The sequence below is a fragment of the Lissotriton vulgaris genome, chromosome 9 (assembly GCF_964263255.1).
Source record: "Lissotriton vulgaris chromosome 9, aLisVul1.2, whole genome shotgun sequence".
NCBI lineage: Eukaryota > Metazoa > Chordata > Amphibia > Caudata > Salamandridae > Lissotriton > Lissotriton vulgaris.
Window position 1 is genome coordinate 42,004,039 of NC_141697.1, and position 144,179 is coordinate 42,148,217.

The following is a 144,179-nucleotide window of genomic DNA, read 5'->3' on the forward strand; positions in this document are numbered from 1 at the left end:
TAATCCGCTTCCTTACACATGTGAGCTACATTATTTTTTGTCTGTATAACACTATGTTTATTGGTAGTACCAAAAGAGCAAAGAAAATACCTATTCAAGAACATCCATTTTAATAATCTTGGCTGTCCCCTTCTAATGAATTTTAATATATCCACCTTTTATATGTTCCATACAAAATTTGATATGTCGTAGTATGCATGTAAATGTCAAGTCAGGAGACTTGACAGCTGTAGTCATTTAGAATAATATTTTAGTGTTCCGGGTAAATCACTTGCCCAGTCTCCTATGGCAACCAGTGACCTCCTGGGCAAATCACTTGCAAGCTGAGAGTACATTGCCAAGCTCCGCCCATGACCATCACTCCCCGGTTATAAAGAATCAGCAAGATTGTGGTCTGCTTACTTGAATGTAAATCCCACCTGGACCAGATAAGGAAAGACTGATGCACCAAAAGAACAGATGAAGCCATCTGCTCTATCTTTTGAGATACCAAAACATAGTTTACTCACTTTCACCTTATATCTATTGGGACTTTGTTTTCTGTCGTGCCTTATGGTGGGCCATAACGTAAGTTTTAATTAAACAGCCTGGGTTGACACAAACAGTTTTAAGGATCGCCTGCCACGTAGTGCATTGCAATGAGGGGGGTACCATAGGTACCCACCATGTGCACCCCCCAACACTCCCGGGACCTGCAACCGGTCCCCAATGTCAAGGACTGCATGCTTGCTTGAATCCAGTGGCAAAGTGAGCAAGGGACTCACGTCTGAGCATATCCTGCCAGATCTTTTGACTGGGTGTGAATGTTTCATTGATTCAAATGCTCGGTCCATCACCACCCCCTTTTGTACCGCTTTTGGCCGCCATAAGTGTGGCAGGGTATGCTCAGACGTGAGTCCCTTGCTCACTTTGCCACTGGATTCAAGCAAGCCGGGCTGAAGACGGCTGGAATGCCAGAAACCGGTCCTCGGAAGCTTGTTTCCGGTCCAGGGAAGACATGGCTTGGCAGTTCGGGCTGGACTGTTCCCATGAGGCACAGGTTCAGACTGATTTGCATATAGCCATGTCTGAACTGGGGTGGCAGAGTGGGCTAAAGAACGGTGATGGATTAAATCCAGATCTTTTGACTGGGTGTGAGTGTTTGATTGATTCAGATGCTCCGTCCATCACCACCCCCTTTTGTACCGCCAGAGTCATTTACAGCCCAGTGTATCAGGAAGGGGCCTGGCCCTTCAAAAGAATGCATGTCTCTTCTTTCCTCACTATAGCGTCTGGTGTGTCCTTGTCCCATTTAGGAGATGCCAGCAATACATATATGCTGTCTGGGAAAAGCAACTTCTCCTCCAGCTGGTACTCTGGTCCAGACTGAGGGCTTCCAAAGTGGAAACCGCAGGCCTGCCTCAATCATGCAATGCACCCCATCAATCCCAGCGCATACACACTTGTGTAACGCACAGGTTGGGGGTGTGCAGGATTCTGAGTCTATTGTGAGCAACAGAACTTTAGTTGAACGGGCCTGTAAGCGAGCATTCATGTCTCACTGGTGAGTCCTGTCATTCAATTCCACCCAACAAGATATGCTGCCGCCACCGCACTCTACAAGTGAGACCCACAACTGGGATGATAACGGGCTGCTACTGTGAGAGTTCACTTGGTGTGCCCCTCCGAGTTTAGGGCAAGGCCCAGAATCTATCATCGTCAAACACCGGGCCTAGGTCAATGCCCACATGGGTTTAGTGTGTGGCATGGCTAAAAATAAAAAATAAACAATGACGCAGGTCAATCAATCAATCATTTGTAAACCGCACTACATACACGCGAGGGTCTCAAGGCGCTGGGGGGAGGTGGGTGGGGGGGGGTAGGGTGTTACTGATTGAACAGCCAGGTCTTGAGTATCCGCCAGAAGGTCAGCAGGTCTTGGGTCTGTCGTAGGCTCAGTGGGAGGGTGTACCATATCTTGGCAGCGAGAATTTTGGGTACACAGGGCAGGGGACAGGATTGTACATCATGCAGGAGATGTTCCCATCCCAACAGATATGTCACGGTTTTATTAAGAGCTACAAAACAATAAATGAGGTGGAAATTATAAACCATAAGAAGTAACTGGAAGAATATAGTGTTGGACTAAAATGGATGTGGATTGAAATATTTGAAAGCTGTTTACTGGGTGCCTGCCAAACTGTCAGTACATTAATTTTGAAATTACAACACCATGCAGTAAGTGTGTGGGGAGTGCACTCCATAAGCACCAGAATTAATCTTTTTTACAAATTGTGTTAGGTATTACATTTTTTCATACCTTTTTATTAGATTTACAAAGGTTTTCTTCATCTTAAGTACATACATGTTCTTCACAATCAAGATGCACCATCCCTTTTTGCTCAACGTGACATCAGAGAGTCAGTCTTCATGCAATAGTAACTATTGCAAAGCAAAACAATTTCAAGTGGTCAGGCCTGATGAACTTGGTCATAATTGGCAGTACAAAGGGGCATTACAGTTGTGGAGTCTTTCAGTCCTGTGCTCAAACTCTGTGGCTTTCTAGGTGTCTACTGCTGATGTGAGTGTGTTGCCCGCTGGTGTTGTGCATTGAGAACCTCGCCATTACTCAATGCCTTGGATGCTAATATTGTTCCCGGGGTCTCCTGTGGTGTTTGCATGCCTGGCCGTCATCGTATTGGTAGGCCAATGATTAATATTTTTTGTATCTTCCTTCATTTGCATCACATCCCAAGTGGTTAGTATTGTGCCAGTAGCTTTTTGTCCCTGGATTGTAGGGAGTGTGACCATTTCTACATTAGTCCCTTTTTCTAAATCCATCAACTATGTTTTAAAAAAGTGGGCTGAGGTCATGGCTCTATGCCTTTCTGCAAACACTAGGGTGAGATCAGTAAACTTGCAGGTATATTTAGATTTTGTTATCTGCTGCAGTGGCCCAACTAGACTCGGAGTGGATCTAGCTTGAGCCTTTTGTCAGTAAGTTCACAATAGTGTGTAACTATTGGGCAATCCCAAACCAAAAGGGTGGAAATCATCTGCAGGTGGTTTACACCGGATATGACGGGCACGATTCACAGAACTAACTTAAGACAAAATCCTAAACTTACTACTTTTGGTATTCACAAAAGATAGGATTTTGTCTTAAGTTTGTCTTAAGACAGACTTAAGACAAAATCCTAACTTAAGTCTGTCTTAAGACAAACTTAAGACATGCAGGGGTTCTTGGAGTGGTAAGGGAGACAGTGGCAGTGTCGACCGAGCCGCTTGACGCCTGCCAGCGCTCCTAGCATCATTTTAAATATTGGATTTGAGCATTTTAATAATCAAAATAATTAGGAATTGTATTCTTTGTTTTACTTTACTATGTACCTGCTGCATCCAACACTTCAGTAAAAGCTCTATTGCACACCCAGTTCACCGCTAACACCATACTATTGCTGGGGGAACATTAGGTCGCGTTTCACCGAAAAAACACCACTTCCGCTTTCCGCGTTCGCGGAGCGGTTAGCGGTCTAGCCCTCTGTTAGGAGGGGCTACTTAGGCAGCGAGGAGCCGGCCGCCGACGGTAGTAAGGGAGACAGTGGCAGTGTCAACCGAGCCGCCTGACGCCTGCCAGCGCTCCTAGCATCATTTTAAATATTGGATTTGAGCATTTCAATAATCGAAATAATTAGGAATTGTATTCTTTGTTTTACTTTACTATGTACCTGCTGCATCCAACACTTCAGTAAAAGCTCTATTGCACACCCAGTTCGCCGCTAACACCATACTATTGCTGGGGGAACACTAGGTTGCGTTTCACCGAAAAAACACCACTTCCGCTTTCCGTGTTCGCGGAGCGGTTAGCGGTCTAGCCATCTGTTAGGAGGGGCTACTTAGGCAGCGAGGAGCCGGCCGCCGACGGTGGTAAGGGAGACAGTGGCAGTGTCGACCGAGCCACTTGACGCCTGCCAGCGCTCCTAGCATCATTTTAAATATTGGATTTGAGCATTTTAATAATCGAAAAAATTAGGAATTGTATTCTTTGTTTTACTTTACTATGTACCTGCTACATCCAACACTTCAGTAAAAGCTTTATTGCACACCCAGTTCGCCGCTAACACCATACTATTGCTGGGGGAACACTAGGTCGCGTTTCACCGAAAAAACACCACTTCCGCTTTCCGCGTTCGCGGAGCGGTTAGCGGTCTAGCCATCTGTTAGGAGGGGCTACTTAGCCCTCTCGTCACCCTGAGCGCGCAGCGATCACGCGCAGGGAAGCGCCAGTGAACGCGCCTGAGACAAGCCAGAGAGAAGCCCGTCTGCGCCCGTCCGCGACAGGACGGGGCGAGGGGCCAGGGTGTCTACACCTGCAGATATGAGGATAGGAGACTTACTTATACATCTCAGGTACTGCTAAACCTTAGATCTCTAACATCGCCGGGCTGTGGAGACAGTGTTCGCCCACAGGTTGAAGGTCCTTTTTCATGTTTACACTGTCACTCCCAGTTCGACATTATTTCAAAGGTCCCCAGTGAAAGTAGTGCTAGGTGTCATATGCCATATAATTCCACTGTCAATCATGTCACTACTGACCTCATCATCCGAGTAGGACGGAAAAACATTCTCTGTAATATCAGATCGCTCCCAAAACACTCCGCCCAGGTCTGGGATTTAATCTCCTCTAAACAACCTGACCTATGCTATCTTACTGAAACATGGCTGAAACCATACTCTACTCCTGCTATCACGCTGGGAGTTCCTAACAATTATAAAATAGCTAGACTAGACCGTCCCATTAAAAACGGCGGAGGAATCGCCATTGTATATAAACAAGAGATCTCCATCAAAATCCTGGAGGAACTGACGACCACAGAAATTGAACTGTTAGTCTTTAAACTAACATATTCGCCCAAAGACTGTCAGATAGGTGCCTTAGTTTATCGCCCTCCTGGCCCTTGTACAGGCTTTTCGAACCTTCTGATCGAGTTGTTAGCTCCCTATGTCAATAATGACAGCAACTTCACATTAGTAGGGGACTTTAATGTTCACAGCGAGAGATCCGACTGTAGTGAGGCGCAAGTTTTGCTAGCAGATTTGTCACTATTGGGTCAAAGTAAACGAAACTCTGGACCTACTCATATAGCTGGCCATACATTGGACCTGATCTTATCTAATTCTCCATTGGTCTCTTGTTTACCTGCGGATCAGGTCAGCTGGACCGATCATTTTGTTGTGGAATTTTATACTCCGCTTCCTGAGCCCGTCATGACGCAGCAGATCTCACTACCCACTGTCCGTAGACAGTGGCATAAAGTCACAGACAGTTCCTTTGAAGAGAAGTTTATTGCGCCCATTATTCTTCCTAGTGAAAGTATTGATATGGCACTAATTAAATTCGGTAGGGCGACCAAAAAAGCCATTGATGAAATAGCCCCTTTGAGACAATTCAAACCCCGACCAGCCGCTAAACAGGAAGTGTGGTTTTCTGATCACCTAAGAACATTGAAACTTTCTGCTAGGAAGTTAGAGAAGAGATGGAGAACCACTCACTTGGCAGAAGACAAAAAGAGATATTGGGACTCACTTTCTATTTACCATAAGGCGATTCGTACAGCTCGAAAGACACATATAACAGCACAAATTGCCGATGCCGGAAACTCCCCCAGAGTTCTCTATCAAATTCTGCAAACCTTTGTCAAGCCTACAGCATGCGAATCTGTAGAAGTAGCATCCCAACAGCTGTGTGACGAGATATCTAATTTCTTCACCACTAAAATTGACAAAATTTATGAAAAAATAGTCAGTGCTGTTAATAATAATGATTCCTCAACAACAGCACTTTCCCAGGCTGATACAGAGCTGAAACAGGATATACATTCTTTGGAATCTTTCCCCCCTATCTCTTTGGAGGAAATTTCTACACTGACTACCAACATTAAAAGTGGGAGTCCGGATGACATTATCCCAGCTAGGATAATACCTGCTCTGATAGAGCAGCTCTCTCCTATTTTTGAGCAACTTGTGAATCTTTCACTTAGTTCTGGCCATGTCCCTAAAGAATGGAAAAGAGCCCTCGTCAGACCCATTAGGAAAAACAGAATTGGCTAATCTAAGGCCAATCTCATTGCTACCCTTTCTTGGGAAAATAACTGAAAAGCATGTAAATTTCCATCTATCCAAGTATATTGAATTGGCTGACGTCCTTGACTATTCTCAGTCTGGGTTGAGGCCGAGGCATAGCACGGAGTCCACTTTGATATCTGTGACTGACGATTTGCACATGTACCAAGACAAGGGCTTTTCAGTGATCCTGGTTTTGTTAGATCTATCAGCGGCGTTCGACACCGTGTCACACTCCATCTTGACAGAACGGTTGTCGAACACCGGGATCAAAAATAAAGCCCTTGCCTGGCTAAAGAGCTTTCTATCCGGCCGCACCCAGAGTGTCACCATGGGTGGGTATCGGTCAGCGGAGGTAGAGATTTCCAAAGGGGTGCCACAGGGCTCTTGTCTGAGCCCCACTCTTTTCAACATTTATGTGGCACCCCTGGCAAGAGTGATGCGTAAGTATGGTTTCATCCCCGTGTCATATGCTGATGACACGCAGCTCCTCTTCTCGTTCAAAACTATCTCCGCTGAAGTGAAGAGCTCCTTTTCAGCCGGTATGAAGGCAGTGGCACAATGGATGTCGGCCAACTGCCTTCAATGCAACGTCAGTAAAACTGAGGTTATGTTGTTTGGAGAAGCTAAACTGCTTTGGTCCCCGGATTGGTGGCCCAGCGACTTGGGAGTTGTTCCTGAACCCAAGTCGATTGTAAAGAATCTAGGGGTCCGTCTGGATCAAGACCTGACACTCAAGGAACATGTCAACTATATCTCAGGTTTATGCTTTCATACCATCAGCCTACTGCGCAAGGTCTTTCCTCTTCTGCCTGATTCGTGAGGAGAACCTTAGTTCAGGCACTTGTTCTAAGCAGGATTGATTATTGCAATGGTCTACTGCTTTCTGCCAATGAAGGGGTGTTGGCCAAACTTCAAGTCATCCAGAATACTGCGGCTCGTTTGGTCATTAATGCCCCTCCCAGAACTGCTTCCAAACCTCTTCTTGACCAACTTCATTGGCTTTCAGTCCGGCAGAGAACGAAATTTAAAAGATGCTGCCTGATTCATAAGTGCTTAAATGGACAAGGGTCTGCCTATTTGGAAAATAAATTTGTTCCATACACCCCCACTCGATCTCTTAGGTCCAGTAATAATCTTCTTTTGCTGGTGCCACGGGCCAAGAAAGCCAGACACGGGAGCAAGGCACTTTCCATAGCAGGACCTACTCCATGGAACAAACTCCCCCTGTCACTTAAACAATGCACAGACCATTTAAAATTTCGGAAACAATTAAAAACCTTACTGTTCAAAAATGAAATTTAGCTCCCACCCCCATCTATCTCCTGGTGTTCTTCAGGCGTCAAAGCGCAGAGATACTCCACTGTGAGTTGATTCCAGCGCTATACAAACCTACAAATAAATAAATAAATTGGACACTGCCTTTGTGTATTCTAGATATTCCTCCCACTTCCTGTTTGGGGTTTTCTGCCCCGTTTTCAGTTCTCATCTGAAATGAATGACTCTGTCATCATTTGTATAATGAGGGAGTCATGTCATGTACTGTAATGATATTACTTTTCAGTCTTGTCCATGAGGTGGGTCATTTGTTTCCTGCTGCAGGCTCAGGTTTGTGCTGCAGTTCTAGTGAGTGTGTTTCATGGAAAGAAGTGCACTTTGGCTGTTCCATACACCTCTCTAACATTTTCAGATGTGAGGAGCAGTCCTTGCTCACACAAGTCACCCCTTGTTTTGAAAGCTGCCTCCTTTCATGGTTGTTCGCTTTCTCATGGAATTTAGGGAGATTATAGAGAGTAGGGTGTCCCACCTTGGAATCGCTTTACATAGGGTTTAAGATGATGGACGGAGTGCTGAAACTTTTCAAACACTCACCCCCAGTCAAGAGATCTGGGTTGAATCCATTGTTCCTTTGCTCACTATGTCACCCCAGTATGGACCCAGCCATATGCAAATCAGTCTTGACCCTGTGCCTCGTGGGAACAGTCCAGCCCAAACTGCTAGCCAGGTCCTCCCTAGACCAGAAACAAGCATCCTGTGACCAGTTTCGGGGCATCACCCCACATCAGCCAGACTAGCTTGACTCCAGTGGCATGGAGAGCACCGGACCTACGTTTTGGCATACCCATCCCACTCAGGGTGACAAAGGCAAAAACATACTTTTTATTTGGCCTTTGTCTTTTGTCAACTCGAGTGGAATGCAGTTCCAATTATGTGTCCTCGCCCTCTGCATTAGGACTGTCATCGAACCATCTCATGGGCCACTGTAGTTGGTCCACCAAGTAATACGTTCAGTAATTCGCTACACTTGGGCCACCTTTAGTTACGGGTGTTTGTGTTTTATGTGTAGCAGTTCTTTTCCTACTTGTCCCCCATATAAGCCCTCATAAAATACTATGTAAGTCATGAAAGAAATTCCTATTCAATATGACCGGTAGAGCAACTACCGTAGTCTTGGTAATATCAGCATTTGGCAACTGCCGCTCCACCAGTAGGTAACAGTGGAAATGTTATTCCAAAATGTGATACACTGGTAAATCCCTGGAACTGCTTATCCAAGATACAAGCAATTTGGCTCTCATTTGCATGGTAAATGTGCATTTAAATATATTGAAATTCCACTTTAGACGAGTATTGGGTACTCATTTTATTCTCTGCCTGTCATTGGAATTTATGGAAAAAGACATGACTTGGTCCAGGTAATGTTTCTGTCACTACATCTCTTAGGCTAGCCCTCCCATCCTGTAGGTAAAAGAGCACATTGTCCTCAAATAATGATATTATGCACAATCTGATCTCCTGTAGAACTCTCCATTCTCTTCCTTTTTGCGTCAGTATACATTTAAGTGTCTCCATAGCTATTGTAAATATAACGGGTGATAAGAGGCACCCCTGTTGGGTTCTCCTTCTGATGAAACATTGCTCCTAGATGGTGCGGCCCATGTGCCTGTGGGTTTATGTACGTTAAGGTCAGCCATTTATCGGTCTCCGAATTTATACCCATCTTCCTTAGCACCTCTAGGTGGTATGGACAACACAGTATATCAAATGCCTTTTCAATGTCTAGAGAGACGACCAATTGAGTGGGACTACTGGTGTAAAGCCTTTTTGATCGGGATGTATTTTATCCATTACTATGGGTATTAACCTGCTGGCAGGTATTTTCCCAAAGATTTTGTAATCAAAGTTTAACAGACATAAGTGATGATACAAATGAGCATCTGATGGGTCTTACTCCAGTTCTGTCTTCAGTAGCCAAGCTAACACTCTGCTAGCTCTGTCACCCTCTGGGTGTTGATAGGCAATACATTCTTTGTAATCAATCTAGCTTAATCAGTTTTCCTGTTCAGTATTTGCCGATCTGGTCTCTACTAACAGTTGTTGGGCTGCCACTTGGTCACCAGGCAGCTTCAACTCCCGGATCTGGTGTTTGCCTCAACCATCTCATGCTTGAGAGTGTGTTTAATACTATATGTAGGCTTGACACATATGTCTCTTATGACTGACGGGAATGCTTCCCATTCAGTTAGGATATCAGATGCTATGCGTTTATTTTCCCAAAAGTAATATTCAGTATTTTCTTCAGTGGGTATCCTAAACAGCTTATTCACAAGAGCATCCATTTGTAGGTCAAACAGCAGAATACAAAGTTCCCCAGGGAAAGTGTGACAGAGTGGAGAAGAGAGTTGATATTACAAGTACTGTGACTGGAAGGGTTCCCTTGTCGGAACTTAGAGAGCCTCACACACCCAGAGTATTAGGTGTGAAACACACCCTGACTGGAGGGTGTCCAGTGTCATCATCGACTCACTGCCCCTCGTCAGACCGGCGCTGCAATGTCTGACGGAGTACCCAAAGGCACTCTTTTGGCGGGGTTCTTTTGTTCCTTGCCGATGGTGGGTGTGAGTGAGGATGAAATAAAGTGTAGTTGGTGCAAACGTGAGTGAAGGTTAAAAAGGGTAAACAGTCCACATTGACTTTTATTAACGTGGCTGATTCCCTGGTTAAAAGGGGTGAGAGGGGAGCTAGAGACCGTATAGGAGCACAGAACACTAACTCAACACCCTGGTGTGGTCAACATGTTTCTCGCCATCCGGCGATTCGTCAGGACCTCAACAAAGTACTACACAAAAACACATATGAATTGGATGCTCATTCACTTTGAAGAAGGCAAATACAACCTCTCTGGGTCGGAGGAAAAGAGGGCCACGGGGTCCTGCTCTATTTAGGCGACCCTAAGGGAATTGATTAGGGCCTCGCAGCATACTCCCGTGAGGCCAGCGCTGTTAGGTTAGATGAACCTTCAGTCAGGCGCTGGATCGGCGGGACGCCTACCCCTCACGCTCACGGCACCTGGTCATAAATTGATACCTTTTCAATATCTTCTTTTCGTGCATATTAAGAGAATCCGATGGAACCATTTGATTTGAAATGTTATATAGGGCCAGATGTACAACCCTTTTTTGCATCCGCAAAGAGGAGAACCACCTTTTTGCGGCTGCAAAAAAGGGCAATGGTATGCACAAATGCTATTTTCCTAGTCACTGACTCGCCAAATAGCATTTACAACTCTCGCTATAAGGAAAGGATGTCCCTTCCTAATAGCAAAATCACCATGCCATGTACTATTGTTTTGCAACCGCATTTGCGGCCGCAAAACATTCACAGTTTACCACCTACTCTAAGTAGGTGGTAAAACACTCACAAACAGGAAGGGGTCCCCAGGGAACCCCTTCCCCTTTGTGAGAGTGTGAGAAAATATTTTTTAAGAGCAGTCAGTGGTCCCAGGGACCACTGCCTGCTCTTAAAAAAGTTGACCTGAAAAGTTTCATATTTCTTTTTTACTGCATGCTGTTTTCCTCGCTACAGCCTCATTAATATTCATGGGGAATGCAATTTGCGACCCCATTGGGAAACACAAACAGTGTTTAAGACACTGTTTACATTGAATTTTGTGACCCACAAATTGCGACTCGCTATTTGCGAGCCGCAAAATTCAATGGTCTCTCATCTGGCCCCAAGAACCCACGGTTCAAAGGGACACTTTGTAACCCCGTAACAAATAGCGGCAATTACTGGCATGGCTCTGCCCATTAATGGATTGTAATCGGGTAGAACCCACTCTAAATACTCAGTACTGAAATCTTACCTACCCACTTCTTTCATGCAGTATATCTAACCTGGTGTACAACTGGTGTTCTGGGAAAAATAATAAGTATTCCTTAATATTGGGGTGCATCCTACTTATCTCCTGACATTTTTTGGCTGTGATTCCTGATGTGGATTTGTGACACTGGGCAACCAAGAATGGTAGTGTCTAGATTAATGTTGATTCACATTAAAATCCCCATCCAATATACGAGTTACCAGTAGGTGTTGCATCAGACTTGGATAGGTGTGTATATGAAATTTGTGTGAATAAAGTTAGAAGTATACACTCCAGCAAGTGTTAATTGATCTCTGTCTAATGTTCCCTCACCTATCACATGCCTTTTGCCCATAACTACTCAGCAGTGCTGTATTTCACTCTGCGCTCCTGGAACGACTCATGCCAACCCTCTTTTGGGTTGGACCACCCAGGAGGAGGAGTACCATCTGTGAGAAATACACAGGAGCATATGTACAAGGCCTTATCGCCATGGGAACGTCACCTTTTGTGATGCTCCCTGGTGATAGAGGCCTTGCCTTATTTACAAGTCAGCGTTAAGCCACTGAACCTGGCTTAACGCTGCCTTGTGAATAAGCCCCCTTTCACGAAATGCTTAGCATGAAAGGGGTTGGCAGTGGATGTTGCGGTGGGCATTCCACCGCAACACCCATTGATTTTGAAGCTGCCCCCAATTTACAAGGGCGGCATAAATAGGAGGCAGCACCAACATTAAGACCAGGGAAAATCTGGTCTTAACTTGGTAAAACAAGGAGAAATGCATTATTTGTGGGTTGAGTTTGTCCCCTTTTTCTTTTTTCTGTTTCTGTTTTTACCTCTTTTTCACGGCTGGTTGATCACACACTGTATGACTGATAGTTCAAGGAAAAAGCAGAGGTCTAGATATACATGGGGCTTGATAAATTGTATTAAATAACGAGAACAGAAAGTCAAATATATATTGTACTGAGCCTTTTACAAATGATGCATTGAAGACTGTGCCTGAGGTTTGTTTGTTTTATGACAAAATGGTAAATAAAGTTTTTTAAAAAGCATTAAAAAAAATGAAATCTGGGTTTCCCTCCTGACTAGATTGAGTGATCACTCAGGGCCGGCTTTAGCACTTATGGCGACTGGTGCAGCAATCTTTTTTGGTGCCCCGCCCCTCCCCCCCTCGTATGGCCTCCTCTCTGGATTCCCTCACTACCACCCAGCAAAAGTGCCCCCCCCCCCCCATCTCTCCATAACCCTTCTCTCAAATACATTTCAATTGTTTAACAGTGCTGGTAAAGGCTGGCTTTACTATTCCACTCAGCTGTCCACATAAAATACAGATCTGTTCTTTGCAGCAGGCACATAAACCCTCTGCACTACTTTATGGTGAGTTAAAACTGCCACTAGACAAAACTCCGATCTCTTTTTCTAGCAGGAACATTATTCACAAGAGTAATCATGACATTTTTACTGCTGCCTGAAAGCTGGACGTACAAGGAACTCTGCCTCAAGTGCTTTTAAATCGTACATTATTGCTACACTCAGCACCATCTCTGAGGTCAGTAGCCCCCGCTCCAGGTCACACCGTTCGCACCACCCTAGCGCCCTGAGTCTTGGTTCCACTACCTTTTGAAATTGAGAGCGCTTAGAAATAGGCAAATGACAGTCTTAGACACTGTAAATAGGCCCCTTTGTGAAAGAACGGTGGGCCCCTTGGTGCCTCACATTTAGGGCCACATTTATGGGACGCGTTACATCGCTGGTTGAAAACAGCGATGCAACACTTTTCATTGCGCCCTCCTTGCAGCACATTGGAAGTGCTGTATTGACAGTACGGCGCTCCATGTCGCAAGAATTATCCAAATACGTCAGGAATCGTGACGTATCTGGTGGCGCAGTAATGACGCACTACTGGAGTGTGTCAGAAAACAGACGCAACTCAAGCAACGTGTCATTACACATGCGCGAGTCCCATGCAAAAAGAGCCTGCATCAGTCCTTACGCCTGCTGTGAAGCAGGCGTAAATATTTGATACAGTGAACTTGTAGGAAGTGGGGCAGTGAAACGTCATAGATTCTCTGTGCCTTTCTGCAAGCCTTTTTTATGGGGGAAAGCCGGCCCTGCATACATTATACCTGATGCAGGTACAATGTAGAGCAGGGGTTTAAGGGACGCATCTGCCTAGATACGTCACTTTGTAAATATGGTGCAGTGTGAAGCATTGTTTATGCGGATGCAGCATCACAAAAAAGTGATGCAACAGTGGCATAAGGCATTCATAAATAAGGCCATTAATATGGAACAAAGTGACGTACCGGCAGCGCAAGGGGCTTGTAAAAAAGCCACTGTATATTTACGATAGGGAGCAATGGAATGGGGACTTGAAATCTCTGAATTAAAAACAGGAGGAAGCAGAGTGGAACGGGGAGAGATTTAGAGACAAACGTCAATCGGAAGATGCATAAAAGAAAAGTAAAAATGAGTGACCATGGAAAGTGTATAATGCGCCTATTTCCTTAATACTTTTTCTATGAAATTGCAGGGCAGCACGTTTTAAGATTTATAGACTTAAAAGAATGACTTTACTTAAACTGAGTGAGTTATTTCCCACTGTTTCTAATTAAAACAAAATTTAATTATTCATGGAATGGCTCCTTCTCTGCCGCTGCGGCGCTCCAGCCGTGGTTTCATTTCAAATTAAAATTATAGTTTGGTTGCTCGTGTGATTCAGTGATAGACCGTGGGCTGTTGTGTTTGTGGTAATGAAAACAATTCTTTCTGGGGCATATTATAAAGGGCCGTATCGCCATATCACTTTTTGCCGCTAAAGCTGCGATATTTTTATCGCCCTATCAGCAAGCTGTCTCTAGCAGCAGTTAGCGACAACTTTCAGGCCATAGCGACCGGTTTGGGGCCCGCTTTGCATGTCAGCGATATTTATCGCTAATGACATGCAAAGTGGGCGTACCCAACTGTTAGTGACTGAAAGCAGTCGCTAACACAGCTATCGCCTATTAGCAAGGCAGGCGAAGCTATAAAAAAAAATCACGTTAGGCGCGATTATCGCTATAATCTAACGCCTGCTAAAAACATGACTTACCTGTTTATCCAATGGGAGCTGGATTGTCAGGTTAAGTCCTGATTGGCGTGAATGCGTGAATATCACTGGATTTCCAGCGATATTCACGCATTTCGCTGCTATTGCTGGATATTTTAGCACAATGGAGAAAAACGTTGCTAATAGCATGTTTTCTCCGCTAACATATCCAGCGATAGGCAGTGATAAAAAAATGCGCTAAGCGCGTTTTGCGATAAATATCACTATTCCTTGCTAATATGCCCCTAAGTTCGATGAATGACAAAACTCGAGGAAGCGTTGTGACTGCACAGCAGTGCTGCTTCGATGTTCTTGACTGGATTCCAATGGTCTTGATTGGATAACGGGCCTGCTTCAAATGGTCTTGATTGGATCACATGCTTGGTTCCGCTCTCTCAGGCACCCCAAGCACGCCTTTGGGTTCAGACTATGTGGGTACAGGAAAGAATGAGGCGTTTGAGGGATGCAAGCCCAGAATTTACTTCACACCTTGATGGTCAAAGTCCAAGACACCAAAGGAAGTGATATTGCATGACCTTTGGGGGTCAGTGACGATATGTAAAATAACTGCACAGGAAGGGCTGTCCGTAGAAGTGACATCACATGACTTTCAGAGGCTAACAATTAAAACCGCTGTCACAGAAAGAGATATCACAGAAAGGGTGACAATGTCCCAAAACTGCAGAATCTTTGGGCTCTTTTGCCCAGTTTCAGATTCCCAAATTCCCAAGGCAAATGGATAAAACGCTCTATGTTGCCCTTAAAGTTCGTTTGTTTACCATGGGCCGGCAATCTGTGATGGCAGACCTAAGAGTGACTTGACGAAGATGCCTCTTGCTCCTCCCTGGTTCTCTCTTTAGACGGATCCCTTCATAGGTGGGATTAGCTGAACCCACCAATTTCTCCACTTGCGTTGAATCAGGTGACCGGACACAATATGGCTCTGGTTCTGGCTTCGATCACTGCTGAGACAACGGTGCCCGGGGCAAGCACAGGTTACAACCCTAACAAGCATAGGGCTTGGGGATTTGTGGTTTGGTGTAACACACCCGGGACAGGTTGCCCAGACTGAATACCTTGGGGCAGATTTACAAGCCCCTTGCACCTCTTTTACGCCCCTGTTACGTCACTTTTGTGACGCAACGGCGGCGCAAAGCCAGAGCCATGCTGCGGGGTATTTCCAATGTGACACATCTGGGAGATGTGTCACGTTGTAAAGCCCTGCCAGAATTAGGCGTTCCTGCTCAGGGGGGGCATTCAGGCGCAGGAACGCCTCCTAATAGTGGCTGCGTGAAATCTACAAGATTTCACTCAGTCACTTTTGAGCCCATGCTGTGTCAAAACCCTGCACCTGCTTGAAGCAGGGGTAAGGATTGACGCAGAATTTTAAAGGTAGGGCACCCCAGAGCCTTGCTGGAGCTGCATCGCTCTTGCGCCGCCTGTACGCAAACTAGCCTCCATAGGATTACTGATTGCCAAGCGCAGGAAAGCAATGAGGTGGATGCGGGCCACTTGCCTAAGTTATCGGAATGGCCTACTGATCCAGCCTACTGTTCTACGCAAATCTGAGAATTATAATGCACTAATGCCTATTAAATGTCAACCTAAAGATATCTGGGGACCATACCACACATGTCTGTTGAAACAAGCCGCAAACGACTCTCCTCACACAGACCAGGATAGGACCGGTGTTAGGTGAGCGATGTTGTTGCGAGTCGGTCAAATAATGACATATGTATATGTGGGCGATACCGTAAAACTAAGAAGTACAATAGACTATGTTGGAATTATAAAGTATTATGAAAACAAAGTGCATGTTAGACATACACAGGACACAACAGTATTGTAAAGGTGGGTTGTGGATTATGTGTTGTAACGATACCTACATTGGCAATATTTTGCTCCCGCTGAGATTGTATGTGCAGTTTCGACTGCATTGTGTGTACATTACGATGACTGCTGGAATGACTCTTTTCTGTTTTTTTTCTTTGATGAATAAATCAAAATAAAGTTTTTAAAAAAGCATGAGGATTTACCTACACCTCTAACAGGTCAGCGCGATGTCATCTAAGTGATTATAGCACCCGAATTCTTATATTTATCTCAGTCCATCACTGTATCCCTACATAAATCTTCATTAGAGTTGTGCAATAGTAGCCTTGTCTAGGAGTATAAAAACACAATGGGCCTCTGGTCAGGGGCAGCTCTAGGCTCATGGCGGCCCTGGGCAGGGAGCGTAGGTAGGGGGCCCCAGAAGAGGCACGGAGGTCAGTGAAGAGGGGGGGGGGGGGGGGGGGTCAGGGTGCTTGGAAGTGGAACAGAGCCGGAGGCCGCCAAATCCCTGCCATTGGGACCGCCACGCAAATATGTATCCATCCTCAGAGGATTATTATATTAAGGATATATATTGGCATGGCGGCCCCTGGGGTTTGGTGGCCCTGTGCAGGTGCACAGCTTGCACATGTCTAAGGCCGGCCCTGCTCTGGTTTCATGAGGCTTCCATTGGCTGAGGGGGCTGCTTGCTGCTGCACGACGCTCCTACCAGGGGGTAGGACTTAGTTACAGTTTGTAATATTTCAGGTGGTCTGATTACACGTGTTGAGAAGCTGGAAGCTTGTTACCCAGTTGAGCAAATTGTTAGGGAGAAGGCGCGACCTCCTAAACCCACTGTTATGTTATGTTATGTTATAACCAATTTATAAAGCGCACTTTGACCAAGGTTTCATGGCGCTGGGCTGAAGAAGGGACAATGAGGCCATGGTACCAGAGGAGGAAAGGGCACATGAAGCACACTTGTAGGCTGGTCGTTGGTGAATGTATCGGCCACAAAAGATGGATGTGCCTGATACAAGGGTTTGGGGACCAGGCACTCCTGGAGCAGACCCGGGGTAGTGCTGCCGAAGCTGGGTGAATGTGTTCAGACACTTTAACTTCAACCTCCACGCAAGGGCAGAATTTTGAATCATTTGAAGTCTCACGTCGAGGCGCTTACGCTTACCATGGTAAGTAGAATTCACATAATCAACTGCCGAGGATGTGAATGCATTCATGAAGGTCACCTTGTGAGTTAAAGGAAAACATTGGAGGAGCTTCCATAAAGTCTTGGTGATTAAAAACCCAAGAATATCAAATGATCCCCACGTGAGGACCAATAGCTTGTGGTACCTTTTTACCACAAGGGTGGGGGGAGCGGGGCAGTGGGGGAGATGTGTCATTGAATGGAGGTACCATTCCATTTCATTGAGTTCAATTCAAGTTCACAGATCTGAAGATGGCTTGGAAATTATCAACAGTAGAGCTCATAAATGTAAATGTGTGTGTCTTGTAAAGCGCACTGCTACCTGGAGGCGTCTTGGCGCTATAGACCACTGGGGAACCCGTCCTAGCTTTCCCTGTGAGATGTTCCCTCCTGGGTATCGCCAAGGTGAAACCAGGCCTCCCCGGCGTATGGGGGGGCCGTTGAGGAGATGAGGCAAGCTGATGCCCAGAGTTGCCAAGTGTGATCCATGATTACAGTAGGCACCGAGGCGAGAATTATCGAGTCCACTGACCCTGGTTCACGACCCGGCCGCGTCGGGAATCGAACCCTGGTCCCGGGCCGTCCTCTGCTTCCGGGTCTGCCGCCTCTAACCAGTGAGCCACACCACTCCACAGCTCATATCTTTCTCTACTTTCCAAAAGATCTGGGTGTCATTCTCATACATGTAAAATTTGGACACCCAACAGGTACACCTTGCAAACATCATATCTGTTGACAGGAGGAGGTGATAGGTCATTGCCCAGTGGGATCACATACACTGATGGAAGATTTGCTAGAAGCTTCTGCTCAGATGGACATTAAGTTAACCAGGACAACAATAGTGAAGGAGAGACCTGTTATTTTTTCAAATGCAGATGGAATATTGGCTTCTCAGTGACATGCAGACCAAGAATCTAAACAAGTAAATGTATGTACAAGAGAAGACCTCTAATAACTGTTTTGGTGTCTGAATTTTCAGGTTCAGGACTCACTAACTGTAAAAACCTCAGAATGTTTACTGTTGTTCCACTGCCCTTTGCATCATGCACACTATTGTAAACTATTTATTTATTTATTTATTTTAGAGGTTTTATATAGCGTTGGCTGGACCCGGAGGTATCAGAGCGCTTTACAAGATAGAGCTAGTTATGGTAAAAAACAAATTACAACATCGTGGAATAACAAAACATCAGAGCGCTTTACATGACAGAGCTAGTAACGGTAAAACAAAATTACAACATCATTGAATAACAGCAGGTAAAACAGAGAAAGAACGGCTTGAGATTATACATATCAGGTAAACAGATAGTCAGAGTAAAGTGGCAGATTGAATTTAAGGCACAGGTAAAGACCCCCAATATTTATTGAGGAGGTGAATTTTGAGGTCTTTTTAAAGCTGGTGTAATAGGGATTGCATCGTAGGTCTTTGGGGAGGGCATTCCTGATGTAAGGCACATTTCCAGAGAAGGAGCAGTATTGTGTGGACTTCTTTGAACATTTGAACATTGAACATTGAACATTTGGCTTCTTTGAACATTGAAGTTAAGACTGTTATCGATGGAGATACCAATGGATTTTACTGAGTTAGACAAGGCAGCCAAGGGCATTGAGGTCAGAGATCCAGGTTTGAATGGGGAGAGGGTTGTTTTTAGGGCAGAATAGAATGATTTTTTGGGGGTTGAGTTTGAGATGATTAAGGTGGAACTAGGGTTGGATTTTAGTGAGGGTGTTATTAAGGTGTATTATGTCAGCATGGGTTTCGATCTTATAGTAGAGTTGGGTGTCATCGACATAAAGATGGTAGTTGATACCAGCTTGTTTTAGAATGAGGGTGAGGGGTTCCATAGAGAGGTTAAAGAGAGAGCGTGAGAGAATACATCCCTGGGGGACTCCTAGGGAGACCGGATTTGGGTTAGATAGATAGTCTTGAATTTTAATTTGCAAGGTTCGATGTTGAAGAAAGGACACAAACCATTTGTGGGTAGTACCATTGAGGCAGAAACGGTCTTTGAGCACATTAAATAGGGCAAAGTGGTTAACAGTGCCAAAAGCAGCAGAGAGATCAAGGAGGATAAGTAGACATGTCTCACCATTATCAAGGGAGTGGTCGATGTCGTCAACAATGTTTAGTATGGCAGTTTCAGTGATGCAACCTTTTCTGAAGCCTGATTGTAAGGAGTCCAGAAGGTTGAATTTTTCGATGTGTTTGTATAATTGGAGCAAGACACATTTTTCGAGGGCTTTAGAAAGAAGGGGGAGGTTAGTGATGGGGCGGAGATTGTTAAAGTCATTAGGACCAGCATTAGCGTTTTTAATAATGGGGGAGATTTGACCTAGTTGAAGGGAGCTAGGGACACTTCCAGTTGCAAAGGAGGTGTTGATGATTGTGGTCCAGGATGGGGCGATGATGAGATTTAGGTCTTGGACAAGGTTAGAAGAGAGGGGGTCTTTGGTATGGGAGGATGGTTTAGTTTAGCAATGATGCTGTGAACTTCACACTCAGTTACAGGGAGGAAATTTTGCCAGGAGGGATTGTTTTTGTTTGAAAGGTTTTATTTAGGCACAAAACAGAGTTATCATATACAAATTAGTATTCATCTTTGTCTGCAATCACATATAGATCAGGGAACAGCAATTTAATATAACGTATCAAGACATCCTTAAACCAGACCCACACCCGCCACCCATCCCTCCCGCCGTTTGCTATATAGGGGGTTCATTGCAAGGCAAAATATCTGAATTAAGTTCTGGTGGTTCACAAATGTCTCCTCTGAACCTGTTCCAAGCCCCCCAGACTTTTTCCCATTTTTGCCAACAGCCACGGTGTATGAAGACCGCCTTCTCTGCCACCATTGCCTCGTCCATATCTTGCGGAGCGTAGGTAACGTTCCCGACCCCCACAACATAGCAATATTCTGTTTTGCCATCATCATGCCAAGCATAGCCCAATCCTGATCCTGATGGTTAAGATCATTCGCTTCCCATACATTTAAAAGGCAGCGTCTCCACTCCGGGAGGACCGAGATTTCCAGTGTTTGGGATATGGTGCGCATTACTTTAACCCAATAAGCCGCAATGCGGGGGCAGTCCCAAATAGTGTCATAAAATGTACCCTCATCACCACAGCAGCGTAGACAGTATTTATGTTCCGCTGCCCCAATGACGTGAAGAGTTGTCCTGGTGTAGTATGTGCGGTCTAGCACCTTGAGTTGGACCAGTCGGAGTCTGGATGGGATCGCTGTCTCACAGGGCGAGGAAATGGCTTCCTGCCACTCTGAATCATTAAAGTCACCCACCTCCCGGGACCAGGTCTGTCTCAGTTTGGATGTAGGGTCCGGCAAATTATTGACCAGTTTGCGGTACGTTAAGGAGGTCGCTTTTTCTGTCAAGTGCTCTGTTAGGAGCCTATCCTCTAATGGAGTAGACTCCTGTAGTGTAGTGCTCGGTGGTATGGCTGTCTGTAGCGCATGACAGATTTGCAAATACCGGAATTTTTCCGTCTGCGCTATGCCAAATTGTGTGTGAAGGTGCTGAAAGTCCACCACCGCCCCATTTTTCCAAAGGTCTCCCACTACTGAGAGTCCAATGTTATCCCATTTATGAAAGCCTTTACTTCTGCGGAGGACCCCCAACTGCTGGGAGTCCCACAGCGGTGTCATCTGCGTGATTGACCCTGCACATTTCAGTCACACATGTGCCTGGTACCAAATGTGTACTGTGTGCTCGGTAGGCCCAACCTGCCCCGGGGGTTTTCGGCGCCGATAGAGATTAGCCATCAGACCTCTTTCTTCCAGATTCTGCCTGTCTGCCTGATATGCCGGCTCGTCCTGTGGGGTGTGTAACCAATGATTTATCAATTTAAGGTGCGCTGCCCAATAGTACAGCTGCAAATTTGGAAGTGCTATTTCTCCATCGTACCAACTGCGTACGAGCTTGTCCTGCGCAATCCGTGCCGGTTTGTTTCCCCACAGCAGGCTGGTAACCTCCGCCGCAATAGCCTTAAAATAGGATTGTGGGACCAAGAATGGAGTATTTTCGAGGACATAGAGGAAGCGCGGCAGTGCCATCATCTTATAGAGAGCTGTTCGCCCCAGCAGCATTAGGGGACGGTTACGCCACACCGTTACATCACATTTGAAGCGGTCCAGTTGGGGCTTTAGATTTTTGACATAGAATTCAGAGGGATCAGGCGTTCAATAAATACCTAGATATTTAAAAGCATCAGTAGTAACACGCAGTGGGCAGTCCGCCGGTAGCCGTGGGGGAGGACCAACCAGAACGAAGAGGACCAAGTTGGACCAGTTTATTCTGTAGCCGGATACCCTACCAAACTTGTCACACACATTCAACAATTCCTGGATGGATTTTCTTGGGGAGGTGAGGTATAAAAGGATGTCGTCAGCTTACAGGGATATACAGTCTTCCCAGGTGTCTGTCCACTGAAGGCCTTTGATAGAGGGATCCCCTCTGAGCCATGCTGCGAGCGACTCTAGTATCAGCGCAAACAACAGGGTTGATAACGGGCATCCCTGCCGAGTGCCTCGTGCCAGTGGGAAATCCCTAGAGATATGTCCATTGGCTGCCACATGCGCCAACGGATTATTGTAGAGTAAGCGGATCCAAGCACAGAACTTAGGTCCAAATCCCAAGTGTTGTAATGCAGCAAACAGGAACGGCCATTCCACTGTGTCGAACGCCATACTGGCGTCAAGGGAGAGAATAACCGCAGGTTCATGAATAAGGGACCGGCGAGCCAGCACTGCATGTAGTCGCCTTAGATTAAGAGCTGTACTGCGGTGGGGCATGAATCCTGACTGGTCGGGACCTATCAGGGACGTAAGATGTGGAGTCAGTCATATCGCCAGTAGTTTGGCTAGAATCTTTGGCTCAGCGTTGATTAGGGAGATCGGACGGTAGGATCCGCACTCCGTGGGTGGTATGCCCGGCTTATGGATTGCTACAATCATGGCCAACCGCTGGTCGCGGGGCAGTTCTCCCACTTTGAGACTATTGTGGAACATGTTTAACAGGTAGGGGGCCGTCACCTGAGTGGTACGTTTGTATAGTTCGACTGGAAAGGCGTTGGGGCCAACAGCCTTACCGGATGCCAGAGAGCCAATGGCCATCTCTACCTCCTCAAGTGTGAGGTCAGCCTCCAATAGCAACACCGCCTCCGGTGTAAGCCGTGGCATGGCGAGATCCTTTATATAGCCAAGCGCTTCTTCAACTGTGAACGCAGTAGAGGAGGCATATACCGTTTCAAAATGGTCAGCTAGTGCGTTCACTATACCCCCAGGGGCCTTCGGCAGGGAATCATCAGAGGCACGCAGCTGTGCGATAACCCTCCCTGCTTTCTCCTTTTTGTCCAGCCAGGCTAGCATTTTCCCAGCCTTATCTCCTAGATCATACACTCTGTGCCTCGTGGCCTGGAGCCAATCTAGGACCGCCTCTTTTTGGTACGCCACATACTCGGCCTGTTTAAGCCGCGCTCGTTGTGCGGTGAGAGGGGTCGGGTTCGCTGCATTGAGAGCCGTTTCTTTCATCAAGTCTGCTTCCGCTTGGTTGAGTTTAGCCCGCTTGGATCGTTTATGGCCAGCAATCAATGCTATAGCCTGGCCACGTGTCGCCACTTTATAGGCTTCCCAAAGGGTACTAGGGTAGTCTACAGACCCGACGTTTTCTCGGAAAAAGTTAGTAGTAGTGTCTAAGATACCCTTCGAGACCTCTGGTACTTGCAAATAACTAGGATGGATGGGGAACACCCGGCGTCTGAGCGTCAAGTGGCGTGTATAAGTGAGTAGTATTGGTGAGTGATCAGATATCCCCCTGGGCCGGATATCTACCTTGTCTATTCCGTCCGGCCCGTCTGCTGTTACCAGAAAATAATCTATACATGTGAGGCAGTCGTGGACTGCGGAGTGGAAGGTATATTGTCTGGCCATGGGGTGTCTATATCTCCATGCGTCTGCAAGTCCTAAGGCGTCTATGAATCCCATCATAAGACGGTTGTGTGATGTCGCCAGTTCAGGGGATGCCTATCTAGTGTGCCGTCTACGATATCATTGAAGTCGCCCCCCAGTACCATCACCGCCACCGGTAATGCAAGCAGGAATGTTGTAAGTGCTGAATATGCTGTGGAATGCAGGGATGGGGGAATGTATACTGAGACAAAATTGAACAGTGTTCCCTCCCATTGGCAAGTAACAGCTGCAAAGCGGCCCTGGCCATCAATCCGAGTCTGATGTACTATAATTAGGAAGTTCTTTTTTACTAAGACACCCACCCCTCTGGACCCAGAGGAGAATTCGGCATGGGCCACCATTTTATAGCCCCATCTATCCATGGCCCTACAAGTAGAGCCCGTCAGATGCGTTTCCTGCAGAAGGGCTACTGCCGGTGCGCAGCGTTTTAAGTATTGCAGTACTAAGCTTCTTTTCACCTTGTTCCCCAGTCCCCTCACATTCCAGGTCAACATAGTTAAAGGGGCCCAGGGGGTCGGCTGGGTCCTAGCATGGTTAGTGTCCTGCATACGGTGTGTAGGCATGGGTTACAGTTATAAGGTGTATCCTCTTTCGTCAGCATCCAAGCGTCTCTCTGTAGAAGAATCACAGCCAGCAGCTCATTCATACAGGTCCCGAATAACAACATGAGCCAGACAAAGACAAAGCAATAGGCAGCGATATCAACAATTAGTCCTGTTAGCATATAAGTCAATCGCGGACCTCTTTTCTCAGTAGTGCCTTTAAACATTGCAAACAAATCAAAGAAACTAAGAACTTTACCCTCCCCAAGTCCCCCCCCTCCCTGCCTCCCTGCTTAGCGGTTCCAAAACTGCCCGCCACCCCAACTCAGCAGAGTGCTTTTCTGTTCCCAAACCCAAGCTACTTGCTTGTCAGGGCCCACAGGTCCAGTGGAGGCCTCAGCCCTTCTCACCCTCCAGAGTCCGTCTCAGTCCGCCACCAGGGCCATTTCAGCCTTATTTTCCTGCACAATTGTACTGGTTGCCCATAATTTTGGAAGTGTTAATAACGTCGTTCCGCTACTCATTCCCTCTCATGGTTTGGTGTTTGCTCTACTTCCAGCTGTCTCGCCTCTTGCGTTCCCGGGTCGTCCCCTTTTTGTCGTCGGCGATGTTGCTTGCCCCCACGATGAGACTTCTCCACAGGTCGCCATCCCTCGAGCCAGTCGTGTGCCGTTTGTGGTGTATCAAAGAACCACGTTCGGTCATCAGCCACCACACGAAGTTTTGCGGGATATAGCATGGAGTAGGGTATTTCTTGCGCTCTCAGGAGTTTCTTGACGTCTGAGAAGCTTCTTCTACGTCTCGAGACTGCTGCTGTGAAATCGGGGAAAAAGGTGATGGTAGAGTTTTGCAAGCGAATGGGGGGAGACACTTTTGCGGCCTGTAAAATCGCGTCCCTTTCTCTGTAGTTGAATGTTTTAGCAAGGAGCGGTCTCGGGGGTGCCCCCAGGCATAGGTCTGCTGCTGGGCACCCAGCGTGCTCGTTCCACTGAGAAGAAGTTGGAGAGTCCCTTGGGTTGTAGCCTTGTTCGTATCAGTTCCTCCACGTACAAGTCCATTGCCTGCTTGCCTTCCGATTCTGGAATGCCTATTATACGCACATTATTGCGTCTTGCGCGCCCTTCCTGGTCATCAAGCTTCTCAGCAAGTATCCGGTTGTCGTTTTGGAGTTGAGAGACAGTTATTTGCAAGTCAGATACATCCGTTACCAACGATTTTGTGACTATTTCCACCTCCTTCACCCTGTCAGTCATTTTGTGGAGATCTTCCCGTAGAAGCGAGACGTCGGTGGAGATAGAGCCTACTGTAGTTTGGACGACTGAGAGCGCTTTCATAATATCCTCTAGTGTTATTTTCTTCGTCTCACCATCTTGGTGTTTACCTGTAGATGTGTGCCCCTCAAGTTGTGTTACGGAGCTTTTGTCAAAGGCGAACTTGTTGAGTTTGGCTTGCGCGGAGTTGTTTCTGGGACCTCTCCCTGCCATGTTTCTTGAGATGGGGAGTGGATCACTCCCTGCTTAGCGTAAGCCTGTCTCTTGGTCGCGTAATGTATAGTGAGGGGTAGGAGTCAGCCAGCGAGTGCGCCTTTCTGCCCAGGCACAGCGTGTTTCAAATTGTAGGTTCTCTCTTTCCTCGTGGGTCGCGCAAGTCTGGAGGTGGACGGCTCCCAGTCCCCTGGAACTTCGCGATTACCAGCCCCACTCTGTGCCACTATTCATCTATGTCGCCGCTGCTGCTGCGATATGGTGAAGTTTATCATCCATAGGGAAGGGTCCCAGCCATCACTGGAGAGGTAGAACGAGTCTTCGAGCGTCATGGCGGCAATACGCTTCTGGGGAGCAAGAAATGTCTTTCACGCGACAGCCCAGAGAGGTTAAGGACTAGGGTGTCACACTCGCTTTAGGGTTCCTTAGTACAGGCACCAGGGTCCCTCAGTAAGCAGGAGTGGTGGATGGGGATGTCTTGGATGGGTCTCAGCGGATGTCAGTGGCAACAGGAATGGAGCTATCACGTGTGGCTGCCGCCAGCACGCAGACCGCGTGAAAGGTCGGTGGTGTTCGCTCCGCAGTGTTGGTGCGCAATTATATCCTCACCGTTGCAATTTTGCGGGCCCCAGGTGCTGGAAAGCACACGCCGTCACCCTTTCACTCACAAGGCGATCATTGCCTCAGTTCCTCCCAGCACGGGCGGTGCGGCCGTCCAGCGGGTCCCGCGTATTATCTCCACGGGCCAGGGTCCGGCCGAAGACATAGGAGCATGGCTCTCACTCACCACCACCGTCGCTGAAGAAGGGCCGTCTCGGGGTTCCGCTGTGCGCGCCGCGCGGCAGGGGTATACCGCCACAGCATTGGGCCGCCGGTCGGCACCGCTGATAACTTTAGTCCTCGGATCTCGCGGGTAGGCCGCTCCTCGATCTGCGTGGATTCAGGCACTTCCCGTTAATGGACGGACAGTGGGATGGCACCAGCTAGCGTCGCTAGGTAGCGGACCTCAACGCCGTCCTCCAGAGGCCAGTTAAATGAGGGATGGCCACTCGGATTAATTAAAGGGCCTTGCAATCCACGGAGCTCTCAAACTAGGCAGCCATTGTGCTTGGCTTCTAGCCACGCCCTCGAGGCATTGTATTTTGGTTGTGAGTTTTCGTGGTTGGGTACGAGAGGAGTAGTGGTGGGAAGGTATGGGGGGTAGTTAAGGGTGGTTATAGGAAAAGGAGTGTGTGAGGAGGGGTTAGGGTGAGGTGAGGAAGTGGGAGAGTATGAGGGGGGACCAGGGGGTGTCAGGAGTGTGGTGTGTGATTTAGAGGTGATGTCAGGAGTAAGTAGGGGGTTGGTTGGGATCTGCGTTGAGAGGAAGGATTGTTCTGTTTTGGCGATTTTTTCAGAGAAGAAGAGGGCAATTTCTTCACACTAGCAGTTGAGGCCGCCGGGTTAGGCGGAGCTGAGGAGATTTGGTGACGGATAATGTTGAACAGTTCTCTAGGTCTGTTTTTGGCTCTATATTTCATAAGTGTCTATATGCCACTGGTTCCTGGTGGTTTATAGGCTGCCCTTGTTCTGAATATTCATTGGTGAGGTTTTGCTCCAAGGAGGCGGGAAAGACAGAAAGCGCTGGGAGGATTTCCATCGCTGTGCCGGGGTCACTTCATCCTTTGAAGATTAACCCAGCCGTACACCAAACATGGCTCACCCATGACAAGGCTCCTGGAGAAAGTGTGGCCAGGTCCCCATTTTGGTGGGATCTTCTTGCTCCTACCATACTTAGCACAACATTTTGCGGAAGACTGAGGACAGAATCGAATCACCTCCAGTTCAGGAAATCATTAAAGACTCTCCTCTTCCCTCAAACATAATTCTTTAGAGGGCTGAAACCCCTGGAGATGCAGGTTAGCGCTGGGATGCTCATTGGGTTACTACGCGCTTTACAAAACCTTTAAATAAATAAATAAATAAATCCGTCACCGCTGAGGTAAATGTCTGGAAAATAGTAAAACGGCAAACAGCAGCAGCGAGGATGGGAAACACACCCAAAAAGGAATAAAAAACTACAGAACTACAGGGGACCCCTTGTTAAAAAAAAGCAGCATAAGAGAGACAGGAAACATCCTGGTCATGGTCCCCCACCTACCTACACACTTGGCCATGCTGTTCATCACATGGCTCTAACTCAAAGCAAATAGAGACAAGGAAAAGCCTAAAAAAAACAAAGTTACAAAAATTGTTGGGGAAATCACCGCACAGCAATCTTCACACACCCCTCATTTCCAGTTGGAAACTATGAACAGCATGCATTTGCGGCTACCACCTGTACATATTTCAACAACATGGCCATCATACACATGTGAAGGCCTATTTGAATTTTTAGAAATTGGGTATCATCCACTTTGTTAGCTAAACAAACCCTTACTATCCCATGCTGTATACACTTGCAATAGATCATACTACGGGTAATGCTAAAATATTTGCAACATTTCTAACTTGTTCCTACCCAAGAGAGATAAAAAAGGCCAACTTGCCATATAATGAATGACTGAAAAGGATGTTGTAAAAACTCATGTTCTAGTTACATTTCCCATCACTTCACCATTGTCAAAAATGAAAAAAAACTACAAGCAAAGTGCAGTGGCGGTTTTTCCATAGGAGCGGAGGAGTGCCGTCCCACCCCTCCTTCTAACTGCTGCGCAGAAAGCTTGAAAAATAAAGTGATAAAAAAAGAATGTTTTTACTATTTTATATTCATTGCTGCTGATTGACAGCAATGACGAGCTGCCGATTTAGTGTGAATTGCGCATATTGGTTTGGCTGGCTACCTTGCTATGGCCAAACTGACATGCGCAATTCAACCTCTCCAGCCCAGCTGTCTTCAATAGCTAGGTTGGAGAGCAGGCATCTAGTGCTTTTCAGAGCACCAAGGTAGACTGCTCCAGCCAATCCATAAGCTTCACTCATGCTGATTAACAGCATGAAAGCAGCGTCTGGATTGGATAAGGACCTGTGGGAGCAGTGGGACCTTGCGCTTGGAGGAGTCTGGAGCCAGGGACTGGGCATGCTTCACACTAAGGTAAGTTTATTTTCATGTTTAGTTTTTAAATGTTTGTTTATTTGTATTTTTGTTGTGTTCTATTTATGTTGGCCCACCATTTTTGCCGGTCACCAACTGCAACTGGCAAAGTGCTTGGAGAAAAATGTTGACCTTAAATTCATTGTCATGAACGTTGCATGATGTTAATATCGTCTTGTGTTTGAGGTTTTGCATATTTATTTATTTAAACTTTTACCGCGCACAGCTACCCACAGTGGGTTTCCCGGCGCTAGGGACAGACTGGAGAAGAAGATATCAGATGGCCAGCATACAGGATCCAACTACTTATGTGAACAACAGCGTTTTCAGTGCTCTGCGAAAACAAAGAAGACTTGTCTCTAATTTAAGGGCAGTGGGCAGGGCATTCCAATATTTGGGACCAAGATAGGAGAAGGAACGTCCCCCCATCCTTGCCAACTTAAATCTTGGTATAGAGAAATTGCCAATTTCCGAGGATCGTAAGGTACGTTTGGGCCTGTAAAGTTGCACCAGTTTTTGTAAGTAAGTAGGTGCAATGCCTTGCTTGATCCTAAACATGTAGCATAATGCCTTAAACTTTATGCAGCTGGAGATCTTCAACCAATGAAGATCATGCAAGGCAGATAATGCAGAAGTTCTTCTAGGGACATTCTTCAAGAGTCGCGCGGCTGCATTTTGTACAACCTGCAATACTTTAACAGTGGCTACATCAGCACCCAAATATAGTATGTTGCCATAGTCCAGGCGAGATGTTATCAATGCCTGGACAACCGTTCTACGGGAAGGAATGGGAAGCATCCATAAGATCTTTTGTAGCCACCTGAGAGTAGAAAAACAGGTTGCTGCGACCTTAGTGGCCTGCTGCTTCATTGTTAACTTGTCGTCAATTTGAACGCCCAAGTTACGTACAGCATGTGTGGGTACAGGAAGTGCACCCATCTCATTTGGCCAATGCTGAGGGCCCCAGAGGTTCTTATTTTTCCCCAGAATGACCACCTCTGTCTTCTCCCCATTCAGTTTGAGACAGTTCCTCTGCATCCAGTCCGCCACAAGAATGAGGCCCGACTTTAGTGCAGAGAGGTTATTCTCGTCTCGCCCTGATAGGGAGAAGACGATCTGGGTGTCATCAGCGTAAGAGAACAGGGTCAGCCCCGCCTGCTCTACGATATTAGCCAAGGGTTTTACATAAAGCTAGTCATTCCCCATTCCTTGACAGCACATTGTCACTTTTGTAGGATTCATACATATATGTATGGTGAAACCACACAATCATGTAGACACAAGGCTTGGGTAAGTGAAGACATTGTAACCTAGAGTTATGAGTGTCATCCTTATATACCATTACTGGACATGGCCCTTCTTGGGGGATTTCCCAAAAACATTTAGCTTTTTTTCCTCCTGGTTTTGCTGTCTCTTTTTTTATGAACTCTCCATTTTCCCATTGTAAAGCAGTGTGATAGCACGCACGCCCTTCCTACACATACTTAGAAGTGGCACTTACTTATTTGGTTTAGGTGCTGTACCTGTGAGTGCTCTGTAAAAAGGTACACCACACACCTAAAGTGGGTATTGCACTGGCTAGTAGTGAAATGCTTTGTGATTGTGCTACCCATCAGAATATCCTGTCAAACATGTATCAGGCTGCCACTGCAGGCCTGTGGGTGTGCAGTGGCGCTTATGCTCTGGTTGGCCTTTCTCACTCATTAGCCAACTCTGAGTAGGCCTTCTACTCAGGGGCGAAGTAGGTGGTAGGTAAAAGGCAGGGCAGGTACACATGGGTGTTCCATGCCTAGGTAGTGAAAAAACCCCATACGATTTTTCCTTACCTGGGAGGTTGGCTGTTCTTTGTTTTTGTCCTTAGGTCTCTAGGCACTTACCCACTGTAAATGCAGTGTGAAAGTATACGTGACCTTCCTACACATGTTAGGAAGTGGAGCGTACCTGATGTTTTAAAAACATGTCTCACGCCTGCCATTGCAGGCCTGTGTGTGCACACTTGTACCATTGATGTTTTTAAACATGTGTCAAGCCTGCCATTGCAGGCTTGTGTGTGAGCACATTGTAATTGTATGGTATTGTAATTGCTTTTATATAGCGCTTACTACCCCTGACAAGGTGTCAAAGCTCTTTTTTTGGCGAGTTGCATGCTACTCCGGAACCCATAAAGAATTGGTGGTGAATTATTGTAGTGAAATATGAAAGTAAATTGAGCGGTGGATATTAGTCAGTTATTTGGATTGAGAAGGATAGCGTAGGGTTAGAAGAGGGAGAAAGGTTTGCATTTATATAGCGCTTGTTACCTCTGATGGGGTGTTGAAGCTCTTTTTTGGCGAGTAGCACGCTACTCTGTGTATGTTCATGTTGGCCTTTTTAAACCGCTGGCCCATCCTGAAGGGGCCTTTCATTACCACTAGAGCACCCATAGGGTAGGTCCTGAGGAGTGAAGCATGTGGTAGATGAAAGCCAGGGCAGGTACACATGTGTGTACCCTGCCGAGGTAGTAAAGAATCTGCATGTGTGTTTTCACTTCCTATGAGGTTTGCTCTTCCTATAGGTTAACATGGGGGAAGGGTTAACATTACTTCAGGCTGCGTTAGTGGTTGCAGTGGAGCGGCCTCGTAATGTTTCCTTCCATTGGATTGACAATGACAAACCCTCTCCTGTGGTAAAGGTGGATTTGTCATAAATAGCTGAGAAATGCCCCTTCAAGATAGTGGACATTTCTCTGATTTAAACTCTTTGCGTGCCTTTTAGTTCGACTCCATCCCACACTGGAAGCTGGAGGAGTACATATGTGCATTCCCCAGTGACAGCCATAAACTTTGGCCATGCAACTAGATTGACAGAGCTCTGCCAGTTCAGGGCCTGGCTAGATAGATTGGAGGGAGAGGTTTTGACATTTGGCCTCTTGGAACCAGCTCATGGCCCGGCTAAAGATTAAGATCTACATTCCATGGTCTCATGACAGACAGGACAGAAATTTAGGGAGACATCTGAGGTTCAAAGGCAACTCCTCTGCACCATCCCCAACTTCAAAGGCATACTACAGTATAACTACTTATACGGGTTGAGATACGGGTTGAGATACACTTGTGGGTATGCGGGACCGTAGACCCTGGAACTACATGATGCACACTGCCAGAGGAATCTGTTATGCACAAGGAGGATTACTGCCATTGGAAGCGACCGTGCAACATTCTTGAACAGTTGCTGGCCTGGGCTGACTAACTGCTGCAGTGTGGCACCCTGAAGTGTGCTCTGTAAGGGGTTGTTGCTTGCCTCCTCTTCTCTGGTGTAGGTCTCATGTACATCAAAGACCTGCTGCGAGGGACCTACACCGCCTGCTTGTGACACCTGGAGAGCAGTGCTCATATCGTATGCTGGATTCCAACTGGTAGCGCACCGGGAGTGTGGAACTAAGACTTGTGCCTGGAGACCGGATTGCCCTGTGCAGAATTTCAAAAGTATTGGAGTGGGGCTCCTGCATTTTTAGAGACCTCAGCACGCATATGCATCTTATTGGTGGTGAGCAGATGCACCAGTTGTGGTATCCACCTTTGCTTCGTCGATCGTGCCCTATCTCTCTTGTGCGTTACACCGATTGCATGCTCATTGCGCGCTGTGTCAGATGCACAGGTTGCGACCCTCGAAGGTGAAGGGGTACCCGTAGTAGTGCCTCATTCTACCTCATTCATCTTTACTAAACATGCACCTATGTGTGTGCCCAGAATTGTCTGGGGTGACCCATAACAGTTCGCAACAGGCGTTGTGCCTCACTTCCAGGGAGGTACGAAATTTGGAACTCTTTGTTGTGTGTGACCACAATTGTCGGGAGTGACCCATAAGAACTCGCACCAGGCATTGTGCTCAATTCCAGGGAGGTACGGAATTTGCAACTCTTCGTTGTGTGTGACCGGTATTGTCTGGTGCTACTCGGATAAACGTGAACCAGCCATTGTGTCTCATTTTTTTAGGGATGTACGGAGTTTGTGACTCTTCATTGTGTGTGACCGGAACTGTCTGGTGTGACTCGATCAACACGCACCAGACATTGTGTCTCATTTCCAGGGAGGTATTGAGTTTGCGACTCTTCATTGTGTGTGATAGGAATTGTCTGCTGTGACCTATATTAACCCACACCAGTCATCATACCAGATTGCCTGGGTGCTACTTGGATGACATATGTCTGACAGGTGCCTCCTTCTTCCGAGATGCTCCCCTGCTTCATTCCCCATTCATCGATTGTTCTTCTGTGCCCTTAGTGTGGCAGACCAACTTCCCTCTCCTCACCCAGGCCTACGACTTTGTGTTGCCAGGTAGTTGCCCAGATCAGGCCTGGGTAGTGAGAGTGAGTGGGCTGAGGAACGCTTCGTAGCGCGATCGGAAGCAGGTCAAGTGGCTGCGTGACGCCCCTGTTCTTCGCAGAATTGGGCGGTGCCCGAAAGCACATTGTGGAATCCTTTGATTGAATGACTATCACCCTCAGCCCTTTTCTGCTCCACATCCTGTAGGTGAACTTCCTGAGTGGTGGCCAAACCCCTCATTTGTCAACTGCCGCCTATTTAGTCCCGCTGCCTACCCCCACCTTTTTCCCTGGGACCATGACTAAGTGTATCTCCGGCCGCGATCGGCCTAGTATCAGGGGGAGTGTTGTTGATCTCCAACCGTGGGCGTAGGGTTGTCAGGTTTAGTTGAAGCGTGGAGGAGGGCTTGGGCTGGGGTTGGCATTGTACTATCAACTGATCTGCCGGATTACAGTTGCACCACATTACGATGCTATGTGCATGTGTGTGCAAGTGTGTGACATTTAGACCAGCCTGATATCAGTGGCACCAAGTATTAGTGCTGAGTGAGGGTTTGGGAGTGACTGCCCGAGACCGTCTGCATCGATTACATTGTCCAGCAGTGTTCCTTTACATGCTGATTTCTTGCCAAAAGGTGCTGCTTAAAAGTGCTGTAATTATCTGTGGATACACATTTCTGAAATTGTGATCTGGGGTGCACACTATAACTGTGTGGTATTGATTTTTAATGATTGCCAGAGTGGGTCTTGTTTTAAAAACGAATCACACCGCATAACGGTGCTGGGGGGGGGGTAAAGTAGGTTCTTTCCCAAGTGTGCATACTACTGATGTCATTTTAACACTGCTGGGCCTAGTACTGCTAGTATTTTTCCAAGTGTGATTTATGCCCAGAAATACATGATGTTCATGTTGTGTTAATTAATGTGTGCGTTGAATACAATCTTTATTTACATACACATGTGTGAAGTCGTTTTTGTGACGCCCAGTGTATTTATTGTGTGAGAGTGCTGTCCCAATGCTTTATGCATTGCCTCTGTGATAAGACTGACTGCTCGGTGCCAAGCTACCCAAGGGTGAGCGCAGGCTATACAGTGCGTATAATCCCCTAACCCTGACAGGAGTGGAAGGTACTGCCTGGCTAGGGCACCGCCTTAGCCAACCAGAAAGTGTCAGTTCTAACAACCATATACTATAGGCATCAGTTAACAGTGCATTAGAAAGAGTAAACTCCAATGTTAACTGGACTGACCATCCTTCTACGTTAGCCAGCTTTTTTTTATTGTTTATTTTTTTACTTTGTTTATTCCGTTTGTTTTGGAACTCATAAAGAACAGCCAGTATGACAGTTACAGTGCATGGATAGATACGTGCATTATGTGAGCAGCTGTGCTTAGGTGGCGATGCCATGTCTATTGCACTGTCATGATTAAAATTAAAATGAACCGACTGTATAATCTGTAAAACACAATTTCATACATCACAACATGAAACTATAGAAGCAATATATGTATTGATGATATCTTGATAATATGGAAAGGAGAAGAACATATGATCCCTCATTTCATTGGGTGACTTTATTCCTGCAATTCCAATGTAAGATTTCCACATCAGTACAGCAGAGATCGCCTCATGTTTTTAGATTTGCTTCTTTACCCTGAGAATGGTAAACTTGCCACTGAAGTCTACAGAGAAGCACGGCTTCTGCTTCTCTTGCAATAACACAAAGAGGAAAAATGTGTGAGGAGTCACACACTGTGCTTGTTACTCATTCAGTTTAGGCAATGCTGACGCGTACAGATACTTACCATCTTACAAAAAATCGATTGACTAAACATGAGCAAATTATACTTGAAGCAGAAAATCAAATGCTGCAATATTTTGAATTCTGCACACCCATGCCATTGCCTGAGAAGGAAGCTGACAACGAGATTGGTGAAATTGACCATAGTTGTACTGATGTGACTGAGTTATGCAGTAAAACAAGACCAGACATTCAAATGTGCCTCTTGAATTGGCTGATTTTGTTTTATTTGTTGATAGTTCCTGTCTGAGAGACCATCATCGTGTTCTTCGAGCCGCATATGCAGTTTGCGTAAGAGCGTATATTGTGGAAGCATCATACTTGTTGAATTACATTTACAAGATCATGTTGAGTAGCCAATGAACTGAGTGTTACAATCTGTACTGATAGCTGGTATTGGTTAATTGTGTTCTGCAACTTTGGTCAGTTATGTTCACAAAGGGGTTTCTTGACATCCTCTGGTACCCCTACATGAAATGGCTCACACATTCTGGGTATGTTGGTAGGTCGGCAATTCCCAAAGAAAGTTGTAGGTGTCCATTAGGATGGCGAGCGGACATCCTGTGGAATGATACCGCCCGCCATCGGTGCGGGTGTCCCATTACATACATTAGGATGCGCCCGCCACACAGGTGGGTGCATCCTGCATTCCTGGCATTGTGGCGGGCGGTGCACTCAGCACCGCCCCCCACGATGCCAGGAAGGCATGTCGTGCACTTCCATGCACAACATGGCAGGCACCACACCGTGCCTGCCATGTTGTGCATGGAACTGTAGAGGGTACCATAGGTACCCCCCATGTGCACCCCCACCCACCCCCGGAGTCCCTGGGGGCCCGCAGTGGGTCCCCGCAAGCAGACTCTGCATGCCTTTCCGTGGCAGCAATGCCGCCATGGAAAGGCATGTTCCCAGCCACATCCAAATATGGCTTGCGGCGTCTAACAGACACCGCCACCATATTGAACCCTTTTCCATCTGGTCGACTTGTCGACCTGGCGGAAAAGTGGCAGACGATCTTTCCGTCCGCCGCAGATCCCCCAGCTATAGTAATATGGCGGGGGGTCTTTGCTGGAAAATGGCGGGCAGATCGCCCCCGCCGGCTCAGCAGGGTCGATCTGCCCGCCATCCTAATGGACCCCTTAGTTTCAGCAGGAAATAACTTCTCAGATAAACTTGCAAAATAGTGTGCCTTGTGTCTGTTACACTGTGAGTCAATAAGAAATGAGAACGTGAATGAGAATTTTTTTTAAATTACTTGCCTATGTTGACTCAGTTGACAGACTGAGGAAACTGCAGAATGAGGTGTCAGGTGATGAAAAGAAAAGAAAAGAGGGGAAAAAGCATAATGTTCAAAGGAGGCAAATGAGGTGTGGTTGTCTTCGGATGGGAGTTGTGTACATCCTGACTTAATGTTGTTGCCCATGGCACGCTATCTTCATGCACCCACACATGTAGAACGGGATTGCAATGATTAGTACATTTAAAAAGTACTGATTCAATTCTTATTCTGGAACCATTGCAGAAAATTTGTGCGAATTATATATAACTTGCCAAGAGTTAAATGTAAGAAAGATACAAACATAACAATGAGTGACATTGGCAAGTCAGAGGGTCCTTCCACAAGATTTCAGACAGTAGCTGCTGGATTCAGAGGAGAGTGGGGAGGTAGTGGTGGGATTGGGGTACACGCCCACAAAAAACGGTAAAACAGAAAAAAAATAACTTACCTGCCACCTGCAGGCCGCCGCATCGCCGGTCTACTGCTCCTCTCGTGGCTCCACTGCTCCCAGACTCCCCTGTGGCCAATCTTGAAGCTGCGGTCATACATATATACATACATGAAAGCAGCTTCAGGATTAGCCTGAGTGCCGATGATTTGCACTTCCAGGGAGACTGGGGACCTGTGCTTGCTGTCTCCAACCCAGCAATACAGCTAGGTTGGAGACATTTTCAGTGCGCATGATGGTTTGGCCGGCCTGGGATGGCTGGCCAAACCGTCATGCACACTGATAACAGTGCATGCCACTCCCCATGAGTGCCTGTTATCCATCTGGCCTTGCCCCCAAGACTCCAGGAAACAAAGAAAGCAATAATAAATCAGGGTTTATTATCGTTTTCTTTTTTTTTTTTACTCTGCTGGAAGGGGGGGGGGGGGGCGCGACACTCCTGCGCCATTGTTCCAGCCAGTAATAATTTGAGGTATATTCTTGTAATTGTCTGCCTGTTTGGCAGGTACATAGAGGCCAACCTTACCAGGAGTACTAGGGCCCGATTTACAGAATGAATTTAAGACTCAATCCTAAACTTACTACTATTTTGGTATTCACAGAGTGAACTTACTACTTTTGATATTCACAGAAGTTAGGATTTTGTCTTAAGTTTGTCTTAAGACAAACTTAAGACAGATATAAGACAGACTTAAGACAAACTTAAGACAGACTTAAGACAGACTTAAGACGGACTTAAGACAGACTTAAGACAAAATCCTAACTTAAGTCTGTCTTAAGTCTGTCTTAAGTTTGTCTTAAGACAAACTTAAGACAAAATCCTAACTTCTGTGAATAATAAAAGTAGTAAGTTCATTCTGTGAATACCAAAATAGTAGTAAGTTTAGGATTGAGTCTTAAGTTCATTCTGTGAATGCCAAAATAGTAGTAAGTTTAGGATTGAGTCTTAAGTTCATTCTGTGAATGCCAAAATAGTAGTAAGTTTAGGATTGAGTCTTAAGTTCATTCTGTGAATGCCAAAATAGTAGTAAGTTTAGGATTGAGTCTTAAGTTCATTCTGTGAATACCAAAATAGTAGTAAGTTTAGGATTGAGTCTTAAATTCATTCTGTGAATGCCAAAATAGTATTAAGTTTAGGATTGAGTCTTAAATTCATTCTGTGAATCGGGACGGTAATGCCCAGACTGTAGATAAGCATTTATTGAGGAAGTTGATCCCAAGATTCGATTTGCCATCTTCTTCAGAATCAGATAAGGGAACACATATAAAAAATCTGACGGCTGATTTATGAGAGGCTTGAGCCACCAGAGCAACACTTTTTTTAGTGCTCTGGTGGCGTAAACCTCTCAACCATATTTATGAGACGACACACAGCCAGTCTACGTGGCTTTGCAAGGCCTCATAGCTATAGAATAAGACAAAGCCATGCAAGTTGCAGCTTTGCCTTACTCTGCATCAAGGAGGCGCTCCATGGGCATTGTGGTGGATGTTCCCACGCAGCCCCCCTTAAATGTTGACGCTGTCCCAGATTTACTTAATTATGTAAACCTGGGGCAACGCCAAAACCTTATGCCTCCCCAGAGCAGGCATAACGAGGATAAGTATATTTTTTTCTCCTCGTTATTTCTTCTTTCCATGTGTGCTGCATTTTGCAGCACACATAGAAAGAGGAAAATGCCTCTCCGGATTGTTTTTGTGTAGAAAGGTGCCCCTTCCAGCACAAAAGCAATCCTGCCTGCAACTAAGGTACCCCTGCACAATGGGTTAGGCAGTAAATTGTGCACTAGCGCAGGGGGAAAGGACAGGAATGTGCCATATTTCATAAATACAGTGCATTCCTGCCCTTTCACATTGGTGTAAGATAGTGCAGCAAGAAGACATGGGGCATGCCATTGGTTTTTAGGATATTTTCCTTACACTAAAGATCAAACAAATGTTTAATTGAGGATATCAACCAAAAGCACCAGGAGTTGTCGAGAGAGAAAATGGTTCATAGCAATCAAAAGTGTGTGCATCAAAAGGGTAACCTCCTTGACCCGATTTTTAGCAATTGCACTGAGCTGGTGGTGGGGCAACCCACCCGCCTTCCATGGTCGGACCACTTTCTAGTCCCACTTACCTGGCTCACCGGCAAGTCCCCCCTATCCACCCCCCAACCCGTAACCAAGAGAAACTGGAAAAAACTACCTATAGAGCCCTGGATAACTAACCTAGAACTCACCCGCCCACCCTCCTGCACAGACCCCAACCAAGCAAACAAAAACTACGAGGGTTGGATCAGGGACTCTTTGGACACGATTCTCCCTTTACGGAGATCTATACCTAAGAGGCTGCACAAATCTGCACCCTGGTTCTCAGACACCTTGAGAGACCAAAAACGCCTCTGCAGGAAACGAGAGAGAGCGTGGCGACTAGACTTTCTTCCTGAAAAAAAGTCCCTATATAAAGAGGCAATCAAGGCCTATAGAAACGGGGTTAGGGCGGCCCAGGCCACCTACTTTGCAGACAAAATTATGGAAGCCAAATCAAAACCTAAGGAAATTTTCCACTTCGGAAAAAAATGCACCAAAGTGAACACCGCTCCCCCTTTGACTAAAACGCTAGAACAATGTAACGAATTAGCGGACTTCTTTCACAACAAAGTCACCCAGATCTACTCCTCATTCCCGACAGCAGCCAATAATTCAGTAGCACCCAATCATACTCCTTTGAGCGCCCCCTCCCCCCCAGACCAGCCAAATCTGGAACGCTTCCCCCCATTAGACCTTGACACCCTTCATCTTCTGGCACGTCAAGTCAAGTCCGGCTCTCCCCGTGACCCTGCTCCACCGGAGATACTGCTCCACGCATGCCAAGCCACCCTCCCCGTGGTGCTGGATTTACTTAACTCCTCCATCTCCTCCTGTACAGTACCCACTGGAAGGAAGAGAGCTATGGTTCGGGCACTGTTAAAAAAACCTAATCTCAACCCAGAAGACCACTCCAGTTACCGCCCAATCTCACTACTCCCCTGGGTAAGTAAGGTTCTGGAGAAGTACATAAACATTCAGCTAGTACAATTCCTTGAAAACAACTTGCTTCTGGACCCAACCCAGACAGGATTCAGACCCAAGCATGGTACTGAAACCGCCTTGCTTGCGGTCACCGAAGAGACACGAAAGATACTAGATCAGGGAGGATCAGTGGCAGTGATCCTCCTTGATCTAAGTGCGGCCTTTGACACGGTCAGCTATGCCACCTTGCTGAACCGTCTACGCAACATCGGTGTCACAGGCGATGCTCTAATGTGGTTTGATTCATTCCTGAACAACAGATCCTTCCAGATCTTTGATGGGGACACAGTATCAGCCAGAAAATCCTTGAACTGCGGGGTGCCGCAGGGCTCCTCATTGAGCCCTGCGCTGTTCAATGTATATATGAAACCACTGGCTGGGGTCGTCAAACCATACGGTATCAAAATCATATTGTATGCTGACGATACCCAGCTAGTGGTATCACTGGCACAAGAGGGTACCAGACATACTTCAGAAGGCCTGATGAAATGCCTAGAGGATGTCAAAGAGTGGATGACATGCTCCTCCTTAAAACTTAATGGAGACAAAACTGAGCTCATGCTCCTGGGCTCAGTATCACCAGTGTCTTTCACCTCCCTATGGCCTCCGTGCCTGGGTACCCCTACCACCCCCAAGGAAAGCGTAAAAAGCCTAGGAGTATGGCTTGATAAAAGTCTCTCCTTCTCCACTCAGGCCACCAAACTATCCGCCACGTGTTTTGGCCTACTTAGAACATTGAGGAAAGTTCTACCCCTCCTACCAATGGAAGCCAAACAAGTGGCAGTACAGGGCCTGATTCAGTCCCCGCTAGACTCGAACAACGCCCTGTACGTTGGAGCCCCCGAGATGACCCTGCGAAAGCTACAGGTGGTACAGAACTGTGCAGCCGGCACCCTGCTACAGATTCCACGAACTCAGTCAGCTAGACCCGCACTGAACAGCCTACACTGGCTTCCAGTGAGGCAGAGAGTGGCATTTAAGGCATTATGTATTGCCCATCGGGCCTTCTGGAAGACAGGTCCAGCTATCAATGACCACCTAGTCACTCAATACCACCCAAAGAGAAACCTTCGATCAACGGAGGCCTTTCTGGCCGTGGTACCCAGAGTAAGGAGAGCTAGGACCGGAGGAAGGATGTTCTCCTTAAACACCTCCAAGTTGTGGAACTCACTTCCCCTACACCTCCGGACTAATTCAAACCTACTCTCCTTCCGCAAACAATTGAAAACCTACCTGTTTGCAAGGTCCACAGAATCCTAAATCCTCTCCGTACTCCCAGTTCTGTCTTCATGCTTTAGCGCTTGGACGCCCTTTGGGCAGCAACCGCGCTATACAAATGACAATACAATACAATCAACATTATTAAAATGGCCAGATGCACACCCACTAAGACTATGGGGTTCTCTCCCCATGCATTTGTGCCATGAGATACCTGGTACTCCTTTGGCTGCATTTGTAAACAATACTAATGATCTAGTTATGGGTTATTGCAGTTTGGATGATATGGTTTGCTCTGTCTCTCACCAGGTAAATCTGGCTCGCCTTCAGCAAGTGCATTCCTGTATCAGATTATATTGATTCATGTTGAGAACTGATGAACTTATTTTAGAATTTTTGCATTGTTAGATTTTGCTTCTCACAGGTTTTTACTGATGTAAGATAGCGCCTTGCATAAAATTTGATGAGCTCTAAAAATTATTTTTATGATTCTCATTTTAGTATTTTTAATATGCATTTTAGTGAATTTATATGCTCCTGTGGGGTATGCTTCCTTGAAATAATAATATATCATAGTAAATCTGCAAAAGTTAGTAGGTGAGTTCTGATGCGAATTTTGGAGAAAACACATTAATTTGCTTAAGGGGTACAAAGAGGTAATACATGTAAGTAGTTGATATATTTATATTTACTTTGTCACTTATTTTATAGAGACATAATCCTATTTCCAACCTCCATTAACACATGGGTCATTTTATAACATGTATTTCTCTACTTTAAAGCAGCAGAATTTGTTGGTGCAGTTTGAAGTTGTCTATGACTTGCCATTCAAGGAGTCACCCGAGGTAAACAATATAGGCATCATTTATGATAATTAACCCATTATGCTAAATAGAATACTTAATAATACTAATGAAAAAGGTGTATGTAAGTTGAGTGATGTGGAGTGTAATTTTATGATAGTATTTAACAGAAAGAGAGTGAAAATTAGTTGCAAGAAGGGACTGAGGAGAGATTTAGAAATTCAAAAGTGTATCCTAGACTTAGAATTAAACAAAAGAAGAAGAAAAGAGATGTTTGTATTATGTGAGAAACATAACGATTGGGAAACCTAAGAAATGATTGGAATGAGTGAGTGTTGCTGTACTTATATATAGGGGGTGGGTGGAACACCCGAAGTTTTACTCCATGAAATTCTGTGGAGGTACCAAAAAAGTCGGCGGAGTTCCACGAGCAGTGGTATTCCCCACTCTGCCGTACACGTGCATGAGTGGCCTTCCCCTTACCACCATCATTTGGTGAGATATTACATACTTGCCACCGAGCAAAGGTATGGTGCAACAAATGGGGTTAGGTTGCCTGGTAAAAGTAAAAGTACAATGACTGGGAGCCGGGTTCAGGAGGCCTGCTTCCCACTTTCCCACTGGAGTCACTCAGTGGGTCATTGCATTGCGAGTTCAGGTAAAGGCAGTATTGAGCAACAAATTCTACATGGGCAAGAGAATGAAACATTTAGAATATTGATCCTACGGCCTTGGAAACAGATATTTCCTCCCGTCTCATGCACCTTAGTAAAAAATGATTTTTTCAATCCTCACTTGTACTGGCAAAGCATGAGTGTTTCGATATGCGTTGAAAGTGCTCCGAGTCTTAATGGATCTGCAATATATCACTCACGGGCACATCATGGAAACAAAAAATAGATTAAGAAGAATACTTAGAAGAACAGACACACCCGTGCAAATTCCAAGATCACCAGTCATAGGTAACATCCAAATGCCTCAGTCCACAAATAAAAAGTTAGCATTCTCTCAAGTCAAAGTGCCATATTTAAACGTATTTGAAGTTTGACTCACTTGCCTCATCGAATGGATTGAAAATGCCAAAAGATAGGGAAAATTAAATTAGAAGATCTGAACCAGTAATTTGTTTATATTACAGATGATTAATGTCTCGTTGGCTTGAATTACTAAAGGTATGGGATCCCAATTCATATTTTGACATGTTTATGGGAGTCTACAAACTCTCAGGATCCTATGAATAATGATTTCATACTGCTCTTATTTGAGTTCAAGTTGAGGAGGCCCAAATGGCCTATATTTCTGATGAATTCTTTCCATCCATTAGTAAGAACCTATCGATCTGCAAACTACACACCTTTTACCACCCACCGGGGAACAATCTCCCTTTCTTTGAGCAATTAATGGATATCATCTCTAACAATGTCGACTCTGCTGTGTCACAAAGCTTCCTTGGGGACTTAAACCTGCATTGGTCCATCCCCAATGATTGCGGTATCCTGCCTTAAATCATTTCTAAATAATCAAGATTTGATTCAGCACTGTGACCAGCCAACCCACATTAAATGTGAAACTTTAGACCTCATCATCTCAAAGAGCAGACCATTACCTTAGAATCCACAACCCTTTGTGACTAGTCGGACCATCACAGCATCCTCTTTTACACCAAGGGAGGTGGTGTTGAAGAAGGCTCAACCTCTTAAATCAAAGATATGGAAACGGGATCTCAGATCAATAAACCATTGCTCAACTCCAGCTTAAAAATACTGCATCAAAAATATCCAAACAGTGGTATAATGAGAGCAATAATTTGGACCGACGCAACCTTAGAGCAGTTGAACGCTCCTGGCGATCTAATCCCTCCTCTGACCAACTAAAACTCCGCAGAGATGTCAGGAGTCTCTACAATAAACAAGTCAAGAGAGCTAAGTCTGACTATTTCAGACTACAGCTAGAGTGATAGAGTGATAAATGTTTTATTGATTGATTATTTAAAATCTTTACCAAAAGAGAATGCACAATATAACATTTCAATTATAGAATACAGTAAAAGGGCGATAATTCTAAAATAAGCGATACTTTCATAACGTTAAAAATTCAAAAATATAAACAGTATAATAGTTAATGTTTTAAAAATTCCAATTTTCTCCATGCACTTGTTAAGAATTTTGAGAGGGCAGAGTTAATATATATATCTTCCAAGCAAAGACACTGGATTAGTGCTTGTCTACATGTCCTTATTGATCTTTTGTTAAAGTGCCTTTTTAAAAGTGTTAATCTTTCATTTTTTTAGTTCTGGGCAGAGGCACAATAGATGTATGATATTTTCTTCTCCTGTATTACACAGCCGACATGATATATTGTTTTCATGCTTTTTCTATGGCAGTGCATGAGATTCCCCGGGCAGGATTCCGAACCGGGCTTTCATGAATATATTTTTATATTTCCAGGTCCAAGCTGTATTCAAATATTGTTGCGGACTCTTATTTTTATAACTATCTATTATAGACCAAGCATGTTTCCTTTTGACCAGGGACTCTTTGTCACTTATTATAGATAGGATTTCAATTGTCTTATTTACATTTTTTTTTAAAGATTCCTGAGGAATAGTGGTCATCCAAATCTCCTTCAGCCCAAATTCATCCAAAGCCTTCTCGAGATGCTTCAAACAGATAGTTTATTATTGCCCTCTACTTCTTTCCATAAAAGCTCTGAGATTAAATTGTCCTTGTCATTTTTTACCCTATACCATACTTTAATTGTGTTACCCATCCGAGCATGTAGTTGGTTATTCAAGCCAAATTCTAGTCTAATTTGGGACTGTGAGGCATTTTTTGGTAAACAGAAGAGAAATCGAAATGTTTTCGAGATTTCTTTGTTTATTGGTATTGCGTCCTTTCCGTTCAATGCTTCGCTGCCATAGGTTAGGGAAGGTAACAATTTTGCAGATATGACCTTGAGTAGCGGCTGGTAGGTTAAGTTACTGGTGGATTTTTTTATCATACCAAATGCACCTATTAGGGAGTTCGCCTTCCGGGCGATGTCCAATATCTGGGGTTTAAAGCTACCATTGTCATCAAAAACCAGTCCTAGGTATCTATAGGTTTTTGTTTGCTCCAATTTTTCCTTACCTAAGAACCATTTCATATTGTATTTCCTTCTTAGATTTTTTGAGACAACCATAACTTTAGATTTGGATTCATTTATTACCATTTTATTTTTTATTGCGTACTCCTGTATACGTGTAATTAACCTTTGCAAGCCTACCTTTGTTCTACTTAAAAGAATAACATCATCTGCATATAGCAAATTTGATATGTGTTTATCTGCAAGTTTCGGTAGATGGGCATTTATCTTATTCAGTGTTTCAGTTAGATCAGTTAAAAACAGATTAAATAATAAAGGTGCCAATACGCAGCCTTGCTTCACACCGACAAGAGTTGGTATTTCCTCAGTTAATGATCTGCCGTTCCCAATACGAACTTTGGCCCAGGTTTTTGTATACAGGAGACTGATCAGGTATATTAAAGGCTGAGGAATCCCTTGTGCCTGCAACTTTTTCCATAAAAGATCTCGGTTGACACAGTCAAAAGCTGATTTAAAATCAACAAAACATAAAAACAGTGATTCGCCCTTTAAGATTGCCTTTACCATTAAAATAGATAGTGCCAGGATATTGGAGGTAGTACCAAGTCCTTTAATGAAGCCAGTTTGGTTTGGCGGGAGGATGTTATTCTTTTTCACCAAGTCAGATAAGATTGTTAGCAGATAGGCTGCAAAAAGTTTTGCATCAGTGTCCTGTAGCGTTATTAAACGATAGTTTTCAGGAAGCGCCCAGTCTCCTTTTTTGAAAATTGGGGATATTAAGGAGCCTCTCCAGCTTTCAGGTATCTCCCCTTTACTAACTATTTCTTTAAAGACCTTTACAAGTACTTCGGCCCATGTTTCCGGATCATCTTTGTATATAGAAAAGGGTATCCCGTTCGGTCCTGGTGCTCCATTTTTCTGCTTCTTTATTAGTTTATAAATCTGCTCCTGGGTTATCTCCATGACTGGTTCTTGATTTGTTATTGCAGTTTCATTCCATGGGCTATGGTCTTCAATTGCCTGTACTGCTGGATGGGGATTTAGATGATGGCTTAAAAAATGTACCCATTCTGTTTCAGTCAATACTGATGAGACTATTGCTTTATCCGGCCTATTTAGGGTATTAACCATCTTCCAGAACTCCCTCGAATTTCCTAGGTTACTAGCATAAAATATACGAGTCCAAAGAGCGTTATTGGCTTCAGTTTTTTCATTCCATATTATCTTCTAGACCAAGCAGAAAACGGCCCCAGGAAACTTTTTGAATTGGTCAAACAGCAATCGGTTAACGGTCCAAACCATATCCGAGTGGCAACCCACCCTCCTGGGAGTAATTTGCAGTTTTCTTCACTAAGAAATCACGACTCATCTCCACTGACCTAGCCTCTAAGAAGGCTCTATTGCCATCCTCAATTGTCGCCTCACCCCATGACTTCTCTGAAAAGTGCAACTCAACCCTTATGATATCCAGGAACAATGCGTCTTGGGGCACCTTTTCCCCATTTAGTGAAAGAGAAATCAAAAAAATTCTCGAGATTATTAACCAGGTCCAACCACTTCGGTGACCCGCTGCCTTCAGCCATCTTCAAGGAAATCAAGAGCGCTCTCATCCCCACCTGGACCAGGATTGTAAACGATTCCTTATCTCAAGGCTCGATCCCCGACTGCCTAAAAGCAGCCCAGATCACACCCGTTTAAAAAAAAAACAGTGCTGACAAATCTGATCTCAATAATTTCTGTCCCATCTCCAACATCCCCACACTAGCGAAACTCCTTGAAAAATGTGTGCAATCCCAACTCAGTGCTCACATAGAGACTTACCAACTTCTTGACCAGCATCAATCCGGTTTTCGGAAGGGACACAGCATGAAATCGGCCCTCACACTGTTATGGATGACATTTTGAAAATGCTAGACAAAAATGAATCCTGCCTACTGATGCTCCTTGAACTTTCCTCAGCTTTCGACACAGTTAATCATGACATCCTCCTATCCATCCTAAAAAACAGAATGGGTTTCTCAGATCGGGTGCTTCAATAGTTTTCACCCTTTCTTCGTCACGAATACAAAGAGTCAAGGCAAATCATTCTCTCTCTCAGCCCTCTCTCTCTCAGCCCTCTCCATTACACATGGGGGTCGCCCAAGGATCCGCCCTTTCACCTATCCTCTTCAACCTTTTCTTGGAACCTCTAGCTAATGGAATAGACTCCACGAACATTCTCTTCCACATGTATGCCAACAACACACAACTCTATCTGAAAATGTCATGAAATAGTTGCATCATCTCACTTAACTCGATACTGAGGTTTACTCAACATTGGTTAACAGAGAACCATCTCTTACTCACCGCCTCCAAAATGGAGTTCATGCTGATCTCCCCTCCCCGAACCACATCCCCAAGCTAGATCTCTGGCTGACTCACCTCACTGCTTTCAACTGCACTCTGAATATGAAGACTCATATCAGCAATGTATGTAAGGGAGCAAACCACTTGATGAGAACCCTCAGAAATATAAAACCTTTCCTGCCTCTAAGTAATTCCAAGCAGGTGGTCCAAGCACTTGTCTTGCCAAGGTTAGACTATGGCAGTGGCACTCTCTGTGGCCTTCCCAAATACGCCTTGGCCCCACTAAGGGCTTCATTGAACACTGCTGCTAGATTGTTTTCAGGCACCAAAAGAAATGAACACATATCCCCAGTCCTTAATTCTCTCAACTGGAAGCCTGAATTCAGCTAAAGATTGCAGTCCTGGTGCACAAAGCCTTTCACCTCAATACTCCTAGGTACCTGGCGCAAAAACTTGAACTATCTTGTAGGGGGAGGGCATCAAGAAACGCCTCAACATTCCTCTTGAATCCTCTCATCCTTAACAAAAAGTAATTTGTCACTGAGCCTTCTCCGGTGCTACTCCAAAGATATGGAACTCTCTTCAGCCGGAAGTACACAGTCTCTCCTCGACTACGGCGAGATTCCTAATGAGCAAATTCCTACCGTAAGTGGAGGATGCACACTTAATTCGTCTGACTTTGTTCTTATCACCATGGTACCTCCATCTATAATCGATCTTCTATTCTGCTTTTTTTTAAATTCTACATCTGTACACCTGTTTATGTATTATCTTTCTTTTTTTGTTTGTTTCCCAATTGATGTTTATACTACCCTCTTGTCCTTTCTTCCTGCTTATTATAAAGGGCTCTGATTTCCATCGGGATCTTGTTCGCGCTATATAAAACTTTATAAATCAATCAATAAATCCATATATAGCTATTTTATTTTGAAAATACTGGGAAAGATTATGGAGGTAGTACCGGGTAACAAATATCTGCTGGGGTGAGCAAAGGGAATCTGTTGATAGAGGGACTCCTTGGGGTGCAGGGTGCACAGTGGCAACTAAACTGAGGCACACTTTTGCACCCAGCACAATCCTGGCTGTACATGCATCACTAGAGATGCACTCTGTACACAGGCAAAAGTATTCTGTTTGTGTACCATTGTAATCCTTACTTCCTGTCGTGAGTGGTCTCCAGCTTGGGTTTAGATCCACATTCTCAGCAGTGTCCAGCAGGTTAGGGTTGTCATTTCTACTTCGCTACATCTGGAAGAAACAACAGCACCTGGTGCCATATTCATCAAGGCACCACCTCAAATACCAGATGAAGGATGGCAGATCATAAGTGAAGGCTTTCCTTGCCAGTCCAGCCCTTTCTCCACAAGGGTGGGCTGTCGCTGTCACTTAAAACACAAGCCAGGTTTTGCAGCATCAGTATTTTCTCAATGAGTAAGTGCTGGTAAACTCCACCGTGCAGCGGTTGGTGGAGTTTTTGCCAAACTCCATCCTCCAAGTGGAGCACAGAGTGGCAAAACGCTTCAAACGCCACCAGCAGAGTGGTGCTTACCACTCACCCCAATTTATATAGTTGGTAGAAATTATGGGGCTTATTTATACAAGGCTCTTGCACCACTTTTGCGTCATTTTTAACATGGGAAAAGTGATGCAAAAGTGGCGCAAGGGGCTTGTAAATCTGCCCCAATATGTTTTGTATGTGGTAACACAACTTATTTTACCATTCCAAGTAACTGCATAGGGTCCTGCTATTTAGCCATAGTTTTTTCGAGAGTGTTGCTGGCTCTTTTACATTAGTACTCTCTTTTTGGCACTTTGCATTCTAACCTTCCAGATTTAATTTGTCCTTCATTGTTGTGTAATGTTTCATAAACATCAGTGCCAAGACGCCTCCAGACATTAGCACGCTCTACAAGCCATACAACATAACATAACATGTAAGTGAATGGGATGAGTGAAATTAGTCCAAGAGAGAGAAACATGGTTTTGGACAAAGGGCTTATGGATATATTTTGGATAATGATTCTTCCTATTACTGTGGCTTTGAAATATGTGAATATTAGATAGTTGCCTACATTAGTAGGTAGACTGGCTCCTATACTGCAGGGGCATTAACCAATATTAATGAAGAGATGATTGCCCTCCTTGCGATGGTAGTACAGATTTGTTGACTTTGGATATTTTGCTTGTGAAAGAAGGTAGTGTGGGCTGTGTCTTTAAGATCCAGTAGTGTTGTACATATGTGCTTGATAATAGCCTGCTGATTAACAAAAATATTAATAACATAACTAATGTTTCTCAGTAAGCTACAATTTTGGAAGAGACTGGTGCTTGGGAAGAGATTGGTTCATGGCTCAGTATGATTGGAAAGGGAATAGAAAAGATTTGTGAATGATTTGTGATGGGGTGGAGGTGTATTGAAACAAATACTAACCCCAATTATCATAAATCTTAGCATAATTGGTTTATTTCTTTTACTTTGTGAATGTGATTACTTTTAAAATAAGTTGGATTGTGAGTGTGCAAAGAAGAAAACTACCAGGAGAGAAAAAGAAATTGAGAAGAGTGACATCAAATCCAGAATGTTTGACAAGCTGAAATCATTGGAAGAAATGAAGAAGAAGAAACAAAAAATGAAGAATGATCTACTGTAGAGCAGAATGAAGTGTTTTGTGATGATTTCAAGAATCATCAGAGAGGACAATAGTGAGCCTAGATTTATTAACAGAAATTAACTTTCATTTTAGTGTGTTTAAGTTAGCATTAGTAGGTGTCAAAACTAATTTACTGGACTTACTGGTCTGATTGTACTGACAGCTACAGAAACATGACTATTAAAAATATAATGGAAAAGTTTTCTGTATTCATGTTCTTCTCTCGACAGTGGCTCTCTTTTCATAAATTAGCTGAAAGAATGCTCTATTCCAAGGGGATCTTTATTGTAACAACAAATGTGCTGTGGAGTATGCCTGCAGGAAATGGTCAAGGTTGATGCTGCCTGCTAGCTTGACTGTGCTTTAATTAATTTTAAATGGTTTATTGTTCATTCACATAGGTACATGCCCCCTTGCATGTAGGGGAAAGGGACAAGGGCCATATGTAGGTAGGTCTTTTGCGTTCACAAACCCCAAAATTCACAGAATTCCGGGTGTTTGCGTTCGCAAAAGTGTGTGATACGATGTAGGTAAGCAATGTCCCACTCAAAATTACTAATCGCAAAATCTGCGATTACCAATTTTGCGTGTAATGGATTCTGCGAATAAATTTGCGGATTTGCAAGCTGCGCCTCAGTATTTGCGAAAATCGCAACTACCGTCACGCAATATGCGAATTCGCAATTTCCTATGTAGGTAAAAGTCGCAAATAGCGAATACTCGAAAATTGCAAATTTGCACTTCTCAATTACCACCAACTCTGGTGAAGTGGTAATCAGGTGCAACCTATTTAAAGTGGCCCATAATGCAACAGTTTCTTCTCACAATGGCTGGGCTTCATGTTATAGCCAGGAGGCTGCGTATCTGAGAGGCTGAAGAGAGAAGGAGACGCCAGGAGAGGATCTACAGGACGCACATCACCCTCTTCCAACGCCCTGAGGAGGACATCCATGTGCACTGTGAAAGTATCCTGGAGCTGATAGAGGAGCTGACACCCATGGTGGAGCACCCCACATACAGGGCCCACTCCATTCCCACACACATACAGGTGTTGTGCTCACTGCACCTCCTAGCGTCAGGGAGTTTTCAGGGGGTAATAGCCATAGTAGGAGGGGTGTCCCAGAGCACACTTTCGCGCTTTTTCCACGCTTTCCTCAATGCTATGATGCAGAGGATGCATCACCACATCAACTTCCCACACACACAGCAGGAACTGGACCAAACCAAATAGGATTTTTACCAAATTGCCCAATTCCCCCACATGATTGGCTGCATAGACGGAACACATGTCGCACTGTCCCCCACATCACACAATGAGTATGTTTTTAGAAACAGAAATCATACCGTTCGTTAAACATCCAGGTAGTCTGCAATGCCAAACATCTAATCACAGACATAGTAGAAAAATTTCCTGGAAGCACTCATGATTCCTTCATTTTTAGACACTATGGTTTACATCGCAGACTTACAAATGGTGATTTTGGAGAGGGATACCTGCTAGGTAATTCTATGGCACACACAAACAGTAGTATGAAATGTTTCAACTTGCAGTATCTCACTAAACATCTACATACTTTATCCCTGCAGGAGACAGTGCATATGTTGTGCAGGACTACATCCTCACACCCTACCTCAATCCAACCACAGCTGCTGAGCGGAGGTACAACACTGCCCACAGAGCCACAAGAGCCACCATTGAGAGGACCTTTGGAATCCTCAAAAGCTGTTTCCGGTGCCTCCATAAGAGTGGAGGTAGTCTACTGTACAGCCCGGAGACGTGTTGCAAGATTGTGGTGGCCTGCGCAATGCTACACAACATTGCTACCAAGAAGGGTACCCCAGCGGATCTGACAGAGTCCGACACCTCCGATGAGGAGGACCCAGCCCCCAAACGCAGACATGCAGTTGGAGCCGAGGCAGCTGCCGGGCGCCTGAGACATGATGACATCACACAGAACTACTTCTAGGTGAGATAATAGACCACAATGACCAATGTTGATGTAACAAAAATATGTTTATTCCCTTAAATGCAGTATGCGAAGTCACACAGTGTGACTGTAACTTTGTAGTTAGCACATGTTAATGTCCTCACAGTGCCATAATACCAGTGAGTTAGGTAGTCCTCATGGCATGTTTTGCCTCACAACATGCCATTGTGCATGCCGCCCCTTCATCTCCGGAGTGCACGCCCTGATGCACCTCCTTCAGCCTGTGCAGTTGCCTCTCTGTTGTCATCCACAGCTCTGCCCTGATGGCCACTCCTACGCCTTTCTGCAGGAATAAGTGGAGTAGGTGTTCTCCTGCTGGATGGCCCATCTGTGTCTAGGCTACCTGGCGTTACAATTGCCCCAGTGAAAACAGCCCGCAGTTGGTCTAGTGCATGGGTCACCTGCACCAGACTCTTGGCAACGTTCTGGCAGCAGTGTGCCATCTCATGTTGCATGCTCCATGTTCTTCGTGCTACCATGGATATAGCTGTGGATTGCCGGCTGACAGCCCTTGCAAACTGGTCCAGGTGGGTGTGTAGCCGACGTTGTTCCCTGCGCCGGGCCTGCCTATCACTTCTAGCTTGACTCAGATTTGCCTCTGAGGCTTGTGCAATTGCTGTCACCCCAAGTCTCAGCTCCGGCATGTGCTGGTTGTGTTGTGCTAGTTGGCGCTGTATTGATGTGATCCCTTTACTTTGCAGGCGCTGCACACGCAACATGTTGCCCTCCAGCCCTGTGAAGAAGGAGTCTGTACCTGAGGAGGCATTGCTGGTGTTGGCCCGTGCCCTCTGTCTTGCAACACTGCCAGTTGTGTTTGATGCGCAGGTTTGTGATCTGCCCTGACTTGTGTTTGGAGTAGCTGCAGCCTGGGGGTCCTCTTCGGAATCCGCACACCCGGGTGGCATTGGTATCAGTGCAGGTGCGCCGTTTGCTTTGCGCTGATGGTGTGTCCCGTGTGGCACCCTGGCTCTCCTGCCCTGCCTGGTCCTCTGCTGTAGCTGTCTCCCCCACTGCAGCCACAGTGTCCTGTGTTGTTGGTTCATCTGCCAAAAAATAGCACACACGAGTTGTGTGTCATTTTTTTTTTCATTACAATAAAGTTCTCGATACTACAAATGAAATGCCTACTTGTCTATTTTGTCTATTTTGCACATTGCTAGTGTGACTGTTCCCTATGTACCCTTTGTATGTATCTCTGGACCAACTTTCAAAGCATGGGACTACATTTCCCATAATGCCTCACTGGGTGACCCTCAAAACATGGACCGGATTCCTATTCATGCATGGGGATGTTGGGGTATGAGTGTGATGGGTATGTTTTGGGGATATTGGCATGTAGCTTACCTTCTGTGGTGTCTGGTGTCGGAGCTGTCAAGGTCAGCCACGCTCGTCACTGCCTCAGGAATGAGGGTGCCCTCCATCAACTCCTCCAGGGGCGTCGGATCTGGTGTAGTGGAGGTCCCACCTCCAGTTGTCTTTGCCTCTGCCAATCTGGTGGCCCCCCTCTTCTTCGATCTCTGCCTCATGTCGTACCAACTCTTCCTTAAGTCCTCGGTGGTACGATGGGTTACGCTTATGACGTTTACGTTTTCTTGAATGTCAGACCATATTTTTCTTTTCCTGGCCTCAGGAACACGAAGTGAGGCTTCCCAGACAGGAGGTCATGTTGCCTCACTACCTCCTCAGTCAATACCTCCAGCTCCCTCTCTGAGAATTTTTGTTGTCTTTTCCTGCTGTTCATCAGCCTGCTTGTCCCCACCCTGCTTTTCAGAACCCTGGGATTCCATTTCAGGAACTTTGTTTTCAGAGACAATTCCACACTCCCTCCTTACTGTCTCTCACCCAGCAACTGACTCTGGAACAGGTGCAGGCAATCAGGTGCAGCATGGGAAGTCACACTTCCTGGTTGGGATGTCATCATTCTGGACCTGATTTGCTCTTTCCCGGTTTTGCGATTATTTATTAGCGAAATCGCGAATAAGGATTCGCTATTTGAGTAATCGCACAATAATTCTGTGAATTTTGGGTAATCGCTAATTAATTGCAATTTTTTTACCTACATCCCATTTTGCTATTCCAAAAGTGCGATTCGCAGAAAATCGCATTTTCGGAATCGCAAAATTGGATTTACCTAAATATGCCCCTTAATGCCTTTACATTTTGGGAGGGGTTCTAGTGACCCTATTTTACATAATATAATTTCGACAATTTTGATTGGTTTCATTAAATATTTGTGTATTAGTACATCTCGTTGTGCCACTTCATGCCATGCAAAGGGCATGGTTCTGTACTACCGTAAAGCTAAATAAATTTCTGTTTATGAGATGTATGCCAGACTTTTCTCTGCTCTCTTTAACCGCATCGCTGCTGCGGTGATTTTTGCGCTGTGCTGCGCGGTTCAAAGTACCGCGTTACATGACGAGCTCAGCTCGTCATCAGCACACGCCACCCGTGGCTGATGACGAGCTCAGCTCGTCATCAGCATCGAAGGGGTTAAAGGCAGGTTTCCTGGCAGTCCCCTTTTTGCTCTTAGACTTAACATTTTCGCTTGACTTTTGACCATTATTCATACTGATTAGAACTGACTTATCAATTGCCTTTTGCTTTCTATATGATTCTAAATTTCTCAATAAACCTTCAGTACTCATACTTTAAAGTTAAATCTTGTGTGGACTTTCCTGTGTGGAGTTTCCTTTGTTTGCCTAGGGTCCTTGTCCTTTGGGACTCCTATGTCCCTGATCCATACAGGTGGCCCTTTTATTGGTAGAATGTGCCAACAATAACCATACAAAATCATTTTGTGGTCTTAAGGTCATGACACATGCCTGCCTTGCAGATGGCTTACAATTAGATCAATATAGAGAACACTGTTTCCAAATTGGGTGCCCCTATTCTTCCAACAGAGACATCTTACAGCATCTTATCAGAGAATTCAGAGATTCCCGTTGGGTTGAACTAATTCTGATTATTTTGTGGGGGGGTAACCTACTCACAAGAATAACATTTTAGGTCCATTGGGAGGTACTTTTAGCACATCTCTTAATTTCATTTCCAGTCTGTCCCTTCACAAACAACGCCCACACCATCTTTCATAGTGGGTTCTCACTACATCAACACATCAAGAGCTGCACACCAGGGGGCAGATTTACAAGCCCCATGCAACACGTTTGAGCCGCCATTGCGTCACTTTTATGATGCAGCAATGGCGTAAAAAATGCAGCCAATTTACAATGTGAAGCATCTAGGGAGATGCGCCACGTTATACCTGCGTCACATTATACCTGCGTCAGGTATAATGTATGCAGGGTGGTTGTTCCCATGCAGGAATTCCTCTTAAAAGTGACGCAGTGAAATCTACAAGATTTTACGGCGTCACTTCTAGTATGCCACTTCGTCAAAACCTTACACCTGGTTTAAGCAGGAGTAAGGATTGACACAATGTAATGGGAACAGGCCTCAAAATGCATTGCTGGAGTTGCGTTGTGTTTGCGACACGACTCCAGCAATGCGTGACTTTTGCCCCAAAAGATGCATCAGAATTTCTGACGCATCTGTCAATCCTTGTGCCAGGGTGCGCCCTATTGTAAATACTGGGGTGGCAGAGTGGGCTAAAGAACGGTGATGGATTAAACCCAGATCTGTTGACTAGGTGTGAGTGGTTGATTGGTTCAGATGCTCCGTCCATCACCACCCCCTTTTGTACCGCTTTTGGCCGCCATAAGTGTGGCAGGGTATGCTCAGATGTGAGTCCCTTGCTCACTTTGCCACTGGATTCAAGCAAACCTGGCTGAAGACGGCTGGACTGCCAGAAACCGGTCCTAGGAATCTTGTTTCCGGTCCAGGGAAGGCATGGCTTGGCAGTTCGGGCTGGACTGTTCCCATGAGGCACAGGGTCAGACTGATTTGCATATGGCCATGTCTGAACTGGGGTGGCAGAGTGGGCTAAAGAACGGTGATGGATTAAACCCAGATCTGCTAAGTGTTTGATTGGCTCAGATGCTCCGCCAATCACCATCCCCTTTTGTACCGCTATTGTAAATACGGCGCATCCATGGTGGCGCAGGGAAAGTGACACATCTCTACAGATGTCTCACTTTCTTGTAAATCTGCCCCTAGGAGAGCAGTAACCCACAATGCCACACTCAGTGGGTACCAGTGTGAGGGGGAGACCGATATTGACGCATGCCACCAATGGGAGGGTGAGGCTCTTTATTAAGAAATGCCTTTAAAATACATGATTGTTTTGAGACACATACCCCAGAGCCCCATTATAATTGTTTTATCATTTGTATAACATCTTGTCATATACAAGTGGATCTAAGGTGTGCTCTCTCATTCACACCAGCAGGCAGATGTGACACAGAAAAGGCACAGCAGGGGCAGAAGAGGGAGATGCTCCGATGTATGGTGGACACTCAGAACCATCAGCACCATGGAGGTGGAGTCATTCTCCTCTGAAAGCGAATCCATAACCACTCAGGGGCACACAAGGTTGACCCTCAAATGATTCCAGGTGGAAGTCACACAGGAGGGAAAGGTGGCAGTTTTTGAGACCTCCACGTGCCAGAAAGACAGGTCGTTTTGGGGACCGGACTCAACCATCATCACAGCCTCAGCTCATCTTTCCCATCCACTCAGCCCGAAGCAGAAACACCAAATTACTAGAACTGCCTACATTCAAAACAAGACAGGCAAAAAATAGAACTTTGACAGGAGCAGCAACAAGCTTTTGGAATTCTGCCAACTTAACTAAGATAACAAACAGACCTACTTCCCTTTAGAGAGCTTGAAAATGATCCTTTTCACAAAGTGCTTAAAATCAACTTCAATAAAATGTGTGTGACTGACGACAAGCCAGTCTCAACTTTCCCCATTTTTGTCACTCCCAATAGTCACCTCACACACATACATTCGCGTCACCTACCATATACCTCCTTTCCCTCAAACGAGAGTCCTCCATTGTTGCATATTAATAAAGTGTCTTCTATATGGCTTTTAAACCACACGAGGGCAAACAAACGCAAATAAACAGGAAATTATGTAAAATAAATACATATGTAAATACACTCCTGGGACCCTGAGCCCTCACATGTGACCCTTCTCTTCACCCTATCCAATGTGTCACTAAAGTCCACTCAAACATTCCTGAGTCCGGTGGAGTCTGGACAGACCTCTGTCCTAAAGGACAGAGGTCCTTTTGTTGAGTACCAATGAGTTGGGTAACAATAAACATCTGTGATTCAGCACCAAGACACCTACGGGTGAACGTGCGCCTTACAAATAAATACACGTTATGTTATGTTATGTTGTGGTGGACGAAGTGCGTCCCGTAGGCCTGGATTGCCTCTTTGTCCACCCTCAGACCACCCCATCCTTCCACCCTTGTTGTATTTGCCTGTCACCCCCCCCCATGGGTATAACAGCCAATCACTGCACTGATGCTGTAAATGCTCAATTCCGGTATCCCTACCAGTTCTCCCAATCCCCCTTCCTCTATTGCATGTTCAGACTGCTGTTTAAAGATCATATTGACATAGGGCCCGATTCACAGAACTAACTTAAGACAAAATCCTAAACTTACTACCATTTTCTATTCACAGAAGGCACTTACTCATTTCGGTATTCACAGAAGCCACTTACTCATTTCGGTATTCACAGAAGTTAGGAGACCTAACTTTACGACTCCTAAAGGCCTTCTGTGAATACCGAAAGTCTTAAAGTTAGGATTTTTCTCAGTTTGAGAGTAGTAAACATAAGACTACTAACTTTAGGAGTCCTAAACTGAGAAAAATCTCAACTTTAAGACTTTCGGTATTCACAGAAGGCATTTAGGAGTCCTAAAGTTAGGACTTCTAACTTCTGTGAATTTCCCGAAATGAGTAAGTGCCTTCTGTGAATACCAAAATGGTAGTAAGTTTAGGATTTTGTCTTACGTTAGTTCTGTGAATCGGGCCCATAATATGTAACTATTGTTATACTGCACAGCGCTTTAATACAACTCTGTGAAGAAGGGCTATAGGAAAATACTATAAATAAATGCTACCTCCTTGTCCAGCACCCCGTGTGTCTCACGAGGTTCCTGATCCTGCACCTTCAGTCAACATGAATGGTACCCCTAAACCAGCTACACCACCACCATATCCGAGTTGAGGAGTGATTTTGTTTTCATATCCCACATTTATTTGGATTGTAATTTGTGTTTGGCTTTGGAACTTTTTCTTTAAATTGACATTTGTCATTGACTTTGCTTTTTGGTTGGACCTATTTCTGGACCCCCCTCCAAGGTGCACACCCCTCCCTAAACTCAGGCATTATTTTTGGTCGCTTTTTATATCTCATTTTTTTCATGCCTACATCAATGCTCACCACTATTTCACATCCCTAATTCCATGTCCTCTTAACATCATATGATATTTTTTTGTTTACAAATGGATTTTCAGCACATTTACCACTGTGATGTCTTCATTGATAGAATCTTGTGTGAGCAAGTCTCTCCATGTTGCTGTGCTGTTGTCCTTGTTCTTGTATGTCTTCACCTATGTTACATTTGTTATATCATGCTACATTTACATCCATGTTTAGACACATATGACACAAGAAACGATGGACAACATAAAGGGTGGTTTAAAAATGCTATTGCGACATAGGGTGCATGTAGATGACAAGAAATGTTTACCTGCATGTGACAGGTGGGGGTACAGAAAGGGCTGTATGTGTGAGGCTGGTGCCAGTGAGGGATGCATGACATGTCTATGGTGGTGGTGAGTGACTTCCACATCCACGAGGGATGCCCACATCACCGCCGTTGCTGGGCAGCCTAGGTTGGGATCAGGATTTGATTGTGCACTGGGGGCTGGAGGGTACGTGGGGCTGGCAGTACATTCAGGTACATGTTTTCTACCAGATGTCCCAGAGGCATGACTTCATCTTGCTGGATTACCATGGATCCTCTCAGCAAGGGCCTGACTAGTAAAACCACTGTTTACAAGCATGAGGAATCTCTAAATACGGTGAAATTGACTAGTGATAATGCTGACACCATTGCAGTCATTATTAATGCATTTACCAGAAAATTCCTGACTTCATGGACTAGTTTATTTAAATGTACAGACTTGTCTTGAGTTGCCAAAGGTTAGTGAGCTTCAAGCCCTCTTCAAGTCCATCCCCTGCACTTCTCTCCCTCTTGCTCCCCTCAGAGAGTGAAATGTAATAAGGGAGAGCTTTGGTTATGCACTTGGTGTGCAACACTAGTTGAAGTTTTGGAACAGCAACAGTTAAACCAAAGTACAGCGTAGGGGAGCTAAGCAATAGAAAGTTAATTTGGCCTTTCAAAATATTGTGGATGAGCACAATGGGATTTTTGAAATGTACTGATAAAAAGAGGCCTGCATAAACGAAAGTATTGATTTTTCATAGAAGAAGAGGACTACTTAGGATATTCCATTTCAGCTGTATCTGCCATATCTGCCAAAAGGTCAAACCAAAAGCAAATTTGATTAGTGTGTTTGCTAATACTAGTACTCGGTGTGACAAGGATCAACTAAGATCCTACATGGGTCTGATAGAATATTATTCTAAATTTGTAATCAATTTTGCTGGGAAAACTGAAAATATCAGATTATTGGTAAGAAAACGAATAGGAATTTCATAGCAGAAAAACTAACATTGGGCATTTCAGTGCCTCAAAAACAATATAGCACATGCTGGCATTCTTACACTTTTTGGTATTAATAAGCAATCCATAGTAACAGTAAGCAGAAGCGTGGAGTATGGAATATTTCAGAAAATATGTTTGGAAATGTGTATAATTTTAAGAACTAATAATAAACCACTTTTGATCATTTTGAGGGTGGGAGGCAGAGATAATAGTTCTTCCGGCCTTGCTGCTAGACTTCGAAACTTTAATTTCAAAATGGAATATATTCCTGGTTGACGGAACTAGGGCATCAAGCTAAAAAATGGTCACAAACGGGCAGATTCTCAGAATCTGCCCCTGTGCGACCTGTATTTTTGCGTTTGGGATAGATCAACCCAAATGCAAAAATCGCAATTTAAGAAATCGCAAAATTGCAATAACTTAAATTGTGATTCCATTTAAGGAATCTCAAATTGTGATTCCTTAAATGCAATGCATCAAAGTAAAAAAATTAGCGATTTCGCTAATAAGGGGAGCAAATTACCATGAAGTTGAACTTCATGTTAATTTACAAAAACTTTTAAAAATGCACTAAAGTGCATTTTTCAAAGTTCCATTTTACACACAAACATGCCCTTAGGGCATGTGTGTGTGCAAGATGTACCCATATGCAGATTTCAGGGATGCAACAGGGTGTCCTTTTGAAACCCTGGCACCCTTGAAATTGCAATCTCAATTTGCAATTCTCTAATTGAGAATCGCAAATCAAGAAAGTCTTCTCATTCATTCCTATGGGCCTCTAGGCCCATAGGAATGAATGTGGAGGTATTCCTTAATTGCAACTCGCAATTTGCGAGTCACAATTAAGGAATTTTAAGAAATCACAATTTTTTTAGCGAGTTCTTCATGCATAGCCTTTTACTATTCCTTATTAGCGAATCCTTATTTTTCGCTAATAAGGAATCACAGAATGGATGCTTGATGAATCAATAGGTAGGTAGTTAGCCGTCTTTGTGTTTACAAGATGTGTAGAAATTAAAAAATCCACTTCTCAGGGGTCTCACTGATACTTAGTCCATTCAAACCAATAATAAAGAATTTGGCACAGAAGCTGGAAATATAAAAGAACATTTTTATTAACCTCAAATGAGAGAGACTACGTCACACAGAAGCCTTAGCAACTGAATGAGGCAGTCTGCTAGAATGGTCTTACTTCACATATTATATACTCTTTATCCTGCCCCAGGCATGTAAGGGAGTTGTATCAGTTAACTTTTTATTACATTCCTAAACAAATGGAAAATCTGGAGTGTCAGCAGGTGAGTAGCCTTTCGGGTTTTAGCAGGATATCGGCAAACATTATAATTACATAGTTCACAAAGGTTAATCTGATTTAGATGGCACTGCAGGGCATGGCAAGATTACATGTACAGTATCCCAACCCAAAAGTCAATCATTAGGAATGTCCCAAATTCAACCTCCAAAAGCCGGACAAACCTATAATTAAAAGCATAACCCATGTAATGAAGAAACATAAAAAGAAACAGTAACAGATGATGAACAAGATAAGGCATCTGAAAGTTAACGATGTCCTGAACATTGATTGGCAATCTCAGACAGAGATCGATCAGGGAAATTGGCTTTGCAAGGTCAGTTTCAGGTGAAGAGGTCAGTTTCTTACAGTTCATTTCAGAGTCAAAAAGAAACCTTAGGTAATGTATACATGGACTAAGAAGGCCAGGCCACTTTGTTCGCCAGGCTACCTTCACAGGCCTACATGAGGGCAACACAAAATGGTGGCTGTTAGACCTGTCTGCCCCTTTGGTGTTCCTCTCCCATCATTATTTATTTTTGTCCCTTTTGGCCTCCATATGTTTTATTCTCTTTTGTATCCATCAGGAATTTCTTTTTTGGAGCTGTCATGGGGTTAGGTGTTCCCTGACACCACCCTTTCACCTCCTTATTGAGGCCTAGTCTTCTACCTGAAACTTGAGAGAGAATCAAGGAACCTAAAATGGTGGCCAGCAACTGCCATAACGGTCACCCCAGTGAGACAGACCCATATACAGCATGAGGAAGGTTCTGGAACCCTCTAGCAGGTTTCAGTGGTCTGGGGCCAGGCTATAAAAGGCCAGTGACCAGGCAGCCATTGTGTGCAGTCAAGGAGTGACCAGTGAGGAGGGAGGAAACTCGAGGAGGAGGATTTCACACTAGTGAGGGGGCACGATCGACCCTTGGGCCGGCTATATCCCTGCATGGAAGTGACCCCACCTGAGCTGACCAAACCCTACTGGCACCGATTTCCAGACAAGTGCCAAAAGACTCTGTAGTGAGGCCCGCAGTGGCTGGAGGCACTAGTGCGAGATCACCAAGTGAACCGATAAAAATAATATACAAAAGCATCAGTATTGAGGCTGGTTCCTGACGCGTTGTTCCGCTGCTGAAGGAAGAGCAGGGGACTTAGGAACAGGCTCCTGTGTCGGCGGAGAGTGAGCAAGTTATTTACTCACCGTATGTGGAAGCGGCAGAACCACCTGTCATCCTGTCAAGAGAGGAGCGCTCAACGCCGTGTGCGAGTCCGGACTGCGGAGTGGAGGAAGCAGGGCCCAGCTGATCGGTGACTTCAGGCCGGGTAGCGTGGGAGCTGACGTCGGAAGAGACGGGGTGACTGAGGTTGAAGGCCGGACGTGGGAGGAGCCCGCCGCCGCCGAGACGAACACCCTCGCCGAACCTGTGAAGGTTGACGCTTCCGAGGGAGCCCGCGGAGCCAGGCCATTCGGGAGAACAGCTGAGTGAACTTTCGGAGGTCTCCTAAACCCAAGTAAGCCGGGAGAGTACTCGGAGGGGAGGAGAGAGTGAAGATCTGCCCCGACCATCGTCAGATCAAATGGCACAGGGACTGTTCAAGTTCCGAACTCATCCTGACGGATATTTTCTGAGGGAAAGAACCCTCGTGAGACAGTTCGCACTGGGGGGTAATCTGTGACATCGGGTGCCAAACCGCTCTGGGAGGAAAAGGTTCTGTAGCACTAACGTGGCATTTCAAACACCCAGAGATGGGGGAGCGAGTTGAGAGCTAAAGTCACAGTTGAAGCCTGAGTTGCGGGAGGTTGTGGAGAATCGGTGGTATCACGAATAGACCCTGGTGAAAAATAGCTGGAAAAGTAAGATAAAACAGGGCAAGGGAACGCTCTAACCTGGTCACTCAGTTTACTAGGGTTGTGGCATGTACTAGAATTGATTGGCAATTTAGTGATTATTTACTTGTCTCCTTCAGTGCTCATCTAGATGCACAAGAGACCGTGGGAAGGTGTTGAAACTGTGAGAGGAAGCTGCATCAAAACAAAAGTAATGTAACCACTTGATTTTCAGTAAAGAAACCTGATTGTGCACCAAAGCAACTGTGAGAAAGTGTGGGGTTCAGCACATGTAAGTTGTAGGGGTTTTTCAATGTGATCTCTGCATCTGGGGGACAGAAGTATAAGAACTGTCATTTGGAATTTAAAGTGTACTAATCATTGAAGGTGATGAAATGTACTGAGCTGAATGTACTGTACTGTTGAAAGAAAAGAAACCTAAGCTAAAGAATTTTATAAAAGGAAACAGTATTTTTCTATTTTGGTGTGGTGTCATTATTTTTGGGGGTTCGTTCCTGGGTTACTGCGGGTGAGTTTGTAAGCATTACACACAAGCCTTGGGGGGTCGAGCTCTACCCGCTCTGTGCCAGGCTACCCTATGTAGTCTAGAGAAATCTAGGTCTAACAGTGGCACAATATAAAATGGAGTCAGTCTCGAAAATTACAGAACCTCAGATGAGAGTGACCTTGTTGAGGACTTAAACATGGAAGAACTGCTAACTTGTTTATCTGAAACAAGTGAAGGATTGTATAAAGCAGTCCCTAGGAATGAGTGGGTTGCTGTAAGAGAAAAAGATTACGTAATCAAAGAAGCAATGAAGATGATTCACAGGGTAGTAGACTGAAGAGAGAGTTCGGTACCAGGGAGTGTCAGACTGCATTGCAAGATAATGGAGGAATTGTCAGTGTGTAGTGATGAGCAGGTGATGAGGGAGAGAGGATTATGCCGTCCCAGAGTGTTAGAAGCAAATTGGTTATTTTAGAACATTAAGGACATCTAGGGCAGACCATGACGAAGAAAAGGCTCAAACACAGGTTCTGGTGACCAAGAATTGAAGCAGAGGTATGTGGGAGTGGGACTAGTTGTGCGGAGTGTAAAGAAAGAGGAAAAAAGGTTGAGGTAGCTGTGGGTATGAATGTGTAGCATATTCATGATCCCACAGCACCTTTTGTGACGACCAGTGACGTAAAAAATGCGCCTTGTTGCACCATATTTACAAAATGACGCATCTAGGTAGATGCATCACTTTGTAAACCCCTGCGCCACATTTTACCTGCGCCAGGTATAATGTATGCAAGGGGGGCGTTTCGAAGCAAGAAAGAGTCATAGAAGTGACTCAGTGAAATCTATAAGATTTCACGGCGCCATTTCTTTGCCGCTAATGCGTCAAAATCCTACGCCTACCTCATGGCAGGTGGAACACTGACGCAGGCACTAACAACGTGGGACTTGCCCATGTGAAAGTACACATTGCTGGAGTTGCGTCACTTTTGCGACACACTCCAGCAATGTGTCACTTTTGCGCCTAAAGATACGTCGGAAATAATGACGTATCTGTAAGTCCTTGCGACATGATGCGTCATACTGTAAATATGACGCATCGTTGGTGTCGCAGGGAGAGCGTAGTGAAAAGTGACGCATCGTTGTTTTCACTCAGCGATGCGTCACTTTTCATAAATGAGGCCCTGCATCTCTGGAGCGGTCTGTCACGCCGATTGTAGTTCTTTTGGATTCTCTCACCTTGTTGAGGTTTTACTCATGAATTATGTAAAACAGTTACACACAATTAACTACAGACTTCCTCATATCTATGCTCCTTCCAATTACATTATTTCCTAAACATGACCCCGGCAAAGAACACACACTAATTACATTATTGTACTAGAAATAAATGATATCTTAGAATACACATAACTTGCTTTGTTTTTTTCTCAAATTGTTGCCAATAGCGACTCTTATTATCCGGGGAAATAATTAGTTTTGTCAAAACAGTTCAAACAAGTCTAGTAATAGACTTTGAGAAAAACTCTTCTGTAATCAAAGTCTGAACAACACTCAGTAAATGTATTGTGCTTGTAGGTTTGTTAGATATAATTACTTAGCTGTGTGTGCATGCTATCACTCATCTGATTGAATTGTGAATAAATAATCTTCTTCTTCTTTTGTTTAGCCGGTTCGGGGGAAGCTGGTCAGAAATCTGAAGTGAAAGTCCTTGGAGGTCCAGGATGTCAAAGAGATGCTGCGGAAAGACGAAGGAATTTCAGGTAAGTTTGATGGAACAGCAACTGTTAGTTTTTTCCTTGAGAATTGTGATTGACAAGCAGGGCTGACTAGGAGTACCTCTTATAGGCTGCATCAGGAGCAGTGGCGGCTGGAGACATTTAAAAAAAGTGAGGCGTAAAATTATTGCCATACTGCACTGCGGCGAGCAAGCGTAATTAGCGAGCCCGAACAACCTACAGGGGTTTGGGGAAGTTCACTCCCCGAATTTTTTTTGAAAAAGAATGGATAAATTGTGCGTTTTCAAGCAAATTAGCGGAAGTTGAAAGGTTCATAAAGCAATACGATTTAATTATTTATGATTTAAAAAATTGCTAATATTTAGAAGCTATAGAGGACAATCTTTGCGTATGATGATGTTACCATTTGCCCATATTAACTTTTGAATACACTGATACACTTGTAATGGTTTTAACTGTACAATACAATAAATACATTCATTGACTGTGCAGTGCAACATACAAAGAAAACAGGCATCATGCAGAGAGGATGGATCACTGACAGAATATTGACAGTCAAAATATCGACTTACCAAAAAATCGAGGTAAAAATATAGAATGCCAGAATATCGACTTCCTATCTACAAACAGGTAAGTACAAAAATATCGACTCCAAAATATCGATAGGAAAAAATATAGACAGTCAAAATATCGATTTTTTAAAATATCTTGAAAGTAATTTAAAAGTAATATGTTAATAAATATAATTAATTTAAACATACTTAAAATACTTAAATAAACTTAAAATTAATAATAATGTAACTTTAAAGAAAAAAAAATGTAAAACACATATATATATATATATATATATATATATATATATATATATATCGTAAAAACACCAGCCACTTCCACCAAAACCACGGCGGCGAAGAAGGAGAAGCAAACCTCTTATTCTCAGGCAAGATGTTCTTTATTCAACCGTGCATATCCATAACAGCAATCGACAGATGACGCGTTTCGGGCGCGAGAGCCCTTGATCACATAGAGACTGGTTTGGTTGTAGCCATTGTTAAATATTATGCCCCATCCTACTTAGGTCACATGGTCAGCCAGTTAGCATAAAACTAGAAGACAGACTTCACGATTGATCGCTGTTGCAGACGAACAATTTTGCACATTATTGTGACATATTGAAAACGATAACTACAACAATTTAGAATGTGTATATTATACATTCTCTATCAAAACACATGCCAGACATTTTGGCTGCCCTACCCCCAGACTATGACGCGATCTGGTATAATCGCCCAAATGACTGCAAAGGGGGGGGGGGGTGGCCTTTTTGTTTAAAAAATGTCTTGTAGTAAAAGAGATTATAGCAGAAAACTGTGCCTATGCGGAGCTGCTAGGGATTAAAGTCTTGCTTAAATCTTCATGCATCGTAATATTGGTAGTTTATCGCCCGCCGCAAAGCTCTCTGGATTTCAATGATATCCTTTTTGAACTTCTGACGGACTTGGCCACCAGATTCAAGTCCCTCCTGATGGTAGGCGATTTCAATTACCACTGGGACAAAGTACCCAGAGACCCTACGGAGACTGAGTTCGAAGCCAATCTCTCGGTGCTCAACCTAAAACAGTTAGTGGTGGGCCTGACTCACGTGAAAGGCCATACATTGGACCTTGTCTGGTCCTCCTTGCCTAACACAGAAATAACGGAGGTTAGTCCCTGCATTTGGTCGGACCACTTCATGATAAAGTGCTGGGTTCCAGGTGACCCTGTGCGGGCTACCCCAAATAAATCACGGAGGAAAATTCGACCTTGGAACAAGGTGGAAGCCGACCTTCTAATCGCGACCCTGCTCTCCTCTACCCCCCCAAAATGAGTGGTACAGATTTGGACAATGATGCTAGGATGCTAAAGACCTGGATGCTCGCCGCTCTGGATAAACTTGTCCCTGAGCAGATGGAGAGTACATGAAATAAAGGGAAGGGAGCGCCATGGTTTGACGCCTCCTTGAAACAGAAGAAGCAAGCCCTTCATAAGGCAGAGAGAAGGTGGAGACTCCATTACTGTCAAACAGAGGCTGAAACTTTTAAAACCTTGCTTTCAAAATATAAGGCAGACATCCTGGAAAGAAAGGCTGCTTTCTATGAGGGAAGAATTAGGGAGGCGATAAACATACAGCGAGAGACCTTTACGATATTAAGGGAACTCACACAACGAGAAGGGAAAATCTCTACGTGCGATCAACCAGACTGTGACTCCTTCCAAACTTTCTTTCTTCGGAAGGTACAGGATATCATCACTGACATCAATGCACGGCCAGCTACAACCATGCTGCCTAGTCAGATTGTTCAGGTGCCACCTATGACTTTGAACAATTTCCCCCCCCATAGACAAGAAATGCCTAGCAGAACTTGTCTGACAGATCAAGTCAGGCTCAAATATAGATCCATGTTCCCCAAAAAAATTTAAAATGGCCCTGCCAGGCATCCAGCCCCAGGTGCTAAGTTTACTGAATAACTCACTGAAAACAGGTTATCTGCCAACTCAGATGAAAGAATACAGGGTCTCTCCACTTTTAAAGAAAGCAGGAACGGATACGAAAGCCTTAAAAAACTACAGGCCTATTTCGCAGTTACCATTTCTAAGCAAGATCCTAGAAAAGCACGTCCTCAGCACTCTAGCCGGCCATCTGGAGGAACACCATCTCCTTCATGCCAGGCAGGCTGGGTTTCGGCCCCAACATAGCACAGAACTAGTCATGGCCTCGTTCGCCGATGAGCTGAGAGTCAGGGCTGATAATAAACAGCCATGTACCCTGATTCTCCTAGACTTATTGGCGGCTTTTGATACGGTCTGCCACACCATCATGCTGGACCGGGTCGCGAAATTGGGGATCACTGGCCAGGTGCTAAAGTGGCTAGAATCCTTCCTGTCAGGTCGAACCCAGAGAGTGCAGCTAGGAGACCAGCTGTCCGGGATTAGTGAGGTGACTTGGGGGGTGCCCCAGGGGTCGGCTCTATCCCCCCTGCTTTTCAATATCTATTTACAACCGTTGGTGGAGGAGCTCATGCGTCTGAACTGTGAAATTTTCAATTACGCAGATGACACCCAGCTATTGGACGAGCTGGATGACACTAAAGAGGCCCAGGAATCAGTGAGGAATCTGCTCAGCTTCACGGTCAACTGGATGACTAACAATCTGTTGAAAGTGAATGCTGATAAAACGGAGGTGCTGGTGATCAGCAACAAAGAGGATCCCTGGAGTGACCTGTATTGGCCCCCTGAGTTGGGAACTACCCCTTCTCCTGGTGCTGTGGTAAAAAGCCTGGGGCTAAGGATCGATGCGGATCTCTCAATGGCCCCTCAAGTTTCTGCTGTCGTTGGATCTTGCATAGGTGTGTTGAGGCAACTGCAAAAGCTAGTCCCCATCTTATCTGCCTCCACCCTGCAATCGATCGTATCTGCCACAGTCATCTCGAGACTTGACTATGGCAACGCCCTATATCTTGGCCTGCCACAGAAGCTGTTGAGGAAGCTGCAGGTAGTACAGAACGATGCAGCTAGGCTGATCCACTCCCTGCCTAGAAACTCGCACGTAACCCCCCTGCTTCAGAAGTTGCACTGGCTTACAGTGACATTTAGAGTCCAGTTTAAATGTCTCTGTGTGGCCCATAAGGCACTCTTTGGGAAAGCCCCAGAGTACATCAGGCAACGTCTGAAGAGGTATGTTCCCGGGAGACCCTTGCGCTCAGGAACAACCTCCAATCTGATCCAACCCAGGTTCAAACTAAAAACTAGAGGGGGCAGGGCTCTGTCTGTGCTTCTCCCGCAACTGTAGAATGAGCTCCCGCCTACCCTGAAGGAGGAATCCCAGCTATTACCCTTCAGAAAAAAACTTAAAACCCATCTATTCAGAACGGCATTTATGACAGTTTAGGCGGTGGAACAGCTGAGGGTTCTATGGGTACCAGTGTGTTATGTTCTTCTGTTAAGAAGTGGAGAAGTGTGGCTCAGGGGTTAGAGGCGGCAGACCCGGAAGCTGAGATCGGCCCTGGACCAGGGTTCAATGCCCCGACGGGGGTTGGGCTCAATAATTCCACGGACTCGATAATTCTCGTTCCGGTGCCTACTTGACTCAAGGGTTCACACTCTGCGACTCTGGGCAATAGCTTGCTTAATCTCCACAACGGCCCCTCGCGGCGGGATGCCTGGCTTTCACCTTGTGGATACCCTGCCGGGGTATCTCACAGGGGAATACCAGGACGGGTTCCCTAAGCAAGCGCATAGATGCCTGCGGTGTGGGCGATTTGCGCTATATAAATACATGTACATTTACATTTACATTTACATTTAAGCGCTTAGAGACCGGCGGTGATAGGCGCTATATAAATATTCCATAACATAACATAACATAACATAACATAACATAACACTATTCATCATAAAGTCTTTCAATTGAAACATTTCTGGATAAATCCATATATACAATTTTGTGTAAAAAAAAGAGCCAAATTCCTATCTGCATAAATGCAAAGAACCTACGACCATCATGGCACTAATATATAGGATGTGCAGAGTTGAGCATAGCAGCAATTTATGTGCATGAAATCATGCAAAATAAAATCTCGGAATCAAGATAAAATTGAAATAACAAGGCAGACAAGTAGATTACAACACAAGATAATGGATGTGATATCGAACCAAGAAACATATCCTTAGTATCAGAATCACCCACATCTCTCATAAATAAACCATTGTACACATCCCTGGCATTAGTGCAAATAAGTAAAGTGCAATATTACCAACTATCCCTGTATAAATAAAGGGAACCCAAAATTTCATTGAAAAAACCATTTTAAAATACATACAATAAGGCGAAAAAGTCCTAATCAGATCATCATTTCATTTTTAGATTTTTTAGATACATGCAAATTTTCTAGACCATAGAACAGAAATAACAATTTTTATAGGCAAGTGTACATATCCTCCGTGTTGTTAAGTACATTGGGACACTTGCTATCGAAATTGAGAATGAACTTGGTTTCTAATCCCCTGAGTAGCAACTCTCTGTTGCCCCCTCTACGCTGTTTTGGAACTGAGGACCCCACATAATATTGCAAACAGTTAAGGTTGTTATCTGCACCTGTTTGAATAATGTTTAATAATTTTAAAACATATATATATATATATATATATTCATAAAATTCCAAGTTAGACGCGCACTCAGAGGTAAAGTGTACACAGTGTCGCTTTATTTGCTGTTACGCGTTTCGGAAGCCAAAACTCCCTTGCTCACACAGCAAGCCATTAGCTTTCCACCAGTTACATACACACTGCGTGATAGCCATAGAAACAGGACTGTACACATTTCGTTTTGGCTGACATCTTTGAGTGTACTTGTTTTAAATTGTTCTTGTACACACATTGTCTCTTTTTACACAACCACTTATCCATAAAAGTGATTAAGTACATTTCATAATTAATTATTATATCGCATTTCATTCGCCACAGTGGCTGATTGTGCAGTTACTGTTTCTAAACCCCTCTTCTTTCGCCTAGTGGCTTAATAAGGGTTCAATGTCTCTGGTTAAAGCTTTATCTTTAAAAACAAAAAAAGTGCAAAAAACGTGAACTATAAGTGAAGAAATTTCTACTTAGTGGAGAAGTCTTCTACTCTATTTTCGTGAATCTTCTGGGTGACAGGCTCAATTCCTCGTGAAGTGCACGTGATCCCTAATATATCATCTTGATTCCGCCTGTTAAAGTAAAACAAAAATTAAAATTACAATCTTATTCTCATTAAAACACATTTCCAGCTTAGATATTTAGACCAACATTCCTTCATTGTGACAAACATGTATGGGTTTTACGTTTCATAGGTACAGGATTCTTACTTTGTTTTTTCATGAGTCATATAGATGAACTACCAATTCCTCATGGTCATTGTGCCCATTCGGTTGTCGTGTTTCTAGTTCTAGAATCCATTTAGACTCCTTTTTCCTCAACTGCATCTCTCTGTTACCCCCTCTCTGATTTTGCCTCACCTGTTCGATTGCAAAGTATGTTAACAAATTGCAATTCGATCTGTGATGTTGTGCAAAGTGTCTTGCGACTGGGTATTGAGGGTCCTGATTTGTGATTGCCCTTAGATGTTGCATCACCCTATTCTTGGCCATTACTGTTGTGCTGCCCACATATCTTTTTTTACACGGACATTCAAGCACGTATACCACATGTGTAGAGCTGCACGTAAGGAATTGTGTTATCTTTCTTTTGGTCTATACGGGCTGTGAATCCCTTCGAGGTGGAATACCTCGTTGCTCCACGACACTCATCCAGGTCCTCTGGCAGCTCACGGAGACTATCGATACCTCGATACTTTGTAGCTGCAAGCAGCTAGGTGCCAGCTTCAGCTCCGTCAGCTTTTAACGCGGGGGGTTCTCCGTTCTGTGATTGCTGGCGACACAGCAAAATATTACCAAACATCCCTCCAAGAAGAACGCGGAGATCCAAGGGGATTACAGGTCAGACAACACGTTTTATTTCTCTCCCCAACAATGGCGGCGAATGCATTTCGGCTATTGTAAGCCTTCCTCAGCGCCCAGCATTGCAGCAAGAATAACGTTCCACAAATGTTCCTTCCTATGCCTTATTGGTTCAGCACCTGACGCTCCTCCCCCTAATGCACTCGACACATCACGTTGTAGTCCATTTTGAATGTTGGACTCAAACTCCCAGCAGGCACTGTTCCGGCTCGACTGGGTCGATGGTGTGGGGAAATGAGGTCGACTGTAGGTCTCGCTGATTGTAGGTAGGTGGTGGACGGTACATGCCTTGGCGAGAGAGAAATTGGACGGCCGCTGTCCTGTGTCCCCTCATAGCCGCCGCACCAGTGTACCAAGGGCAGAGTGCCGGGTCGGGGCAGTCAATACGGGCTGTGAATCCCTTCGAGGTGGAATACCTCGTTGCTCCACGACACTCATCCAGGTCCTCTGGCAGCTCACGGAGACTATCGATACCTCGATACTTTGTAGCTGCAAGCAGCTAGGTGCCAGCTTCAGCTCCGTCAGCTTTTAACGCGGGGGGTTCTCCGTTCTGTGATTGCTGGCGACACAGCAAAATATTACCAAACATCCCTCCAAGAAGAACGCGGAGATCCAAGGGGATTACAGGTCAGACAACACGTTTTATTTCTCTCCCCAACAATGGCGGCGAATGCATTTCGGCTATTGTAAGCCTTCCTCAGCGCCCAGCATTGCAGCAAGAATAACGTTCCACAAATGTTCCTTCCTATGCCTTATTGGTTCAGCACCTGACGCTCCTCCCCCTAATGCACTCGACACATCACGTTGTAGTCCATTTTGAATGTTGGACTCAAACTCCCAGCAGGCACTGTTCCGGCTCGACTGGGTCGATGGTGTGGGGAAATGAGGTCGACTGTAGGTCTCGCTGATTGTAGGTAGGTGGTGGACGGTACATGCCTTGGCGAGAGAGAAATTGGACGGCCGCTGTCCTGTGTCCCCTCATAGCCGCCGCACCAGTGTACCAAGGGCAGAGTGCCGGGTCGGGGCAGTCAATACGGGCTGTGAATCCCTTCGAGGTGGAATACCTCGTTGCTCCACGACACTCATCCAGGTCCTCTGGCAGCTCACGGAGACTATCGATACCTCGATACTTTGTAGCTGCAAGCAGCTAGGTGCCAGCTTCAGCTCCGTCAGCTTTTAACGCGGGGGGTTCTCCGTTCTGTGATTGCTGGCGACACAGCAAAATATTACCAAACATCCCTCCAAGAAGAACGCGGAGATCCAAGGGGATTACAGGTCAGACAACACGTTTTATTTCTCTCCCCAACAATGGCGGCGAATGCATTTCGGCTATTGTAAGCCTTCCTCAGCGCCCAGCATTGCAGCAAGAATAACGTTCCACAAATGTTCCTTCCTATGCCTTATTGGTTCAGCACCTGACGCTCCTCCCCCTAATGCACTCGACACATCACGTTGTAGTCCATTTTGAATGTTGGACTCAAACTCCCAGCAGGCACTGTTCCGGCTCGACTGGGTCGATGGTGTGGGGAAATGAGGTCGACTGTAGGTCTCGCTGATTGTAGGTAGGTGGTGGACGGTACATGCCTTGGCGAGAGAGAAATTGGACGGCCGCTGTCCTGTGTCCCCTCATAGCCGCCGCACCAGTGTACCAAGGGCAGAGTGCCGGGTCGGGGCAGTCAATACGGGCTGTGAATCCCTTCGAGGTGGAATACCTCGTTGCTCCACGACACTCATCCAGGTCCTCTGGCAGCTCACGGAGACTATCGATACCTCGATACTTTGTAGCTGCAAGCAGCTAGGTGCCAGCTTCAGCTCCGTCAGCTTTTAACGCGGGGGGTTCTCCGTTCTGTGATTGCTGGCGACACAGCAAAATATTACCAAACATCCCTCCAAGAAGAACGCGGAGATCCAAGGGGATTACAGGTCAGACAACACGTTTTATTTCTCTCCCCAACAATGGCGGCGAATGCATTTCGGCTATTGTAAGCCTTCCTCAGCGCCCAGCATTGCAGCAAGAATAACGTTCCACAAATGTTCCTTCCTATGCCTTATTGGTTCAGCACCTGACGCTCCTCCCCCTAATGCACTCGACACATCACGTTGTAGTCCATTTTGAATGTTGGACTCAAACAAATATATATATTATTAACAAAACATATACAGTATTTTTTCTGTAGGATAGCGTGAAGGTTAAATTTAATATTCACACTCCAGAGAGTGCAACAGTAGGAAAAGCGTTGGATAGCGCAGGGGTAAAAATTACTACTCCCACTCCAGTGAGCGCAACAGTAGGGAAAGCGTTGGATAGCGTAAGGTTAAAAATTACTATTCCCACTCCAGTGAGCGCAACAGTAGGGAAAGCGTTGGATAGCGTAGGGGTAAAAATTACTATTCCCACTCCAGTGAACGCAACAGTAGGGAAAGCGTTGGATAGCGTAGGGGTAAAAATTACTATTCCAACTCCAGAGAGTGCAACAGTGGGGCAAGCGTTGGATAGTGAGAGGGTAAAAATTACTATTACCACTCCAGAGAGAACAACAGTAGGGAAAGCGTTGTATAGCGTAGGGGTAAAAATTACTATTCCCACACCAGAGAGCGCAACAGTAGGGAAAGCATTGGATAGCGTAGGAGTAAAAATAACTATTCCCACTCCAGAGAGTGCAACAGTAGGGAAAGTGTTGGATAGCGTAGGAGTACAAATTACTATTCCAACTCCAGTGAGTGCAACAGTAGGAAAAGGGTTTGATAGCGTACGGCAAAAAATTACTATTCCTACTCCAGAGAGTGCAACAGTAGGGAAAGTGATAGGATAGCGTAGAGATAAAAATTACTATTCCCACTCCAGTGAGTGCAACAGTAGGGTAAACATTGGATAACGTAGTGGTCAAAATTACTATTCCAAATCCAGAGAGTGTAACAGTATGGAAAGCGTTGGAAAGCGTAGGGGTAAAATTTACTTTTACTACTCCAGTGAGTGCAACAGTAGGGAAAGCGTTGGATAGCATAGGGTTAAAAATTACTATTCCTACTCCAGAGAGTGCAACAGTAGGGAAAGCGTTGGATAGCGTAGGGGTAAAAATTACTATTCCAACTCCAGAGAGTGCAACAGTAGGGAAACGTTGGATAGTGTAGGGGTAAAAATGACTATTCCCACCCCAGTGAGTGCAATAGTAGGGAAAGTAAATACTTCATATATAAATATAAATAACATAAATATTAATACCAATTACAAAATAATTAAAATATTTTACAATTTTATAAAATATATTAATTAATCAATTAAAATTACAAATAAAAATTAACTAATATTAAAAATTACCTACTAATACTAATTATTTACCAATTACCAATACATTAATTTACAATATAAAAATAAATAAAATGTAGACACAAAAAAAATGTAAGAAATGTAATTACTTACAATTAAATTACTTCCCAAGCTATTCCCCTATAAACACACAACACACTACAGAAAATAATGTAATAAAAGTGACATATTTATCAATTAATCAATTACAATAAATTACAAATTATATTTTAATTATTTACCAATTAATAAATAATTAACAATTAATTCTAAATAAATAACAATAAATAAAATAACATATTTAATTAATTATAATTAAATTAATTCCTATCCATATTCTTCTATAAACCCACAACCCACTACAGAAAATTAATTACTAAAATTAACATATTTATCAATTAATCAATTAAAATTAATTACCAATTATATTTTAAATATATACAAAGTAATAATTAATTGACAATTAATTTTAAATACATACCAATAAATAAAATAACATATTTAATTAATTATAATTAAATTACTTCCCACCCTATTTCCCTATAAACCCACAACCCACTGCAGAAAATAAATTACTAAAATTAACATATTTATCAATTAATCAATTAAAAATACTTACCAATTATATTTTAATTAATTACCAATTTATAATTAATTAACAATTAATTCTAAATAAATACTAGTAAATAAAATAACATATTTAATTAATTATAATTAAATTACTTCCCACCCTATTCCCCTATAAACCCACAACCCGCTACAGAAATAAATTACTAAAATTAACATGTTTATCAATTAATCAATTAAAATGAATTACCAATTATTTTTTAATTTATTACAATTAATAATAATTAACAATTAATTCTAAATAAATAACCAATAAATAAAATAACATATTTCATTAATTATAATTAAATTTCTTCCCACCCTATTCCCCTAAAAACCCACAATCCGCTACAGAATTATATTACACAAAAATTTAAAATTAATATTAACTTACCTTAAATTCGATATTTGTGTTGTCTATATTATATCTAGTCGATATTTTGTCCATTCTATATTTTTGATTCGATATTATGTCCATTCTATTCGATATAAAAAATTTCTAGTCGATATTTTGGTAGTCTATATTATGTCTAGTCGATATTATGTCTATTCTATATTTTTTACTCGATATTATGTCTAGTCGGTATTTAAATCTCGATATTTTGACTCTATACCAGAGAGGATATAGTGGTAAAACAGATATCAAATAATTAACTTAAGTTATAGTGCAGAGATAAAACAGTTCTTTGTATTTGCATAAACCCTAATTGACTAGCTGAATAAAAAAAAAATGATCCGGGACGCATGCCTAATTAAGATCAGCAAAAATAAAAGGGTGCATAATTACCGCCTACAGCCCTAAAATGCATATGGGTAGGTTTTTATTAATGTATCAAAATGATCATAACGCTATTTCTTTTGCACCATGAACCATCACTATCCCATAGCTCTTCACTACAGACCCAAAAAAACTATTTATGGCAGTGATTTACAGTTAACCGTTGTTGCCACCAACACAACCTCATCGCCGCAACCTTCCAATACCCACCAATGAAACCCTTCAATACCTCAATGCCGCAGGACACCGACAACTGATCCCCGCAGACCTTTATACTCTAATCACTGCAGTACTACTAATATAGATCATAAATCCAGCTGCAAAGAGCTCACTGCTGCAGGTGTGCACGACAACTTAATACTTTGACCCTCATTACAAGATTCTTGCGGCCTCTCCTACTCCATCCCCGCAACCCCCCCCAAACAAAACACTGGGGCCACCCGCGTAACAACTCTCTGCACATGCACACACAACAACCCAGCTTGCGCAGCCCCTATCAGCATTCCGCAGTCCGGTATCCACAACCAGTCCAGTACTCCCCCATACTTCGTGGGGAGGGAGGGTAGGAACAAAAAGTAATTTACTTGGGGAACTGCCTCCACCATGGACCGACAGAGCGCGCCTACCTCTGTCTGCCTCACGAGACACCTCACTACAGGGCCGCACAGGCCTACCAGAGCCTGCGGAGCACCGTCTGCAGCCTGCCTGACACGTTCGCATTGCGCTATCTTTTTATCCATGACGGAGGAGGGGTTATGGTTTTGGGGCTCACCCCCGTTGTACCTGAGCCGAGGCTGTTGTGGATCCTCATGGGCCCACGCAGGCTGTGGAGCAGGCACAGCAGCATGCAGACCCAAATGGACCACAAGTAGCTCCAGTATCAGGACATACGTGTGCTTACGCCAGTACGGGCCACAATCAGCCATGTTTCCTCTGTTGCCTCCTCCTCCTGCTGCTGCTGCCGCAGGGCCTCGGTGTATGCTGGGATAATTCACAGCTCCAAAAAGTGGACTCTCTCTCTCCTGCTCCTGTTTGCTTTCAGGTTGGGTGCAGCTTCTGATGGAGCATTGTGTTCCTCTTGTAAAGTCATTCTCTCATAACCGTAATAATATTAATTATGTGCAGCATGTAAACTAAGCACCCAAAGCACCTGAATTAGACACAACACGCAGGAAAACTAACTGCAGTTTTGCTAAACATTAATTTACTGGATAAAAACAATGAGTCATACTAATATAGAGCTCTGATATTGTAAATATAACTGAATAAATGAAAGTGTTTTGTGCTTATGTTAAAAGTTGTGTGGCAAAGGAATGCAGATGGTAAGTAAACAACGCCTATTTTGTTCACTATGCTAGCGAACACCTACCATGAGAAGATTAGAATGGTGGGAGGTAAACAGAAGGGTTACGGGGCATATTACCAAGCAATAGCGATAATTATCGCTATTGCTTGGTTAGTGATAAAAATGTATCGCCGAGCTGCGACGATTTTTATCGCAGATAAACCTTGCTATTAGCAAGGTTTATCTCAGAAACAATAAAAATCGGCCGAAATGCATGAATATCGCTGTAAAGTCAGCGATATTCATGCATTACCAAGCGAATGCTCTTAGCCATGTTATCCACCTCCCATTGAATAACATGGCTAAGAACTGCTCAAGGCAGGTGTTAGCTTTTGGAGATATTCACGCTTAGCGCGAATATCTCCAAAAGATGGTAATAGGAGATAGCGATGTTAGCGACTGTTTCCAGTCGCTAACATCTTGGCATGCCCACTTTGCATGTCATTAGTGATAAATTTCTCTGACATGCAAAGCGGGGCCCAAGATGGTCGCTATCTCCTACTAGCTGTCGCTAACTGGTGTTAGCGACAGCTAGGTAATAGGGAGATAATTTTATCTCCGCTTTCTTGGCTTTTAAAGCCAAAAAAAGCAGAGATAAATCCCTTGATAATATGCCCCTACATTTCTATATCTAATTTCTGTTGTGTTTGTTTTCTTATTAGTTCCCATTGTGGCTTGCGCAGCCTAGTCTGAAAGTGGCTGTTTAAACGCGATGGTGGAAATGGATTTCAAAGATGGCCCCCACGCATGCGCGATACGAATAACAAGTTACGAGTGCATGGCCTCTCCCCGGAGCAAGAGATGTCAAGGCCAGCCTGGCCCATGAACGGGAGTTGTGCCAAAGTTGCCTGCATTTTAAAGTCTGGGAAAGGAAGAAGTTGAAACTTGAATATTTGGTATGATTACAAGGAAATGAACGACAAGTACAAATGTGAACATTAAGTCATGAGAAAGTCTTTAAAATGACTGCAAATTTAAGAACTGGTTTAAACAAGGACGTGAGTTGATCATCACCACCCCTCTAATGGACCAATGAGAAATGAGTGCAGACCCTAAAAGTTTCAATTTGGGTTTAAATAGGTAGTGAAAAGATTCTATGTCGGGAGGGAGACATTGAGGAGGTTAGAAAGACAGTCAGCTTGGGAACCTGTTCTATGCAGTTCTGTCATCTTCCTATGGCAGATTGGTAATGCGTTTTCTAAATTTTCATTTCTTAAATGTATTCCATAATGTTTTAGAATGTGCTTGTCTAATAGGATTTTGCAATATAAAAATGTTCTTTCCTAATGAATCTTGATAAAATTCTATTAAATATAAACTCGAGTTTGATCTTTTATTAGAATAAAAAGTAATGACAATCAAATGTTAAGAAGTTATGGGAATACTGTGATTGAGCTGGAGTTAATCGCCATCAACTGATTCCTACTAGTTGGTCCATCGACCAAATAGCGGAATACCTTGATGTTTTATTCCTTATGACTGTAGAGTATTTGAAATGTATATAATGTATAGAAATAGAGTATAGGTTAATGAGGTACCCCGCTTATCCAGCAGCTTGCCTTCTTTTTGCTGATTCAGGGGCAGCACCACCAGCTCATCCGCACCACCAAGAAGAAATCACCGAAGGAGCGACTGGACAACAAAGCCCACGACAGCAAGGAACTCTTCAGCATCGTCAAGGAGTTCTCCAACCCCAGCACCGGCAACAACGACATCACCCCTTCACAAGATCTCTGCGACTCCGTCGCCTCGTTCTTCCACCGCAAGATTGCCGACATCCACAACAGTTTTGGTGCACTATCCATGCACCCAACCACCGAACCTACGAACCCCACCGCCACCCTCCGCACCTGGACCACGGTGACCACCGAAGACACAGCCCGCACGATTAACACCATCCACTCCGGCTCTCCAACCGACCCCTACCCCCACCACGTCTTCAACAAGGCCGACTCCACCATCGCACCCCAACTCCGGGACGTCATCAACACCTCCTTCAACACCGCCACCTTCCCGGAGAGCTGGAAGCATGCCGAGCTCAGCGCCCTACTGAAAAAACCAACTGCAGACCCCACCGACCACAAGAACTTCTGCCCCATCTCGCTCCTCCCTTTTCCTGCCAAAGTCATCGAGAAGATCGTCAACAAACAGCTTGCCGCCTTCCTCGAGACGAACGGATCCCTCGACCCCTCGCAGTCTGGTTTCAGAGCCAACCACAGCACCGAGACCGCCATCATCGCAGCCATCGACGACATCCGAGCCCTGCTCGACAACGGGGAAACAGCGGCACTCATCCTCCTGGACCTCTCCGCAGCATTCGACACTGTCTGCCACAGCACCCTAGTCCAACGCCTCGACAACACCGGCATCCAAGAGATGGCACTGAAGTGGATCATCTCATTCCTCGCCGGAAGAACAGAGAGAGTCCGCCTCCCCCCGTTTCGATCCGAGGCCACCGAAGTCATCTGTGGCGTCCCGCAAGGATCATCACTCAGCCCCACCCTCTTCAATGTCTACATGAGACCTCTAGCTGCCATCGCACGCCAACACAACCTCAACATCATCTCCTACACCGACGACACCCAGCTGATCCTCTCCCTCACCAGAGACCCCGGCACCGCCAGAACCAGCCTACACGAAGGGATGAAAGACGTCGCCGAGTGGATGAAGAACAGCCGCCTGAAACTGAAGTCAGACAAGACTGGTCCTCATCCTGGGACCATCACCCTCCGCCTGGGACGACTCCTGGTGGCCCCAGCCCCCAGCCCTGGGCACCGCCCCCAAGCCAACAGACCACGCACGCAACCTGGGCTTCATCCTGGACTCCTCCCTCTCGATGACCAGACAAATCAACGCCGTATCCTCATCATGCTTTCACACCCTTCACATGCTTCGCAAGATCTTCCGATGGATCCCGACCGAAACCAGGAAGACGGTCACCCAGGCCCTCGTCACCAGCCGACTGGACCACGGAAACACCCTCTACGCCGGAACCACAGCCAAGCTACAGAAAAGACTCAAACGCATCCAGAACACCTCCGCCCGACTCATTCTGGACATCCCCCTACGCAGCCACATCTCCGGCCACCTGAGGGACCTGCACTGGCTCCCCGTCGACAAGAGGATCACGTTCAGGCTCCTCACCCACGGACACAGGTCTTTCCACGGCCTGGGCCCCAAGTACCTCAACGACCGCCTGACCTTCTACACGCCCACCCGCTAGCTACGGTCTACCAGCCTTGCCCTCGCAACCATACCACGCATCCGAAGAGCCACCGCCAGAGGCAGATCCTTCTCCTACCTGGCGGCCAAGACATGGAACTCCCTCCCCATCCACCTCTGGCTGACCCAGGACCACCTCGCCTTCAGTAGACAGCTCAAGACCTGGCTGTTCGAGCAGTAGCGGACCCCTTCCCTCAAGAGTCTTGAGACCCTTCCGGGTGAGTAGCGCGCTGTACAAATGCTGTGATTGATTGATGATTGATTGTGTGTAAATGTGTTACTCGCTTTGCTATGGGCCCCACCGTCGATTAAAATTAGGTGCTCCTGAATTAGTGAGATGAATTTGAGGGTTGTTTGAAAGATCACGCAGTGTCACTTCCCCTCATCTTGGAAAGAGAACACAGCTCTCTGGACACGCTCCCACCATTGCCTGGAACACCAAGAGCACTACATCTGCCTCTGTTTTACATTGTCCCCTCAATCGATTCTAAAACTTTTCAAAGTTCCGTCTCTTCCTCTAACCTTTGTTACGTAAACTGGCTATTCATACATAAAGGCTGCCACAGTTACGCAAGCACAATTGTTTAATTGGGATTTCAGGAGACACTTTAACATTTGATGCAAAAGCCCACCCATAAGCTTCCTTACTCTGGTATGTTGTTATCAGTCGACGCTTTTAGGGTAGTAGGGTAAAACAAAAAATAAATAAAACTTACATGACCGGCGGTGACTGGGTCTGTGCCGCCTCTGCTCCTGGACAGGAAGGAACAGGCATGCTCCCTCCCCTCCTGTAAGCCAATCACAATGCTGCAATGGCAGCGTTGTGATTGGTGCGGAGTCCCGGACGTCGCCTCTAGGGAGGTAATTTTCTTTATGTAGGCTGCATACAGCAGGGCCCAGGGCCGACTAAACAGTCAGGACACTCAGAGTGGTACAAGCCACTACTCCCCAACTCACCCACTCACCCGCCCCCAACCAGGCATACCCCTGCCTTCTGCTTTCTCGCAGCGAGAGAGGCAGAAAAGAAAATGGTATTTAAAATACCATTTTGTTTTCTGCTTCTGGCACTGAGAGAAAGCAGTGGGGCGGTGCTCCAACGTCCTAATGGAGCGGCCGCCCCTGATCAGGAGCCAAGAGGAACTATGCGGGAAGTTTCTAGATGATTCTGGAGATTTTGTCAAGGCCTGCCCTTACTTTGGTGATCCAGAGGGGTAAAAATTACTATTCCCACTCTAATAAGTGCAACAGTGGGGAAAGTGTTGGATAGCGGATGGGTAGAAATTGCTATTCCTACTCCAGTGACTGCAACAGTAGGGTATAGAGAAGGTATACAATTTACTATTCCAACTCCAGTCAGGGCAACAGTAGAACTTTACAATTAATCAATATAATTAACATCTAATTATTAATTAATTAAACATAAATTACTTCCCGCCCTTAAGCCTTATTAAACCCACAATACGCACCTAAATTAATCACAACATTGCCATAAAAGGGCACGTATAGGAGGTCGATCTTTCAGACTGTTGGCTCCGCAACTTTGGAATACTCTGCCAGTGACACTGCGTAGTACCTCCAATTTACTGGCTTTCAGAAAGGGCCTTAAAACCTGGCTTTTAACTCTGTAGATATCAGTTTTCACTGTAAGTTAGGGATCTCCCTTTTCTGTTTTTTTCCGTTATGTTGTGACACAGGTTTGCAATAAAGCGCCGGGACACTCTTTGAGTAGCCGTGCGCTATACAAGACAATAAATAACATAACATAATTTATTTTAAATAAATTAATTTATATGAATTAACAACTAATTATTAATTAGTCAAATATAGATTTCTTTCCACCCTATACCCCTATAAACCCCACAACCCACACAAAAAATATTTACACAATTCCCATAATTAATTTTCAATAAATTAATTAAAACCAATCAACAACTAAACTAAAAGTTATTACACAATTACCATAATTAAACACCAATTACTTAATTAATATTAATTAATATAACAATTAATAAAAATGTAATAGGAAATTATTTCACACAATTAACACTATAAATTCTCAATTAAATAAATAGTAATGAGTAAAAAAAAAATCATTTCATATAATTAAATTACTTCCCACCCTATTCCTCTGTAAATCCACAAGCCGCTATGGAACTGAAAATGTTTACATTCAATTAAAATAAATAATAACTACAAAAAATGTACCACATACTACAAAATATAAACAATTCTTATATTAAAAAATACATCACATACGTTTAAAATATATTCCTAAAATACATAACACTAACTAAACAATCGATATTTTAAACAACTGTATTTTTGCAAACGATATTAAACACTTCGATATTTTTTAAATCGATATTTCTTACCCTAAATCGATGTCCTTGACCACAATATTCTTGCTGTCTTTATTTCTCACTCATGATATTTAGGACTCAATATTTCTGTAAATCGACATTTAAAACTAGGGGTTCTATTATAATGGTCGGTAGATCGCCACCGTCCGTATGGCAGTAGCGATCTGACCGCCATTATTTACCACCCTCCTCCCATTTGCCGCCATGGAAAGGCATGTGGTCCCTGATTGTGGGGGCCCGTTGCAGGCCCCCAGGGTGGTGGGTGGTGCACTTGGGGGGTACCTGTGGTACCCCCCTGCATTTTCATGCACAATGTGGCTGGTGCCTGCCACGTTGTGCAAGCAAATGCACAATGTGCATCCACAGCATTGTGGTGGGCGGTGCTGTGATGTTAAACCTGTCACTCACCTGAAATCCAGGTTGTTCAACACGAGAGGTGAGATGTTATTTCTCTTCTGCCCCTAAAAACCTATACCCGCCCGACTGAATTCACAACGCAGTCTGGCAAGAATAGATCTCCAGAGGAAGGGGGAAAATGGGACAAAATAATAAACAAAAAGAAACACTCCACTGGTTTCAACTTCACTTGACACCACTCTTTTCTTTTGTTCAGAGTTTCAGGTACTCTTGTATCTGTGAGCTGACATCTATTTAAATACACAAATGAAACATATTAACTAGTATTCATAGACTATTCTTATTCTGTCTATCTATTCAACATTATCATTAGGAAAAATACCTTTCAGTGCTTGTGGTTATTTTCACCAGAACAGTGTTTGTTAAAGAATACAGCCTAAACTATATTTCTGACTAGATCTGCAGATAAATAAAAGAATAATATTCACTATATAGACCAAATCTTCGTTCATAGTATAAAGTGCTTCTTGTCTCTAACTTACTGATAACAATCTTCAATATCAATATATAGTGTCCCTTAAAACATATGTATGAGTCTAGAAATCCTTTTAATTATTGTCCTCTTCTCTTGATCTTATTTCTTTATAGGCACAGCTGCTGCCCTTCATTGCACCAAAGTTTGGGAAAAGTTCAAGAATACCAATGTGAGTATTCGTAAAAGTATATTTATTCTCGAAGATCGTTTTTTGTTTATGCGTGCAAAAACGATGACAGCATCTTGCCTTTTAAACCCTTGAATCGCTTTTGGTTGACCAAGTGCATTAGATCCAAACTAAAGTAATTATAAAATCAAGTTCGTAAATACCTTAATCCCTTTGAAAGCCCTTCCGATCATGCAGAAGATAATCTTACTTGAACTTCTCTTTTGTTTTGTGTTTCAGGTCGGAGCAGAAAGGAATTAGGACCGGAAAGAGGAATCACTGCGTTGGCGTAGCCATGGAGACCCAAACAGGAATGGAAGCACCGAAGAAGAGATCCTCTCGCTGCAGAAAGGACACGGAAATGAGACTGGAATCCAGGTGAGGAAGAGGGCTAACGAGCGCAAGCACAAGTGATTGGGTTTCAAGAGCTTTTATTGAGTTCTTGAAGGGTGGGGTTCTTCAGTTGGAGAGGGAAGAGAAACGTGGCTCACATGTTTTAACTGCTTAAGCAGACAGGTGCAGATTATGAAAATTAGTTATTTGCTTGACAGCGTGTCCTTTAAACAAATGTACCCTGAATTCTCATATTAGAAACAAGCATAGGCAAGTACAATGTTTGTAACCAGCCTTTAGTGCAGATGATTGGGGCAACATAAAACAAGCATAAGTAAATACAATGATCCACTAAGCTTTTAGTACTTACAATGGAGCCTTACTGGTATTCTACATATTAATAATTAGACAAAGGCAATTGTAACAACTATTTCACAAAATACACAACCATAGTATGACTATAAGATGTTCTTATGACACAGTTTGAGGCTGAGCTATGTTCCTTGTATAAAAACCCTAACATGTGAGCACCGCCCGCCACAATGTTGTGGATGCCACCATGGCGGTGGCATTCTAATTGCCGGTGCGGGACCGCTGTACCACTGGCGGCCGGTCCCAGCACGGCTAGGGTGGCAGGTGAACTTTTGTCCGCCCGCCATCCTAATAGTCCCCTAGATATTTTGTCTGCACACTGCCGTACATTACTGTATTTAGAGATATTAACTGCCCCTGTGGACATCTCTTGCACTTTCAGGTACTGCTACCCCAGCAGTTGCCGGAAATGCACTGTAAGTTTGATGGATGGCTCCATCAACATCAAGAAGCAGTCCATCAAATTTACATTTTTTTTTTAAATCTTCAAAATGAAAAACCCAAAGCAGGATTTTCGATTTTGAAAATAAAAAAACAATTACCCCCATCACCATGGGAGAGTTCATGCACTGCACAGGGGCCATTTATAAGTTTTCACGGCCCCTTACAGTCAACTTTTTCATGGCAGAGATGGGCATTGAACACTGCACATGTCAGTCCAATATAAATTGAGCAGGTGGACACGTGGCCAAACTCCGTTGGGCTGCTCTAGGTGTGTGTAGGCAGAGGGGACGGAGTAGTCTTCGCTGTTTATTATTATTATTATTATTATTATTATTATTATTATTATTATTATTATTATTATTAATAATAATTCATACTTGATATAGCGTATGGCTACCCTTAGGCATCCCAGCTCTGGTTGCAACCAATAGCAAAGTACAGTTTCAAGGCAGGTTCTGGCAGAGCCATGTTTTTAATTGCTTTCTGAATGAAAAATGGTTTACACACTGAAGGCCCGCCCGAACATCCTGAGCAGGCTGTGGCCAAGGAGGGCTCCATGCTGTCAGATATCCTCTGGACAAGGTCTCGTTGAAGCCATTGACGTTTGGCAGGAAATCTCCAAGCAGGAGAAATTGGAATTTCAAGCCCAGAGAAGGTTTGTTTCAGCTCAGATAGTTCCAGCGAGGCAAGGCTACATGCAGAACTGAACAGGGCTCATTGAGGCAAGATACATTCTCCACCAGGTTCTGCTGAATCAGATTTGCTGCTGCAGAAAAGTTCAGAGTGGTGCAACCTGATTCTTCAGCCCCGCGCCAACGTACTTTTGTCAGATTGGCTTAACAGGTTGGTCTCGTTCCTCCAGAAGTCTTTGGAGCCAAAAAGTTTTGAAATCTCAATTTTCAGGTGATATAGCATAGGGTACAAGGACCTCAGGAAAATCACTTGGGGATCAAGATTTATTCAAGCAGAAGTCACCAGCAGGGTCCAGGGCTGGTCTAGTTCAAACTAGTCAGCTCAGAGATAACAGAAAAGCCCTCTTGTAGCTTTTTATATCACTGTTGCTTGAACAGGAGTTCAGCCTTATTAACCTTAGATAGGCTTCCTTATCCTGGGTACAAAAGGGACATCTGTTCCAATCTTTGAGGATCGTTTCAGGTTGCAGACAGCAGGTTTAGTAGTCTTCTGATCTTCCACAGGTCCAGTAACACTCTGAGGAGTGTACTGTGACTGCCAAATTTATGCCTGGCACCAACCTGTGGGCGGGGGTGACTCTTGTCCCTTCCTAATCAATTGGATGAATGTTTATCAGGGATAACCTTCCCCACTTTTGCAGCACATCTTGTTTTAAACTGCTAACAAACCCACAGTGCCCCTCTCTAAGGAGAGCTAAGATGGCAGAATCTTTCTTCCACTGTGCAGAGCTTGCGTGCCCACCCCAGATGAATAGCCAGGGAAATGCATGACCCCTCTATTTCTATTTCTATTTTCTATTTAGGGGGTTTTATAGAGCGCTTGGTGACGCACAGCGGCGTGTCCCCGCGCTAAGGAGCTAATACCTGCTGGAACTTACAAGTGCGGAAAGAACTACTGTGTAAATAAAGCAGTCTTCAGCTTGGCTCTAAAGATTGGTTCTGAAGGTTCTAATCGCAGGGCCATAGGTAGTTTGTTCCATCTTGATGCTGCGAGGTACCTAAAAGATCTTCCACCCATCCGGGCTCTAAACCAGTCCAGGGGGCAGCTCCTCTCCCACAGGTGTTCGTGCCTGCCTGGCCGGAGGGACAAAGAAAGGCCCTATTAATGTGTCAGCTAACATTTCCCAGTGTCCGAGTAGGCCTCTTTGAAGATTGTCAGGTTCCTGGGCACAGCACAGATGGTCACCCAGCCAGAAAAACAGAAACACCTCCCCACACCCAAACCCTTTGTCCTGGTCTGACAGCAGTTTTTACACCTCATCAGGGGGTTATTCAGCTGTCCGATGACAGTTGCAGCTCAAACAAATGCACCACCACAGGCTTTAAGGAGAGAAAAGGTAACTTTCTAAAAAAAAAAAGCTTTTCCTCAATAATCATTAAAAATGTGATTCAAGCATTAAATTGGGTTTTGAATGACTATCAAAAAGAGGCATTGAATTATATGTCTGCTTGTTTCATAACAAAAATTTGCCTTGTAAAATGTAATTATGTGATCCAGTGTTTTCAAATTGAACAGCCGGCCTTGCTGAAGTGAAAATAGCTTTAACATTAATAATGTACATGTCCTATGTTTAAGTACCATGCATTCTGCTCTTTAGACAATAAGGCCTATTAGGGGTGACATAAATAATTAAAAGGAACGTTTGGTCTAGACTAAAGGGGTTATATTGATAGGTTGAATTTGCAATGTAAAACTGCAGCAGCCTGGCTACAAATGGTAGACCTTCATTCCTGTTTTTACTGTCACTATAGCGGGTGGAACAATGAGTGTTGCAGTCATGTAGTGAAATCTAATTTATAAGCCCATAGTACACTTGTACCATAAACTAGGGACTAATGGTTAAGTTAAATATACCAATTATGGGTATGCCAATTCTATTAGTTTAGAGGGGGGGCATGTTCATGTTTGCCCTAGTTAGGGTAAAGTGCCAGCAAAACAGTCAAGGCAAACCTCTGTGGGTGCACCACACAAACAATGGTCATTTCCTATGTGGGTCTCTCCAGCAGAAGGCAGTGAGAGCTACCCTACACCCATGGGAGGACTCATCACTAAGGCATAAAACCTAGAAAGGCCATCAACATTAGGGTGGTTAGACCCAGGGTGTTGTTCCATACCCTTCAGGGGTTAGACCCACTCAAATGTAAAGATTCTCACTCTGCATTTGCATGTGAGGGGTCTGTGGTCTGTCGGAACCTGAAAATGATCCCCAAACACCCATGGTCTCAGTTACTTCAGTGCTCAGATTACTGCAAATGCTTCCCTTTCAATTGCACTCCACCTTTGCCCCCTGGGTAGTAGCTGCTTACTGATGAAGGCTATCGGTTCGATCAAGTTCTCATCATTCAGCTGTGAAAGAACAGTCTTAATGCCATGCTCTGAAGTATCTGTTTGTACAAGGAAATCTTTACTGAGGTCAGGTTCCTTGAGTACTTGTGTTGAACATATGGCTTCCTTCAGGGTGTCAAGCCCCTTTTGGCACACCTTGGTCCAGATCATTTTCTTTGGTTGCTTCTTAGAAGTCAGCTCTCACTTGGGTTTAGTCAATGATACTGATGAAGTTGGCAGCCCTCAATCTGTCAGTGAGCTCGTCAGCTCTGAGGAAGGGGAGAGCATCAGACCTGGTGACTGAATTGGTGCCCTTGTAATACACACAAAACCTCAGTTTTGGGGTGCTATCCGGTGAGGCAGTCTTTAGTACCAGGACCATTGGTCTAGACCTAGTCCTACTGGGGGGCTTAATCACCCCTAACTCCAGCATCTGGGCTCTCACTTTGTCAGACAGCTTGTAAATCAAATTTATGACAGGCATACTTTCCCCCATATCAATATCATGGGTGCACCTATTGGTGAGCCCTGCAATAAATGAGAAGAGAAAACTGTCACAGCCCAAATGCCATGCTCTGAAGCATCTGTCACCACAAGGAATTCTGTACTGAAGTCAGGGTGCCTTTAGTAATGACGCTGATCTCATGGCTTCATTCAGGGAATCCAGCGATTGTGGCACAATGGTACCAAATCCCTTGAGAAGTATAATTTAATACCCCTTGAAACCCAGAAACTCTCTCACTTGGGTCTGGAGGGTACTAGGACATCATGGTCTGTATTGTGGGCTGGGTATCCAACTTACACCACCTCTATTGCAGAGCCTAGAGTACTTGTTTCAGGTGATACATGTGGTCCTCTCAGCTGGAACTAAGTAGGCTATCCATCATCCATCTGCACAGGAAGTGACATCACTATGTTTCCCATCATCCATCTGCACAGGGAGTGACATCACTGAATTTCCCATCATCCATCTGGACAGAAAGGAGCATCACTGGATTTCCCACCAAGCTGTCTTGAAGAGAAGAAACCAAACGAGAGGACTCATTGCCATCATCCATCTGCACAGGAACTGGTATCACTGAATTTTCCGTCATCCACCTCCCTGGGTGGTGACATAATTCCTCCTCTCCCTCCCAGGTCCCACTGCTACTGAATGGACATGCATCTGGTGCTCTGCTGGGGTGCCGAAGGCATGGCAAGGGCAAGCCCATCTGCACCTGCACTGCCCCCAGCATCAAGAACCCTATTCTTCCATCCTCCCATCACAACCCTCAGCACCCTCAGCCATGGCTGTGCCCCACACGCTGCTGCCTTGCCGCACCTCACAGCCCTGAGGGTGTATTGTCATGTGCTTCATGGAAGTTTTTATGCACTTAGCCATACCCAACATTGACCACACTTGCACCTACAGCACCCAACACCCCATATGTCATACTCACACAGTCCTTGCACCACCTACAACACACTTTACACTTGCAAACAAGCTGCTCAACCAACCCTCACTCACCAAACACAACACAGAGACCTGGGGCCTGCTGCACAAAAATTACCCAGACTTACTTTTCCTCACAGAAATCTGGCTGAACCCTGCATCAGCATCTGACGTTGCAACAGCCACCTCCGCTACAAGATTGCCAGGAAAGACAAACTTCACAAGCCCAGCGGCAGAACTACCATCATCCACAAGAAGACCATCAGTTGCACCACATCCGTGGACATGTCATTCTCCAACATAGAACACCTGTCGTTCAAGCTCAATGTCACTGCCAACTTCACCTTAAGGGGCACTGTCATCTACAGTCCACTGGGACTGCACTCCAACTTTACAACTTTACAGACACCATCAGGCATTTTGTTGCACCATTCGCCCTCAATGCTAGCAATTATAGCTCACATGGAGACCTCACCTTCCACCCGAAAGACCATGCTGACACCAAGTCAAGATCACCCATAGATGATAGTGGAAGCCTGCAGGCTTTACAGTGCCCACACGGAAAGAAACCTGCCAGATTGTGTTGGTTCCTATCCCTGTAGTCTGTGATGTCTCCCTTCGTGAGTATGTCCCTCAGGCTATGGCTTTTCCTATAGGTAATGGCTGGTCTAGTGCTTAACTCAGGGCCAATGACAGAATCACTTTTAAGGATGTTCCAATTTTTTGCAAAACATTCTTAAAAGTGAGACTTTGATCTCCCTCATGGGAAGACCAAAAGAAAGATAACACAATTCCTTACGTGCAGCTCTACACATGTGGTATACGTGCTTGAATGTCCGTGTAAAAAAAGATATGTGGGCAGCACAACAGTAATGGCCAAGAATAGGGTGATGCAACATCTAAGGGCAATCACAAATCAGGACCCTCAATACCCAGTCGCAAGACACTTTGCACAACATCACAGATCGAATTGCAATTTGTTAACATACTTTGCAATCGAACAGGTGAGGCAAAATCAGAGAGGGGGTAACAGAGAGATGCAGTTGAGGAAAAAGGAGTCTAAATGGATTCTAGAACTAGAAACACGACAACCGAATGGGCACAATGACCATGAGGAATTGGTAGTTCATCTATATGACTCATGAAAAAACAAAGTAAGAATCCTGTACCTATGAAACGTAAAACCCATACATGTTTGTCACAATGAAGGAATGTTGGTCTAAATATCTAAGCTGGAAATGTGTTTTAATGAGAATAAGATTGTAATTTTAATTTTTGTTTTACTTTAACAGGCGGAATCAAGATGATATATTAGGGATCACGTGCACTTCACGAGGAATTGAGCCTGTCACCCAGAAGATTCACGAAAATAGAGTAGAAGACTTCTCCACTAAGTAGAAATTTCTTCACTTATAGTTCACGTTTTTTGCACTTTTTTTGTTTTTAAAGATAAAGCTTTAACCAGAGACATTGAACCCTTATTAAGCCACTAGGCGAAAGAAGAGGGGTTTAGAAACAGTAACTGCACAATCAGCCACTGTGGCGAATGAAATGCGATATAATAATTAATTATGAAATGTACTTAATCACTTTTATGGATAAGTGGTTGTGTAAAAAGAGACAATGTGTGTACAAGAACAATTTAAAACAAGTACACTCAAAGACGTCAGCCAAAACGAAATGTGTACAGTCCTGTTTCTATGGCTATCACGCAGTGTGTATGTAACTGGTGGAAAGCTAATGGCTTGCTGTGTGAGCAAGGGAGTTTTGGCTTCCGAAACGCGTAACAGCAAATAAAGCGACACTGTGTACACTTTACCTCTGAGTGCGCGTCTAACTTGGAATTTTATGGAAAATAAGTGACTGGCGGGGCTCTGCCAGCCGTGAACGCGCCACCGGACTGTGGGAGGTTCCGCCGTGAAAGAGCCGTGGAAAGCAAGCTTATATATATATATATATATATATATATATATATATATATATATATATATATATATATATATATATATATTATATATATATATATATATATATATATTATTAACAAAACATATACAATATTTTTTCTGTAGGATAGCGTGAAGGTTAAATTTAATATTCACACTCCAGAGAGTGCAACAGTAGGAAAAGCGTTGGATAGCGCAGGGGTAAAAATTACTACTCCCACTCCAGTGAGCGCAACAGTAGGGAAAGCGTTGGATAGCGTAAGGTTAAAAATTACTATTCCCACTCCAGTGAGCGCAACAGTAGGGAAAGCGTTGGATAGCGTAGGGGTAAAAATTACTATTCCCACTCCAGTGAACGCAACAGTAGGGAAAGCCTTGGATAGCGTAGGGGTAAAAATTACTATTCCAACTCCAGAGAGTGCAACAGTGGGGCAAGCGTTGGATAGTGAGAGGGTAAAAATTACTATTACCACTCCAGAGAGAACAACAGTAGGGAAAGCGTTGTATAGCGTAGGGGTAAAAATTACTATTCCCACACCAGAGAGCGCAACAGTAGGGAAAGCATTGGATAGCGTAGGAGTAAAAATAACTATTCCCACTCCAGAGAGTGCAACAGTAGGGAAAGTGTTGGATAGCGTAGGAGTACAAATTACTATTCCAACTCCAGTGAGTGCAACAGTAGGAAAAGGGTTTGATAGCGTACGGCAAAAAATTACTATTCCTACTCCAGAGAGTGCAACAGTAGGGAAAGTGATAGGATAGCGTAGAGATAAAAATTACTATTCCCACTCCAGTGAGTGCAACAGTAGGGTAAACATTGGATAACGTAGTGGTCAAAATTACTATTCCAAATCCAGAGAGTGTAACAGTATGGAAAGCGTTGGAAAGCGTAGGGGTAAAATTTACTTTTACTACTCCAGTGAGTGCAACAGTAGGGAAAGCGTTGGATAGCATAGGGTTAAAAATTACTATTCCTACTCCAGAGAGTGCAACAGTAGGGAAAGCGTTGGATAGCGTAGGGGTAAAAATTACTATTCCAACTCCAGAGAGTGCAACAGTAGGGAAACGTTGGATAGTGTAGGGGTAAAAATGACTATTCCCACCCCAGTGAGTGCAATAGTAGGGAAAGTAAATACTTCATATATAAATATAAATAACATAAATATTAATACCAATTACAAAATAATTAAAATATTTTACAATTTTATAAAATATATTAATTAATCAATTAAAATTACAAATAAAAATTAACTAATATTAAAAATTACCTACTAATACTAATTATTTACCAATTACCAATACATTAATTTACAATATAAAAATAAATAAAATGTAGACACAAAAAAAATGTAAGAAATGTAATTACTTACAATTAAATTACTTCCCAAGCTATTCCCCTATAAACACACAACCCACTACAGAAAATAATGTAATAAAAGTGACATATTTATCAATTAATCAATTACAATAAATTACAAATTATATTTTAATTATTTACCAATTAATAAATAATTAACAATTAATTCTAAATAAATAACAATAAATAAAATAACATATTTAATTAATTATAATTAAATTAATTCCTATCCATATTCTTCTATAAACCCACAACCCACTACAGAAAATTAATTACTAAAATTAACATATTTATCAATTAATCAATTAAAATTAATTACCAATTATATTTTAAATATATACAAAGTAATAATTAATTGACAATTAATTTTAAATACATACCAATAAATAAAATAACATATTTAATTAATTATAATTAAATTACTTCCCACCCTATTTCCCTATAAACCCACAACCCACTGCAGAAAATAAATTACTAAAATTAACATATTTATCAATTAATCAATTAAAAATACTTACCAATTATATTTTAATTAATTACCAATTTATAATTAATTAACAATTAATTCTAAATAAATACTAGTAAATAAAATAACATATTTAATTAATTATAATTAAATTACTTCCCACCCTATTCCCCTATAAACCCACAACCCGCTACAGAAATAAATTACTAAAATTAACATGTTTATCAATTAATCAATTAAAATTAATTACCAATTATTTTTTAATTTATTACAATTAATAATAATTAACAATTAATTCTAAATAAATAACCAATAAATAAAATAACATATTTCATTAATTATAATTAAATTTCTTCCCACCCTATTCCCCTAAAAACCCACAATCCGCTACAGAATTATATTACACAAAAATTTAAAATTAATATTAACTTACCTTAAATTCGATATTTGTGTTGTCTATATCATATCTAGTCGATATTTTGTCCATTCTATATTTTTGATTCGATATTATGTCCATTCTATTCGATATAAAAAATTTCTAGTCGATATTTTGGTAGTCTATATTATGTCTAGTCGATATTATGTCTATTCTATATTTTTTACTCGATATTATGTCTAGTCGGTATTTAAATCTCGATATTTTGACTCTATACCAGAGAGGATATAGTGGTAAAACAGATATCAAATAATTAACTTAAGTTATAGTGCAGAGATAAAACAGTTCTTTGTATTTGCATAAACCCTAATTGACTAGCTGAATAAAAAAAAAATGATCCAGGACGCATGCCTAATTAAGATCAGCAAAAATAAAAGGGTGCATAATTACCGCCTACAGCCCTAAAATGCATATGGATAGGTTTTTATTAATGTATCAAAATGATCATAACGCTATTTCTTTTGCACCATGAACCATCACTATCCCATAGCTCTTCACTACAGACCCAAAAAAACTATTTATGGCAGTGATTTACAGTTAACCGTTGTTGCCACCAACACAACCTCATCGCCGCAACCTTCCAATACCCACCAATGAAACCCTTCAATACCTCAATGCCGCAGGACACCGACAACTGATCCCCGCAGACCTTTATACTCTAATCACTGCAGTACTACTAATATAGATCATAAATCCAGCTGCAAAGAGCTCACTGCTGCAGGTGTGCACGACAACTTAATACTTTGACCCTCATTACAAGATTCTTGCGGCCTCTCCTACTCCATCCCCGCAACCCCCCCCAAACAAAACACTGGGGCCACCCGCGTAACAACTCTCTGCACATGCACACACAACAACCCAGCTTGCGCAGCCCCTATCAGCATTCCGCAGTCCGGTATCCACAACCAGTCCAGTACTCCCCCATACTTCGTGGGGAGGGAGGGTAGGAACAAAAAGTAATTTACTTGGGGAACTGCCTCCACCATGGACCGACAGAGCGCGCCTACCTCTGTCTGCCTCACGAGACACCTCACTACAGGGCCGCACAGGCCTACCAGAGCCTGCGGAGCACCGTCTGCAGCCTGCCTGACACGTTCGCATTGCGCTATCTTTTTATCCATGACGGAGGAGGGGTTATGGTTTTGGGGCTCACCCCCGTTGTACCTGAGCCGAGGCTGTTGTGGATCCTCATGGGCCCACGCAGGCTGTGGAGCAGGCACAGCAGCATGCAGACCCAAATGGACCACAAGTAGCTCCAGTATCAGGACATACGTGTGCTTACGCCAGTACGGGCCACAATCAGCCATGTTTCCTCTGTTGCCTCCTCCTCCTGCTGCTGCTGCCGCAGGGCCTCGGTGTATGCTGGGATAATTCACAGCTCCAAAAAGTGGACTCTCTCTCTCCTGCTCCTGTTTGCTTTCAGGTTGGGTGCAGCTTCTGATGGAGCATTGTGTTCCTCTTGTAAAGTCATTCTCTCATAACCGTAATAATATTAATTATGTGCAGCATGTAAACTAAGCACCCAAAGCACCTGAATTAGACACAACACGCAGGAAAACTAACTGCAGTTTTGCTAAACATTAATTTACTGGATAAAAACAATGAGTCATACTAATATAGAGCTCTGATATTGTAAATATAACTGAATAAATGAAAGTGTTTTGTGCTTATGTTAAAAGTTGTGTGGCAAAGGAATGCAGATGGTAAGTAAACAACGCCTATTTTGTTCACTATGCTAGCGAACACCTACCATGAGAAGATTAGAATGGTGGGAGGTAAACAGAAGGGTTACGGGGCATATTACCAAGCAATAGCGATAATTATCGCTATTGCTTGGTTAGTGATAAAAATGTATCGCCGAGCTGCGACGATTTTTATCGCAGATAAACCTTGCTATTAGCAAGGTTTATCTCAGAAACAATAAAAATCGGCCGAAATGCATGAATATCGCTGTAAAGTCAGCGATATTCATGCATTACCAAGCGAATGCTCTTAGCCATGTTATCCACCTCCCATTGAATAACATGGCTAAGAACTGCTCAAGGCAGGTGTTAGCTTTTGGAGATATTCACGCTTAGCGCGAATATCTCCAAAAGATGGTAATAGGAGATAGCGATGTTAGCGACTGTTTCCAGTCGCTAACATCTTGGCATGCCCACTTTGCATGTCATTAGTGATAAATTTCTCTGACATGCAAAGCGGGGCCCAAGATGGTCGCTATCTCCTACTAGCTGTCGCTAACTGGTGTTAGCGACAGCTAGGTAATAGGGAGATAATTTTATCTCCGCTTTCTTGGCTTTTAAAGCCAAAAAAAGCAGAGATAAATCCCTTGATAATATGCCCCTACATTTCTATATCTAATTTCTGTTGTGTTTGTTTTCTTATTAGTTCCCATTGTGGCTTGCGCATCCTAGTCTGAAAGTGGCTGTTTAAACGCGATGGTGGAAATGGATTTCAAAGATGGCCCCCACGCATGCGCGATACGAATAACAAGTTACGAGTGCATGGCCTCTCCCCGGAGCAAGAGATGTCAAGGCCAGCCTGGCCCATGAACGGGAGTTGTGCCAAAGTTGCCTGCATTTTAAAGTCTGGGAAAGGAAGAAGTTGAAACTTGAATATTTGGTATGATTACAAGGAAATGAACGACAAGTACAAATGTGAACATTAAGTCATGAGAAAGTCTTTAAAATGACTGCAAATTTAAGAACTGGTTTAAACAAGGACGTGAGTTGATCATCACCACCCCTCTAATGGACCAATGAGAAATGAGTGCAGACCCTAAAAGTTTCAATTTGGGTTTAAATAGGTAGTGAAAAGATTCTATGTCGGGAGGGAGACATTGAGGAGGTTAGAAAGACAGTCAGCTTGGGAACCTGTTCTATGCAGTTCTGTCATCTTCCTATGGCAGATTGGTAATGCGTTTTCTAAATTTTCATTTCTTAAATGTATTCCATAATGTTTTAGAATGTGCTTGTCTAATAGGATTTTGCAATATAAAAATGTTCTTTCCTAATGAATCTTGATAAAATTCTATTAAATATAAACTCGAGTTTGATCTTTTATTAGAATAAAAAGTAATGACAATCAAATGTTAAGAAGTTATGGGAATACTGTGATTGAGCTGGAGTTAATCGCCATCAACTGATTCCTACTAGTTGGTCCATCGACCAAATAGCGGAATACCTTGATGTTTTATTCCTTATGACTGTAGAGTATTTGAAATGTATATAATGTATAGAAATAGAGTATAGGTTAATGAGGTACCCCGCTTATCCAGCAGCTTGCCTTCTTTTTGCTGATTCAGGGGCAGCACCACCAGCTCATCCGCACCACCAAGAAGAAATCACCGAAGGAGCGACTGGACAACAAAGCCCACGACAGCAAGGAACTCTTCAGCATCGTCAAGGAGTTCTCCAACCCCAGCACCGGCAACAACGACATCACCCCTTCACAAGATCTCTGCGACTCCCTCGCCTCGTTCTTCCACCGCAAGATTGCCGACATCCACAACAGTTTTGGTGCACCATCCATGCACCCAACCACCGAACCTACGAACCCCACCGCCACCCTCCGCACCTGGACCACGGTGACCACCGAATACACAGCCCGCACGATTAACACCATCCACTCCGGCTCTCCAACCGACCCCTACCCCCACCACGTCTTCAACAAGGCCGACTCCACCATCGCACCCCAACTCCGGGACGTCATCAACACCTCCTTCAACACCGCCACCTTCCCGGAGAGCTGGAAGCATGCCGAGCTCAGCGCCCTACTGAAAAAACCAACTGCAGACCCCACCGACCACAAGAACTTCCCCCCCATCTCGCTCCTCCCTTTTCCTGCCAAAGTCATCGAGAAGATCGTCAACAAACAGCTTGCCGCCTTCCTCGAGACGAACGGATCCCTCGACCCCTCGCAGTCTGGTTTCAGAGCCAAGCATAGCACCGAGACCGCCATCATCGCAGCCATCGACGACATCCGAGCCCTGCTCGACAACGGGGAAACAGCGGCACTCATCCTCCTGGACCTCTCCGCAGCATTCGACACTGTCTGCCACAGCACCCTAGTCCAACGCCTCGACAACACCGGCATCCAAGAGATGGCACTGAAGTGGATCATCTCATTCCTCGCCGGCAGAACAGAGAGAGTCTGCCTCCCCCCGTTTCGATCCGAGGCCACCGAAGTCATCTGTGGCGTCCCGCAAGGATCATCACTCAGCCCCACCCTCTTCAATGTCTACATGAGACCTCTAGCTGCCATCGCACGCCAACACAACCTCAACATCATCTCCTACACCGACGACACCCAGCTGATCCTCTCCCTCACCAGAGACCCCGCACCGCCAGAACCAGCCTACACGAAGGGATGAAAGACGTCGCCGAGTGGATGAAGAACAGCCGCCTGAAACTGAAGTCAGACAAGACTGGTCCTCATCCTGGGACCATCACCCTCCGCCTGGGACGACTCCTGGTGGCCCCAGCCCCCAGCCCTGGGCACCGCCCCCAAGCCAACAGACCACGCACGCAACCTGGGCTTCATCCTGGACTCCTCCCTCTCGATGACCAGACAAATCAACGCCGTATCCTCATCATGCTTTCACACCCTTCACATGCTTCGCAAGATCTTCCGATGGATCCCGACCGAAACCAGGAAGACGGTCACCCAGGCCCTCGTCACCAGCCGACTGGACCACGGAAACACCCTCTACGCCGGAACCACAGCCAAGCTACAGAAAAGACTCAAACGCATCCAGAACACCTCCGCCCGACTCATTCTGGACATCCCCCTACGCAGCCACATCTCCGGCCACCTGAGGGACCTGCACTGGCTCCCCGTCGACAAGAGGATCACGTTCAGGCTCCTCACCCACGGACACAGGTCTTTCCACGGCCTGGGCCCCAAGTACCTCAACGACCGCCTGACCTTCTACACGCCCACCCGCTAGCTACGGTCTACCAGCCTTGCCCTCGCAACCATACCACGCATCCGAAGAGCCACCGCCAGAGGCAGATCCTTCTCCTACCTGGCGGCCAAGACATGGAACTCCCTCCCCATCCACCTCTGGCTGACCCAGGACCACCTCGCCTTCAGTAGACAGCTCAAGACCTGGCTGTTCGAGCAGTAGCGGACCCCTTCCCTCAAGCGTCTTGAGACCCTTCCGGGTGAGTAGCGCGCTGTACAAATGCTGTGATTGATTGATGATTGATTGTGTGTAAATGTGTTACTCGCTGTGCTATGGGCCCCACCGTCGATTAAAATTAGGTGCTCCTGAATTAGTGAGATGAATTTGAGGGTTGTTTGAAAGATCACGCAGTGTCACTTCCCCTCATCTTGGAAAGAGAACACAGCTCTCTGGACACGCTCCCACCATTGCCTGGAACACCAAGAGCACTACATCTGCCTCTGTTTTACATTGTCCCCTCAATCGATTCTAAAACTTTTCAAAGTTCCGTCTCTTCCTCTAACCTTTGTTACGTAAACTGGCTATTCATACATAAAGGCTGCCACAGTTACGCAAGCACAATTGTTTAATTGGGATTTCAGGAGACACTTTAACATTTGATGCAAAAGCCCACCCATAAGCTTCCTTACTCTGGTATGTTGTTATCAGTCGACGCTTTTAGGGTAGTAGGGTAAAACAAAAAATAAATAAAACTTACATGACTGGGTCTGTGCCGCCTCTGCTCCTGGACAGGAAGGAACAGGCATGCTCCCTCCCCTCCTGTAAGCCAATCACAATGCTGCAATGGCAGCGTTGTGATTGGTGCGGAGTCCCGGACGTCGCCTCTAGGGAGGTAATTTTCTTTATGTAGGCTGCATACAGCAGGGCCCAGGGCCGACTAAACAGTCAGGACACTCAGAGTGGTACAAGCCACTACTCCCCAACTCACCCACTCACCCGCCCCCAACCAGGCATACCCCTGCCTTCTGCTTTCTCGCAGCGAGAGAGGCAGAAAAGAAAATGGTATTTAAAATACCATTTTGTTTTCTGCTTCTGGCACTGAGAGAAAGCAGTGGGGCGGTGCTCCAACGTCCTAATGGAGCGGCCGCCCCTGATCAGGAGCCAAGAGGAACTATGCGGGAAGTTTCTAGATGATTCTGGAGATTTTGTCAAGGCATGCCCTTACTTTGGTGATCCAGAGGGGTAAAAATTACTATTCCCACTCTAATAAGTGCAACAGTGGGGAAAGTGTTGGATAGCGGATGGGTAGAAATTGCTATTCCTACTCCAGTGACTGCAACAGTAGGGTATAGAGAAGGTATACAATTTACTATTCCAACTCCAGTCAGGGCAACAGTAGAACTTTACAATTAATCAATATAATTAACATCTAATTATTAATTAATTAAACATAAATTACTTCCCGCCCTTAAGCCTTATTAAACCCACAATACGCACCTAAATTAATCACAACATTGCCATAAAAGGGCACGTATAGGAGGTCGATCTTTCAGACTGTTGGCTCCGCAACTTTGGAATACTCTGCCAGTGACACTGCGTAGTACCTCCAATTTACTGGCTTTCAGAAAGGGCCTTAAAACCTGGCTTTTAACTCTGTAGATATCAGTTTTCACTGTAAGTTAGGGATCTCCCTTTTCTGTTTTTTTCCGTTATGTTGTGACACAGGTTTGCAATAAAGCGCCGGGACACTCTTTGAGTAGGCGTGCGCTATACAAGACAATAAATAACATAACATAATTTATTTTAAATAAATTAATTTATATGAATTAACAACTAATTATTAATTAGTCAAATATAGATTTCTTTCCACCCTATACCCCTATAAACCCCACAACCCACACAAAAAATATTTACACAATTCCCATAATTAATTTTCAATAAATTAATTAAAACCAATCAACAACTAAACTAAAAGTTATTACACAATTACCATAATTAAACACCAATTACTTAATTAATATTAATTAATATAACAATTAATAAAAATGTAATAGGAAATTATTTCACACAATTAACACTATAAATTCTCAATTAAATAAATAGTAATGAGTAAAAAAAAAATCATTTCATATAATTAAATTACTTCCCACCCTATTCCTCTGTAAATCCACAAGCCGCTATGGAACTGAAAATGTTTACATTCAATTAAAATAAATAATAACTACAAAAAATGTACCACATACTACAAAATATAAACAATTCTTATATTAAAAAATACATCACATACGTTTAAAATATATTCCTAAAATACATAACACTAACTAAACAATCGATATTTTAAACAACTGTATTTTTGCAAACGATATTAAACACTTCGATATTTTTTAAATCGATATTTCTTACCCTAAATCGATGTCCTTGACCACAATATTCTTGCTGTCTTTATTTCTCACTCATGATATTTAGGACTCAATATTTCTGTAAATCGACATTTAAAACTAGGGGTTCTATTATAATGGTCGGTAGATCGCCACCGTCCGTATGGCAGTAGCGATCTGACCGCCATTATTTACCACCCTCCTCCCATTTGCCGCCATGGAAAGGCATGTGGTCCCTGATTGTGGGGGCCCGTTGCAGGCCCCCAGGGTGGTGGGTGGTGCACTTGGGGGGTACCTGTGGTACCCCCCTGCATTTCCATGCACAATGTGGCTGGCACCACGCGGTGCCTGCCACGTTGTGCAAGCAAATGCACAATGTGCATCCACAGCATTGTGGTGGGCGGTGCTGTGATGTTAAACCTGTCACTCACCTGAAATCCAGGTTGTTCAACACGAGAGGTGAGATGTTATTTCTCTTCTGCCCCTAAAAACCTATACCCGCCCGACTGAATTCACAACGCAGTCTGGCAAGAATAGATCTCCAGAGGAAGGGGGAAAATGGGACAAAATAATAAACAAAAAGAAACACTCCACTGGTTTCAACTTCACTTGACACCACTCTTTTCTTTTGTTCAGAGTTTCAGGTACTCTTGTATCTGTGAGCTGACATCTATTTAAATACACAAATGAAACATATTAACTAGTATTCATAGACTATTCTTATTCTGTCTATCTATTCAACATTATCATTAGGGAAAAATACCTTTCAGTGCTTGTGGTTATTTTCACCAGAACAGTGTTTGTTAAAGAATACAGCCTAAACTATATTTCTGACTAGATCTGCAGATAAATAAAAGAATAATATTCACTATATAGACCAAATCTTCGTTCATAGTATAAAGTGCTTCTTGTCTCTAACTTACTGATAACAATCTTCAATATCAATATATAGTGTCCCTTAAAACATATGTATGAGTCTAGAAATCCTTTTAATTATTGTCCTCTTCTCTTGATCTTATTTCTTTATAGGCACAGCTGCTGCCCTTCATTGCACCAAAGTTTGGGAAAAGTTCAAGAATACCAATGTGAGTATTCGTAAAAGTATATTTATTCTCGAAGATCGTTTTTTGTTTTTGCGTGCAAAAACGATGACAGCATCTTGCCTTTTAAACCCTTGAATCGCTTTTGGTTGACCAAGTGCATTAGATCCAAACTAAAGTAATTATAAAATCAAGTTCGTAAATACCTTAATCCCTTTGAAAGCCCTTCCGATCATGCAGAAGATAATCTTACTTGAACTTCTCTTTTGTTTTGTGTTTCAGGTCGGAGCAGAAAGGAATTAGGACCGGAAAGAGGAATCACTGCGTTGGCGTAGCCATGGAGACCCAAACAGGAATGGAAGCACCGAAGAAGAGATCCTCTCGCTGCAGAAAGGACGCGGAAATGAGACTGGAATCCAGGTGAGGAAGAGGGCTAACGAGCGCAAGCACAAGTGATTGGGTTTCAAGAGCTTTTATTGAGTTCTTGAAGGGTGGGGTTCTTCAGTTGGAGAGGGAAGAGAAACGTGGCTCACATGTTTTAACTGCTTAAGCAGACAGGTGCAGATTATGAAAATTAGTTATTTGCTTGACAGCGTGTCCTTTAAACAAATGTACCCTGAATTCTCATATTAGAAACAAGCATAGGCAAGTACAATGTTTGTAACCAGCCTTTAGTGCAGATGATTGGGGCAACATAAAACAAGCATAAGTAAATACAATGATCCACTAAGCTTTTAGTACTTACAATGGAGCCTTACTGGTATTCTACATATTAATAATTAGACAAAGGCAATTGTAACAACTATTCCACAAAATACACAACCATAGTATGACTATAAGATGTTCTTATGACACAGTTTGAGGCTGAGCTATGTTCCTTGTATAAAAACCCTAACATGTGAGCACCGCCCGCCACAATGTTGTGGATGCCAAAATGGCGGTGGCATTCTAATTGCCGGTGCGGGACCGCTGTACCACTGGCGGCCGGTCCCAGCACGGCTAGGGTGGCAGGTGAACTTTTGTCCGCCCGCCATCCTAATAGTCCCCTAGATATTTTGTCTGCACACTGCCGTACATTACTGTATTTAGAGATATTAACTGCCCCTGTGGACATCTCTTGCACTTTCAGGTACTGCTACCCCAGCAGTTGCCGGAAATGCACTGTAAGTTTGATGGATGGCTCCATCAACATCAAGAAGCAGTCCATCAAATGTACATTTTTTTTTTAAATCTTCAAAATGAAAAACCCAAAGCAGGATTTTCGATTTTGAAAATAAAAAAACAATTACCCCCATCACCATGGGAGAGTTCATGCACTGCACAGGGGCCATTTATAAGTTTTCACGGCCCCTTACAGTCAACTTTTTCATGGCAGAGATGGGCATTGAACACTGCACATGTCAGTCCAATATAAATTGAGCAGGTGGACACGTGGCCAAACTCCGTTGGGCTGCTCTAGGTGTGTGTAGGCAGAGGGGACGGAGTAGTCTTCGCTGTTTATTATTATTATTATTATCATTATTATTATTATTATTATTATTAATAATAATTCATACTTGATATAGCGTATGGCTACCCTTAGGCATCCCAGCTCTGGTTGCAACCAATAGCAAAGTACAGTTTCAAGGCAGGTTCTGGCAGAGCCATGTTTTTAATTGCTTTCTGAATGAAAAATGGTTTACACACTGAAGGCCCGCCCGAACATCCTGAGCAGGCTGTGGCCAAGGAGGGCTCCATGCTGTCAGATATCCTCTGGACAAGGTCTCGTTGAAGCCATTGACGTTTGGCAGGAAATCTCCAAGCAGGAGAAATTGGAATTTCAAGCCCAGAGAAGGTTTGTTTCAGCTCATATAGTTCCAGCGAGGCAAGGCTACATGCAGAACTGAACAGGGCTCATTGAGGCAAGATACATTCTCCACCAGGTTCTGCTGAATCAGAATTGCTGCTGCAGAAAAGTTCAGAGTGGTGCAACCTGATTCTTCAGCCCCGCGCCAACGTACTTTTGTCAGATTGGCTTAACAGGTTGGTCTCGTTCCTCCAGAAGTCTTTGGAGCCAAAAAGTTTTGAAATCTCAATTTTCAGGTGATATAGCATAGGGTACAAGGACCTCAGGAAAATCACTTGGGGATCAAGATTTATTCAAGCAGAAGTCACCAGCAGGGTCCAGGGCTGGTCTAGTTCAAACTAGTCAGCTCAGAGATAACAGAAAAGCCCTCTTGTAGCTTTTTATATCACTGTTGCTTGAACAGGAGTTCAGCCTTATTAACCTTAGATAGGCTTACTTATCCTGGGTACAAAAGGGACATCTGTTCCAATCTTTGAGGATCTTTTCAGGTTGCAGACAGCAGGTTTAGTAGTCTTCTGATCTTCCACAGGTCCAGTAACACTCTGAGGAGTGTACTGTGACTGCCAAATTTATGCCTGGCACCAACCTGTTGGCGGGGGTGACTCTTGTCCCTTCCTAATCAATTGGATGAATGTTTATCAGGGATAACCTTCCCCACTTTTGCAGCACATCTTGTTTTCAACTGCTAACAAACCCACAGTACCCCTCTCTAAGGAGAGCTAAGATGGCAGAATCTTTCTTCCACTGTGCAGAGCTTGCGTGCCCACCCCAGATGAATAGCCAGGGAAATGCATAACCCCTCTATTTCTATTTCTATTTTCTATTTAGGGGGTTTTATAGAGCGCTTGGTGACGCACAGCGGCGTGTCCCCGCGCTAAGGAGCTAATACCTGCTGGAACTTACAAGTGCGGAAAGAACTACTGTGTAAATAAAGCAGTCTTCAGCTTGGCTCTAAAGATTGGTTCTGAAGGTTCTAATCGCAGGGCCATAGGTAGTTTGTTCCATCTTGATGCTGCGAGGTACCTAAAAGATCTTCCACCCATCCGGGCTCTAAACCAGTCCAGGGGGCAGCTCCTCTCCCACAGGTGTTCGTGCCTGCCTGGCCGGAGGGACAAAGAAAGGCCCTATTAATGTGTCAGCTAACATTTCCCAGTGTCCGGGTAGGCCTCTTTGAAGATTGTCAGGTTCCTGGGCACAGCACAGATGGTCACCCAGCCAGAAAAACAGAAACACCTCCCCACACCCAAACCCTTTGTCCTGGTCTGACAGCAGTTTTTACACCTCATCAGGGGGTTATTCAGCTGTCCGATGACAGTTGCAGCTCAAACAAATGCACCACCACAGGCTTTAAGGAGAGAAAAGGTAACTTTCTAAAAAAAAAAAGCTTTTCCTCAATAATCATTAAAAATGTGATTCAAGCATTAAATTGGGTTTTGAATGACTATCAAAAAGAGGCATTGAATTATATGTCTGCTTGTTTCATAACAAAAATTTGCCTTGTAAAATGTAATTATGTGATCCAGTGTTTTCAAATTGAACAGCCGGCCTTGCTGAAGTGAAAATAGCTTTAACATTAATAATGTACATGTCCTATGTTTAAGTACCATGCATTCTGCTCTTTAGACAATAAGGCCTATTAGGGGTGACATAAATAATTAAAAGGAACGTTTGGTCTAGACTAAAGGGGTTATATTGATAGGTTGAATTTGCAATGTAAAACTGCAGCAGCCTGGCTACAAATGGTAGACCTTCATTCCTGTTTTTACTGTCACTATAGCGGGTGGAACAATGAGTGTTGCAGTCATGTAGTGAAATCTAATTTATAAGCCCATAGTACACTTGTACCATAAACTAGGGACTAATGGTTAAGTTAAATATACCAATTATGGGTATGCCAATTCTATTAGTTTAGAGGGGGGGCATGTTCATGTTTGCCCTAGTTAGGGTAAAGTGCCAGCAAAACAGTCAAGGCAAACCTCTGTGGGTGCACCACACAAACAATGGTCATTTCCTATGTGGGTCTCTCCAGCAGAAGGCAGTGAGAGCTACCCTACACCCATGGGAGGACTCATCACTAAGGCATAAAACCTAGAAAGGCCATCAACATTAGGGTGGTTAGACCCAGGGTGTTGTTCCATACCCTTCATGGGTTAGACCCACTCAAATGTAAAGATTCTCACTCTGCATTTGCATGTGAGGGGTCTGTGGTCTGTCTGAACCTGAAAATGATCCCCAAACACCCATGGTCTCAGTTACTTCAGTGCTCAGATTACTGCAAATGCTTCCCTTTCAATTGCACTCCACCTTTGCCCCCTGGGTAGTAGCTGCTTACTGATGAAGGCTATCGGTTCGATCAAGTTCTCATCATTCAGCTGTGAAAGAACAGTCTTAATGCCATGCTCTGAAGTATCTGTTTGTACAAGGAAATCTTTACTGAGGTCAGGTTCCTTGAGTACTTGTGTTGAACATATGGCTTCCTTCAGGGTGTCAAGCCCCTTTTGGCACACCTTGGTCCAGATCATTTTCTTTGGTTGCTTCTTAGAAGTCAGCTCTCACTTGGGTTTAGTCAATGATACTGATGAAGTTGGCAGCCCTCAATCTGTCAGTGAGCTCGTCAGCTCTGAGGAAGGGGAGAGCATCAGACCTGGTGACTGAATTGGTGCCCTTGTAATACACACAAAACCTCAGTTTTGGGGTGCTATCCGGTGAGGCAGTCTTTAGTACCAGGACCATTGGTCTAGACCTAGTCCTACTGGGGGGCTTAATCACCCCTAACTCCAGCATCTGGGCTCTCACTTTGTCAGACAGCTTGTAAATCAAATTTATGACAGGCATACTTTCCCCCATATCAATATCATGGGTGCACCTATTGGTGAGCCCTGCAATAAATGAGAAGAGAAAACTGTCACAGCCCAAATGCCATGCTCTGAAGCATCTGTCACCACAAGGAATTCTGTACTGAAGTCAGGGTGCCTTTAGTAATGACGCTGATCTCATGGCTTCATTCAGGGAATCCAGCGATTGTGGCACAATGGTACCAAATCCCTTGAGAAGTATAATTTAATACCCCTTGAAACCCAGAAACTCTCTCACTTGGGTCTGGAGGGTACTAGGACATCATGGTCTGTATTGTGGGCTGGGTATCCAACTTACACCACCTCTATTGCAGAGCCTAGAGTACTTGTTTCAGGTGATACATGTGGTCCTCTCAGCTGGAACTAAGTAGGCTATCCATCATCCATCTGCACAGGAAGTGACATCACTATGTTTCCCATCATCCATCTGCACAGGGAGTGACATCACTGAATTTCCCATCATCCATCTGGACAGAAAGGAGCATCACTGGATTTCCCACCAAGCTGTCTTGAAGAGAAGAAACCAAACGAGAGGACTCATTGCCATCATCCATCTGCACAGGAACTGGTATCACTGAATTTTCCGTCATCCACCTCCCTGGGTGGTGACATCATTCCTCCTCTCCCTCCCAGGTCCCACTGCTACTGAATGGACATGCATCTGGTGCTCTGCTGGGGTGCCGAAGGCATGGCAAGGGCAAGCCCATCTGCACCTGCACTGCCCCCAGCATCAAGAACCCTATTCTTCCATCCTCCCATCACAACCCTCAGCACCCTCAGCCATGGCTGTGCCCCACACGCTGCTGCCTTGCCGCACCTCACAGCCCTGAGGGTGTATTGTCATGTGCTTCATGGAAGTTTTTATGCACTTAGGCATACCCAACATTGACCACACTTGCACCTACAGCACCCAACACCCCATATGTCATACTCACACAGTCCTTGCACCACCTACAACACACTTTACACTTGCAAACATGCTGCTCAACCAACCCTCACTCACCAAACACAACACAGAGACCTGGGGCCTGCTGCACAAAAATTACCCAGACTTACTTTTCCTCACAGAAATCTGGCTGAACCCTGCATCAGCATCTGACGTTGCAACAGCCACCTCCGCTACAAGATTGCCAGGAAAGACAAACTTCACAAGCCCAGCGGCAGAACTACCATCATCCACAAGAAGACCATCAGTTGCACCACATCCGTGGACATGTCATTCTCCAACATAGAACACCTGTCGTTCAAGCTCAATATCACTGCCAACTTCACCTTAAGGGGCACTGTCATCTACAGTCCACTGGGACTGCACTCCAACTTTACAACTTTACAGACACCATCAGGCATTTTGTTGCACCATTCGCCCTCAATGCTAGCAATTATAGCTCACATGGAGACCTCACCTTCCACCCAAAAGACCATGCTGACACCAAGTCAAGATCACCCATAGATGATAGTGGAAGCCTGGGCCTCACCTCACCCAATGAGAAAAATAACCTATCCACATCACTGGAGCCATCCAGGCCCCTAGCATCACCAACTTAAACAACATCAGAGTTGACAAGCCCCCACCAGCCTGCTGGGCAGACCACAACTGTGTCAAATTCAACAATTTCGTCCTGGTCCAATGCACACTTACAACCATCAGACCAGCTGTAGGAAGGTGGATATCTGACTATGGTTACCCCCAAACTTTTTGCCTGGTGTTTAGCTGGTTTTTGACATAGTTGGACTGGGATCCTGCTATTCAGGGCCCCAGGCTGATTGCTCTCTCCTTAAAATGGACTCCATGTACCTTAGGTGCATACACAATTGGAACTGGTTCACCTTATAGGCCCCTGTAACAGTGTACCATAGGTACCCAGGGCATAGGTGTTTCCAAGGCCTACCAGGGGCTGCAGCATGTATTGTGCCACCCCTGGCCTGGCCTCCATATTTGACACAACTGGCTGATCACTCAGCTGGGGTAAATTGGCGTAATCTCCTCTTACTTAGGTACAGTATGCCTGTGCCTAACCCTAAACTGGACACATATGTTCCTATCAGCCACTCCTATGGAAGGCCTCATCAATCCTGGAGGCAGAGTGCTTGGAAATATGTGAGATGGTGCTCTAGCATGAGCTGAGCCTGTCTGCAGCTGTCGGGAACCACTCCCTAAGCTGTTCCGGGATATTGCCATACCATATACTCTTAAGTGCATTATAATCCTCGCGGTTAAATGCTATCTTTGGTTTGGCTTTATCAAAACATGTCGAGTAAGGTGTCATACGAATTGGAATACTATCCCCTCGACAGTTCTGTCGACGGGGATAGCATTCCACCCTTCTAGAGGGACACGACATGTGTGTAGCCTTAACCCCGGTTAAAGTTAACCAGAGCCTCAGCATCACAAAATGGATGCTGCCACCACAGACACGAGTCTGGCCTCCTGCTGCTGACCGAAACTCGGCAGATGGTGGCCGGGACAAAGGGTTTCCTGCCTTGGGAGGTGCGAGCACCACCCCAGACAGGGTTTTGTGTATTGGGTAGGACAGGGCTGAATAGAATCAGACATGCCCGGGGCACACAAGGTGTCCCCGTGCATAAGCCAGTCCAAACCGGTCCTGGGACTTTCCAGACCCAGGCCTGGCGAGGAGCTGGACAAAGGAAAGGGGGTGTAACCACCCCCGTTCCTGGTTCCTCCCAGAGGAGGGACCTAGTAGGTGATCCACCCCTCAGATTGGGAATAAGAGTGGGAGCAGTGCCATTGCCCAGCAGATCATCCTGAATCAACTTTAAACAAAGAAGAAGACTGGACTTCGACATTCTGCTGCTCAGAAGACTGAAGAGAATCTCCCTTGTGGCCTAGGAGTGGCCACCCTGTGAACACAGGCACCAACCAGCAACTCGACGTCTGCTTTGCCGCCGCCTCCCGCCGGAGCCCGAGCCCAGAGCCCGACAAGAACCAGACTCCCAGACCTCTCACAGCCCGATCCACAGTCCCTGCAAAGAAGGGACCCGTGGAGGCACCGAGTGACGTGGGACCGGACCTCTGGGAAGACACTCGAAAAGCTGACTGCGCAGCATCTGAGGCATCCTCGACGTTGTGCTTTGGGGACTGAGAACCCCCACCACAGAGCAGCCCTTGCACCGAAGATCAGCCCCCCAGCATCTCCACGATCTGCGTGGGGCCCTTTTGCATTGTGCCACTCGACGCGCCATCCCGGCCACTAGCCACGTGGTCAGCAGCCATCTTGGCGACGAAACCGACGAACTACACAGCGGGTCTGGTTGCTCCAGACTTGCCCAAGCTGCAGCATCTGAGGCATCCTCGACGTTGCCCAAGCTCCTGTGAAAAGGAGCACTCGCTCTGACCTTGCTGGTCTGAGTGTTAAGCCTTTTTCGATTCCTGCGTGGCTTGCATTAGCCAAGGCCTGTTTGCTCCGATCAGGTCGCCGACACCGCCAACAGCGAGAAGCCTGCGTGGGACAGCTCGTGACCGACTCCTGGACGTCCTCAATCCCCGGTGTCCACGTGGCAGCAGAGAGAAGCTACACGACAATGCCTGTTTGCACCCGACATCGCCTGGTTCCAATCTGGTTCCACGGTAGTCACTGGCTAGTGACTTTGAACATTGTCCCCTCTGCTTTCAGGTCTTCACAACTTCAGATCCACCCTTGGATCCACCGGAACTCTTCACATCGAGCCGCCTGCAGCATCTTCAGCTCCAAGCACCATCGACCAGCGTGACGAAACCCGACACTACATCGACCCTGTGCACCCGCTTCCTGTGGGTGAGGTAACTCAGCTCCGCCGGTGTTCCTACACTGGTACACATCTCAAGGGCCTGTGTCTTAAGTTTCAACGTTCTAGGTCACTCGGAAGGTTCCTAACTATCTAACTTTGTACTTTTTACGCACCATAGACTTTACATTGGAAAGTGCGTGCACTTTGAACACTGCACCCGAGTCCCGCGGGCCTTTCCCGACTTAGTCACTGCTAGTCTCGAATAGCTCCAGCGATTCCCAAGGCCCTAGGCCTGTTCCCTTTCTGATTGGTATCTCTTATACCACTTTGTTAGTATATGGTTTAGATGGCCCCTAGGGCTCATCCATATTGTGCAACTTTTGTGTATTTTAAACTGTCTTGTGATTTAACGCTTGTGCTTCTGTGCTCATAAAGAGTCCAGGGGATTTTATAGTTAATAAATCAATATACATTTTCAATATATATCTGTGTGGTGTCCCTTTCATTTGGTATTCAAGGGGGTTGTGTATGGTAATACAGCTGGCTTCACATGCCTTTCAGAGTTTAGCCTAAGACTGCTTTGTCCACGTTACCACTAGGATAACTGGTCTACCAGGTTGAATTACAACCAATCATCATAAGGGTTGCTTGGCATGGTACAAAGTGATCACTAGAATTAGTGAGCATTATATACCAGGCCAACTTCTCACACCAGCCCATCTAAATTGAAACAGCACCACCACTGACAAGGACTGGAACACTGCTCCCAAATCCACTGACCAGAATGCAACAAAAGCTTCCCCAAAGCCTTCGATAATTTCAACAATCGGATGATATCCTGTGCAGACTCCCTCACCCCCCTCAAACACAGAAAATAACAAGATCCACACCACAGGCCAGTTATTAGACAGAGGAACTCAGATTGATGAAACGCCACTGCAAACAACTGGAGGGCAAATGGAGAATGAGACAGGACAATTCAGACTGGCGGACCATCAAATCCGCCCTTAATCGCTACCAACAAATGATCCAGACTAAAAAATGCTCTGCTCTGGTGGTCTGCATTGATTTCAGCACGAACAGAAACAAAGAAATCTTTGCCATTGTGAAAGATTTTACCCCTCCAGCGGCGTCCTTCAGTTCGATCACCCCCTTGCAGGACCTCTGCAACAATTTCTCTCAATTGGTCAGCAACAAAATCACCACCATTTGTGGAAATCGCAGAAATTATTGTTAGCATAAGCTGAAGCCATTTTGTTTGTGACATCCATTTGCATTAGCCATGTGTTAGGCTTGTGATTCTGCCCTCTTCACTGTTGCCTGCCTTTCTATTCTGCTTGAGTCATCAGCTTCAGTTAACTCCTTCTATTCTAAGCCAGAGCAACTTATGACTTATAGTCAGGATCTCTGGATGTGATTGTGCGGCTATGGTGTGTTTTTTGCATAATTATGGATTTGCTGTTTTTGCCACATAATCCACCATCTGCTGCATAATCTGCAGATTGCAACAAAAACAATTTTTGTTTCTAGCTCAAATGGTTCAGAAGTGGAACACGAGTTGCAAAGGGTGACTGCTGGTCACCTTTCTGTTGCTTATTGCTATATTTGGGCGTTAAACCCATACTAACGAGGTGCAACCTACACTTTGACCATGTTAACAAGTGTAAAAATTAGAAAATAATAAAGTAATACTATCAGAAAATATTCTGCATAATTTGCCTTTTCCTATCGCATAATTTACTCAACCCTGCTGCATAATTTGGCCCCCTCCTGCTGCATAATTCCTGTGGCCCTGCTTGTAGTTGAGTCAAATATGTCAATTAGGTGTATGCCTATTTGAACAGTTTGAAAGGGGGAGCGCCGGCACTTTTCCCTGGTTAGCAGGGGTAAAGTGCACAGAATTTTACAGCCAGTAAAACAGTGAAAGCAAATATCTGTGGGTACACCACACTAAAGATGGAAATTTCATACAGTTTCCAATCAGATGAAAGAGTTTACAGACAAGAATGGCATTAAAGATATTAGTACCTGGCTTTATAACCCTCAGTCAAATTGTGATGGAACAACCCCTCTACCAAGATATAAACCATGCCCTTTGTGAGGTGAGATGGTAAGGTACATTGATGCTTTTGCTTTGATAATGATGCCACATGCTGTTTTGCTGTGTGGCATTGTCTGCCTGGGATGCTTTCCTATCTCTTGTGTATATTTTGACCTTTCCTCATGTTTGAGGACAGGCTGTGAAGGTCTCTGCAGAAGGTTTGCCTTTGTTTCCCAGATGTGAGGCTGCTTGGAGGACCGATGAGCTGAGCTGGCCTCAAGGGAGCATCACCAGGTCCTGCCACGAATAAACTTACAAAGGAAGATAAGGACCCTGCCTGATTAATACAGCTTGGGATCTTGTGAATGGACCTTTAGTCGCGTGCAGTGTGATTACAATTATTTTCACTCCGCTCAACACACTCTGCACCAATTATGCAGACAGATTACAAATCAGCTAATTTCGGGTATCCAAACAGCTAAAGCTTGTAATTAAATTTTCCCTGAAGTCTGTCTACGCGCATTAATCAGTGCAGCCTACACGTAGCAGCCAATCGCGATCTGTCTCACACTCCTCCAATGCAAATGGCTGCCCGAGCTGTTGGTGGGAGAAGAAAACGATTCTAGGCAGCGAAAGGAGGGTCCTATGTTATCCTGGCACACTTTGTTACCATTGGTACCTTTGTTACCACGGACAAAATATAGCCAGAATGTTTGGAGTGCTAAATATATAGAATTATTATTCTAAATGTCTTGAATTTGTGAGAGTTCACAACCCTCAACCCCCACCCACCAGCTTCTATAGGCACTTTGGCTCCAACAGGGGCAGAGGAGGCCCTTAGCACAAAGACAAGAACTGAGGGGGAGATTTTAAAAAACTTTGGCAATGCAGCGCAGCCCCCCGCAAGGCTGCACCGCGTTGGGCGACAAGGAGGGAGCAGGAGAGCACCATATGTTGAGAGATATGGCTCTCTCCTCCCCTTTCCCTTGCGCCTGCGCTGATTTCAGCTGCAGTGCGCCATGCACACACCTTAGCTTCGCAGCGCTAGGGTGTGTGCATGAGTGTAGCACAGGTTTAGAACAGGAAGGGGACCCTTCCTGTACAAAATACTATTCAAGGCACGATGCAAAACTTTTCCAACTTTGCATATGGGCTGCACAGAGCAGCACGCATGGAAAGTCGGAAAAGCATGGCGAAATCAAAGCATTTCTCCTGTTAGCACCTCTTTTGAAGGGGCGTTAACTTTTGGCGCAAAACAATGTTTACACATATTTGTAAATATGGTTTTGTGTCAAAAGGCATCGGTGGTTGCATGGGAATGCCCATGTATCACCCATGTAATGCCCCCTTAGAGTAACGCAAAAAAGTGCTTTGCACTGCTTTGTGCTTCTTAAAAAAAGAGCGCTACTTAAAGAGTGCCTTCCAGCACAAAATAAGTTTCGCGCTGGAAAGAAATTAGCACAAAAAAATGTGCACTAGTTTCGTCACGCGTTTCGGTGGGTAGCAGTCTATTAAAACCACCTTCTTCAGGATTGTTGGTATCTCCCGGCTATTCAATTGTATAATCTTTCCAGGTTTATCTCTGCAACACACCAGCTGTTGAGAGTCTTCAATATACTCTGAGGCTTTTTAATCAATCAATCAATCAATCAATCAATCACATCATTTGTAAAGCGCACTACTCACCCGTGAGGGTCTCAAGGCGCTGGGGTGAGGAATGCTTCTACTGCTCAAAAAGCCAGGTCTTGAGGAGTTTTCTGAAGGTCAGCAGGTCTTGGGTCTGCCGTAGATGGATGGGGAGGGTGTTCCAGGTCTTTGCAGCGAGGTGGGAGAACGATCTGCTGCCTAAGGTCGCTCTTCGGAAGCGGGGGACTGTAGCGAGGGCGAGGTCGGCAGAGCAGAGCAGGCGGGTGGGGGTGTAGAAGCTGAGTCATCTGTTGAGGTACGTTGGTCCGGTGTTGTGGAGTGCCTTGTGTGCGTGGGTGAGGAGCTTGAAGGTTATCCTCTTGTTGACCGGGAGCCAGTGTAGGTCTCTCAGGTGGGGTGCGATGTGGCTGCGGCGAGGGATGCCGAGGATCAGGCGTGTAGAGGCGTTCTGGATGCGTTGGAGCCGTCTCATGAGTTTGGCAGAGGCTCCTGCGTAGAGGGCGTTTCCATAGTCCAACCTACTGCTGACAAGGGGGCCTGGGTGACTGTTCTTCTCGTTTCAGTGGGGATCCACTTGTAGATCCTATGGAGCATGCGGAGGGTGTTGAAGCAGGAGAAGGAGACGGCGTTGACCTGTTTAGTCATGGAGAGGGTGGAGTCGAGGATGACCCCAGGGTTGCGTGTGTGGTCTGTGGGTGTTGGAGCGGTTCCAAATGCGGTCAGCCACCAGGAGTCGTCCCAGGCCGAAGGGTTGGATCCGAGGATGAGGACCTCCGTCTTGTCCGAGTTCAGCTTTAGTCGGCTGTTCCTCATCCATTCAGCAACGGTCTTCATTCCTTCGTGAAGGTTGGTTTTGGCGGTGTGGGGGTCCTTGGTGAGGGAGAGTATCAGCTGGGTGTCATCGGCGTAGGAGAGGATGTTGAGGTCGTGCCGATGGGTGACGTGGGTGAGCGGTGCCATGTAGATGTTAAACAGAGTTGGGCTGAGGGAAGAGACCTGGGGTACGCCGCAGATGATCTTGGTGGCTTCGGAGCGGAAGGGGGGAAGGCGGACGCTCTGTGTTCTGCTGGAGAGGAAGGAGGTGGTCCAGTCCAGGGCCTTCTCTTGGATCTCAGCGTTGTGGAGGCGTGTTCATAGTGTGTGGTGACAGACTGTGTCGAAGGCGGCTGACAGGTCCAGGAGGATGAGGGCCCACGTTTCTCCGTTGTCCAGCAGGGACTTGATGTCATCGGTGGCAGTGATGAGGGGAGTCTCAGTGCTGTGGTTGCTGTGGAACCCGGAGTAGGAAGGGTCCAGGATGTTGTTCTCCTCAAGGTAGCTGGTCAGTTGTTCGTTGACGGTCTTCTCGATGACCTTTGCCTGGAACGGGAGCAGGGAGATGGGCCGGAAGTTCTTGAGGTCCTTGGGGTCCGCCTTGGGTTTCTTGAGTAAGGCGTTGATCTCGGCGTGCTTCCAACTCTCCGGGAAGGTTTCTGTCTCGAAGGAGGTGTTGATGACTTTCCGGAGATGTGGTGTGATGGATGTGCTGGCTTTGTTGAAGATGTGGTGTATGCATGGATCTGACGGAGATCCAGAGTGGATGGTGTTCATGATTTTGATGGTGTCATCGTCGTTGATGTTGGTCCAGTAGAGCAGGCGGTTGGTGCGGATGGTGGTCGTGGGGGCGGAGGTCTCAGTGGGACGACTCCTGGTGGCCGACGGCACTAGGATCACCCCCTATACCCACCGACCACGAACGAAACCTGGGGGTCATCTTTGACTCCACACTCTCCATGACAAAGCAGGTCAACGCCGTCTCCTCCTCCTGCTTCAACACCCTCTGCATGCTTCGAAGGATCTTTAAGTGGGTCCCCACCACAACTAGAAGGACGGTCACCCAGGCCCTCATCAGCAGCAGACTGGACTACGGCAACGCACTCTACGCATGAGCCCTGGCCAAACTCTTGAAATGGCTCCAACGCATCCAGAACACACGCCTGATCCTCGACATCCCGCTCCGCAGCCACATCACACCCCAACTGAGAGACCTGCACTGGCTCTCCATCAACAATAGGATAACCTTCAAGCTCCTCACCCACTCACACAAGGCACTCCATGACACCGGACCATCGTATCTCAACAGCAGACTCAGCCTCTACACCCCATCCCGTCAGCTCTGCTCTGCAGACCGCGCCCTCACCACTGTCCCCCACATCGGAAGAGTGACCGCAGGCGGCAGACCATTCTCCCACCTCACCGCCAAGACGTGGAACACCCTCCCCATCTGCCTACGGCAGACCGAAGACGACCTAACCTTCAGGAGACTCTTCAAGACCTGGCTCTTCGAACAGTAGCAGCTTCCCTTCCCCCCTCCCCCCCTCCCCCCCAGCGCCTTGAGACCCTCACAGGTATGTAGTGCACTTTACAAATGCTATGATTGATTGATTGATTGATTGAAGAGTGTGGGTGAGAGGGATGAACCCTGAGGTACGCCAAATGTGACTGGGACGTCCATAGATAAGGATTGATTGACCTTAAATCTTTGGGATCTATTTTGGAGGAAAGAGGTAAACCAATTTAGAACTGGTCCTGATTGGCCCATTTTATGTTTCAAAAGGTCCAGAAGATTGTCATGTTTGACGGTGTCGAATGCCGAAGATAGATCAAGCAAGAATAGCAGACAGGCTTCGTTTTGATCTGGAATTTTTAGTGCGTCATCCACTATGTGGGTCATGGCCGACTCAGTACTGTGTCCTGCGTGAAAGCCGAATTGGTATTAGTTGAGCAGTTTGAAATGGTCAATGTGGTTTCCTAGCTGTTTCTGTATGCATTTTTCTAGTTGTTTAGCCAGAGTTAAGATGTTTGAGATTGGTCTGTAGTTGTTTTAGTCCATGTGGTCTGTTGTTGGCTTCTTTAGGATGGGGGACACCTGCCCACTTTTAAGGTTTTCTGGGATGAGTCCTTGACGCAGAGAGGTATTGATAATCTTGGTCCACAGTGGTAGAAGCAGCGGTGTGAACTCTTTTAGATACTTTGCAGGAAGTGGATCAGTGAAGTGGTTTGAAGGGTTTAATATGTTTTGGGATTGCCCAACCTTGAGTTGCTTCTGGGAGGGGGTCACTACACTTTTAGCGAATGCAACGGATAGGGAGGTTGAGGCGGCTCCAGGGTATTGTCCTCCTGACTGGTTCCCTCACACGGCCAGGAACAAGGTCACAAGTAAGTTTTTAGACTTGGGGATGGTTTTGGCTCAAAGGGATATCACTAGTCATTGGAAGGCGAGGAGTGCACCTAACATATCCAGATGGACGAGAGAATTTGTAAGATGGGCGGAATGCAAGGAAACAATCAGAATGTAAATAGTAAAAAGGACAGGGAGCGAGAAAACGTTGGAAGCGGCCAGGGCATGGGTAGCGCTTGTAGAGCACCTGAAACACCCAGTTGCGGACAGTGAAGATAGCCTAGTTGAAGAGTGCCCTGACAGTGGCGACTAACCACCCGGCACTACCACAGTTCCTGGTTGATGATCACACATCAGATCGGACCCACCACCGGTATGCCCCCCACCCGCACTTCCAACAGCACACACTAGTCAGAGCGGAGGACAGTTGAAAATCTGGTGCAACCCTAGGACATAAATATATGGGTTGATAGTAAGCGACATGCCTAGGGGGTGGGGAGGGCAGGGCTGGGTTATGGCCGGACCAGTGTTGTAAGGGGAACACAACGACTGAAAGAAGAGATCCTAGTGGATTGATAACTACTATATTAGGTTGACACTAAGTAAGTGGTTGCGGGCTGGGAGTTATGCCGCTATTATGCTGTATGCTTTTCTCCTGACCCACAAGTGAGGGTAATGGACAATTGTAATGGAAGGGATTGCTTTCATTGTGATTACTTGCTTCCTTTTGCATGTTGGCATTTCATACTTAAAGCTAATGAATCCTGAGATCCGTTATTATATGCAACTTGATAACTTAATAAAGTCTGTATAAAAAAGAAAAAAGTTTGTGAATTATGCAGATGACACACAGTTCATTCTCACTCGACTGCCCATCAAACTCCCAACTAACCTCTTTTCATGAATGCGTCTGCGACATCTCGTGATGGCTTCGAGCGAACTCTCTTAACTTTAACAGGGATAACAGCGAAGGTAAGAGCTGCTTCCATGACTCTTTTGCGTCCTTTGGCATTGGGCTTTTGACTACAGAGGATAGCTCTGTTCCGATTACTGAGACAACTGTTCAAAATTTGGGAGTCTATATGGATAATGATTTCTCTCTCTCTGGTAATGCCAATAGACTTTTCTCCAACTTACATTGGCCAAATGAGGCCACTTCATAAAATATTACCCTTTTGGTGCCAATACGTTTCTGCCCTCTTGTGGTGCAAAGCATTATGCTGAGCAGACTGGGTATGGAAATGCCCTGTTTCTAGGTTACCTTGTTCAGCGCCTGCATCATATGCAGGCGGCAGCAGCAAGACATGAGCTTTCTTTGCCACGTCACTCGTCCAGTGGAGAAGTGTGGCTCACTGGTTAGAGGAGGCAGACCTGGAAGCAGAGAACAGCCCGGGACCAGGGTTCAATTCCCGGCTCGGCGGGTCTTGAGTCCTAAAATGTCCACGGACTCGACAATTCTCGCTCTGGTGCCTACTCGATTCATGGGTTCACACTCTGCGACTCTGGGCAATAGCTTGCTTAATCTCCACAACGGCCCCTCGCGGTGGGATACCTGGCTTTCACCTTGTGGATACCCTGCCGGGGTTATCTCACAGGGGAATACCAGGACGGGTTCCCTAAGCAAGCGCTTGGATACTGGGTCGGTGATTTGCGCTATATAAATACATTTACATTTCAACAGCACTGGGCTCTCTTCGGTGGCTCCCAATAGTCAACCAAATCAAGCTTGAGTCACTGCGTTCACAAAGACTATAATGTTACATTCCACCTAGATCTCTTCATCAGCTAATGCCAATTTTCTAAAAGTTCCCAGAATTTAAATAAATCTGAATAGGGGGCAGAGCATTTTCTGTGACAATCTTGTTCTGCTCCATCAGCAACCTATGTGCCTTCAGGAAAGTCCTGAAACCCTGGCTTCATAATCTCTAGGTCTCTACGCATGCCTGGATTGGTTTCTGATAGCTAGCACCAGGATGCCTGACAGCTTGCGCTATATACGTATTTTAATAATAATAATAGTAATACTAAGAACAAGACACTATTTAAGTGTTTATTTTAAGTCTCATCATGTTGCTTAGTACTTGAGTAATAACCACAAAGAATATAATTCAAACATCCCTAATGCACATCACTAACAAGGGGAATAATATGAACATTTCTAATATGGTCGAAATGATCTTAGCAACCTAAAAACCCTAAATACTACTTCTATGCACTACACTATGAAAGCATGGAGTAGCTAACGTGCCTATAAAGTTTCTTGAGATTCAGCTCACTGCATACTTATGGTTATCAGACCTCTGCCAGGAGAGAGTGTTCCCTTGAAAGGAAAAGACACATCAGCTGGGCTCAGCTCCTCTCCTCTCGGTCTCGGATCAATATCGAATCTCAGCCTAGGACTGGATGCTGCAGACTAAAGGCAGTCTGACAGGACCTCTTACGGTTATCTCGGGTGAAGACCTCTCTGGTCGCTCACAGGATTTTATAGGGTTGACCACTGACCTTTAACCTACATTGTAGACTTTCTACCTAGGTCATAGACATAACCAGTAGGATAGTTGAGGACATAACCAGTCTGAACCAGTAGGTCAATTCAAACTACGTGTTTACTTCATGCATCCACTGTTGGACCTTGAGACATAGATAACAGGGAACCTGTATCAGACTTAGGTCATCTTACATGTCTGTCAAGATCATTGTTGGGATGATGTGCCTCTTTCTCTAGTTCCTCGAAAGATCAGGACATGCAGTATCTGGGCCAAAGCGTTACGTGCTAACCAAACGGGCTCAAAATGGAGTCCAGGCTTAGGGTCGTTACAACACTCTGGTGCCAGGATCAATGCAAACTCTTGTGTCAAGGGCAAGGAGAACTCTGGTGATGAGTGGCAGGGAGGATGCATACTCAGGAGCAATGAGGACTCTGGTGATGAGGGGCAGTGAGGATGCATACTCAGGAGCAAAGAGAACTCTGGTGATGAGGGGCAGTGAGGATGCATACTCAGGAGCAAAGAGATCTCTGCTGATGAGGGGCAGTGAGGATGCATACTCAGGAGTAAAGAGAACTCTGCCGATGAGGGGCAGTGAGAATGCATACTCAGGAGTAAATAGAACTCTGGTGATGAGGGGCAGTGAGGATGCATACTCAGGAGTAAAGAGAACTCTGGTGATGAGGGGCAGTGAGGATGCATACTCAGGAGCAAAGAGAACTCTGCTGATGAGGGGCAGTGAGGATGCATACTCAGGAGCAAAGAGAACTCTGGTGATGAGTGGCAGTGAGGATGCATACTCAGGAGCAAAGAGAACACTGGTGATGAGGGGCAGTGAGGATGCATACTCAGGAGTAAATAGAACTCTGGTGATGAGGGGCAGTGAGGATGCATACTCAGGAGTAAATAGAACTCTGGTGATGAGGGGCAGTGAGGATGCATACTCAGGAGCAAAGAGAACTCTGATGATGAGGGGCAGTGAGGATGCATACTCAGGAGTAAATAGAACTCTGGTGATGAGGGGCAGTGAGGATGCATACTCAGGAGTAAATAGAACTCTGGTGATGAGGGGCAGTGAGGATGCATACTCAGGAGCAAAGAGAACTCTGCTGATGAGGGGCAGTGAGGGGAAGTGAGGATGCATACTCAGGAGCAAAGAGAACTCTGGTGATGAGGGGCAGTGAACATGCATACTCGGGAGCAAAGAGAACTCTGGTGATGAGGGGCAGTGAGGATGCATACTCAGGAGCAAAGAGAACTCTGCTGATGGGGGGCAGTGAGGATGCATACTCAGGAGCAAAGAGAACTCTGCTGATGAGGGGCAGTGAGGGGCAGTGAGGATGCATACTCAGGAGCAAAGAGAACTCTGCTGATGAGGGGCAGTGAGGATGCATACTCAGGAGCAAAGAGAACTCTGGTGATGAGGGGCAGTGAGGATGCATACTCAGGAGCAAAGAGAACTCTGCTGATGAGGGGCAGTGAGGGGAAGTGAGGATGCATACTCAGGAGCAAAGAGAACTCTGGTGATGAGGGGCAGTGAACATGCATACTCGGGAGCAAAGAGAACTGCTGATGAGGGGCAGTGAGGATGCATACTCAGGACAATGAGAACTGCTGATGAGGGGCAGTGAGGATGCATACTCAGGAGCAATGAGAACTCTGGCGATGAGGGGCAGCGAGGATGCATACTCAGGAGCAAAGAGAACTGCTGATGAGGGGCAGTGAACATGCATACTCAGGAGCAAAGAGAACTCTGGTGATGAGGGGCAGTGAGGATGCATACTCAGGAGCAAAGAGAACTCTGGTGATGACGGGCAGTGAGGGTGCATACTCAGGAGCAAAGAGAACTCTGGTGACGAGGGGAAGTGAGGATGCATACTCAGGAGCAAAGAGAACTCTGGTGACGAGGGGCAGTGAGGATGCATACTCAGGAGCAAAGAGAACTCTGGTGATTAGGGGCAGTGTGGATGCATACTCAGGAGCAAGGAGAACTCTGGTGACGAAGGGCAGTGAGCATGCATACTCAGGAGCAAAGAGAACTCTGGTGATGAGGGGCAGTGAGGATGCATACTCAAGAGCAAAGAGAACTCTGGTGATGAGGGGCAGTGAGCATGCATACTCAGGAGCAAAGAGAACTCTGGTGATGAGGGGCAGTGAGCATGCATACTCAGGTGCAAAGAGAACTCTGCTGATGAGGGGCAGTGAGCATGCATACTCAGGAGCAAAGAGAACTCTGGTGATGAGGGGCAGTGAGGATGCATACTCAGGAGCAAAGAGAACTCTGCTGATGAGTGGCAGTGAGGATGCATACTCAGGAGCAAAAAGAACTCTGGTGATGAGGGGCAGTGAGGATGCATACTCAGGAGCAAAGAGAACTCTGGTGATGAGAGGCAGTGAGGATGAATACTCAGGAGCAAAGAGAACTCTGGTGATGAGGGGCAGCGAGGATGCATACTCAGGAGCAAAGAGAACTGCTGATGAGGGGCAGTGAACATGAATACTCAGGAGCAAAGAGAACTCTGGTGATGAGAGGCAGTGAGGATGAATACTCAGGAGCAAAGAGAACTCTGGTGATGAGGGGCAGTGAGGATGCATACTCAGGAGCAAAGAGAACTGGTGATGAGGGGCAGTGAGGATGCATACTCAGGAGCAAAGAGAACTCTGGTGATGAGGGGCAGTGAGGATGCATACTCAGGAGCAAAAAAAACTGCTGATGAGGGGCAGTGAGGATGCATACTCAGGAGCAAAGAGAACTCTGCTGATGAGGGGCAGTGAGGATGCATACTCAGGAGCAAAGAGAACTCTGGTGATGAGGGGCAGTGAGGATGCATACTCAGGATCAAATAGAACTGCTGATGATGGGTAGTGAACATGCATACTCAGGAGCAAAGAGAACTCTGGTGATGAGGGGCAGTGAGGATGCATACTCAGGAGCAAAGAGAACTCTGGTGATGAGGGGCAGTGAGGATGCATACTCAGGAGCAAAAAAAACTGCTGATGAGGGGCAGTGAGGATGCATACTCAGGAGCAAAGAGAACTCTGGTGATGAGGGGCAGTGAGGATGCATACTCAGGAGCAAAGAGAACTCTGGTGATGAGGGGCAGTGAGGATGCATACTCAGGAGCAAAGAGAACTCTGGTGATGAGGGGCAGTGAGGATGCATACTCAGGAGCAAAGAGAACTCTGCTGATGAGGGGCAGTGAGGATGCATACTCAGGAGAAAAGAGACCTCTGGTGATGAGGGGCAGTGAGGATGCATACTCAGGAGCAAATAGAACTGCTGATGATGGGTAGTGAACATGCATACTCAGGAGCAAAGAGAACTCTGCTGATGAGGGGCAGTGAGGATGCATACTCAGGAGCAAAGAGAACTCTGGTGATGAGGGGCAGTGAGGATGCATACTCAGGAGCAAAGAGAACTCTGGTGATGAGGGGCAGTGAGGATGCATACTCAGGAGCAAAGAGAACTCTGGTGATGAGGGGCAGTGAGGATGCATACTCAGGAGCAAAGAGAACTCTGGTGATGAGGGGCAGTGAGCATGCATACTCAGGAGCAAAAAGTACTGCTGACGAGGGGCAGTGAGGATGCATACTCAGGAGCAAAGAGAACTCTGCTGATGAGGGGCAGTGAGGATGCATACTCAGGAGCAAAAAGAACTCTGGTGATGAGGGGCAGTGAGGATGCATACTCAGGAGCAAAGAGAACTCGGGTGATGAGAGGCAGTGAGGATGCATACTCAGGAGCAAAGAGACCTCTGGTGATGAGGGGCAGTGAGGATGCATACTCAGGAGCAAAGAGAACTGCTGATGAGGGGCAGTGAGGATGCATACTCAGGAGCAAAGAGAACTCTGCTGATGAGGGGCAGTGAGGATGCATACTCAGGAGCAAAGAGATTTCTGGTGATGAGGGGCAGTGAGGATGCATACTCAGGAGCAAAGAGAACTGCTGATGAGGGGCAGTGAACATGCATACTCAGGAGCAAAGAGAACTCTGGTGATGAGGGGCAGTGAGGATGCATACTCAGGAGCAAAGAGAACTCTGGTGATGAGGGGCAGTGAGGATGCATACTCAGGAGCAAAGAGAACTGCTGATGAGGGGCAGTGAGGTTGCATACTCAGGAGCAAAGAGAACTCTGCTGATGAGGGGCAGTGAGGATGCATACTCAGGAGCAAAGAGAACTCTGGTGATGAGGGGCAGTGAGGATGCATACTCAGGAGCAAAGAGAACTCTGGTGATGAGGGGCAGTGAGGATGCATACTCAGGAGCAAAGAGAACTGCTGATGAGGGGCAGTGAGGATGCATACTCAGGAGCAAAGAGAACTCTGCTGATGAGGGGCAGTGAGGATGCATACCCAGGAGCAAAGAGAGCGCTGCTGATGAGGGGCAGTGAGGGGCAGTGAGGATGCATACTCAGGAGCAAAGAGAACTCTGGTGATGAGGAGCAGTGAGGATGCATACTCAGGAGTAAAGAGAACTGCTGATGAGGGGCAGTGAGGATGCATACTCAGGAGCAATGAGAACTTAGGTGATGAGGGGCAGTAAGGATGCATACTCAGGAGCAATGAGAACTCTGGTGATGAGGGGCAGTGAGGATGCATACTCAGGAGCAAAGAGAACTCTGCTGATGAGGGGCAGTGAGGATGCATACTCAGGAGCAAAGAGAACTCTGGTGACGAGGGGCAGTGAGGATGCATACTCAGGAGCAAAGAGAACTCTGGTGACGAGGGGCAGTGAGGATGCATACTCAGGAGCAAAGAGAACTGCTGATGAGGGGCAGTGAGGATGCATACTCAGGAGCAAAGAGAACTGCTGATGAGGGGCAGTGAGGATGCATACTCAGGACAATGAGAACTGCTGATGAGGGGCAGTGAGGATGCATACTCAGGAGCAATGAGAACTCTGGTGATGAGGGGCAGTGAGGATGCATACTCAGGAGCAAAGAGAACTGCTGATGAGGGGCAGTGAACATGCATACTCAGGAGCAAAGAGAATTCTGGTGATGAGGGGCAGTGAGGATGCATACTCAGGAGCAAAGAGAACTGCTGATGAGGGGCAGTGAACATGCATACTCAGGAGCAAAGAGAACTCTGGTGATGAGGGGCAGTGAGGATGCATACTCAGGAGCAAAGACAACTCTGGTGATGACGGGCAGTGAGGATGCATACTCAGGAGCAAAGAGAACTCTGGTTATGAGGGGCAGTGAGGATGCATACTCAGGAGTAAAGAGAACTCTGATGACGACGGGAAGTGAGGATGCATTCTCAGGAGCAAAGAGAACTGCTGACGAGGGGCTGTGAGGATGCATACTCAGGAGCAAAGAGAACTCTGGTGATGAGGGGCAGTGAGGATGCATACTCAGGAGCAAAGAGAACTCTGCTGATGAGGGGCAGTGAGGATGCATACTTAGGAGCAAAGAGAACTCTGGTGATGAGGGGCAGTGAGGATGCATACTCAGGAGCAAAGAGAACTCTGCTGATGAGGGGCAGTGAGGATGCATACTCAGGAGTAAAGAGAACTCTGATGACGACGGGAAGTGAGGATGCATACTCAGGAGCAAAGAGAACTCTGGTGACGAGGGGCTGTGAGGATGCATACTCAGGAGCAAAGAGAACTCTGGTGATGAGGGGCAGTGAGGATGCATACTCAGGAGCAAAGAGAACTCTGGTGATGAGGGGCAGTGAGGATGCATACTCAGGAGCAAAGAGAACTCTGGTGATGAGGGGCAGTGAGGATGCATACTCAGGAGCAAAGAGAACTCTGGTGATGAGGGGCAGTGAGGATGCATACTCAGGAGCAAAGAGAACTGCTGATGAGGGACAGTGAGGATGCATACTCAGGAGCAAAGCGAACTCTGCTGATGAGGGGCAGTGAGGATGCATACTCAGGAGCAAAGAGAACTCTGGTGATGAGGGGCAGTGAGGATGCATACTCAGGAGCAAAGAGAACTCTGCTGATGAGGGGCAGTGAGGATGCATACTCAGGAGCAAAGAGAACTCTGGTGATGAGGGGCAGTGAGGATGCATACTCAGGAGCAAAGAGAACTCTGGTGATGAGGGGCAGTGAGGATGCATACTCAGGAGCAAAGAGAACTCTTGCGCCTGTGAGCAGAGAGATCTCTTGCGCCTGTGAGCATTAAGAACTCTGATGGTCAAGGGCATCTACAAAATCACAATTAGCAACTTGTTCCTCACTAGTCCGACCAAATCTCAACTTACACCTCTGAACGTTGCACTGAAGTCTGTGACCTGGCTCCTTGCTGGCAGGCAGAAATGAGACCATATCGCTCCTATTGTCTCCTAACTAGACTGGCGGCCTCTGAAGGGACACACCGGACCACCTTCCCGCATATACTTGAACACTCCTTCATACCTCGCCTCAACACCTACTCTGTCTGGTGGAACTAAAAACCTAAAATGTAAGGAAGCTTTATGCCTCAGTCTTTCAACATTCAGGAAATAGTCCACACTAAAACGCACATTCTCAGAAAATACCCACCAAATCTCGAGCTCACTTCCCATCCAGCCAAAGGAAAGCTCCATTGTTTGCTCATTTTCAAAACAACTCCTGCAAACACCCTCTTGGGATGATGCCGAGGCACTGATAATCGTAAATGGGACAAGGTACAAGCTGTGACGTATTAGAGAATCCAGCAGTGCTGGCTTAGACGTCGGTTCATGTGGTCAACATGACACGCACTCGATTGCTAGCTTAGAGCGTGGTCCTGGAGCACGTAGTGTTTTGTCGGAAGCCGTGTGAGTTCAAGTGAGTTATGTGCACTGTCCAATTCTACACCACTGTGGAGTCAAACATCTCCGTTTGGATCAAGGGAATGCGATGGTAACCAAAAATGTGTATTGTGTTGGAATATGGTACTAACTGTGGTACTAATGGCGACCTTCCCTAGACGTTGGTCTGCAGATGAGTCTGTGGTCACATGTTCCTATTGCATTCGTGAACCTGCGACATACCATCACATGTGTGTGATCCAATCCTCCCCGCGTGGTGTTTCATGAAACCTGCCTCCTGTGACCCTCACCTGTCTGACCTCACATGTTGTGGAACCGAGCCTCGCTTCTTGTAAGCGAGGTTACTTTCTAAAGGTTTCCAACCTTGGCTCATGAACGCGCGACAAGAATTATCCATGTTCCTCAAGATGCACATGGGGGAATCAGTTACTCGCCTGCAAACCACTACCTCATGTGTGAGGAAACTCATTCTGAGACTTCACGGCTTCCAGGACCTACTGAGAGCAGGGCTGCAGCCAGCTGATAAGCGCTGGTAATGATTCCCAACTAAATTAAACCTAATTAGAAGTATGAATAATATGAAGCCATTTGAGAAAATGATTCTGGACTGCTCCCAAAAACACGCTGAGGCGTGGAGGGACGCGAGCAGCCGCGTTGTGAGATAGCGCTGACCCGCGGTCCAAGCTCGGTGGCGACGTCCACAGGCGGCCAGCACCATCAGAGATCCGTCTGTCCGCTCCCAGCGGATCCTTTCAATGGATTCCATTTGCAAATTTACTATCGGTGTGTAATTCGGGAGCTCCATGCTTATCCGCCTCTTCATAGTCACACAGCTCGCAGGTTATCCAGCTGAGTTTAATTTCAGACTTTCTCGTATTTCTTTTCTTGATCTCAGCCCCACGCCGAGACAAACACAATTATCTCCTTAGCGGGTTCATTTCATTTCCAACCAGCCGCCCTGGCTCATTTCCAAAGTTGCGACTCTCTTGAAGGAACAAAAATAGGAGCCCTCGCCCCCCCGCTCCTCGGTAGCGCTCTGAGAAGCAATTTCAAGATGAATGAACTTTAATTCAAGGAGAAAAGAGAAGCCAGAGAGCATGGTATTGAGGGCTGAAGCGGGCGCCTGGAATCTTCAGGGGGCCACGGGGCAGGAGCCCTCTTTGAGAGGACCCAGTGGGGAAGGACAACAGTTTCACCCAGTTTCAGAACAAGTCTCTGCTCTGATCCTGGAATCTATACATTGTTATGTTTTTTGTGTAAACAACATTCACCGGTTTCCTTTACCTTCTCCTTTAAGAGGTGGATGCAACAGAGAGGCTTTTCTTTAATTCAAAGTTGTTTTATTATTAAAAAAAGAAGTTTACAAATATAGTACAGTGCAGTACAGTAGCAAATGAGATCCATATAAATACCAGTAAAATACTTTATAGCTCCTCGTCTACTAATTCTTTGTGGTTAGAGTCGAGTCATAATGCCTGATTCAAAGGAATTTACACTCACAGGTTAAACCAGTGTGCGTCTTTAAGCAACAGTTTGGCAAAGCGCCTGCCAGAGGGGTTCATTCTGAACATGACCAGGTGCAGGTCAGTTTCTGCAGCCTTTGCAAAGCAGGGTCCTCTCTCTCGGAAATTTACAAAGCTACAACGCGGTAAACTGTTCACAACTTCACAAAACATCCCAGGCTTTATCCTGATCTCAAGGCCGATGTTTCTGAGGAATACTCTTTCAGAATTGTTTATTGTGAAGTAATTTCGTCTCCCATGTGACACCCAATAACTGCTCAGGGTGAGATCTAAAAATCAGGAAAACAGAAGAAATGGCCAGTGCTAACCCTCAGTTGAAAGATTAGGCAAGGGCATGGGATTGGTTAATCCTAGAGGTTTTATCGACCTCCCACCCCACACTGGGGCAGAAGCCAAAGAATGTCACTTCTCCTGGAAAAAAGCAGTGGCGGCTCCTCTGCTAAGGCGGAGGAGTGTCGCCCCACTGATCTCCCAGCCGTTCAAAAAGGACAGTTAAAATTATAATCATGCAGCGTTATTATCATTTGATTTTTCCTACTGCAGTGGCTCAGTTTGCTTTGTGCGGGCGCGGCTGGGCTCCGTGATGCCTGAGCACTGCAGGGGGAGGAGTGGTGCTCTCTCCAAGTGCGCATGATGGTTTGGCACCCGTTGTGGGCCGACCAAACTGGCATGCGCACTTTGCATGTTCTCCACCAGCTGTATTACAAAGCCTGGGTGGAGACCATTCCCAGGTTCCCAGTCCCCATCTGAGTGCCAAAAGATCGGCACTTAGACCAATCACAGCGCTGCATTACAGCAATGTAATTGGCTTAGGGGAGCCTGGGAGCCCGGGTGCTTCCTGCTGCCGGGACTCCAGATAGGTAGAAGATGAAGAGGACGGAGGAGAAGAGGGGGCGGCCATACCCAGGTGACTTTTTGTTGTTGTCTTTTTCATTCTTCCCACCCATCCACCGCCCCATCCGGTAGCAGCCGCTACTGAACAAAAGGTATTGGGAAACAGCCATTACAGCGCGGGTTTACACCGCGCTACCATTACGACGCAGCCATCACAACGCAAGTCGTTACAACGACTTGCGCTGGATGGCGCTATATACTGAGGAATAGCATGATTTACTATTCCAACACCTTCCCTACTGTTACCTGGGCTGGAGTTGGAATAGTAAATCATACTATTCCTAAATCCTGCGCCTCCAGCGCAAGTTGTTGTAATGACTTGCGTTGTGATGGCTGCGTCGTAATGGTAGCGCGGTGTTAAAGCCTGCGTTGTAATGACATACATCCAAAGGTATTGATTATGCAACATTACAGGGATATTTAAAGTTCTAATATTCTTATCTGGAGGATGTGGTGATCTTTAATGTTTGTTTCACTGAACACTGACAAGTAATTTAGATTTTATATCCGGGTTGACAGACACCACACCTGTCTGCAAGACCTGTTGTTTACAATATATGTAGAGTTGGCATTGGGTCAGCCCCCTTATCTGAATATGCCTGTTTCAGCCCTTGGCTTGAGGTATTGTCAATCACACTTAGCACAGCCCAAAGTAGTATTTCTGCCTCAATCTCATGCTGTTGGCTGTTTGATGGTATCATTATGCCTTTGTGTGGAATGTCTGCAGTGCAATGCATGAGGAGCTGTTTCATGTCCAAAAAGTGCACTCCACCATAACACTGTTTGCAACGTCCAATTCCTTATCACAAACATGCATTATTTGCAGTAAGCAATCCTTTCTGACCACTATCACCACACCACCAACACCACAGCCACCAATACCACTGCCACCACCATTATGACCAAGCAGTGGCAAAGGCAATAATACATCCCAATGCAATGTTCTGTTGCATTGAAGCATTCTTTCTGCATGCTTGCCTTCACAGGCATCTTTAAACCCAGATCTAATGGAACCCCATGCATGTTGGACATTATTGTCTCTCCCCATGAACATAAAATGAATGCGCATGACCCTACAATATTTATACTGAAATATGTATAACATGCCAACATATATGGGCTTTCTACCACATCTCTTCATCCATTGGTCTGTTTTTGTGTCATTCACATTTTGCTTCTGCCCACTACAGCATAAAACGCGGGGCAGCGGGCGAGTCGCTAGTTAAATTCACTTTGAGTGGAAGTGTTTTTAAAAAAAACCTTATAATTACTTTAGTGTTGCTTGATGTGATACCAGGAGTCTTCTGATGCACATAACAACTTTATCAGATCCCATATTCTACCCATGCTATTGTAAATTCTTTTGGAGTGTTTTGGTTTTCAAATGAACACAATCGGATCTGGTATGCTGTGAAGTAGCTGCTATTTCACAGCGTACCAGATCCGATTCTGTCTGTTTGAAACTGTTCTGTATTACGTTTGCCTCATTTTTAGTTATTTTCATTCTCTCTTTCTTTTGTTTTTCTTTCCTAATTTCCTTCTTTTCTCTTTCTCTTTCTTCTTTGATTTTTTTCTCTTTTATTCTCTCTTTCCTATTATCTTTTTTGTTCTTTCTTACTTTCTTTCTTTCTTTCTTTCTTTCTTTTTCCTTCTCCATTTCCTTTTTTGTCTATTTCATTCTCCTTTTTCTTTTCCTTTTTCCCTTTTTTCTTTCATTCTTTCTCCTTTCTTCTTGCTTTCTTTTTCCCTATTCTTTCTTTTTCCTTCTTTCCTGCTTTATTCGCTTTCCTTCTTCTTTCTTTCTTTTTCTTTCTTTCACTCTTTCTCTTTTTCCTTCTTTAAGCTTACCTTCTTCCATTCCTTCTTTCCCACTCTCTTTACTTCTCTCTTTCCTGTACTTTTTCTTTCTTTGTTTCTCTGTCTTTCTTTGTTTCTTTCTTTCCTTCTCTCTTTCCTTTTTTCTTTTTCTAATCAGGACCAAATAATTTGTTCAAAAGGAGAATAAAGATTAAAGGGCAGTACCTCTTCTTTGACGGGTTGTCTGTCCCACTGAGCCACATTTCTGTGAGTAAACTGTGAGATTGGGGGTGTCTCCCGGGGGTTACAACCACAGTGTGTTGGGTTCCATGCAGTGGGATGGAATCACATTAAATAAGTTTTTGTGTTTATGCCTCCATTGTTTTCTTCAGTCAGCTAGTGGCGGCTCCCCCGCTAAGGCAGAGGAGCGTTGCCCTACTGCCTTCCATAGGACAAATAAAATGATTGTAATGAAATGTTATGATCATTTTATGCATTTTTTAATTGGAAAAATAAAATGATCATAACGTATTGCTATTATTATTTTATTTTTCCTATAGAAGGGAGTGGCTCTGAGTGTTGGCGGGCGGGGCTGGCCAGAGCAGGGAGAGGTGTGGTTTACACTTCTTAAGTGCGCATGACTGCTTGGTCGATCCTCTTGGGCTGGCCAAACAGTCCTTCGCCCTTTGCATCTTCCCCACCAGTCTTGCTTTACACAGCCTGGTGAGAAACATGCCAAGCCTCCCAGTCCCCATCTGAGCACCATGGTTCGGCACTCAAACCAGTCACAACGCTGCATTGCAGTGTTGTGATTGCTACGGGGAGCCTGGGCGACCGGGTGCTCCTGCTCCTTCCTGCAGCTGGCAAGACAGGAAGAAGAAGATGGAGAAGAGGTGGCGGCTGGCCGGCCTAGGTAAGTGCTGTTTTTTTTTTTTTGGTTTTGTCCCGCCCACACCCGCCTCACCACTCCCGATTGTTAGCAGCTGCTACTGCGGACAACCGATTCTAAAACGGAATGTATGAACAAATGAACAAACTGAATGAATGAATGAATTAATGAATGAATAGCTGAATGTATGGTAGAGAAAAGGAGTTAGAGAGTGATACAAAGACAGCGACAGGGAGGGCTTATGGTCCAGGAGCTCTTTCAGAGTGTCAAAGTTTTGTTTTTCTATAGACATACAGGGCCTCATTGATGAGGTTTTGGTGCAGGGCAGCGAACACAGAATCTTGCAGCTCTGCCCTGCGTCAAAAGAAAAGGGCAGGAATGAGACATATGCATGAAATACAACACATTCCTGTCCTTTCCCACTGTGCTGGGACACAATGGCTATCACGCGGCAACGCAGGCCCCTTTGCACCATGGTAAAAGGGTGTCTGCGCTTAAGGGATGATGGTTTTTGACCAGGGAGGGACACCATCCTGCACAAAAATAATCAATGGTAAATGCAGCACATATAAATGATGTTATTTCTCCTCTTTGTGCTTTCCCTACGCCACCCCTGGCGAGCGTAGGCTTTTGACGCATTCCCAGGTTTACGAAATCTTGTTAATCTGGAAATGTGTCAAATAGCATGGGTGTTAACGTGGAAACGCCCACCATAATGCCCATGGCACGTCTCTCTATCGCAGGGTGAAGCAACGCAGCTATTTGCATTGAGTTGCCTCAGTCTATATCACAAGGCCAGGAAAAGCCATGCATAGTGGCTGTACGTGTCCTTGTATATATGGCCCTGCAGTGTGAGCCACCGGACAGTTACTAGAAGTGACGTTCCGGCGTCGCACAGGGGCTTGTAAATAAACCCCACAGAAAATTGGCAGTAACTACTTTCAATTTGTAACTTATCGATATGCTTGCGTTGAACTTGCAGCTATGGAGATGCCACTTCCACATCCCTGGTTCCAAACCATGCAGCTCATATTGAGTCAGGGCTTCACCTGAGTGGTTCTTTATTGGTGTTGCTCTACCAACAGAGATGGAAACACACCCTTTCCTAGTCAGAAACCCAGTAAAGCCCCAGTCCCTGTGTCAGGGTAAAGAGGCAAAATGCAAACCAGGTCCTACTTCTGAATGGTCCGCACAAAGTTCAGTAGCCTTATTTCCAGAGTGACCCCAATCAGAATGGCACCCCTCTGCACTGTTTACTTTATGAAATCTTTTTAAGGGACAGCTAAGGGATGTGGTGCAGGACTCCACTTTGAGCTCTAAACCTGCACCCCTGCAGGCAGAGCATCCCTGCTGGAGTTCTGTGTCTGGGGAATAAGACTTTGCCTCTGAATGGCTCTTAGGACCTCCTGGCTGTCACAGCAGTATCTATCCTACGGAAAGAAGGGAGTGTAGGAGAGAATAAGTGTGAATGATTAATCAGTATATAAATAAACACTGCATTATGCACCCAGGAGCCACCTATTCTGTCTTAGCCTCATCAGAGCGTCGAACGTTCAGCGCCCAGTGCTGAACGTTCAGATAACGAATGCTGGTCCATCGGCCAACGGTTGTGTGCAGCACAGGGGAGGTAGTGCTCGCACGAACGTTGGCCGACGGCAGCAGTTAAGGGGCTAATGCTGCCCCAGGTTACCCGCTGCTCTCAAGAGTGGTCTGATCTGACTCTGCCCCCTAAAGCCAATGGTACTGTACCTTCCAGGGTTGCACATTTAGTCCCCGCCCTCTTACCTCATAGCTTCTTGCTCCACTCACTGAGGGCCTACTCTGGCCCCTATCGCACCCCCAAAGCCCGCACTACTCTCCATTGTATTGTATTGCATCATTTAGGTAGTGTCTACCATCCCTCTGTGGGCTGAAATGCTTGCCTACATAGGTAGTCCACCACACAATATATGGTTTGTGGTTGGAAGGATGCTGTCTTTGCTGTGATCCTATGTGGGAAGTGTTTCCATGTGGTGTATGATGACCACTGAGTTGCAGATATTGTATTATAAGACACAGCCCTCAGCAGTCGGATGGATGAAGAGTTGTGAGAGAGTCAGCTTTCAGTAAACTGGCAGCTTTGAGCTGCTCAGGACATCCCTTTTGGTATTTCTAATTTTCAGAGTCTACTGAGCTGGTGACTGCACTGGGTTGTCCATTATGAGATATCTTGTTTCAAGTTCATGATTCTGAGCAGACATAGGTGGTTTGTTGCTGTGGGTTAGTGCCCTGGGTCTGGGTGATGGACATGACCCATAGTAGATTAGGATTAGTGACTGATGGTTAACTGGGGGCATACAATTGCCATAAAAGGGTAGGTAGGATTCCACCCACTTATGTAGGTTAGTGTAAGGCTCTCCTGCTAGAGCAAAACCATTACCCCTGTTCCTATGCTGCTCTCTGTTGCCGAGCAGTGGTGGACTTCTGTTAGGTTGTGTCGGAAGAGAATTCACATTAACACCTTGACCAATCCAAGCTTTTGTGACCTTGGGCTCCAGGCTCCTGAAGCACATAAAAGAAAGGGGGTAAAGCTTTAAAACTGAGCTTCATGAACCGAAACGGCCGTAGAGCTAAAAGATCCCTCCAGCCCAATTGCAAACTAATAAAACCAGGCCTCATCCGTGCTACTGAGCCTCAGAGACACTAGAGCGGTCCAACCCTGGAGAGCCTGCACTCTTGCAAAACCAGTCATGGACAATTAGTGTTCTTGCATCTGAGATTGTCCAGCCCCAGTGGGACCTGAATTTGTGAACCTGTGTCAGTGTGACATGGATTCCTGGCCCACTGGCTGTGATCATCATTTAGGGTTGCAGTTGGCTCCCAAACTTAATGGTCTCACTCCATATGGGAATGGCTCAAGCCATGAGGTCTAGTGAATCCCCTGGACCCGTGCCCCCCCCCCGTCCCCCCACACTCTATGACCATGACTCGCTGCTTGAGATAAGGCCCTGTAGTGATGCTTGCATCATATTTCATCTGTAGCATGTGGCTCTATTAATGTTTCTTCTAGAATTGTTTCATGTCATTATTAGAATGTATATATGTCATAGTGAATGTGTTTAGAGTGCTTGCCAGTCCATAGTTCTTCTTGAAGCTGCAGCACCTTATTTTATCTGTACTACTTAATTTGAGAATAAAAGAAGATTTATTCAAATTTGCTGCGTGATGATTCACTACAAATTTGGCGACGAGGAAAACTACTAATCTGATGAGGATTCGTGTTATCCTGTGATCCTGCTTCATCGTGACTTCAATCGCATTTCCACGGATTCAAGAAAAACCCCGTTTTTAAAGAAAATCTCTTAGTTTTCTTCAGAATTGCTACAATACATTGCGGTGAGATCGTTTTTTTTATTTTTAAAAAAAAGAGGAAGAAAGTGACTTTGTCAATATTCCTACCAGCGCTGGGCATCTTTTGAATGTTGCAGTTTGACTAACCGCTGCAGCACCTGCGCTTGGTCTTCAGCGAGTTCAAACGTCACGGCATCTTTCTCTCTGAATCTCCGTCACTGCCTCCTACGTCAACAAACACTGCAGTGCATTGTGGGTACTATCCCACGTAAGGGCACGCCAGCGGCCATTTTAAATTGGTTTTCGCCCGTTTCTTCACATTTTCACCGCATTTCATTCAATTTTGGATCCGGTCACTGGCAAATCTTCTGGTATTTATTTACTATTATCTTCTTTACTGCTATTCATTTACAATTTCGAACTTTACATACAATTTACTTAATTTAAGGTGATGCCTGCAATTATTTTGTCTTTACTCGAACAAAGACATATACATATATAATATATATATATATTACTTTACCTCATTCAGTATGCCTGACACTAACAGTGCTACTACATCTGGTGAAAAGCCTGTACATGGCTTGAACTTAAATGCTCCGAGGGAGTTTTTAGTTGTTCCAGGTGATCCTCCTGTTGCTTGGTTAGATTGGAAGGAATATTTTTTGAACTATGTTGCAAACCTGGAAGATGTAAGTGGATCTTTCACTCCTGAAAGGAAAAAAAGGATTTTATTGTTAGGTCTTGGTCCAGAAGGATTAAGAATCTACAATCAATTGGACAAAACTGATAGATCTGGTGGTGACATTGATGTTTTCAATTCAGCACTATTAGATATTGATGATTATTTTTCCCCTTGTGTTTGCATTGCTGTCACCAGACATTCTTTCTTTCAACGTAAGCAAGAAAAATCCGAATCAGTAGAGGACTACGTTTCAGCACTTAGAAAGTTAGCTATTAAATGCAAATTTGCTCAACTCCATGATGACCTTATTCGTGATCAAATTGTCATGTATACCAAAACTAAAACCATTCAAAATAAGTTATGGGTTGAAGGTGATGGAACTTTAAAAGAAATTATAGCCATGGTCAAAAAAGCTGAACTTTCAGAACGTTGTGCTAAAGCTTCTCTTTCCAGTGAGAAAAAAAAACCTGATATTGTAAACAAAATTTCTGAAGGGAAATCTTTTGTTAAAACTAACAAAGATTACAGGCCTGGCAATTCTAAAAAAGAGAATTTTGACTATAAGAAAACTTCTGAACCAGTGTGTTATAGATGTGGTAGTCACTCTCACCTTGCCCATTATCCTAAATGTCCAGCTAAAAACACTAAATGTTTGAACTGTGTGGTTATGGGGCATTTTGCTAAAGCTTGTAAGAGGAAAGTATTTAAAAATTCCAAAAGTAAAATTGCTTGCATTCAAGAGGTAGCACAGGAGTGCACCTCATCGTCTGATGAAGAAGTACTACTTGTGCAAAATGTTGTTAAAAAAAAAGTAGTATTGAATATTTCTGATATTGATTCCAGTAAACCTTTATGTCAGGTATCGTTAGGTGGAGTCATGACACAACTGGCTGCAGACTCTGGATCACCATATACTATTGTGAATAAGAATGTTTGGGATCAGAAATGTGTTAACCAAATTGGTAATTGGTTGGAACCTTCTGATATTTCACCTGTAAGTTATACTGACAACACAATTGTAATTTTAGGGTTCAGGCTTTTAATTTTCAAGTATAAAGGAATGCATGCCACATGCAAACTTTATGTTTCCAAAGATGGCCCTTCAGTGTTGGGTTGGAGGGACCAAAAAAGTCTACATATAATTTTAGATCCCAACAGTAAGGAACAAGTTTTGGTTTCATGCATAAGTGAAGACACCAAAAAATGGGTTATTAATGAGTTTCCTTCTGTATTTACTGGTAACATTGGTAAACTGAAAGGTTTTACACATCGAATTAGACTTAAAGATGATGCAGTCCCAAAAATCCACAAAGCTAGGAACATTCCTATGATTATTAAGGATGAAGTCAAATCCGAATTAGATAAATTGTTGAACTCTAATATTATTGAGACTGTAGAAGCAGCTGAATGGGTTTCGCCATTGGTCGTCGCACGCAAGGCCAATGGCAAAGCCCGTTTGTGTGTGGATTTGAGGTATTTGAACAGTCAAATTCTGGTTGACCAGTATCCACTTCCACGCATTGATGAAATGTTGTCATTGACCAAAGATGCAAAGGTATTTTCTACTCTAGACCTATCGGCAGCTTATCATCAAGTTGTTCTTGATCCTGAAAGCAGACACTTGACATCATTTGCTACCCCATTTGGATGCTTTAGATTTAAAAGAATGCCATTTGGCTTAGCATCTGCGGCAGCAGTATTTCAGAGGTTAATGACAAACCTGTTTGGACATGTAAAAGGGGTAATTTTTTTTCCAGGATGATATTTTAATCATGGGGAAAGATAAAGATCACCATGACAATCTCCTGAGAAAAGTTCTTAAAATTTTAGCTGATAATGGTTTAGTTGGGGAACTCAGCAAATGTAAATTTTCGCAAAATTCCGTTACTTATTTAGGTCATGAAATCTGTGATGAGGTATAAAACCTAAGCACAGACGCACCTTGTAGCTGCAGTGGCACTTTCTTTGGACACCAGCCATCAGCCACTACTCGCCGCACCCGCTCCGCGGGTGCCGCTTCGACCCTTGACACCGGGTTGCACCGAGGGACTCCAGAGGACTACCGGGTGAGTGTGGTCAGCGGGGCTGCGAGCGTGCAGGGGACTCCATTGCCCAGGAGTCCCCGCAAGACCGTCCTTCCACTTCCGGTCCGCTCTCCCCGCTGCCGCCCCCCGCCCCTCTGCAGCATTGAAGAAGCCCTGTTGACTTTGCCTTCGTGGGACGCCCTGAGCACAGACGCACCTTGTAGCTGCAGTGGCACTTTCTTTGGACACCAGCCATCAGCCACTACTCGCCGCACCCGCTCCGCGGGTGCCGCTTCGACCCTTGACACCGGGTTGCACCGAGGGACTCCAGAGGACTACCGGGTGAGTGTGGTCAGCGGGGCTGCGAGCGTGCAGGGGACTCCATTGCCCAGGAGTCCCCGCAAGACCGTCCTTCCACTTCCGGTCCGCTCTCCCCGCTGCCACGCCCCCCTGTCCGTCCCGGCCAACTACTTATTTCCTCAGCACTCCCGCAGCGCGGGACGCAGCGCCGGGGCGAAGACCGGGCAAAGAGCGGGCCGTTTGAGGCCGTTCGAGGTCGGAGAGTCCGGTCCGGGCCCTCTCTCTTGGCCCGTCTCCTTAAAGTCGATTGCCACCCAGAACAATGTGCACACGGGAAACAAGAAGCAAAACATCTTCCCTTGCTGCAGCCGGAACCGTCAAAGGACCCATCGACACCTACTTTGCCAAAGCGGGCTCACTCCTGATTGAGGAGATTCAAGTCCTGGAGCGAAGAATATCACAAGAAATTGACTGGGTAAGGAGATCGTCTATGGGTCCGATGGCACTAGCTAGAACGCCTGAAATTAGTTCGGGCACGCCTATTATGCATAGTATTGATCAGTCATCAACTCAACCTACAGACATCATAACAAACAGCCCAGAAATCACTCTTGACGCCACAAGTGATCTAGAGGACATGAGCTTAATGGTGTTACCTAATACTCAAAACACCCAACCGATACCACCACAGAGTACCGAGGTAGCTCCTACCCTAGATTCCAATAGCGTTAACAACAAGGGAGTCAGAGAGGGAGCGATCCCAAAGAAAAATCAAGGGGTACAAAACCATGAAGAACCGAGGTCTAAAACCCCAAAATCCAAACAAACTAGAGGCAAAGGGAGGAAATTAAATGCCCTTGCCCCAGTGGGGGATAGACCAGGAATTCCATCCACCTCCAGAACACCAAAGTTAACCCCACTCCCACAACCTAATGATAACCCCCCTCTAGATACCTCCTCGGATGACATCACATTGGAGGATATAGGTTCATTACTCAGGTCTCTATTAAGTCCATTAGAGGCAAGATTGATCAAGATCGAAGCAAGACTGGTGAGCATCGAAAAAGCAACGGTGCAACTTGCTGATGCCAGGAAAACCGACAGTAACACTAGTAAGACACCAAGGGAAGGTACAGGCTCCAACTTGGTTAAAAACAACAGCTTGCAGGTTGTATCAAACCCTAAAACATCGGACCTAAAATCTAGATCCACACAAGCTGTAAAAAACAACTTACCTAAGCCCATTGCCACACCTACAGTCCCGATATCCTCACAGCAATCCAAGACCACCACCCCCAAACCGGCCTCTCCATTGAAACCAAACCCAACCCCTCTGATTAAAACTAAGGACAACCCCCCACTTGAGGGAGAGAAGCCACCCATCAAACGAAAATTACAGTTTGTAAACCTCCCCCCAGAAGCAGCTCCCTACACAGTAGTTTTGGTTGGGGTACCAGAACTCGACCCCCCCACATTTGAATCATACACCTCACTCAAGAACAAAGTAATAAACTGGCTCTCGGTTAATAGACCACTACCGAGAGGTACTGTGAGTGATATATCCACAACAAAGAGAGTAGCATGGGTAGGGCACACTAGGAAGTCCATCAGAGGGGATTGCATTTTGGTCTCTTTTAGAGATCCCAACACAGCTGCATATATTTGCTCCTGTGCCTCTGATAAAGACTTTGGTAACATCATCCAAACACTCCCCCTCTCATTTTTCTACCCCTCTGATCTTTATGATTCCGAGGACTATAGGTGGGGGCACCATCAAGAGCTATTGGAGGGGTGGGAAACTTGTCATAGAAACACCAATACTTATCCTCCTTATAGGGAGAGACCAAATGAGTATACCCCTGGTTACGGGGAGGAGGCAGGCTGGGAAACCGTCACTAGGAGGAGGAGGGGGGGAGGTGGTCATAGGAGGGGAATACCTGGCCCATATAGAACACACTACCCTGCCTACTTACCAACACAGAATCGTTATAGCAATCTAGACATGGTAGATTGACAAATGGCTGGAGAAGGAAGCGATGCCCCTCCTAATTACTCAACCATTACTAATATATCGGCAATTTCTGTATGTGATATAAATTCGCATACATCGCCGGGTATATTACTAATAGGCTCAGGTGAATCGATCCAGACCCCAGTCATGGTGGACCCTTCCCCAGTTTTTGCCACCAGTCTACCAGACGTTATTGCCATCAGTCTACCAGACATTATACATTCACCATTAAATTATAGTGCCCAACAAGAGCCTACCGAAATTGCAGTGAGTCTGCCGCGCACCCAACCGCCACATATAACAGTAATTTCGTGGAATGTAGCGGGGCTCTCTAGCAAATTAGACTGCCTAGAATGGACCTCTTACATTAGATCTAAGAACCTAATACTCCTGCAAGAAACCTGGGCGCGAGAAAATATAGACATAACTGGCTTTGCCTCCTTCTTCAAAAGAGCCAAATGGGGAGGCAAGGGGAGACCATCTGGGGGGTTGATGATAGGGGTAGCAACGGATCTAGGTTGTCAAGCCTCTGATGTAGAGACTGCTTCCGACGACATCCTAGCTGTCCTACTAGAATGGCCGGACTCAGCAAAGCTACTAATCATTAACATCTACTCCAGACCAACTCAAATGCATAAAGAGTCGTCTACCATAGAGGAATTAGCTAGATTCCTGGAGGGCATTCCGCGTGACCTTGCTTGTGTGGTCGGGGGCGACTTTAATTCTCACTATGAACCCCTGCCCGGATTACGCGACGGCCCCTCTTTTGAGGAAGATTCTTGCTGGTTCATACCTGAGACGGTGGCGCCACCGCCAAGGGCCTGGACTCCCCTAGCCCTACAAATAAATGCCCTCACCCTTAACTTTGGTTTAAGGGCATGTAATGGTCGCTGCAGCTCGGATATACCCAGTAATCCGACCTATAACAAACAGGGTAGTGAATCCAGACTTGACTATATTATGGTCAAAACCTCTATGTGGCCAGCAATAGTTGACTTCAAAGTGTGCCCAAGACATGATAGTGACCATAATTCTTTGGAATTGACCTATTTGCTTCCGAGTAGTAAGGGCACTTTGCAGGGACTCGGGATTGATAAGTCGGGCCTCCTACTTGAAACTAACCGTAGGAAAGTGAAGTGGGAGAAGCTGGCTAGCAGTACAGACAAACTACCCCGCCTCTATGAAAGATTAATTCCCTTACTAGAGAGTGCATTCGACCTGGGCACTAAGAACCCGGACGATGACACCAGAAGGGAACTAGCAATAATACACCAAAACATCACAGATTCCCTTGAACAAGACCTGTTCACTACTTCTACTAAAAGGAGTGGCAATAAGCCAAAGACATCCTGGTATAATGCCTCATGTAGGAAGGCAAAAGCCCTCTTGATATCGGCTATAAAGGGACGCCTCAGTAGGGAGGTAATTCGTGAAAGAAGAACGAAGTATAACGCCCTCCTGGTGAATGCTAGGATAGAATGGGACTACGATTATTGGGAGAACCTCGTGAAGGCATTATCCACCAGAGACTCACGTAAATTCTGGCGTGTAGTGGCGAATGGCACGGGTGAGTTATCATCAGCAATAGAACCCAACATAGCCGCCACGGTATGGCAGGCTCACTTTGAAGCACTATATGCTGAGAGAGGGCAGATTTCTTGTATCGGGAGCAATCAGCCCGCACCCAGCCCTTCGGGGGCTGCATTTACTGAAAAAGAAGTAAGGGAGGCGATTAAAGGCTTAGCTGCTGGAAAAGCCCCGGGGTTGGACGGGGTCCTGGGGGACCTGTTTAAACAGGAACCAGGGATCTGGGCTCCGTACCTCACGCTAATATTTAATGCCATACTGGAGGGAATGACTGTGCCTGATACTTGGACGGGAGCAGAGGTAGTCCCAATTTATAAAAAGGGATCTCCCCTGCTCCCGTCCAACTATCGACCTATCAGTCTGATAGATATTTCTCAAAAACTTTTTGGCAGACTGATTTTAAATCGTTTGCAAGCATGGATCCAAGAAATGGATATCCTATCCCCATATCAGGCAGGATTCCGGGAGGGTGTTTCTACCACAGACCAAATATTTAGGTTACAACTGCTCTACTGGAGAACAGCAACAATCGAAGGCGGCAGTCTCTACACCATCTTTGTAGACCTACGTGCCGCCTTCGATTTGGTGCCCAGAGCGAGGCTGTGGAATGTTATGAAAGATCTTGGGGTCCCCGAAGATATCCTGGCAATTCTGGTAAGACTCCATACTAACAACTATGCCCGCGTTAGATGTGGCAAAGGTGGTAAACTAACTGAGCGGTTCCCCGTTCGCAGAGGTGTAAGACAGGGTTGTGTACTTGCACCTACCCTGTTTTGCATCTTTGTGAACGGGGTAATTGCCCACCTCAACGGGATTGCCAACACGGACGCCCCCAAGTTGACAGGCAACAGGGTGCCCGCAATTATGTTTGCAGACGACACCCTGTTGCTGTCTAAATCCCCTATGGGGATTCAACGCATTTTGGACGGCTTCCTTAACTTCTGCTCAGATCGGGGACTGGAAGTCAATCCCCAAAAAACAAAATTTATGATTTTAAATCCTACCTCCCGAAATAGAACCCCCCCCCAAGCTCGGCACTGTTCAGTTAGAACGGGTGCATAATATTGAATACCTGGGAATCACTATAAATGAACGTCTAACTTGGTCAACTCACCAGGCCAAAGTGACCATCAAACTAGCACAGTTGGCGGGTGGCACTTTGCGTCTGGCAAATAAATCTAGCTATCGACCATTCACCCCAGTCATTCACATATACAAAACACAAGCCAGGGCAGGGGTCACCTATGGGGGAGAGTTGTGGGGACACATGCCGAACTCCAAGTTGCAGACTACGGAGAATAAGTTCTTGAGACAGGTAGCTTCCCTCCCCCAGAGTACCCCCTTACTACCATTAAGGCTGGATTTGGGAATTAGACCCATTACAGAGGAGTTAGGACTAAAACCCCTAAAATTCTGGAGGCGTTTGTGGACCAGTCCTGACCTCGTAAGCTATAGAGAAGAATTACAAGAATTCCTGGAACTACGGAGCACCAAGAAGATTCCCTGGTTGACCTATGTCAGAGGAACGTGCGAGGAATTGGGTTTTCCGGAATTATGGATTGATCCGCTCAATTCTTGCACCAAGATCTCAAAAAAGGCTCTCGCGAACACTTACTATGCCATGATGCTCGCTAGAGCCTCCAATGACACTCGCGAGGGGTCCTTGACAAACCTTTTCTTGAATATAAAAGATACCTATTTTCTTGAAAAAACCCTAGATGAGATCTCTCCTGCATTAACCAGGAAACTGTTTTTACAATGGCGCTATGGATGCCTTCCTTTAGCTGCGTTTTCAGCATCCTGGTCACTTTGCTCCACTACATCAATCTGCCCAATGTGTGCACATCCTAAGGAGGACGACATGCATGCGGTCCTCTTTTGCAAGGGTTACGAGCGGAGCAGGAAATATTGGCTTGTTCCGATGCTCAGGAACCTGGGGTTCAGATCTCATCAAACTGCTTACAGAGTTCTAAAATCTGATCTCTCCCCTCCTATCGTTTTTGCTTTGGCAAAATTTTTAACTTCATTGTGGTTTACCCGTAGCCGAATGATGAGAAGTCTGGTATAAAGGGACATGTCCAGGGCGCTCCGCAAATGTTTTATCCTGGGCTCTTCACCCTCCGCCTGGGACGACTCCTGGTGGCCTCCCGCCCTGGGCACCGCACCCAAACCGACAGACCATGCACGAAACCTGGGCTTCATCCTGGACTCCTCCCTCTCCATGACCAGACAAGTCAACAGCGTCTCCTCGGCTTGCTTCAACATCCTACGCATGCTACGGAAGATCTTCTGGTGGATCCCCTCAGAGACCAGGAAGACCGTCACCCAGGCCCTCGTCACCAGCCGACTAGACTACGGCAACGCCCTCTACGCCGGGAACACCGCCAAGCTCCAGAAGAGACTCCAGCGGATCCAAAACGCCTCAGCCAGACTCATCCTCGACATCCCACGGTCCAGCCACATCTCCGGACATCTGAGAGACCTTCACTGGCTCCCCATCAACAAGAGAATCACCTTCCGCCTCCTCACCCACGCACACAAAGCCCTACACGACCAAGGCCCGAGCTACCTCAACAGCCGAGTCAACTTCTACGCTCCCAAACGCCACCTCCGATCAGCCAACCACGCCCTCGCCGCCGTCCCCCGCATCCGAAGAGCGACTACAGGAGGAAGGTCCTTCTCCTACCTGGCCGCCAAGACCTGGAACTCCCTCCCGTCCGACCTGCGCCTAACCCAAGACCACCTCTCCTTCAGGAAGAAGCTGAAGACCTGGCTGTTCGAGCAGTAGCGGCACCCCCCCTCCCCAGCGCCTTGAGACCCTACGGGTATGTAGCGCGCTTTATAAGTGTCACTGATTGATTGATTGA